Here is a 144179-nt window from a genome sequence, read left to right as displayed (position 1 = left end):
AATACATAAAAATAATTAACACAAAATATATGGTAAAAATAAAATAAATTAACCTGCACGTTACCTTAAAAAAAGTAAAAAAAAGTCCCGACAGGTAAGTGTTTCCATTTATGCGCACAGGCGCTCTGTGTGTGTGTGTGTGTTTTTCTCTCTCCTGCGCTGTTGAGTGTGTGTTATGTGTGTGCGTGAGCGTAATTTGACACTGTGCAGGTTGTGTGTGAGTGACACACACACACAACACAACACACACACTCAAACACTGACACACAGTAAAGGCGAGAGAGAAAGAGAGCGTGTGTGTGTGTGTGTGTGTGTGTGAACCAGTGCTGTGTCAAATTATGCATGCATACACATAACACACACACTCTGCAGCGCAAGAGAAAGAAACACACACACAAGGATGTTGATTATACCAGTAAGAGATGAGCACTAAGACCCAGCAGGGGAGATGAATACCCGCAGCACAAGAGAGAGAAAAACCGTTGGCTCAGTTGTGATGACGCGACGCTCGGTGTCGAAACAAGAAGCGCATGATACTTCGCGCTCTTAAACCACGTCAACGCTCGTTTTTTAAGTAAAAAAATTATTAAAAATCTTTGCTCGTCTTGCGGAACACTCTTAAACCGCGTTACTTAATCCAAGGTTCCACTGTACTTCTCTGCTCATACTTCCTCATACACAGCTCCTCTCTCAGCACCCTTGTCATTCACTTTCTCTAAATCTACAAAGACACAATGTAGCTCCCTATTGCCTTCTCTGTACATTTCCATCAGCATTCTCAAAGCAAATACTGCATCTGTTGTACTCTTTCTAGGCATGAAACTATATTGCTGCTCACAAATATTCACCTCTGCCCTTAACTTTCCTAATGATAAATGGTAATGAGGTCAGGTGCTGCTGATTAAGTCCTAAAGCCAAGCTAAACACAAGCTAAAGTTTTGTGACCCTGCTTCTAACTAAAGGTGGGTTAATATTTCTCCAAATAGGATGTAAATACTCTTAAGTAAGACATACAGTATGTGTATTGAGAATTTGTGGTGGTAATAAATGAACGCAGCTGAAAATAGATCCTAAAACTCAATTGCTACTTCTCCTAAACACTTCCATACCTCCACAGGTACACACATGGACAAAATTGTTGGTACCCTTCAGTCAATCAAAGAAAAACTCACAATGGTTACAAAAATAACTTTAATCTGACAAAATAATAATAAATAAAAATTCCATGAATGTTAACCAATGAAAGACAGACATTGCTTTTCAACCATGCTTAAACAAATAAACTCATGGAACCCCTAAGTTAATAGTTTGTTGCACAACCTTTTGATGCAATCACTGCAATTAAATGATTACTGTAACTGTCAATGAGACCTCTGCACTTCTCAGCAGGTATTTTGGCCCACTTCTTTTGAACAAACTGCTCCAGTTGTTTCTGGTTTGAAGGGCGCCTTTTTCAAACGGCATGTTTCAGCTCCTTCCAAAGATGCTGAATAGAATTAAGGTCAGGGCTCATTGAAGGCCACTTTAGAATAGTCCAATGTTTTCCTCTTAGCCATTCTTGGGTGTTTTTAGCTGTGTCCTGTTGTCCTGTTGCAAGGCCCATGACCTGCGACTGAGACCAAGCTTTCTGACACTGGCCGACACATTTCTCTTTAGAATCCCTTGATAGTCTTGAGATTTCATTGTACCCTGCACAGACTCAAGACATCATGTGCCAGATGCAGCAAAGCAGCCCCAGAACATAACAGAGCCTCCTTCATGTTTCACAGTAGGGACAGTGCTATTTTTTTGATAAGCTTAATTTTTTTTCATCTGTGAACATAGAGCTGATGTGCCTTGGCAAAAAGTTAAATTTTTGTCTCATCTGTCTATGGGACAGATGGCTGGTCAACATGTAGTTTGTTCAGATTCATTCGGATTATCTGTCTCTTTGTCACTATTTGTCCTTAATTTTCCTCCTGGAACCTCCCTGGATGTGCGGCCACATCCAGGGAGGTTGGCTACAGTCCCATGGATCTTAAATTTCTGAATAATATGTGCAGCTCTAGTCACAGGAACTTCCTATAATTTTTTTTCAAATCTCCTAATAAATCTTTCTTTTAAATTTCCTTCGCTTCCTCTGGTCCATGTTGAGTGTGGTACACACCATGTCTATATATAGGCCCACTGACTGATTACAAGATTGTAGACACCTGTGATGCTAATTAGTGGACACACCCTGAATTAACATGTCCCTTTGGTCACATTATTTTTAGTCTTTTCTAGGGGTACCTTTATTTTTGTCTAGGCCTGTTTCATAAGTTTTTTATTTTTTATATAGTTCTGTTGGAGCATTGTCAGATGAAAGTCTGATGATGTGATCATTGTAGGTTTTTCTTTCATTGACTAAAGGGTATCAACAATTTTGCATGTTTAAAATTCAGTATTCTTAAAATGCTGTGTTTTCATTTATTTTTATTTTTTTTACAGTGCAAGAACTTTACATATGCAACCAAAAACCTTACTGCTGAAGAACTGACAGAGCTCATTATAAGTGATTTCAATGACTTTGAAATTTTGTACATTATGTCTTTAAAGAGGATATCTGGAAGTTGAGTCCTGTCAACTACACTTCTTTCATGCTAGGTAGAAACGTTTTACTACTACCAACTAGCTTCTTTGTAAAGTAATGTAGGGTTTACAAATAAAGACAACGAATGACAGTTGCATTGTTCACCAATAAATGTAGACATTTTAATGTGGACACAATGCCAACACATTTTTCACCATTAATATGTAATGTTTAGCTCTGGGTCAGAGTTGTATCGAATCTTTAACGATTCGGGTTAATTTGATTTACTAAATAAAAATTTATAATGTACACTTTATCGACTACCCATCCACCGTTTAAGCACAATTTAGTATGACTTACCAGTTCTGCTTATCACGTGGCCAACGATAATAACACAAAATCTAATATTTAGCAATTATGAGCAAGGTAACAAGATCTGGGCAAATGTTTAGACTTTAAAATACATGACCAAGACAACATTTATTTATAAAGAAACGAGAATTTAGTTGACTACATGAAACTACACTACTTAAACACACACACAAACACACAAGTTATTCTAGTACTGTTTACTAGATCAACGAAAGTCACAAGAGCAGAGTCTTGGGTTTAATCTTACGGTTTAGTTATGAAACGAACACCAACTCGACTCACCACGACTCTTTTCTGTAGCCTTTCTTCCCCCCGGGTGATTGGTCCAATTGGATGTGGTTGCGGGGCTTAGCCACGCCTCACGTGGTTCCTCCTTTTGTGCATAAATTATCTCAGTGTTTCGGCTGTCACATGTGACCCATCTGGTTGGAGTTTTTAATACCTTTTATAAAGTAATTTTGCATGAGCTCAGTTTATGCTACCAATTTCCCGTGTTCCTTACTGCTATTAAGTTTTGGTTCCCAACTGAGCCAACGTTTTTTCTCTCTCTTGCGCTGCAGAATTGTGGGTCATCGTCTTCCCTTCTGGGTCTTAGTGCGTGTCTCTTACTGGTTTAATCAACATCTGTGCATGTGTGTACTGTGAGCACGTGTGTGTGCGTAAAACATATTTTATTTTGTGTCTGTATGCATGTGTGTACAGTGCACGTGTAAAGCAAGGTCTTGCAAAAGCAAGTCTCATTGGAGAGGTTTAAAATCCATTTTCTTTCTTTGTACTAGCCTGCTATTTGTGTTTGTGTGAGCACGCATCATTGGACAATGTGCCACACACACACAGACCCCTCCTACTTTTGTCTTTACAGACACATACAGACACACACACACTCTTTCTTGAGTCTATTGCTCTACACAAAAACACTGCCCTGTTGCGATTCTTTTCAAAGGTAAAGTGCAGGTTATTTTGTTTTATTTTTACTTTACAGCTGTGATTCCATTAGTGTGTCGCTCAATCGAGTTTCATTAGAGGGATTTCTTGTTTATTTTTCCGATAAAACAGTGTTTATGTTGTGTGCACGCGTGTGTGAAAAGAGTAAAGGAAGGGTAACTGTGTAAGACAACAAGGGGGAGAGGGGAGGGGCTCCACACACATGTTTCCATTATTTCTTATGAAAAAATTCTATTTGGTTTACAAGTGTTTTAAAATATGAGCCCGCTTCCGGAACGAATTATGCTCGTAATTTAAGATTCTACTGTGCATTTATTAACTTCAGCTTGTACGATGATTTGTTTTTCTCACTCTATCTTTTCTATATAAAGCTATAATCACTAGACTGCGACTAAACGAAAATTATTTGGGTGCTTAACCATTCTCAACATAGCAATGACACTAACATGGTGGTGGAATGTGTGTGCACAGGACTATTACATGTGTTACCTGTTGTATTCATGAAATTACAAATCAGTAATAGTCAGTGTGTGTAGCTACAAGATATGGGTACCTAATAAACCGACTACTACATAGATATTCTTACAAACACAAACCTTTGGAAGAACTTTGTCCCTAATGATAGGGTTGTTGAGATCTTTAATGCTCTTATACTTTAAACTCAGAAATGGCCTCCTTATAACAGGCACTACAAAAAAATCAACAATGTTCATATTTAACAACTTTTATCAAACTTAATTTGCCATTAAATGTATTTTTTTTTTATGTTTTTTAATAAATATAAATATGTAACCTGGAACCCCATGAACTTGCACCTCACAAAGAGTAAAATACTGGCTAATATTGGAAATGAAGATATTCACCTAACGATTACTCATATTGACGGTGTGGCTTGCAGAGGCACCAACAGGGATGCGGGAGATAACAACACATCTGGATTGGGAGAGAGAGACAGAGAGAGAGGTAATGTTTAAATCAATGCTTAAAAATTTAATTGAAACTTTATAATGCTATATAAAGAGGACAACTCTCTCAGTTCAGTACTTTCATACAAGTGTGCCGGAAAAAAAAATCCTTCACAAAAATAGAGTGTGCAAGTATACTAAACTTGTGAGTAGCTAATAAAGCTACTAATTTAAGCACTAATTGGTACCATTTTAAATACTTCATAATGTATTGCAAAAAGTCTTCATGTACTTACTAATGTACATTACAGTATGAGCAATTTTGGTGAAATGTTAAAATGCCTTTTCAAAGTTAAAAATGCATAGAAAGAATTATGACCAATTTAAAAAGTCTTATAGGCAAAAAGCTTTATGAAATGTTAATAAAGCTCTAAACTTACTATTACACTTACAATTTTATAGTAATATTTTCATATAAATTTCTATACACACACACACACACACACACACAGTTGTGCACAAAAGTTTGAATAACTTGGGAGAATTTGCAAGACTATTTAAAAAAAAACATGAGTGAGAAGGCAAAACAAATGTATTTTGCAATTACTGACAGTACTCAAGTTTATAATCCTTGTTTAAAAGTTCACACACCATTAATTCTTAATATTGTGTATTGCCTTTTTTAGCGTAAATGACGGCATGCAGTCTTTATTCATGCATGAGGTCCTTAATTCTTTCAGGTGGAATAGCTGCCCATTTCTTTTTTGGCAAAACACCTCCAGTTTCTGTACATTTTTGGTTGTCTTGGCAGAACTGCATGTTTGAGATCTCCCCAAGTAGCTCAATGATAATGAGGTCAAAAGACTGTGATGGCCATTCCAAAACCTTTACATTTTCTGCTGTGGCCATTAGAGGGTCAACTTGGCCCTGTGCTTTGGATCATTGTCCATCAATAGTGTCCCATGCACAGATTATGAGCTGTAAAATGCAATTTTCTGCCAGCATTTTCTGATAACATGCTGCATTCATCTTGCCATCATTTTTTAATAACTTCTCTGTGTCACTGCAGTTTACACAGAGCTCACCAAAACATAAGCGTTTCACCACAATGCTTTACAGTGGGCGTATATGGTGTACCTTTCACCATAGGCCTTGTTGACTTCTCTCAACACATAACATTACATTTTTGTCACATCACTCCAAAGGATTCGTTGATGAAGTTGTGAGGCTTGTCTATGTGCTGTCTGAAATAAATTTAACTAAATGAGCATAAAATAAAAACTTTGTCAGGACTTGCTAAGCTTGCCGAGTGAGAGTCTGACGGAGAACAATTTATGTGACCCGGAACGGAGGAGTCAGCATCAGGAACAGTCTAAGAGATGCCCACTCCATCCCCCTGCTAGCCAACGTACAGTCACTGAAAAAACAAATTTGATGACCTCTGGGTCAGGGTTAAGTGCCAGACATGGATTCTACTCTGCTTCACTGAAACATGGCTGAACCCAGAAGTACCATGCCATACACCAGACAAGTTGTTTTTGGTTCACCATAGGGACAGAACAATGGACTCAGGAAAGTCAATCGAGGTGGAATGTGTTTGAAGGTTTGCGGGTGTTCTGGGGCTCTGAAGAAGTACTGACATGTCCTGAAGTTTTTTGCATTTTTCAGTTGCTTAAAAAAAGTCTGATTACTTGGTCTTCAGCACAAACTGGCCTACAATAATATGTAAACCACATGTATATAAGTTTGTATTTTGTAGAAAACAGTTATGCATGGTTATTGAATAAGCAAAAAAACAAGTCACTGAATAAGGCCACAAACTACATTCAAAATATTTGTCTGACTTTTGTGAACTGGATCTTTCTTCAAAATTTTTTGTTACTGTGTTTTTGCTTTAAATGCTGTGACAATTATCCTGCTTACTTATTTTATTCATTAAAATTTTCTATGACACTTTTAGTAAAAAAAAAAAAAGCAGTATGCGAGGAGGCGTGAATGAACATGAATAATACTGTAATGGACACCAGAGAAGACAAATCCAATTCAATTTTATTTGTATAGCGCTTTTAACGATTTACATCACAAAGCAGCTTTACACAATTAAAAGAATTAAGTTTGTATGAAATGTGAATGTGTATGAATCAAAAAGAAGATCAAAGTCCAGTTTGTTCCTAGAGGCTCAAGTAGACCTTAAGAAATTCCAGTCCTGAAATATTGAGCGACTGAAGTCACAGGTCCTCAGAGGACAACTGTCTACATCAGTCGAGGACAGGACCACCTTCATGGAAAAGTGGAACCATCCACCTGGTCACCACACGCATTTCAGGCAGACCACATGGGGCATCCATGTGATGAGATCATCAACCAGAAGAAGGACTCCAGGATGAGTTAGACAGGTCCAGAGGGCAGAGGAGGTTTGGATTACTGGCAGCTCAGGAGCGACATGTATAGCTCGACAGAAAGATAGGTAGAGGAAAAAGGAGAGATGGAGAAAGCGGAAAAGGAGAGAGCAAAAGAGGTGGAGAAATAACAGTTAGGTATGGTCACAGTCCAACAATGTATAAGGTGAATGTATATTTAGAAAAAGCTCTGCCCCCTGCTGTAGTTTTAAGAAGACGCGGTACTGACAAGCAGCCTGCATCCTTTGATCGATGTAGGTGTGGTGGATTGTAAGACACTAGCAGTTTACCCAGATACTGCAGCGCGAGACTATTTAATGCTTTATACATCAAGAGTAGTATTTTAAAATCGATGCGAAATTTCACAGGAAGCCAATGCAATGTGGATAAGATTGGGGTGATGTGCTCGTATCTTCTGGTTTGAGTGAGGGCTCTCGATGCTGCATTCTGGACTAGTTGAAGCTTGATTAAGCACCTTGTTGAACAACCAAACAGTAAGGCGTTACAATAATCCAACCTAGACGTGATAAAAGCATGAACTAGTTTTTCTGCATCATTTGGTGACAATATATTTCTTATCTTGGCAATATTTCTGAGGTGAAAGAATGCTATCCTGGTAATATTATCTACATGTGCTTCAAATGAAAGGCTAGAATCTATAATCACACCGAGGTCTTTTACTGTTGCACAGGAACAGAAAGGCTAAATCACAGTGTGATCAAAAAGCTTACTTCTAGCTGCTTGTGGGCCTATGACTAGAACATCTGTCTTATCATGATTAAGCAGAAGTAAATTAATTAACATCAAATCTTTTATGTCCTGCACTCATTGCTTAACTTTAGTGAACTGTTTTTTCTCATCTGGTTTTGCTGAAACGTATACTTGTGTGTCATCAGCATAACAATGAAAACTAATACCATGTTTACGAATTATGTTGCCCAGAGGAAGCATGTAAAGGGAAAAAAGCAGTGGGCCTAAAACAAAACCCTGTGGAACACCAAACTCAACTTGAGAACATGAGGAATGGTCACCATGTTAATCTAGAAACTGATAACGATGAGTCAAATAGGATCTGAGCCATAAGAGGGCCGTTCCCCTAATTCCTACTACATTTTCTAATCTGTGAACGAGAATACTATGATCAATAGTGTCAAAAGCTGCACTGAGGTCGAGTAACACACGTATAGTAACACAACCCTGATCAGAGGCCACTAGGAGGTTATTTACTACTTTAACTAGTGCTGTCTATGTGCTGTGATGAGGCCTAAATCCTGACTGATACAGTTCATGTATGCTATTCCTATGTAGATATAAACATAGCTGCTGTAATAACCATAGCTGCTGTAGTAAAAATAGCTGCTGTAATGAACAAAGATCTTGCATGATAAGCTTCTTAGTCAGGTATGTGACCAAGTGCTACAACAAGGAATTTAGGGAAAAAAGAAACGGTTTTTTATATATTTTTATATACTGTACAACGGAACGCACTTTTAAAAAGTCTCTCTGAGCTGAGTGCCTTTCAGTTTCCAGCCGCATGACATGGACCAATCAGGTACTTACCTTGAGCCCCTCCTTCTCCTATTCCCAAACAGGCATGTCTATATTTTACAGTAAACACACCCATTAATTCCCCATTTATTAATTTTCAGGGTGCCAACATTTCATGGCGCTTTGTTCTCAAAAATACATTAACACATGAATCAACATGTGACAATTTTACAAAATTAAGAACTGCAGTAAAAGAAATGACTGCATAGCTGCTGTGAAAACATTTCATAAAAAAAGGAATGCTGAAAAAAATATGGAGACTGAGTATAAATTATACTTGGACGCAAACCTGGTACACCTGGTTACAAACCGGTGTACTCTTACTGGTTGTGGTGTGTGTGTGTGTGTGTGTGTGTGTGTGTGTTGGTTTAGGGACTTAGGGCTGTATTATTAAATTTAATCTGTCTGAAATGGTATAAAAGTTATGAAAGTTTTTTTTAGTTCTAAACATATTTGAGCTTGGAAGCAACATTGCAGAGCTCTGAGCTCTCAGGCTTTATTGATCAATCTCAAAAAGAGTTTTTACTTCCTTGTCGCCCTCGGCTTGTTCATCAGGGACACTCTAAACATTTTGCTGCGTACATATCCCCTTACACATTTCATACACATTTCCATAATTTTCTTTTTGTAACACACTTGATGGAGTGAACAAGCGTGGTCAGTTTATGGGTTCTTTTTGGGTTTATTCAGCGAGCAGTTTTTTACAAGTCTTTTCACACTCGTGCAACACAACAATACAGCAATGTCCTAACTACTAACACTCCTTCTAACTCTCTTCTTCTTCTGTTACAGGTACACTCCAGGGATTCCATTGGACTACCGCCACCCACTGGACACTCATCACTGTATGTAGGTAAGACATGCATTCTGATATTGAATATCTCTTTTTTTCACAACAAAATAATGAAACATTCTTAAACAAACTTTACAAAGAAAATAATTTTCTATGTTGGGGGGGGGGGGGGGGGGGCCTGTCTTTTATACAAAACCAAAAAAATTCTTTTATGTTTCTCCACATTTTGATCTTGTAAAGCTCTTTTGCGTCAGTGACCATTGTTAAAAGTGTCATATAAATAAAACTGAATCATGAAATAATTACGTTACATAATATAATTAATTATATAGTTGACCTGTGTCTGTAACGTAACATGCTGTGTAAGTGTATTACTATTGCCATAAGCACTATGTTTAAATTAAATACACCCAAGACGCACTGTGTTTAGTGCAGCTGCTTTAACCACTTCACAGTACTTAAAGAAATTATTTTGTAAATATTATTTTTGGTCAGATCAGCAACGTTGCTGGGCCCATGTTTAGCGCTGTAAGTTTCTTTGAAAAAAAACTCTAAATCTGTGAAGTGTTGCCGGCTTTTGTTGTAGCCGTAGGCTTAAGAAGGGCAGGCATAGGTGCAGAGGGTTGATTTTATCAAATAAAGTCTTTGAATAACAAAATAACACCAACATGAACAAAAAGCAAAACAGGTAAAGACCCAGATAGCACAGGTACATCGTGGAGACGTCTGCTAAAGAGCGTATCATCTGGTAAACATCGCATTCGATTTTTTATAGTCGTATTTTGATAGGCTGTAGATCGCCTATTTGAGCTGTTAAATGATACATCGTCTTTACATCTATACAACGTCTACACAAGTATCTTTATCATCGAAATTTGCTGGTATGTGGTCGGGAAGCTGCAGCATCAGCTATGACTTAAATGATTTAAGAGGAAATACGTGAATTTTATATTTTTATTTTTATTAAATCCAGATATTTTACTAGAATGTATAACACATTTAATGACGAACACTACATTACTTTGTAGATGTAAAGGCAGGTTCATGTTTCTTTTCCCATTTTCTTTCTTATACACTCAATAAAGGGAAGTTGGCTACCTGTTACATGTACTAAAATGTAATATGTGTTTTGTACATAATAATTTCATGTTCCAAGATAAACATGAATAAATCATGTTGTATTTGCATGAAATTCAACAACCTAACATGTATTAGATTTAATCATGTTGAGATAAACCAAAGAGATCTTGTCACTATGAAAACCGAAAATATCAGGGCAAACATCGCAAGAAGATATCGCGAGAAAAGAACACAGTTTGTTGAATGATGGCATTAGAATGGATTGGAAAGGAGGAGGATAAAAGTAAATTCTTAATTGGAAGCGATTCATTGTCTGCACTGTACTGTACAGTCTCAGATCAGGGGGGTCCAATAGCTGTAATGATCTGGTGTATGCAATATTGATAACATATATGAAAATAAAAGAAAAAGGTGAAGAGATTCAACTTATTTGGACTCCAGCTCACATAGGTATTTTGGAAAACGAGAGGGTGGATAAATTAGCCAAGCAAGCAACAAAAAAAAGATAAAATTGAATTAAATATAAAAATGTCAAAAGCTCTATTCGGATGGGACTAGTTTTCCAAACGACGTTTAAGTTTGAATTTTTTTCAGACAACGTCATTTTAAGTATGCATTCGGACGGGACTAACATCTCCGTGTTTATTACAGAGGTAGGAGTGTCTGTGTTTTACACGTGGGAGTTGCACAAGACCACATGTCCAGGAATGCGTGGATTGCGTATGGTCATGTGACCAATGAATGGTAAAATGGTAGCAAAAAAGAAAATGATGCGACACTGGAGTTGAGAGCAAACATTAACTTTAATTTTTGTTTGGAGCGAACCTACGTTTCAGTTTCAGTTTGAAAATTGGGTACACAACCACAAGGTTTGGGAGGCAGTTTGTAAAAAATTCTGTGATGTTTGTCCATCCATACAAAATACCTTCGATTGGGTAAAATGTAAAGACCACATAGAATATCTGAAACGACGTTACCGCGAATGTGTGAAGCATAACAAAATAACTGGGTCGGATCCACAACGCTGCCCATTCTTCGAGGAATTGGACTCTGTTCTTGGTAAGTTGCTAATTTTAAGAGTATTAATTTTGTATTGAAAAGTAATTAACAGTGTACAAAGCTTGTATGGCTATGTTCATAAGCATACATATGAAATAGACATAAAAATACAATTCAGTGATCAAGCTAGTGATAGAGACACAATCATCCTTTTTTTGATTAAGTACTGTAATTAAACCAATACTGTCGATATTAAGTAGATATTTATGTTTCTTTAGCTTGTCGTCCAATGACTAACCCAGGTGATGGACATATGGATGCTTCAAGTTCAGAGGAAGGTAAGTTTGTAAATCTTTACCTGTACAAAATGTCAGTTTTTGTTATTTATTTAATATATGGAAGCTCTGAAATGTTCTAAATTATATGTTTTGTTACAGGTACCAGTTCACAGTCATCTGGTATAGCAGAGCCATCAGGAGACCAACCAGCTACAATTACAGAGACTGAAGACGTCAGTGGTCAAAGGTCAGAGCAGACCACCAATACTGGCCAAACTTCCATCATCACAAGTAAGTTTGAAATTAATATTAAGCATGATTAAACATGACTTTTTGTAAAGTGTTACCGTACAATAAAGAAATGGAACAGTTTTAAATAGTAATGGTAATTCATAATTATTACCATTTTGAAGTCTCCACAATAACAATATTGAGCATGTTCATTATCATGATATATTGTATTATCATATAACAGCACATCTATTTGTCTTATGATACAATACAATTTTATGATTTTTATCATCAGGGCGTAAACGCAAAGGAAAAAAAATTATGGAAGCCATGAAGAGAGGGATAAACATGTTAATGCAACATGACACAACAGTTGCAGAGCTTGAACAGCATCTTGCCAAGGAGCACATGGCCTGGGAGAGACAGCTCCAGCAGGCCAGGTTGAAGCTAGACAAAGCACGTCTCGAATTTGAGATAAAAACGTCAGGAAGCTAAAGACAGGCGTGCTCGAGATACCCAGCAATTCATGGTTCAAATTCTGCAATTGCCAGAGTATAGCCCCTCAACTTCGATTGCACAATATCAACATCCTGCTCAGCACTATTATTCACCTGATTCATTTGCTTTTTTACCTGGCGAAGCCTTGCACCAAAATCCGTTAACATCAGTTTTCCAAGATCAACGCTTACAGTCTGACCAAAGAAATAAACCACGAGTTTTCTGGGCATTATTTTTTGCAAACATTATTGCGCAGTTGCACTTGTTTAAACTAATTAAAAGAACTGTTCTAGGAACAGTAATGCTGTGATATTGTGGGAAATTTAGAAAGTTATGTTTTTGCACTATGCAACGTTTACATTTTTGCTTTTTAATGCCTAATGGTAATTTGAATATGTTAAAATCCAGTTTACTTTAAAAGTAAAGAGACAAATGTTTGATACATGTCACAAACTTTATTAGGAACATAAAGTTAGTTGGTTTTTTTTGGGTTCGTACAAACAGTAATTTTGTTCTTACAAAAATAGCCATTTACAAAAGTGCTTGAGATATACTGAAAATAAATAAATAAATAAAAAGTTTAAGTTAAGATGTGTTTAATCACATTGCACACATTAACAGTCACTGCTTTTCAGAAATGTACCATACTAATGCTGTACGAATTTGCAAGCCGCCGTTAAACTCCAAAGAAGAAGAACAGTTTGTTGAGAAGAAAAACGTTTGGCAGGCGTGTGGAAAAGGTAAGCAGGAATTAATTTTCATCTTTCTAAATAGAAACGAAATACTGAACATAAATGTCACCTACTGTTTAGCAATGTTTAGTCACGTTATTTTGGTTTAACCTGATTGTAAAGTTTTTCTAAAGGTGCATAGTAGAAGAGGCGAGTTGCTCGGTCTGTCCGCTGTGCTTCGGTAAGCTTTTCTGGCACCAGGAGAGACTCAGTCAAACACACACCTTGTCTGTCAGAAAGGTCTCTGTTTAATAACAGCAAAAGATGGGGGTTTTATATGTTTGACCAAACACCTGTGCCATAGATATATGTTACCACAAAGAACATGAACCATTGTAAATGTCCTGGTGAGATCCTGAAGAATCAAAGGAGAGAAAGATATAGAGGTGTCCGTCCAGAGACAGTCGAGTTAGAGGGAGAAGGGGATGGAGACAGAGGGAGAGAAAGAGAGACATAAAGAGAGAATGGGAAGGTGAGCATGGAAGCGTTCACACCTTTAAGAGCAGATGCAAGAGGAGACAGGAAGATAGCAGCAGGAAAGATTTATCACGTTAATATCAGATCTATGAGGAAGAGAGCAAGAGAGTAGAAATAACTTCTTTATATATAAAATAATTCTAACAGTTGCCCCCTTAAATTCTAAAAGAATTTGTGAATGTCAATTAGTTAACATAGCAAGAGATATTAACGTAAAGAAGCAGAGATTCATAATTAGTAAAATCAGCAAAACTGATGATAAGAAGAGATAAGGAGAATAGATAGAATAGATAGAAAAGTTATAGAGAAGATGGTCAGGATTGAATCACCTCTAGAATCACAATTAGAAATGAAATTAACAGTACATAGGTCATCCGCTGTTAGCACAAAAATAAACTAAAATGTGGAAAAAAGCAAGCTAATACAAAGATGAACCTATATGTGTATGTGAAAAAGGTGAGAAGCGACGAGAGCCCCCCTTTGGAGGTGTCTCCAGGACGTGTGTTGCTCCACTAGCCCCTCGGTGCGGGATTGGAGATCTTGTGAGGTAGTGGTCGATTATCTCAAGCAGTCAGAGTCATCCGCGGTGCCTTCTTCACATGGCTGACGTGAATCCACTATAGAGTCGCATGTCTCAGCCTCACTCACTCTCAGCACTGGAGCCCCCCAGGGTTGTGTTCTGAGCCCCCTGCTGTGCTCTTTGTACACACAGGACTGCGTGGCCACTACCAACTCTACCACCATCAAGTTTGCTGACGACACTGTCGTGGTGGGCCTGATCACCAACAACGATGAGTCGGCCTACCTAGAGGAGATTGGAAATCTGGAGAACTGGTGCCAGAGGAACAATCTCCTCCTGAACGTCAGCAAGACAAAGGAGCTGATAGTGGACTTTAGTACAAAGCAGAAGAGGAACTACCAGACCCCCATCATCAACAGGAGCCCAGTGGAGAGAGTGGACAGCTTCCGATACCTCGGTGTTCACATCACGCAGGACCTGTCATGGCCTGTCACATCAACGCCATGGTGAAAAAGGCCCGGCAGTGTCTCAGCCTTTTTCCATCTTAGAAATATTGCCAAATTTAGGAGCATCTTATCCGTATCTGATGCAGAAAAACTAGTTCATGCATTCATGACCTCCAGACTGGACTATTGTAATGCCCTACTAGGTGGTTGTCCTGCATCCTCAATAAACAAGCTTCAGTTAGTCTAAAATGCAGCCGCCAGGGTTCTCACTAGATCCAGAAAATATGATCATATAACCCCAATATTATCATCCCTGCACTGGCTACCTGATAAGCAAACAAAGGAATGCCCACTAGACATCTTTAATGCCCGACCCAGTTTCCCAGAACTAACAGCTTTTTATAACATCTTTAATGAGCTACCTTGGTTCAGGTGAGCTACGTCATCAACAAAACTACACGAACAAAAAATAATCATGGCCACAGTGCCCTCTAGGGGCAGTCCCTTACAAATACAACATTTACAAGACAAAAGACAGCCACAAGTGCAAATTTGCCTCTCTTTGTCCACAGATGTGACTTTGCTTTGTGTTAATACATGTCTCTATACATTGTAACACACTATGGTAAAAAAAAAAAAAAAACATGGCCTCTCATAAGAAATTACCATAGCCCATACTTACCTGAGTAATACTTAGCTGATATATTTATGTAAAACATTCTGGTACAGCATTATTAACTAATACATGAAAAATAAATTTGACAGTTTACATTTTATTTCAAAGGTGTATGAGAGAGTGGCAGAGCAAGATGACATCCTTGATGTAATAATAAAAATATGTACATAATTTAGTAACTTCTAGTGGCACAATGTCTTATGCATGAAAGATCAGACCATCAAAGCATAGCTAGAGACTGGTCCTCAAAAACTGACACTGTAAATATCTCCAAGATGACTTGATTTAATCATGAAAATATGTTTACAAAGCAAAAACTGCAGTTAACTGTCTCTAAAGCAGTCACTGCTCTCTTTGGTGGGACTATTATAAAACAGTGCAAGAGGGCATTAATGGGGCAGGGCTTCCTTTACTGCATCATCGCGGGGGATCACGGAAGTGTTCTGCCATGGAGCAGGTGGATGTTTAAAAAGGCTACTACTGTATAGTTTATTTAGAATAAATAAATATATAACTCTAACAAAAAAATCTCACACCGGATGTATAACCCACTTGCTCACATACTACAGAGAAAATGTCCAGAATTGAGGGAAGAGAGACACAGTTGGTCTCATACACCATACTTGAATTTAGACATAAAACATTTGATGGTACAGAAGGCAGATTCATAGCAAAATCGTGCAAACTCATGTGCCATCGACATCTGTTACTACAAAGAACATAAACTATTGTAAAATGTCCTGGTGAAATCCTGAAGAACAGAAGAGTGGGACAGATTCGCCCAGAGACGAACCAGGAGGTGTTGGATCGTGATAGTGGAAAAGGGAGAAAGAGAGAGAGAGAAAGACATAGAGAGAGAATGAGAAAGTGAGAATGAAAGCATTAGCACCTTAAGAACAGATGCAAGAGGAGACAGGAAGGTGGCAGCATTAAAAATTTAAAACATTAATATCAAATCTATGAAGAAGATAAGTAAGTAGAATTAACTTCTTTGATATAAGAAAATTTCCTTACACCTGCATTTTCTAGGATGTTGGCTGGGGCGACGCGGACCTCATGAATAACCCCCAAGAACTCCAGATCGCACTTCAAAGAAGGTGTATAGGACAAAGCTCCATATACTGGAAGACATGGAGGAATGGATTCAAAGACTCCACAAGACGGTGCATTCCATACCAGCCGTTTGAGGAAATAGCCTCACCACATGCATCACTTGCCCTCTTGAAGCCAGTGAGCTGCTATGCTGAGGGGCAACCCTGACAATGCCTAACTGCATGGGCTCTCCCAGGCTCTAGCTCAGGAGTAATGCTCAAAGTGGCGTTCCCTGGGTGGAGAGAATGTTCCTCGTCTGAAGCTGCTTTAGATCCTCTGGAGGATTGTGTAGGGTTAGCTCATCCTTTACTCCCACTCTAGTGCTCTGCCTGTGAGCAGAGACACCATAAATACTGTACAACCCTTGCCCTTTCAGATTGGAATTTGCAGGAGGGTTGTGTGGTCACGTTTCAGCCACCAGAGGGAATAATTTCACAACTCAGAGGCTTTCTTCTGGCTACCCTTCCAAATAAACTATACTTGTTTTTCATTTTTTTTTTACATTGGGCTGTCATGGACTTTAAGATTTAACCTGCTCAGTGAGGACTGTAGGGAATGAGATGTACAGTAACTCTTGTTTAAAAAAAAAATTATATATATAGCCTATTATTATTATTATTATAATATATATATATATATTATTATATATAACCCCTTTGAGATTAATGTGCAGTAATAACTGCCTTGCTAAGACCACTGCTTACATCTTTCCCTCTTGGCATTATGTTAACACACACCTGAATGCTCCAGATGGAAAACTGCCAAAACATCTGCTTTTACAGAGGTCCTCACACCTGCTGATGATCAATTAATTGAAAACTAATGATTAAAGCACCTGGCTGTAACTTCCCCTCATGAATCCTGTGAAAGCATTAAGGGGATACTCAGTGTTCCCGACATTTTTTTTTTAATTATTTCTTTTTGGCTTGATTGTTGTTAAATAAATAATGGCATGGTGAAAAAAAAGTTATATGTTTGTCTGAGATTTTATTTACCTAATACGAAGACCCGCTGCGATCAAAAAATTTTTATTATGTTTTTACACAAAAACACAAAGAATAAATAAAGACCGTACTAACTTTTACAAATGACTGTATATTTATACCTTCCTGATGGGTCAGAACCGATATTGCAAAATTGCATTTCAATTGCATATTGCCAGTTCAGGACTGAAGTTTCCTACAGTCTACCTGAACCTCTAATAACGAACTCATATAAACTTAAACACATCTCCTGTTATACTAAATTTCCAGCCTCCTAACACACAGTATGACTGCAAATCAATCCCTGCTACTGTATCTGTTATAACCGAAATGAGGATGGGTTCCCTGTTGAGTCTTGTTCCTCCCAAGGTTTCTTCTTACTATCTCAGGGAGTTTTCCTTGTCACTATCGCCATCGACCTAACTCTTAAATCTTATTATTTTGATTCATGCACATTCACTTTTTATACAAACTTAAATAATCCTTTTGATTGTGAAAAGCTGCTTTGCAACAATGTCAATTGTAAAAATGCTCTACAAATCACAGTCATGAAGTGGTTAGCATGGTTGCCTTGCACCTCCAGGGTTTAATTCCCGGCCAGGTTCGATTTCCCTCTTTGTGTGCATAGAGTTTGCATGTTTTCACTGTGCTTGGTGGGTTTCCTCCCACAATCCTCCCCAAAAAAAGACATGCAGATTAGGCTAATTGGCATTTCCAAATTACTTATAGTGTGTGAATGAGAATGTGTTTGTGCCCTGCAATAAATTGGCATTCTGTCCAGGGTGTACCCCGCCTTGTACCATGCATCTCCTGGGATAGACTCCAGGCCTCCCACGACCCTGAATACAGGATAAAGCGGTATAGAAGATAATTGAGTGAGTGGGTGAGTGAGTAAGTAAATTAAATTGATACTTAAGAAATACAGTGGTGTGAAAAACTATTTGCCCCCTTCCTGATTTCTTATTCTTTTGCATGTTTGTCACACAAAATGTTTCTGATCATCAAACACATTTAACTATTAGTTAAAGATAACACAAGTAAACACAAAATGCAGTTTTTAAATGATGTTTTTTATTATTTAGGGATAAAAAAATCCAAACCTACATGGCCCTGTGTGAAAAAGTAATTGCCCCCTGAACCTAATAACTGGTTGGGCCACCCTTAGCAGCAATAACTGCAATCAATCGTTTGCGATAACTTGCAACGTGTCTTTTACAGCGCTCTGGAGGAATTTTGGCCCACTCATCTTTGCAGAATTGTTGTAATTCAGCTTTATTTGAGGGTTTTCTAGCATTAACCGCCTTTTTAAGGTCATGCCACAACATCTCAATTGGATTCAGGTCAGGACTTTGACTAGGCCACTCCAAAGTCTTCATTTTGTTTTTCTTCAGCCATTCAGATCGCTTCAGCTTAAGTTGACGAACAGATGGCCGGATTCTCCTTCAGGATTTTTTGGTAGACAGTAGAATTCATGGTTCCATCTATCACAGCAAGCCTTCCAGGTCCTGAAGCAGCAAAACAACCTCAGACCATCACATTACCACCACCATACAGTATTTTACTGTTGTTATGATGTTCTTTTTCTGAAATGCTGCGTTACTTTTATGCCAGATGTAACGGGACACGCACCTTCCAAAAAGTTCAACTTTTGTCTCGGCGGTCCACAAGGTATTTTCCCAAAAGTCTTGGCAATCATTGACATGTTTTTTTTAGCAAAATTGAGACGAGCCTTAATGTTCTTTTTGCTTAAAAGTGGTCTGTGCTTTGGAAATTTGCCATGCAGGCCATTTTTGCCCAGTCTCTTTCTTATGGTGGAGTCATGAACACTGACCTTAATTGAGGCAAGTGAGGCCTGCAGTTCTTTAGATGTTGCCCTGGGGTCTTTTGTGGCCTCTTGGATGAGTTGTGTCTGCGCTCTTGGGGTAATTTTGGTCGGCCGGCCACTCCTGGGAAGGTTCACCACTGTTCCATGTTTTTGCCATTTGTGGATAATGGCTCTCACTGTGGTTCGCTGGAGTCCCAAAGCTTTAGAAACGGCTTTATAACCTTTACCAGACTAATAGATCTCAATTACTTTTGTTCTCATTTGTTCCTGAATTTCTTTGGATCATGGCATGATGTCTAGCTTTTGAGGTGCTTTTGGTCTACTTCTCTGTGTCAGGTAGCTCCTATTTAAGTGATTTCTTGATTGGAACAGGTGTGGCAGTAATCAGGCCTGGGGGTGACTACAGAAATTGAACTCAGGTGAGATAAACCACAGTTAAGTTATTTTTTAACAAGGGGGGCAATCACTTTTTCACACAGGGCCATGTAGATTTGGAGTTTTTTTTCTCCCTTAATAACGTAAACCTTCATTTAAAAACTGCATTTTGTGTTCAATTATGTTATCTCTTCTTTCTGAGAAGACTGAGGAAGGCCCAGTTTCCACCACCGATCCTGACCACCTTCTATAGAGGGACTATCGAGAACATCCTGAGCGGCTGCATCACTGTCTGATTTGGGAATTGTGCCATTTTGGACCGCAAAACCCTACAGCGGATAGTGAGGACAGTGGAGAAGATCATTGGGGTCTCTCTCCCCTCTATTGAAGACATCTATACCACACGCTGCATCCGCAAAGCCACCAGCATTGTGGCTGATCGGACACATCCCTCTCACACATACTTCACACTCCTACCATCTGGAAAAAGGTACCGAAGCATTCGGGCACACACATCCAGACTGTGCAACAGTTTTTTTCCACAAGCCATCCGTCTCCTCAACAAAAAGGGACTGGACTGATAAACACAAACACACACACACACACACACAAACATTAGCACACAGCTTAACTCAACTACCTCAAAATATTGGGACTGGACTGACTAATCAACACAAGTGCAGACATACTGACCTACACCACCAAATTATCGTACACACCAACCTGTAAATGCTTCACTGTTTATCTTTTGCACAATGATCATTACTGGACAAATTTTTGCACTAATTCCTCAATTCTTGCTGCTGTTTTCGAAGAATGTTTATGTTTACCCACTACCTCAACACCATATTTTATGTTCTGTTATGTCGTGGTTGCGTACTGTCACTTTGTTGTTGCCCTTGTTTGCACATTTGCACGTGCATTTTATGTTGTCTGTAAAAATCTTATACTTAGCTAGTTAGTTTTTGTTAATTTATGTTGTAAATTTATGTTGCATGTACTGTAGCACCTTGGTCCTGGAGGAACGTTGTTTCGTTTCACTGTGTACTAACTGTATATAGTTGTAATGACAATAAAGCCTACTTGAACTTGGACTTTAACTTTGACTAATAGTTAACGGTTTTTGATGAGCAGAAAAATTTAAGTGTGACAAACATGCAAAAGAATAAGAAATCAGGAAGGGGGCAAATAGTTTTTCACACCACTGTATTACATAAAAGAGGGTGATATTATACTGAATACCAGCATGGCTGTTAGGCAGGTCACAGCCCTTATTCTTAATGCATTGAATTAATGCATTTTTATTTGTTTAAACTTTACCTAAGAAAATTATCTTAAAAGGATAGGCCGTTGTGAGATCTCCATATTCTGCTCAACTACAAAACATAAAAAGAAATCTACGTAGATAATCTAGCTAAAAAGAAAAATAACTAGATGATGTATAACAGTAATCAAGTTCTTTACTGTTCACATTAAATTATCTTAAGTGAATCAACATGTAATTAAGCCAAATAAGCACAGGTTAGAGAGATTTTTTACCTTGCTCAAAATAATATATAAAAATAATTGTATAATATAAGTCTTTGACCTTTTTAAACTTTATTTGATGTATCGCAAAATAATGTTTTTTATTATAAGGCAAATGCACTTTGTGTTTTTCCAAATCCAGATATGTTTGCCTCAGAAGACAATCTATGACATCCTATAAGGAAGGAAAAGGGTTCAGACATAAATATATAAGATAGTTATAGGTTTTATCCAGCATGACAATTGATTCATGAACCAGTCTATGTCTGATTATGAAAACTGTTATACAGTACAAATGTGTTGCACAAAAGCAAAACTAGCTAAAACTGAGGTGACGAATCACCCAGGAAGCCTTTCAGCTGCTCCCTTTAAGGGCTTGCCACATTGTATTTTGCATAAAGCTTAAATTAGGCCACTCAAAGCTTCTGGAGTGACGAATTTGAAGATCTTTTATATGCCAGTAGATCAAAACATAAAAAAGAAAAGAAGCTTCAGTCTGCTTTTACACAAAAAAAGAGCTTCTATTTGTATTTACATCAGACATAAGAATGTGAAAAATGTGAAGTCTGTGTATACTTGCCTCACAGTGAAATGTCTGCTTTTACATAAATTAATGGAAAACAAATTTTAGTTTTACCCAATTGGGTTACATTTCTGTGAGCCAAGAACAGGAATCTGTAACTACAAAGGGCACAGACTCAGTAAAACTGTACAGTTGAAGATTGGATTTTTTTTTTGTGTTTTTTACTCTGATTTAATGAATTTATATATGATAGGTCTTGTGTCAATAGTCCAGGCTGCTGCTGGTGGTGTAATTATGTGGTGGAAGTTTTCTTTCAATAATGGGATGCATTAATGTCAACATGGGCCAGGATCTTAAAATAATATTTCGCAAACTTTGTGATATCCGTGCCATGATGTAAGAGCATAAGCAGTCTTACCCCATATTAGTAAGGAGTTATTAATAAAGTGGTCAGTGAATGTTGTCACGGCGTGCACATGTAATGGGCATGCACATACTGTAATTCGTTTATCGTACTCATCCCATAGGCTCCCTACAGTAGGTCGGGCTGGCTGGCAATGATTATCATTAATAAACCTCAGGCTTTCTCCGCATTATTAAAGTGAAGCACAGCAAAAAGTCGTGTGGTGGGATTTACTAGAGAGTGTACCAAAATACATGTCAATGTTAACAATTTTGTGGAAAAAGAGAAGAGAATAAGCCAGGAGAAGGAGGCACTTAAGAAGGAGGCAGGGCCTCACAACAGTTTGTGTTAGACCAACTAGCTTGCATAGTGCATGGATAGTACTGCCATCAAGCTTGGCAGGACAGTAGTGTAGATACTTATTAAGCTACAGTATGTGGGATCATGTGCATAAATAATGTGCATATCTGTGACCAAGAAGGGCAAGCACATCTCTCCCGTTTGTAAGTGGTCTGTTCCTATGTGTTTAAGGTTGCTTTTTTTTCCATGTGCAATACTTGTCTCCTGTACGAGAGTGTGCTCTCTTTCCCATGTGCAATGCTCCTCTCCTGTGTAAGATTGTGCTCTCATCCCTGTGCAAAACTTTTCTCCTGTGTGCTCCTCTTCTATATGTGAGTGTGCTCCCTCCCATTTGCGATGCTCCTCTCCTCTGTGTCTCTGCAATGCTGCCTGTCTGAGCTCTCTCTCTACTGTGTATGCAGTTCTCTTTGCTTGTATAAATGTGCTCTCTCCTGTATGTGCTCTCTCATACAGTATGTGTGCATTGAACACTAAAAGGTTTCATTGAGAGCTGTTGAGAATTTTCTCTACTGCTCTGATTCAGGTATTCGTGTAGGGAAGACAGAAATTGAATGGCAATTTAACAGTTACATACAGATTAACTGTTATAATACAGATTAAAAGCACTGGATAAATTAAAACAAGAGCAAATAAAAGCTAACATAGGCACAATCTGTTAAAATTCAGTTCTGATTTAATGTCAATCTGCTTTTACAGTGCCGAATGACTAACATTAAGTTGCTAAATTGGCTTTATACCTTTGTAGCTTAGGTGTCTGGTTTGCAAGATTTTCAAAGTTTTTTTTTATTGTATTCAGTAACTGATCCTATGAACTTTGTAAACTAAGTGATATAAATTCTGATTCATAAATTCTGAAACAAAGATATTTTTTTCATTTGGCCTCTGACCAGCACAAGACCGACTACTTAAGGATGAGTTCAGAGCGTGCAGAGCCCAGTGGGAGGCCCGAGATTGCATAGCACCAGGAGGAGTCCCGAGAGCACAGACCCCCAGTGGGAGGCCCAAGATCGCATGGCGCCAAGAGGAAGCCCCAGAGCACAGAGCCCCGGTGGGAGGTCCTAGATCGCATGGCGCCAGGAGGAGGCCCGAGAGCACAGAGCCCCAGTGGAAGGCCCGAGATCGCATGGAGCCAGGAGGAGGCCAGAGAGCACAGAGCCCAAGTGGAAGGCCCGAGATCGCATGGCGCCAGGAGGAGGCCCGAGAGCACAGAGAGCCCAGTGGGAGGCCCTAGATCGCATGGCACCAGGAGGATGGCTGAGGTCCACTCCTTGTCCATATCATGTCCTGGTTTATGCAATGAAATGTCTAAATCATGTGCTGTTACATGCTATAAGATGCCTAAATAATGACCAGTCAATTATTGTTGACATTTGTTTCCAGACTACATTTTCAATCAGGCACTTCACCCCCTATGTTGTAATTGTATTTACCCGCAGCTTAAATGCTTAAATGTTTAAATATACTGTACTCTGTTTGAGTAGGATTTTTCTTGCATCTGTTCTGTAGTGTTCAATTTGCTGTTTAGTGCCTTAAGGCATCTTTAGGGCCCAATTACTATGACATCAACCCTATTACATCATAGTGTATAAAGGTCCCTATTGTTTTTTTAAGGACTTTTTTGTTTTAATCTTATTTTTGAAGGTCCTTTTATGGTCAAAAGTTATGGAAATCAGCACACAGTTTGAAATTGCCTAAACAGGACATTTTGCTGCATAACTTATACACACTTCTGCATAAGAAAACATGAGTGCATCATATTTATTGTCAGATTATGTGCAAAAGCTATATAATAAAACTCGAATACATAACCTTTATAACACTATACATTAATTTAAGTGCACTTAATATGATGACAAAACATTATGATTTTGTAAAATAATGAAAGCAAACTGGGTGCACTATTCTGTATTGTTTGTTTTTTTGTGAAATAAAAAAATTTACAGAAACTCTGTGTTTACTTGCCTCATAGACATAAAAAATATACTTATAGAAAATGAAATGTCTGCTTTTAAATAAACTAATGGAAAACAAATTTCAGATTATGTAATTCGTATGAAATGTGAGAAAAGGCTGAATCCTAATTTGCATTCTGACTCATTATCAAGGGCACAACTTTATGTGGGGAACTAGTGATTGTAAATACGAGTGCACAATCTTCTGATTTAATGCTATTTGCAATGACTTCCAGCATCCAGAGCAGATATTCCAAAGCCAAATGAGTGAGAATATAAAGTGAAACATACAAGGTTTACTGGACTGTCCACCAGTTTCATGGTTTATTCTTCTAACCTTTTGGCCACAAAAGGTGTAGGAAACATTAGATTACAACGTAGCATCCTTTACCAGTTCCTTTATTCCTTTACCAGGTTCAACTCAGTACTTTACAACAGAAAAACAACAGTAACAGAGAGTATATGCCATTTTAATTGGTTTCAACATTATCCAAACACATGTAGTTCAATTTTAGTAGTTACTATGTTTGTGAATCTGCTATTTCCACTTCACTGATTATGTGACAGAAAGAAGTTTGGGATTGGCTTTTCAGGGTGTGTCAACTTTTGGTCTGAAATGTTATATTAGGTTAAGATTCAGGCGGCACTAGGTGGTGTAGTGGTACGATTATCGGCCAGGCTCGATTCCCGTCTCTGTGTGCATGAAGTTTGCATGTTCTCCCAGTGCTTGGTGGGTTTCCTTCGGATACTCCGGTTTCCTCCCACATTCCAAAGACATGTGGATTAGGTTAATTGGTGTTCTCAAATTGCCCATAGTGTGTAAATGTGTGTATGTCTGTGTCCCCTGCGATGGATTGGCACCCTGCACAGGGTGTACCCTGCCTTGTGCCCTAAGTCTCCCCCCGTGACCCTGAATACAGGATTATGCGGTAATAATGATGAGTAAGTGAGTGAGATTAAGATTCAAAAGAAAGTAAGTGAGTGAGATTACGATTCAAATAAAAATTACGATTTTAAAGTAAACTTTTCCTTTGTCTTATAGAGCAAATACAACTTTTCCAAAGATTTAAATAAGGGTCATTAAATTATTAATGTAACATGACCAGAGAAGGACCCAAATGCAAAACAAGATATAAAGTCACATTATTTATAGTAAAGAGGCAATAATAGCACATGAACTGTGCAACAGAATGATAAGGACCCAGTCAAAAAACACAGGTGGACAGGAGAACCTTCGGTAGAGGCTATGGTAGGACTAGTGATATTTACTCTGCTCAGAAGTAAGGGCTGAAAACACACACGTGTGAGTGTGGTGTGTATATGAGTGTGAGTCAAAAATTATTCTCGCTGCCTAACAATTTTACAGATATGGCTGTAGAATTTTTAGTCATTAACTTTTATAAAAGACCTATATATGTTTTTAACATAGCCTCCTCCTATATTAAAAACGTTTTAGGCTGAGCTGCAAGCAACAATTATACCTCTGCCTTCACTGCTTTGAGCTGCTTTGAGGGGACCAAACAGGTGAAAGTTCAATAAGGCAAGATCGGGGCTATAGGTATAGCTTTGTCACCTCGAAACGAAGTGTCAACAGTGTGGGCAGAAGAGTGCAGGTGTGCATCACAACACAATTGAATAGGGGTACTTTGCGTTTAATCTGAAGTTTAGGATTCAATAAGCATCTAACTGTAATTAGCACTGTTGATTTTTTGAAACTTTTTACCTGATAATGTCCTAATACTGGGCCATGAGGATTCCAGAAAACTGTGGGCATCAATTTTCTGGTTGATGGTTGACTTTTGAACTTTTTCTCAGTTAGAGATTGAGGATTTTCTGTTTCCGTTCCATACTCTGACGTTTTGCTCGTAGTGATAAATCCATGATTTGTCCATGATTTTGTTTACAGATATCCAAACACTTCTGTTTATGCTCTTCAGTGACTTGTTTTGGCACAGGTACACCCTCAGACCACACAACAACAACAACAACAAAAAATTTAATCATTAAATGCTGCTCCTTTCTTGAGCAAATCATAAGAGGGGTATCCATTTTCTGCTTAGACCGCATTTACAAATGAACTGATATAAGCCATTCATACCTGCCACAGCGGTGACTAGGAAGACAGTAGCCCTGAATGGAAAGCTCTTATAGGACAGTGCAACCAACAGAAGTAACCCGGAGTGTGAATAATTTTTGACTCACTTTCGTATGTATCGTTTTTTTTTTTTTTAAGAATTGCGATAAGAAAAAATACATCATGATTGAAGAGCACTTAAACACTTGGTAAAGTATATGAAAAAATCTACAGTAAAAAACATATTTATATTTAATAATGAGGTAAAAGCATTTTTATACGAACACAACGTGATGCAAAGAATTAGGACTAAACAGCTGTGTGACTTAAGAAAACCAATTGTTAGTGGGGCTAATTATAAAAAAGGCTTTAATTTGCTAATTTGGGAAAAGGTCATGTGATCTGATGAGTTCAGATTGAGCCGATTCCAGAGAGATGAGTGCATCAGTAAAAGAAGAGAAATAAACGAATGAAAGTACATAGAAGTCAACACAAGCTAGAATTTTGTAGGTACTTATAACTAACCTGTAAATGTATTTCCATGATGATCTAGATGAATCAGATCAACATTAGTGTACATTTCACTGTTTCAGGTGCAGCAGTAGCAATAGTAGAAATGGGTTGGATGAGTGCAGGGTTAAAAAATTATATTTCCAGCTAATAATGAGCCCTTGTCTATTGATGACAAATAAAGTAATCTATTTTACCCTAAGCTTTTCTGTTCCAGTAATTTACACAATTATTCTAATTGTAAGGAAAAAATCTTAAAAGTACCTTTCAAAGAAGACCAAGACCACGACTGTAGTCCAAAGTACATGCGATTAATTTTACACATTCATTTTACTTACTACACAGGCAAAAACTGTGATGTGTTTAAAATCTCAAGCAGTCTCAGCCTTAAGTTAATAAGAAATGCCCAAATTTACCCCATTGACATATAATGATTTGACATTGACAAATTGTGCGGCTTATTCGAGAGGGGTGGACTTTGTGTGTATATATATATATATATATATATATATATATATATATATATATATATATATATATATATATATATATTAGCATGTTGCTAGCATGATTCCAATGTTTTGAACCTCAAGAACCTTCTCAGGAGCCTCAAGTCTGATCAAGCTGAAATTTGGTACATACACTGCTCCTGACACTTTAATATTTAGTTGAAGCGCCTCTTGTAACCAATACATTTAATTTGTACATGTGATACATTTTATTTTTGGTATCTGACTCTGTAATATTGCCATTTTACATTGGTAAGCCTAGACCTGATTTAATCCCAGGTCATACCTCTTGAGACTTGTACAGCTACACATGATAAGATGCATCATGTCTTGTAATTTTTTTTTTATAACCATGACAAGGCCAACATGCAGGCACATGGTAAATCTAGAATCACTTGCTGTTTAGTATCAATCATCTGAGTTTTTTTCACATTGTAGGAAAATCCCTTGCTTTCATTTGTAAACATAGCTGTGATGTCAACTGTTGTTGTAATTTTTTTTATGATAACTTCACTGACTCTTTAAGTTGTCCCCAGTTACATTCTATCATAAGGTTTTTCAACCACATTTCTTCTTCTGGTTTTAATAATTTGTAGGACAGTTTTTAACCCGATTCCAGTAATTTTAGCAATAATCTATTTTGCTCTCCTTGCTTGACGCTGGGCAATAATTTTGACCTGAAACACAGTAACAGTTTTCCATTACAATGGGATACATTTTCCAATATGATTATTTTAAAAAATGAGAAGCTAAATGTTGCCAGATATTCATATTCATCACTGTGGTAATGATTCAGTCAAAAGCTATGGAATATTTGCTCAGTTAAATCCAATGCCATCTTTTTTTTTTTTTTTTTTTGGCCTTGGTTGAGTAGCTGGCCAGAGCAAAATTCTAAATTGATTCATTTGATGATTTTATAACTTAACAAATATGGTTGCAATTGACAAATTCAATCAATAAAAATCATTTGAATCAATAAAATACTATTAAGCTGTTGTCATGAAACTTGAACGGTCAGTTCATAGAATGATGAGTGATACGATCCCACTATTAACTGATGCAATCTCATTCAAGTAATAGCATAAGTACAAATAGAAGTATGAGTAGGAGTAATAGCAGTAGTATTCTTCTAATCTTTCTTACCACTATTAAGTTTAGTTTCCAGTTCTGGTTCCACTGTCCAGTGAATCTGAAATATTGATGTCTGAAGATTGGTAGATTTTATCTATTAAGAGAAAGTACCATTATGTGTTACACAATACTTTACATACAATACGCTTTATATGCATATACATTTACTAACTTCAGCTTATATGCAGAACATATGTTATGTTTTTCTGACCCCATCTACTTTGTGAGCAGGGACCTCCACTTAACAAATATTATTTAGGTGGTAAATGATTCTCAAAACAGCACATGTTGATAGTAACATGGTGGTGAAAAATGTGTGCATTTGGGCTTTTATATGTGTATCAGATGAGGCAGTAGAAACGGGGTGAGTGCCATGTTGAGTAATAGTATGACCAACAGTGAGCCCCTTTCTACTAATAAAGAAGGAGCAACAAGCTATATGGTGCATTAAAGGAAATACAATCAGTATTGGTCAGTGAATGTAGGTATGTGGACCTAATAAACAGACTACCACAGACCTTTTGAAGTATGCTGTCTTTCATGGTAGGGTTGCTGAAATCCTCACTGCTATTAATCTTTAATCTCAGAAATGTCCACTTAATAGTAGGCCCTAAAAAGTTAACAAAATTGAAATTTAACAACTTAATTTTACATTAAATATGCATGAAAATGTAACTGAATATAAATATTGAACCTTCATAAACTTGCACCTCACAAAGTGTAAGAAACTGGTAAATATTGGGAAGAATAATGTTCACATAACGACCCATCATATTGCAGGTGTAGCTTGCAGTGGCACCAGCGGGGATGCTACTGATAACAACACATCTGGTTCAAGAGAGAGAGAAAGTGAAGGATATGACTTTATGACTGTGTACAAGACTTTAAAACCATTAATAAAGACTTTAAAACCATTAATGCTAAACGTATGTTTAGCTCTTTAAAGCAATAATTGGTGTAATTTAAAAGATTTTATAATATATTTTTAAAACATTTGTCTTTTATAATCATGTATGTAATTTTTATATGATGTAATATGTATTAAGGCTGGCAATATCAACATGTTAACACGCATCTAATCTTTTTTTTTAACATGATGCTATTTTATTAAATGCAAATTGATCTTATGAACACCATATTGACCCCAATGGCTTCCTATAATAGCTGCATGGCCCCCAAACTTGTCCACGTTATAATTGAATGTTTAATGTAGATAATAAAATAACTGAGGAAACATCACCAGGTGTGCTGAACAGCAAGTTTCATTATAAAAAGCTTCCAGATGGAAGTTTGGATAAAACCAGTGTTGTTTGCTTAAGCTCCTTTCACAAGCTACTATTATTGGCTGTATTGGAGACCACTTGACATTAGAAAGGAATCATAACTACTGCAGTGTAACAGTACACCTATTTGATGACAAATGGTACCTGCACCCAGTGTCACTGTGAGCATGTTGAAAATAGAAAAAAAAAAGTTTTGCGAAAGCATGCGCGAAATGAGCCAATTTCTTGATGTTAAAATTGGGACAACAGAAATGGTCACCACTAAAGGAACAGACAGGTCTCAATTTATGATTGCAAGGTATTTTAATTTAACATTTGTTAAATGTTAATGAATTAAATATTGTAAAACTGCATATTCTGTCGCCTCTAACGACTTTGTCATGCACTTCTTTATTCCACCACTAGACATTTGTAATACAAGTAATTTTGAGTATTTTAAAATTAAGATAAATATTTTAATCAATTGACAACACACACACGCACACAGTACTACTTAAAAGTTTAAACCCTTTAAAGCGTGTGTCTAAAGTTTAGACTTTGAATCTAATTCAATGATTAATACTAAAGGCATCCAAAATATGCAATAATGTTATTTGAACAGTTGATATTAAGATGTTTCTGCTGCTTATGATCTGTAAAGCATTCATAATGGCTCTAATCTGAGGTGCTGAGGCGCTCTCTGATAGTGTTCATGAGAGCCAGTTTCATCATGGTGTTTAATGGGTTTTTCAAATGCACTTGACCAAAGTTCTTGCAATAACTTTTAGAACAGCTGACTTTCATGTCTTAAATGTCAACTGATTGTTGTTGCTATTATCTAATTACTTAATGCAATATGTTATTTTACAGTTTTGTAATCTCCAGTATTGTTATAAAATGTATTAAACAAATCACTAATCAAAAACAAATAAACAAAAAAAAAAATGGAATTGGAAGGTATCTACAAACTTTTTTACTGTATAATTTCTTAATTATTTATTTATTTATGATTCACCTGGGGTTATTGTTGCCTTTGTTGACTAGGGAGTCACCAATGTGAATCTCTGCACCATTTATCCGTTGTGAACAGCAGTCGCCTCGGTTTGTGATGACTACAGTTCCAATAACATACTCTGCCAACAAATCCACCCTCCACCATGGGCCATAGTCTCGATTTGTGTGTGAACATGAGCCAGAACCAACAGAAGATGCTGTGTTACCATCAATAGCTTTAGAAGGATAATAGTTATATAATGTAGAAGATTGTGTTGCTGTTCCTCCTAAGGCCAAATCAACTAAAGAAGAGAAAAGAAGAGAATAATAAAGATACTACAAACTATCAGAGCGTGTTGCTCCAGTATGGAAGAAATAAAAAAGGAATTAGAAGAGAAATAAAAAGACAAAGAAAAGAGAGGAAAAAGAATAATCCTGGCTCAAGGAGACGAGAGATTATTGTGTTTGGTGTTTGAGTTAGGTGTTTTGTTTTTGTTATCGTGTGGGCTTTTGTGTTTAATTAATAATCCCACATCATCTCCAAATGAAAAAACCTTTTGATAGGATGCACAATCCAGAGGTACGTACTTGAGGAGCTACAAGAGGCAGGGCTTATGGCAAATCCCAGGAAGTGTCACCTGGGGCTGACCGGGGCACAGTACCATGGGTACAAGATCAGACATTTCGGGCTACTAAAACCTCAAGAAAAAAAAATAGAGGCTGTCTGATCTTACCTGCGACCACCACAGAAAAACAGGTATATGCCTTTTTGGGCTCAGCTAATTATTATCGCCATTTCGTCTCCTGTTTCTTCTTTACGGCAGCACCCCTCTTAGACATCCTGAAAAAGGGTCTTTCAGAAAAGGTGTGTTGGAGGAAAAGAGAAGAAAGATCTTTCCAGCAACTAAAGGCCCACCTCACCAGTTCTACTGTTCACTGGGAAACCTAATTTCAATCTGGTCCAAATAGATGCCTCCATGCCTGGGCTCGGAGCGGGGCTGTCATAGAAGTTTGACAGAAAAGAACACCCCGTCCTGTTTGAAAGTAAAAAATTGGACAAAAAAAAAGACTGGAAACATTGTTTGGTCTGATGAGTTTAAATATAGTTGAGCACTATTTTCATGCCAGAGCCTACCTAAGTATTGTTGCTGACCATGTCCATCCCATTATAACCACAGGATAATGTGCTATGTCAGGAAGCTAAAATCATTTTAAACTGGTTTCTTGAACAAGGCAATGGGTTTGCTGCACTTAAATGACCTCCACAGTCACAGATCTTGGTGCAATAGAGCACCTTTGGGAGATTTGCATCATGCATGTGCAGTCAAAAAAATCTGCAGTAACATGCATAACACATGAGTGAGTGAGTATATACCGTATGTATTCACTTGCATTTACTAGCAACAGCAGGTTTACTGGTGAAACAAAAGTTAGCTCTCCACACTAATAACAATTAGACAAAAGAACATTTGATTACCACTCAGGGCATCAGTTGAAAGTTAAAACAACCATTGCAATCAAGAGGGGAGAAAACCATAATTAAATGTGGTGCAAATATGACAAATAAGTCATATTTGCAGAGTTAGCCATTCAATGTAATGTAGTCAACATTAGTCCAGCATCCTTTCATCAGTAACTTAAACTAACTTTAACTTTCAAAAACAACCTAATACTAAAAGTGTCCTACCATCCGTAATTTTGGCAAGCTTATATTACCATATTTTAATATAATAAAATATTTTTTACAACAACTTTAGTTAAAGGTACAATCTTTGAAATAATAGCATAAATTTCAAGGTTTTTAGTATTTGGTACATTGTCTTTTTGTTTTAATGATAGCACTAAAGCTGCCATGGACTTTACAAGTTTGTGCAATCAATTTTATGATTAAATTAATTGGAGTGTTGTATAAACACCTGCTTCAACAGAAGAATTATACAAAAGGAAAAGCTATAAATATGGTTTCTTGTTTTAACTGAGAAAAAATGTCTAACTTTTAAAGTGTGTGTGGGTTTCTATATTCTACTACAGTATATTCATACCTTTTTGATGGGTAAGTATCCACTGTGATGAGAAAATGCATATCCCTGTGCCAAAATATGCATTTGGTTATTGCCTGCTTATGGAGAGATGTAATAGGAAGATGTTTTTTTGTAATCTATACAAAAATATTTCCATTTTAAATCTTTATGATACTTTACAAGATACTGAAAATCAGCCTTTACCTAAAAAAAGAAACATGAGCCCCTGAGAATTCTTCATTTTCTTTTCAAATAGAAAAAAACAACAACTTTAAGTAATTTACAACACTCAAAGAGGACAGAAAAATAGATAAATGAGGAAGCACTTCTTAAGACTCAGACTTTTAATGTGCACATCAAATTACATTTAGTGCCTAATACCAAAACCAATGTATTAGAGCACAATATAAAGAGATATTTCTTACTTACCTCACTTGACATAAATCAAAGGGCCAACTTTTTGACCATTTTAAATTCTCTGCTATCTACTTGGAGCTTTGTGCTGAATGATTATTTAGGTTATTTAAAAGGCAAATGCACTTTTTGTTTACAAATGTAGTTTGCTTCACATGACCATTTCCAAAAAAACAACAAAAAACCTCTCATAAAACAAGAAGCTTAGTTTAGGTTTTATTCATGCTTAAATTTAATCTAATTTATACGTTAAAAATTTTGTCAGGCATGACAGGATTCATAATTCAATCTATGTCTGAATCAAGAAAACTGTATGTGTTGCACAAAAGACAAAAGTCCAAACTGTTATAATGAATCACCTAGTACTTATTTTGGTCAGTGGACACAGGATCAGTAATGGGACAAAACATTACATCACCTTTACATTTTAACTTTAAGAAAAACAAACAATGTTGAAAAGAAATGTCAGAGGGGATAAGGCAGATTGGTTAGACATGACAGAAAGGCTACAGCAAATCTTAGCTATGGTGAACACAAAATGTCTCGCGTCACATTCAACGCGTCAAACTGAATGAGTCAGATGAGCTACAAATTACGGTTCTTTCCCGTCAGCTAAGAACAGGAATCTGACACTGAACAAACACTGCCTGATTTTATGACCCTTCCAAAAAAAAAAGTATACTTCAAATATTTTTTCTTAAGTAAATGTCTAAAAGATTTCCCATGTATACTTTATGTGGTAATTATAGTGTACTAATACCAGTGTACAGCGATATTTAATTCAATTTTGTTTGTATAGTGTCTGTCAGCTGTCCAACTACAGGCCAATATCAAACCTCCCCTTTATCTCTAAGATTCTGGAAAAGATAGTAGCGGAGCAGCTATGCTCATATCTACATAGAACTAACATACAGGAAGTGTATTAGTCAGGATTTACAGATCTGGCCATTAAGAACGCACGTTTTGAGAAATGGGATCCCGGGACTTGCCCTTTATTACCTGTGGGGGGCAGTCGTGTTTTAGTCTGAAGTATTGTGTGTCTACTGAAAATGTGTTATCTCTTTTAAGCGCCCATTGACAGCAAGCGACAGAGCTCATAAACGTATCGAGCTCAAACTGTAAATACTGATATCTATTTCTTCTTCTTTTTCTTCTCTCCATTCAGTATTATTATTATTAGTAGTAGTAGTGCTCCGAATTTATTTTTATTGTTATTATTCTAATTATTATTGTAACACACCAAGATTACAAAAAATTATAATATGTTAGCCTAACACATTATTGTTTTATTGTGTATATGCGCTGTCAATACACACTAAACAATAAACACTGCCTTTTGCAAAGTGAAAGTGAGTTGCGCGTGCAGCTTTTTGATCAAAAGGCAGATTTATTAACAAAATTACAAAGATTATGAAATAAAAAACAAAAAAATATATGATACTCGCTAAATACAACGCAACAGCATGCAGAATCCATGGGCTTTGACTGCGCTTTCTCCATTCATTATAGTTGTAGTAGTACACTAAAAAATGCTGGGTTTCTGTAAACACATCGTTGGGTTGTTTATGCTGGGTCAAAATTCTGTGTTATTTTGGGTACTTTAATCACACTGTTGGGTTGCTTTTGCTATCAATACTAAAAGTGCGTTAACTCGCACGATCTGAAAGGTTAATATTCCATTGTCATTCATACTGCCGTTGTTTTAGAGCCCTTTACTGAAGCATTCGTTAGTAAGTAAGCAAGCTAGCAAATAAAAGATAAATGAATAAATAGATTTAAATGGTACTTCAGTGTGGTAAAAGTACCCTAGCATGAGTATGCAGCATATGTATACAATATATATATATATATATATATATATATATATATATATATATACACACTGTATACATATTATGTTATGTATGAAGAAAATCAAATTTATATATTCGTGTTTAATTAAATTCTCAACATTTATTGGTTAGTGTTTGTTGCAGACATTCACACTATTTTTGGGGCAGGAATTGGCTTGTACAGGCTACCTTACACTGATCAGCAGTCGGCGCACTGCTGTAACCAGTAGATCAAAGGAGCAGTTATTGACTATGACACGTCACCTTCTGTGTTTGGAGGACAGGGTTGGTTGGTTGGAAGCACATTGAAGGAGAAGATAACGTCACGAACACACACACAAACTCTCCGTGCATACACACCTACAGTATGAGACGCGCGCGGACACACACAAACTCTCTGTGCACACACACACAATCTCTTCGTGCACACACACAAACTCTCCATGCACACACACACAATCTCTTTGTGCACACACACACTTTGACTTAACAAAAGGCTGCATTTTGATCAAAAGGATGATAAACACATTAACAAAAATGCAGACATAACCCCCACCCCCAGAAAAACAACAACTCAATTTATTCAAGTCATAATTAAAGAATATAGGGATAAATAATATAGAGTAAGCAATAAACGACTGTCCATACAGTTAATAAAAAGAAAAGTATCAAATCCAACTATTAGGCCTGATTTAATTCAATAATCATTTTTATTTTTTTTTATCTGTTTTAGGCAGACATGTCCGCTCTCTTCTTAATTCATCTAACCCCCCCTACATAATTTGCCAACAGCACACACAGTTTGATAAATTTACACCTATCGTGAATGTAAGGTGAGAAGAGATTCCGCAGAATCTTCTGACACAATAATAGCTCTGAAGGACTATACTCCACAAGAATATAGAAAATAAAAATCATATTTATAATAAGATAATTAATAAAATAATAAAATTATATCAAATAAGAACTTTATCTAAAAGCCAGACTGATTTCTCATTCAGTGCTGAAGTAGTTAAATATGCTTATACTGTAGATACGGAGGTTACATTTTAAAATTACAATCGCAAGTAAATTACAAACTGCATGTAATGTTGTAAAATATGAATAAAACAGTATTAGACACAAATATATGATATGGTAGTATATGCAATGAAAAAGATATTTACACATGAGTGCTCGAATGTATAGCAAACGCAATTATTGATTTATTGTGTATATTTAACTTTATTCAGCCATTTAAGTTATATGAAAAATATCGTGACTACCAGCCCAATATTATTTTCTGTTTAAATTTAAAGATGCCCGCGCGTGTGTGCAAACAGATAAATACAACAAATAATACATAAGTGAATAATCTTAAATAAAATTAGCCTAATACAATATTGTTTCCAATGCTGAAGCAAACATGATTTTGTTTTAGTCTATTCTCTGAATACAACTCGACAGCGCGCGCCGAGGTGACACCCACAGAACCCAGTTACTGTAATCCCTCTTCTCACCTTTTATTCACGATAGGTGTGAAGTTATCAAACCGGTTTAAAATGATTTAACAAGACCAGCCGTGGTTAAATAATGCATGAAATAATTATTCAATGCTGGACACAAACAGCAAAAAACATGATTATTATCAGAACCATTTTGTGGAGAGATCTCTCTTTGTAATATTTACTTAATATATATATATATATATATATATATATATATACACACTAAGATTTAGAACTAACTGCATGATGGTTCCTGATTTTTATTTCTTTCTACATTGTAAAGGAATGCTGAAGGCGTCCAAAAAATGCATTAATCTCCTTTGAACAGTTGATATTGAGATGTTTCTGCTACTTATGCTCTGTAAAGACTTCATAACGTCTCTAATCTGAGGTGCTGTTAATTGGTCAATTTTCAGGCTAATAACTCTAAATGAACTACTCGTCTGCGGCAAAGGTAGGTTTTGGTCTCGCTCTCCTGGGATGGCCTTCATGAGAGCCAGTTTCATTATGGTGCTTGACGGATTTTGCAAATGCACTTGACAATACTGTTCTTGCAAAAAACTACTACAGAAAGGCTGACCGCTATGTCTTAAAATAACAACTAACTGTTGCTTTTCTTGTTGTTACGTAATTACCTAATCCCATATATGTTATTTTATAGTTTTGAAATCCCAAATATTGTTGTAGAATGTAGAAAATAAATCACTAACAAACGGTAGTATATATATATATATATATATATATATATATATATATATATATAGTTCATTCATGTCTTCTGATGATGTCGACACATTTTTACGTTTTAAATAAGATATGTTGGCATATTTACGAATCAGGACATTCGCATAGTTAGCGATAGCCTACTATAGGGAAATTAAATCAATTTTAAGACATTTAAACTGAGGCATTGCTATGTCTTTCATTGTTTTGTCCCTGTTAAGACATTACAAAAAACTATATAAGAAACTTATTAGAAATTTCAAAGCATGATTTTGGACATCTCATTTCATTATTATGAAAATAATATGAAGCACATATACACACATTCATCATTAAAGATCTGTTATAAAACAAAATAAAATTCATGTTTGCTTCAGCATTGGAAACAATATTGTTTTAGACTAACTAATTATACATAATTCTCCGTTGTACTTAGTCTGGCTTTTAGATAAAATCCTTCCATGCGCTATCTGGCGGATATTTAGTGAAGCACAACACATTTATTTAAGTTCCCAAATGTTGCTTGCGGCAAGTCGTGGCATGCCGCTCACCAAATTGCGGCATCTCGGGGGAAAACACGCGCATTTTTGATAGCCACATCTGTAGGCCTCACGACATCACAGCACAGAGACAGCACTCGTTAAAATAGTAAATGACCTCCCATTAGCCTCCCACCAGGGTTGCGTCACTATGCTTGTGTTAATCGACCTCAGCTTTTGACACCTTTGATCATAGTATTCTCCTTCACATATTAAAAAAATGTGGTAGAAATTAAGGAAACAGCCCTCTCCTAGCGCAGATCCTATTCGACCAATCGTTATCAGTATGTAGATTTTAATGGTGATTATTTTGCATGTTCTTTAGTGGAGTTTGGTGTTCCACAAGGCTTGGTTTTAGGGCCACTGTTTTTTTTCCCTTTACATGCTTCCTTGGGCAACATAATCTGTAAGCATGGTTTTAGTTTTCATTGTTTTGCTGACAACACACAATTATATGTCTTAGCAAAAAGAGACAGAAATACAGATGAGAAAAAACAGCCCTTATTCATAGTTCATTGTGAATTAAAAAAAAAAAAAAAAAAACACTAGATTTGCCTAAAATTTTACATGAAAAAGCCTAGGCCTAGATGATCTTGATAAAAAGAAAGATAACTAGATGAGAGGAAATGAAAATAGCCAGTTGACACAACAATGTAGCAGACTTAGGCTTAGTCTTTAACTGTTTACATTCAATCTGTAATGTAAGTTTTTAAGGCACAGTTTATTGGGATTTCTTACCTTACTCATATAAATCAGAAAGTCTCCTCTGACTCGTTTAAATTTTGAGCTGTTCACTTGATGCATCGCAAAATGATGACGCTTTTATTTTAAAGGCAAATGCAATTTTTGTTTTACAAATGCAGATATGTTTGCATCAAAAAACAGTTAACAAACTTATAAAATCATGACGTGTTCGATCCTTGTTTTATATATAAATAAATATATATATAATATAAACATTGTATTCATAATATTTATATAATTTTAAAGTTTTATAAATTAATACTAAACAAATAATGTAATTGAAAATCAATGTGGTATGAGTAGTTTTTATTATTATTAATATTATTATTATTATATTTAACTAATAAAGCATATTCAATGTTAATTATAAAGATTGTTTCAATAGTTGTAATTATGCCAAAAGTGCCTTAATTCCAATTTTAGAGGTTTTGGCCTTGTTTAGTGATGGGAAAATTGTATTTGCATGTCTTTTTCATTAGGCCACTTAAAGCATGTAAAGAATGCCAGATCTTTACATCAGCAGGATGTAAAACATAAGGTAATTTATGTGGCAGCAGAACAATGCATTCAGTTTGTATTTATGTAAAACATGGGATAAAAAATTGCTGAAAATTTTGATCTTAGTGACAGTGGTGACTGGTGAAAAATTTTTTTTTTTTTTTTTTTTTTTTTTTTGGGGGGGGAGGTGCAAACTAAATTTAAATTAAACTTAATAATTGCCTGTAAATAGCCATAAGTAGTGCTGGAGAAGCATAGAGTGTATGCTGCGATACATTATATAGAACAGATTTTTACTTCAAAAACAGTCAAATGCTTACAAAGATTTCTAGGCTTTGCAATTTTTTACCATCGCCTCAAAAGATTTCTCAACTCTATTGCAAATCCATTGGCATCAATCCTGAAAAGCTGAAAAAGAGCCTTTTACTGAAATGCTGCAACATCAGGAGCATAAAACATAAAGAACTAAAGAATTCCAATCTGAAAACACCCTGACAAGCCATTTATTGTTGAGGTAGATGCATATGAAACAGGGGTTGGTGCAATTAATTCATAATGGTTTAGTGATAAATCTAAGCTTTGTTCTGTTGCATTTTCTTTTCGTCTTCTGCTGAGAGAAACTATAATGTAAAAAAAACAGTAATTGTTAGCAAGCTAGCCCTAGAATAATGAAGACATTGGCTGGCTAAATCCTCTTTAACCATACTGTATAAATACTGACTATAAAAACCTAGAACACCTCCAGTCTGTGAACCCTCGCCAGGCTCATGTCGCTTCCTCTTCTCTCTCTTCTCCTCTATTTCTTTTTCCCTCTACCTGTTTCTTTGTTGAGTTATACAGTACATGTCGCTTCTGAGCTGCCAGTGATCCAGACCCTCTCTGCCCTCTGGAGCTGTCTGACTCATCCTGGTGCTCCGCTTCTGGTTGGAGAGCTCGTCGCATGGATGCCCGCGTGGTCTGCCTGGGATGCGTGTGGTGACTGGGGATGGTTTTACTTTTCCATGAAGACCATCCTATCACTCGCAGCTCAGGAACGACATGTGTAGCTCGACAGAGAGAGAGGAAAAAGAAAGAGGAGGAGAAAAAGAAGAAGAGGAGAGATGGCAGTTAGGTATGGTCACAGTCACACAATGTATAATGTGAATGTATATTAACTGTAGAGTGCAAGCAGAGACTCTGGCAGGACTAACTATGACAGCATAACTAAAAGGGAGAGCCAGAAGGAAACACAAACATGAGGGATCCCTGAGATGTAAAGCAAACAATCACCTCACCGTCAGCAAACCTGAGTGATCAATAAGAGTGAGGAAGACAGCATCCAAACATACCAGTTCACCTAATACTCTACGTCCATGAGTCCCCCAGATCTGCTCCTTTACCTATGGCAAATCTATTTATAAAAATGCTTGGCTAAATAAATAGGTTTTTAGCCTGGACTTAAACACTGAGACTGTGTCTGAGTCCCGAACACTATTTGGAAGACTATTCCATAATTTTGGGGCTTTGTAAGAAAAAGCTCTGCCCCCAGCTGTATTTTTCATAACACGCGGTACTGACAAGCAGCCTACATCCTTTGATCGAAGTAGGCGTGGCGGATCGTAAGACACTAGCAGTTCGCTCAGGTACTGCGAGGTGAGACCATTTAATGCTTTATATGTCAAGAGTAGTATTTTAAAATCAATGCAAAATTTCACAGGGAGCCAATGCAGTAAAGATAAGATAGGGGTGATGTGCTCATATCTTCTGGTTCTAGTGAGGACTCTCGCTGCTGCATTCTGGACTAGCTAAAGCTTATTTATGCACCTAGCTGAACAACCAGACAGTAAGGCATTACAATATGCCAACCTAGAGGTGATAAAAGCATGAACTAGTTTTTCTGCATTGTTTAGCGACAATAAATTTCTTATCCTGGCAATATTTCTGAGGTGAAAGAATGCTATCCTGGTAATATTATCTACATGAGCTTCAAATGAATGGCTGGAATCAATAATCACACCAAGGTCTTGCACTGTTGCATTTGATGGAACAGAAAGGCCATCTAAAGTTACGGTGTGATCTAAAATTTTACTCCTAGCTGTATGCGGTCCTATGACTAGAACTTCTGTCCTATCCGGATGAAGCAGAAGGAAGCTAATTAGCATCCAATTTCTTACGTCCTGCACACATTGCTCAATTTTAGTAAGCTGTTTTTTCTCATCACGTTTTGCTGGGACATATAACTGTGTATCGTCAGCATAACAATGAAAACTAATACCATGCTTACGGATTATGTTGCCCAGAGGAAGCATGTAAAGGGAAAAAAGCAGTGGACCTAAAACTTTGGTTCTGGTGTTTACGCAGTAAACCCATGGGTGAAAATGATGATTTAAAAATTTAATTACACATGAATATAAGTGGCATTTCAATTCAAATCCAACATTTTAATGGTTAGTGACCAGTGCAAGGGCGTCAACTCGCATGTTCTGCGATATTCCATTGTCCAAGTGTTACTGTGTGTGCAATGTCAGACACATTTAAATGCAAATAATACACCCTCCCCAGGTGTGAATCAGCTTTTCTCACCTTTACACGCAAAGAAACTAAAATGCACCTCTCCCCACTGTGCATGGTTTCAGCAAAGTGGAGGATCTTGGATCTTGCTTTAGGCCTTTTCTTAAATTTGTGTAAATTTAAAATCATCTGGATTCTACATTCTAAAATTGACTTTGTTACCGTTTTTAATCCCTGGAATGCAATTTTTTTTACCAAATTAAATGATTCCATTTGTATTTACCCTTGTAAAATAGCATTAAAAATGATGGGTTGTGTATCGAGCGATTAAAAACAATACAAGACATGTTACAATAAGTAAACTTTCTATCTGTTCCATTCCAGTGATAAAAAACAGCTCACCAGCCGTGCCTAATTCCGTCATGTCATGTGTCCTTCTCTTTAATTTACTACGAAGTCTAAATCAGCTTTAAGTTTTCCAAAGCGCACCGGCAGAAGTTGACTAATAATTATTGGGAAAACAGCAAGCAGACTCTGACAATTTAAAAAAACGTTTGCGTTCATTTTTTTACGCGCTCAAGTTCACTAAAAGCAATACAGAACAGCGCAGCTTATTTGCTTTTAAACATTTACAAAATCATAAAGTTTTTTTTCGTTATTGTAAGTGCGCTTAAAAAAAAGTCTTATAAAGGCTATTTAGTCTTATATAGTTTTATTATAGTTTTTGCACATTAATCAGAGTCCTCATCTGTTACATTTTTGAGGACAATAGTTTTTTAGCCTGTCACGGCGTGCGCCCAAATCAATATCACTCCTCGCTCACTAGTTAGGCGGCCTCCCCTTCAGATATGGGAAGAAGCGGGGCCGCGGAATTAGGCACTGCTGGTGAGCTATCCTTGCTAATGATCCTGGGCTTGCACCCCGTGCTATAAAATACTCGGGGTTTGTTGAGTTACAGTGGATTTTACTACACGGTGCGAGTGCAACGTGCGCGCAACAACGCGGAAGTGCGGCATGCGGCAAGTGGGGCAAATGTAACGCGCCCCAGGGCCCCAGAGACTTCAAAAAAGCGAGAGATGGGAGGGCCCGGTCCTGCCATCCGCGGAGAGCAGAGACAGCGCGAGTGGACAGAGGCAGGAGCTGCTGGAACCCACCGCTCACCAGGCCGTGCCCGCATGCCATCCAAACCTGCACGTGCACATTCCTTTCTTTCCATCCTCACTCCCTCACTTGACACTTTAACCCTTTTCTTCCCATTTTTTTCCGTAAGACCTCGCCTCGAGTCCGTGCTTCATTACACGGCCCAAATGTAGTCAACAATATATATATATATATATATATATATATATATATATATATATATATATAAACGTTTTATTCTTGTTTTAATGTTATTTGGAAGTAAATAAAATAGTAATAGCTAAAATAGTAAAATAGTTAAAATATTAACAAGGGGAATGTTTGATGTTATGTGGGCATTATAAGATTTGTATTAAAAACTTCTAACTAAAAAGTGGCAGCTGACATGCCTAAAAATAGACGCAGGTTAATTTTTTAATAGTCTAAATAAAAATTCTCCTTTTTATTTCCTACATCATAATTTCCTACATTTTCTACAGTCTAATTAGCGCTCAACCGCACCAAAACGTTTCCCCGAGCACGGAGGAATGTTGTTGTACTAAATAATATTTATGCAGTAAGGGCCTCTTATTCCTATTAATTCTGGGTTGTTGTTCTTTTAGTGTTACTGTGTGTGCTTTACAATGCCAGACAACATTCAAATACAAATTATTTACCTCCCCAGGTGTGAATCAGCTGTTCTCACCTATACATTCAGAGAAACTGAAATGCACCTCTCCACACTTTAAAAACCTCTTAAATCTGAGGCTCTTCTGGAGACTTTCAGTGATTTAAATTTGTGTAATTTTAATCTTCTGGATTCTAGATTCTAAAGTTGACATTGTTACCGTTTTTAATCCTTGGAATGGAAGAAATCGAGATTTTCCGTATGGTAGCATAAATTGCATTGTTTTTAATCACTCTATACACAATAATATTCTTTGGTATTTTTATTTAAAAAATTTAAACGCGTATGGAGTAATGTCTTGGTTTATTAATTCTCGTACCTGGCTTAGGTTTAGTATTCAGTGTGCACCGTTTGTACATCTGTTATTGTAACTATATCATAACACTTAGGAAGACCTTTTATTTGGGGTTAAGTGACTGATGTGCCTAACATTTTTCAGCAGATTCTGTTTCACTAAATAATCCTTGAGTGAAGCACAAAACATTTATTTTAAATTCCTGAATGTTGCCTCTGGCAAGTCGCGGCACGCCGCACACTAAATTGCAGCATCTCGCGGGAAAACACGTGCAGTCTTAATGTCGACATCTGTAATGATTAACAGCACCTGGCTGTAACTTCCCCTCATAAATCCTGCGGAAACATCGATGGGATACTCATTGTTAGCTTTTTCTATTTGCCTTCATTTTTGTTAAATGAATAATGGCATGGTGGAAAAAAAGATTTGTATTTGCCCAATACGAAGACATGCTGTGGTCAAAGTATTCTTATTATGTTTTTACACACAAAGAATTAATAGAGATGGTACTAACTTTTACAAATGACTGTATATTCATACCTTGTTGATGGGTCAGTATCCATTGTAATGAGAATGAATACCCCTGTGCAAAAATATACATTTGATTAGTGTCTGCTTACAAAGAGATTTAATAGGACGAAACATTAAATAAATATTTTTATATAGAAAAAAATTACCTTTATTGCAATTGTTTATGACAATTTAGATAATTAATTTTATATAAAAAAGAAAAAACAAGAACAAAGATTAGCCAAATGCACTTTTTGGTTTACAAATGCAACAATATTTGCCTCACTTGACATTCATTTAATCATCTAAATACTTTAATCACTGTAAATTACTCTCTTACTCACTCATCTTCTATATCTCTTTATCTTGTATTCAGGGTCGCGGGGGCCTTAAACATATCCCAGCAGACTTAGAATCCATCACAGGACACACACACACACACACACACACACACTACGGGCAGTTTGGGAATGCCAGTTAACCTAACCTACATGTCCTTGGCCTGAGGAAGGAAACCGGGGTCCTGGAGGAAACCCTCCAAGCACGGAGAGAACATGAAAACTCCATGTACACAGAGACAGGAATTGAGCCTGGCTCGGAATCAAACCTGAACCCTGGAGTTTTATTTTGTATTACAACTGTACTGTGAAGTATATGATACTTAAAGAAATATCACATAAAAGGGAATGGTGTTATACTAAATACCAGCATGGTTGTCAGCAAGGTCATAGCCCTTATTCTTAGTGCATTCAAAATTTTATTTGTTTAAACTTTACCTAAAAATTTACCTTAAAAAAAAGGATAGGCCTCTGTGAAATCTCTATTTTCTGCTCAAATACAAAACATATCTACGTTAAAACGTAAATATGTGTCAACATTGAGTACTACCAGAGGACATAAATAATAATTTAAAAAATCTATATTTTTAAGTAAATATTCTCATATGAACATAATCTTTCCCTGAGAAAATGACTTGTCGCATGAATCATATAAAGCGCTTCAGGTTTTTTAAAATAGTAATAATCATGCTTTTATTTTGAATAATTAATTTATCCATAATTTTACCACAGCTAGAAATAATGGCTTGAATGTGGTTGTAAATTTATGACTGAAATAAAGCTGCTCATGGGTGTGCATGAACCCACAGCGCTCACTGTCACTTTACAAAAGGTGGCATTTTGATCAAAGGGCTGATAAACGTGTGCGCAGATATGACTAGATTTATCAATAAAAATACCGACATGCTTCCCCAAAAATGCAACAAACAAAATATATAGGTTACTCGCTAAATAAACGCTGAGACGAGAACCTTTTTTGTGAAGATATTTTTTCTGGGTTGTTACAATATCATTTCATTTACAAAAGCACTTGCAAAGAGAAATATAGGGATTGGCAAAGCTGGCTCCACTTTGTTCCTGAGATGTCAGCATTTACCGTAACATTAAAATATTTCCATTGAGTTTAATCATGTAGCACTTTTAATACTAATAGCAAAAACAAGGGTAATAATAATAATAATACACCCTAAAAAATACTGAGTTAAAAACAACCCAGTTTGGGTTTAGAACGGGCAGATCTGCAGGCTGCTACCACGCGGAGTTCTGAACAGGCAAAGGCGCAGACATTTATAGACACTGTTGCCAGGCAACGCCACCGTCAGGCAATCAGCCTAAAAGAGCCGTACCTGGCAGCGTGTTTATATACAGTAGAGGGTCGTGATACCGCGACACTTCATGTGATCGTTAGGTCGCACCACTAAAGATATCAGGGCCAAGACAAAGCGTGCAGAAGAAGACACATGCAAAGCCCAAGCCTCTGCCTGTCTAAGACACTGGCAAGAGAGAGAGAGAGCGGGGAAGTGAGGGAGAGCGACACGCATCAGTTTAGCGCGCGCTCTTGGGTTAAAGTGCACAAAGCACAAACTCTACTCTTTTTTCATATAAATCCCCATAATGGTAACAGCCTGAGACCCGAGAGGATCTTTAGTTTTTTATTTTAGTTTTCAAAATCCCACCAGTCCTCACATAGATGGCGGAGCTCTCTTTATTTTGTGCTTTAAGTTTTCTTTGGGTTTCGTTTTGAGTTTCTTAATTAATAATCCCCCGCTGTCTTCAAACGGAAAGGTCTTCCCGTGCCTGTCATAAGCACTCTCACAACTCATATTTCACTGACCCCCTCTAAAGCCCTGCGTCAGGGCTCTTATAATCAGTTAAACATCTCGTGGTGCGGCTCTCCATACCGCACCCCCTAACAATATAATTAGGAGAAAATGTAAATTAGGATGTCTTAAATCATAATGCTGTAACTATTTATTCATTTGAACACGATAAAGGTGTTAATGTTTCATACATTCCTTTATTCGTCCAATCTTTTTGTGTTTAGGTTTCACTGTTTTCCATATACATAAAACGTATGGACAACAATGTTCCGGAAGCGATATTAAAAAATTAAAATACACAATTTTATTTCAATACAGTTTTATTAAATATAGAATATAGCAGACAGTATATGGCAAATGGTCACTGGAATAGCTGGAATGTGAATTATGTATTTATGACTAAAATAAAGCTGTTCATCGGCATGCGTGAACCTGCGGCTCATACTTTCACTTTACAAAAGGCATCATTTTTTAATAAAAGGCTGATAAACGTGTGTGATTTATCGATAAAATACAGACATATTCCACCGGAAAGTCATCGCCTTTCGCAATAATGCAGATCAAACATAATTCCACTTAAACATTAAAGATTAAAACAAGGAAAGTACAGTAAATGTGCTGAGCTTCAGTTCATTGTAATGTGGACAAAAGGTCTAGGAAGAAAACAGGTTTCGTTATTTTACAAAATCTAAATATATTCAGCCCAATATATTCAGGAGTTTTAAACCCCTCTGACGCAGGGGTTTATTTTATTTAATTTTATTTAATTTTATCCAATTCTGCCAATTCCCCCAGCAGCAAAAGTGGTTTGATAACTTCACACCTATCATGAATGAAAAGTGAGAAGAGTAACTGGGGTTCTGTGGGTGTCACCCCAGAGCGCGCTGTCGTGTTGTATTCAGCAAATAGACTAAAACAAAATCATGTTTGCTTCAACATTGGAAACAATATTGTATTAGGCAAACTTTATTTAAGATTATTTACTTTTGTATTCTTTGTTGTACTTCTTTGAAGCATCTTAAAATTTTAACAGAAAATAATAGTGGGCTGGTGGACACGTTTTTATTTTCATATAACTTAAACAGCTTACTAAAGTTAAATATACACAATAAAGTAATAATTGCATTTGCTTTACATTTGAGCATTCGTGAGTAAATAGCTTTTTATTGTATATATATATATATATATATATATATACACTACCATATTATGTATTTGTGTCTAATACTGTTTTATTCATATTTTACATTTCATGCAGTTTGTAATTTAATTGCAATTGTACTTTTAAAATGTAACCTCTATATCTACAGTATAAGCATAGCTAACTACTTTAGCAGTAAATGAGAAATTTAATCGGTCTGGTTTTATGTCCTTACTTAATATAATTTTTTTTATTTAATTAATTATCTTATTATAAATATGATTATTATCCTCTATATTCTTGTCAAATAAAGTCCTTCAGAGCAAGCATTGTATTAAAAGATGCTGTGAAATCTCTTCTCACCTTTCATTGACCATAGATGTAAATTTATCAAACTGTGTGCGCTGTTGGCAAATACTGTGGGGGGCTAAAGATGAATGAACAAGACAGAGCAAACGTCTCTGCCTTAATTTAAAATTTTCCCTAGCAAAACATAAAATAGATTAAAAGAATGGTCTTACGAAGTGAATACCTGTCGTTTAATTGGTTCCTGCACAGTGTATCATATGAATAATAACAATAATAATAAATTCGGAGCACTACTACTTCTACTAATAATAATAATAATAATACTGAATGGAGAAAGCGCAGTCAAAGAAGTATTATTATTGAAGGAGTGAAGAAAATCAAAAATGGCGCCGGTGAGGTCGGCTGCTGTCACGACTGCTTTTGTCTTTTAAGTTATCTTTCAGTAACTTTAAACCGGCTAATTCATCACCATTGAGTACATTAGTTATGATAGAGACACTCTTGTTTCTATTGGTATACAATGTACTCACAATTCAACGTTTTTAACTCCGGATCCGAGCTGGCCGAGTGAGATCCTGAGGGACAACAAAAGACGCGACGCGAAGCGGTGGCCTCGAGGGAAATGGGCCGGCGTCAGGAACAGGCTAAGAACTCGTGCACACCGCACACCTCTGCCTAGCATCCTGCTCGCCAACGTCCAGTCACTGAAGAACAAGCTCGATGACCTCAGGGCCAGGGTAAAGATCCAGAGAGACATTCGGGACTGCAATCTCCTCTGCTTCACCGAGACCATTCAGCCGAGTTCTTCTCGGTTCACCGCATGGACAGGACACGGGACTCGGGGAAGTCAAGGGGAGGCGGCGTGTGTTTAATGGTGAACAACAGCTGGTGCAACAGCGTGAGCGTTGTTCCGCTCACACGCTGCTGCACACCAAATCTGGAACTACTGTCCATTATGTGTCATCCTTTTTATCTACCTCGGGACTTCACATCGGTCATAATCAGCGCCGCTTATATTCCACCACAAGCGGACACGGACACTGCCTTATGCGAGCTGCTCACACAGCACCAAACACAGCATCGGGATGCTGCACTTATTGTGGCGGGGGACTTTAACAGTGCCAACCTCAAACGTGCAGCACCGAACTTTTATCAGCACATTACCTGCCCCACCAGGGGCGAAAAGACACTAGATCATTGTTACACAACGATCAAGGACGGCTACAAGGCACAATCCCGCCCTCCGTTTGGCAAATCTGACCACACCGCCATCTTCCTCATGCCAAAATACAAACAAAGGCTGAAACAGGAAGTTCCGGTTCAAAGGAAGGTCGCGCGCTGGACAGACCAATCTGTGGCCGCGTTACAGGACACATTAGATGACGCAGACTGGGACATGTTAAGAAACAGTTCGATGATGACGTCAGACATTTACGGAAGCGGTTGTGGGATTCATCGGGAAACTAGCGGATGATACCGTGGAGAAAAAGACTATCAGAATGTTTCCCAACCAGAAGCCGTAGGTGGATAAAACCATCCGCGACGCTCTGAAATCTCGCACCGCTGCCTACAACACGGGACTCGCGTCGGGGGACATGGAACCATACAAGCGTACAGCGTCCGAAAGGCGGTGAAAGAGGCGAAGCAGCGCTACAGGAAAAAACTAGAGTTACAACTCTAACAGAGTGACTCTAGGAGCCTGTGGCAGGGACTAAAGACAATAACAGACTATAAAACACCAACAACCGGTACAACAAACGCGGACGCGACTCTGGCAGACGAGCTGAACACTTTCTATGCTCGTTTCGAGGCTGCAGCTAAAGACGCTAGCAATGCTAATGCTAGCGGCGCTAACGGCTGCAGACAGGAAGACACTGCCAGCACCGGAAGCGCGTTCATCATCACTGAGCATGACGTGGGGAGAGCCTTCAAGAGAGTGAACACCAGGAAAGCAGCAGGACCAGACGGCATCTAGGTCGTATCCTCAGAGCCTGCGCAGACCAGCTAGCACCTGTGTTCACTAAGATATTTAACGTCTCTTTTTCTCAGTCGGTGATCCCTACATGCTTCAAAGAGTCCATTATTGTTCCTGTCCCAAAGAAACCTCAACCTGCTTCTCTCAATGACTATCGCCCTGTAGCCCTCACCTCAGTAGTGATGAAGTGCTTTGAACGCCTGGTCAGAGACTTCATTTCTTCACTACCGGACACACTCGACCCACTACAGTTTGCATACCGCCCAAACCGTTCTACTGATGATGCCATCTCTCACCTACTCCACACATTACTTACTCACCTGGACACTACGAAAGGGAATTATGTTAAAATGCTTTTCATTGACTACAGCTTTGCATTTAATACCATAATTCCCCTTCACACTCACCAACAAGCTGAAGCACCTGGGACTCAGCTCATCTATGTGCCAGTGGATCTCCAACCTTCTAACTGGCAGACCACAGGCAGTAAGGATAGGCGGTCATGTCTCAGCCTCCCTCACTTTCAGCACTGGAGCCCCCAGGGCTGTGTTCTGAGCCCCCTGCTGTACTCTTTGTACACATTTGACTGCGTGGCCACTACCAACTCCACCGCTGTCATCAAGTTTGCTGACCAACAACGATGAGTCGGCCTACCTAGAGGAGATTGGAAATCTGGAGAAATGGTGCCAGAGAAACAATCACCTCCTGATCGTCAGCAAGACAAAGGAGCTGATTGTGGACTTTTGTACAAAGCAGGAGAGGAACTACCAGACCCCAGTCATTAACAGCAGCCCAGTGGAAAGAGTGGACAGCTTTCGATACCTCGATGTTCACATCACGCAGGACCTGTCATGGTCCTGTCACATCAACACCGTGGTGAAAAAGGCCCGGCAGCGTCTGTACCACCTCAGACGCTTGAGAGACTTTAGACTGCCCTCCAAGGTGCTTAGGAATTTCTACTCCTGCACCATAGAGAGCGTCCTGACGGGAAACATCACAACCTGGTTCGGGAACAGCACCATGCAGGACAGACGAGCTCCATAGAGAGTGGTACGTTCAGCTGAACAAATCATCCGCACTAAGCTCCCTGACCTGCACTCGATCTACAGCAAACGGTGCTGGACTAAGGCCAGGAAGATGGTGAAGGACCTCAGCTATCCAAACAATGGACTGTTCTTTCTGTTGCGGTCTGGGAAGCGATTCCGCTCCCTGAAGACCAATACAGAGAGATTAAGAAGGAGCTTCTTCCCGCAGGCCATAAGGTCTCTCAACCACAACACAATACAGGACTAATATTATCTCTTTTACATCCAACACTGACTGGGCATTCATAGACACTATGGACACATTTATGCACACTTTTTGCATATACTTTCATTATGAACCACTGCACAAATCACTTTAATGATAAGACACTTTAAGAAGTCACTTTATGCATATTTGCACACCTCAGCCATTTTTACATTACTTATACGGACAATTTTCTATTTTCTTCTTTTATATTTTTATATTATACATATTTTGTTCTTATTTGTACAGTATATTTTTATTTTATTTTACTTGCACAGTACATTTTACTAGTTAATTTCATTTTTCTGCAATATTTCTTTTACTGCAATATATCTTTATCTTTACTTGTACAGTATATTTTACCAGTTAACTATTTTCTACCGTATTACCTTAATTCATATTTATTTCTTATGTTTAGGCTTTTATTTTAAGGTCGATGGTAGTCTAAAAAGCATTTCACTGCATATCGTACTGTGTATGACTTTGAATTTGAAAATCAAGTATAAATACATATCAGTATTTACAGTTTGAGCAAGACAATTTTATAAGCTCTGTTGCTTGCTGTCAATGGGCGGCTAAGAGAGATAACACATTTTCAGCTTCAGTAGACACACAATACTTCAGACTGAAACATGACTGCCCCCTACAGATAATTAAGGGCATTTTCACTGGATCACTTTTCTCAAAACGTGCGTTTTTAATAGCCAGGTCTGTACCTTTCCACCTGGTCTCCTGGACACACAGTATATCCACCTTGCCTCCCTGCATCTTATCAATCAACTCTCTTCCCTGCCCTGTCATGCTCCCAACATTCAAAGTCCCTACTATTACTTCTAAACTCTTGCCTTTTCTCTTCTCTCTCTGCTTTCAAACATGCCTTCCTCCTCTTCTTCTTCGACCAACCCCAAAAAAATGAATGGAAACTCTAATTATTTGTTTCACAGCCCAAAAAAAAAAAAAAAACATAAAAATAATTAATACAAAATATAAAGTAAAAATAAAACAAATTAACCTTCTCTTTACCTATAAAAAAACTAAAAATAAATCTCAACAGATTTGTGTGTTCAAAGTGTTTCCATTTATTCACGCAGGCACTGAATGTGTGTAAAGCTAAAGTGAGAGGAGAGGAGGAATTATACCCCCCCCCCTCTTCTCATCTTACACAGTAACCCCCCCCCCCCCCCCCCCCACACACACACATTAACGGAAAGACTGTTTTATTGGAAAAATTAACAAGGAACATCAGAAATGACACTTGCGTGAGTGCATACTAATGAAATCACTGCCGTAAACTAAAAATAAAACGCATTAACCTGCACTTTACCTTTAGACAGAGCAGTGTTTCCATTAGAGAGAGAAAAAGAGAGAGAGAAAGAGTGTGTGTGTGTGTGTGAGAGAGAGAGAGAGAGAGAGAGTGAGAAAGCAAAGAAGGGAGGGAAGGAGGGGTGTGTGCGTTAAGGCAAGAGGAGGTGTGTGTGAAGGGGCACGTTGTCCAATGACAAAGTGCAGGCTGATACAGAGATTGAGAGAGAAAATTAATATTTAACCTCTCTAAAGAGACTTCTTTAGCTTTACATGCGCGCACACACGTGTTATAATAAACAGTACATGCGCACTGTACTCACATGCATACAAGCACAAAATAAAAGATCTTTTACACGCACACACGTGGTCACAGTGTTATAGTAAACATTACACGCATGCACGGATCTTGATTATACCAGAGTGCAGTCATAGACACGCACTAAGACCGAGTTCAGTCCATAACCTGAATATGTGCCCAGCTGTTTCAAGAAGTAGATAATGCATTGGGTCAATGACAACAAACCGTATGACATCATAATACTTAAGGTGAAAAAGTTCAGACCACCTGGCACCATATTGAGCCTTTTTTGGGCTGCCTTTGTAGTTGCCTTCTCCGACATTTTAGCATACAACTTGTGTTTCTCTGAAGTGCGTGGGACCCAGGATAATTGGTCAAAACCAGACAAGTCTGTTTTCCCCCCAAATGATGTTTTCTTGAATGTTTAAAGGCATTTGTTACACAACACAAATACAACAATAAATGGATGATGTCTCTTAAACTCAGATGTACTTTTAAAATTAAAAACAACAGATGTTGTGGCACAATAGCAGAAAACTAACCTCTTAAATCTCCATGGCCCACAATGCCACCACACTTGCATGAAGCCGGAATGTTTGATGAAAGGCACAGAAGAGCCGCTCTGTAGACGTGGCAACCAAAAAATGAAGAATCAAATATGGAAACTCCATCCCACAGCTCACAAAGCTCATCCACCAAATGTTCAAGATAATTGTTGATGTTGTTGTTTCGTTCTGTAGGTCCTGGTATAGCTAAATTATGTTCTCATCCCTAAAACGATCTTCTCGTGGCAAGTTCAAAATGGTCAGATATATAACCCCTACTGAATATGGGGAATTCTTGAAAGGTTGATACCAATCAACATTCATCATGAGAACAAAACAGTTTGGCTTTGATAGAAATGGCTGACATATTGAAAGTCTGTCCAAATCTGTCCATCATATACATCTGCCATTACAGAGTTGGGAATTTTTCTTTGTCTCCACTTGTCACACTTGTCCAAAAATCCAGGTCTTCTAATCAAAGTTTCCAAAGACTGAAATACTTTCTTATACCAATAGGTTTGTTTGGGGTAAAGACTTTCAGTGCCAGTGAAACGTTTAACTTTGGTCATTAAGAGAGAGCCACATCTCTTTTTCAGGGCAAATGTCTTGTGTACTTGTAGCTGAACCATTCCTGGCGATATGATAACACTCAGCAAGTGTATATGTGGTCTTACACTTGGGACAGACAGCATATTTGCAGAAATTGTCTTTGTTAATACTGTTCAATTTCCTCAGTGAATGTAAAGTCTTGGGAATCATATCAGCAAAACTGCTAAGTAAATTAGCAAAGATAGTATTTCCAATTATGTTCTCCAATTCCAATTATGAGCCACATGAAGTGTCTGAGGCACAGCAGCAATGCAGTGATGGCATTGTTGATATGGTAAATACAGCTTGCCAGGTTAAAAGCATGAATGCATGAATCCAGGCTGTTATTTTATTAGTAACAGCCTGGAGTCATCACTATTGGTTTCATCTGATATCATCTTTTGCAAAATCGAAGTCTTCATTGTCCTGCTCATCTGTAAAGATAGCCTCCTCATTGTCATCATCTAAAGACTCTGTTCCCTTTCAAAGGCTACACTCGATGCTGCGTGAAACGCTATGGGAACATCTTGTCATGTTGCCAGTTGTGAAGCATGTGTGTACCAAACACGCCAAATTTTTGGCTTTTATAACCTCAGTCAGGTGACGTCATCTGATAGGACGCACCTGCAGGTTATAAATAGGAGTGAACCGGAAACATTCCTCAGATTCTTGTCTTCACCTAGTTGTGAGCGTGTGTGTCTAACCAGCAAAAATAAGTGTTTAACTTACCGATAATGGCAAAGTTTAAACTTGCCAAAGTTTTTGCCAAAGTTTTTTGGCAAAGATATCCCTCCGTGTGTATAATCTATATCGGAGGGCGATCTCTACACTTTACTGCTTCGATTAAGTGCTACGCGCGCGCCTCGTATTCCGAGCCGGCGCGCATTCCTGGGCTTAAACTCGTGCATCTGGCAGAGCAGTGAGAGACGGATTTAAAACTCCTTTCTTTCGCGTTCTCATCGGATCGGGAAATCCCTCTGTCCGCTCGCAAGCGCGCGCTGCGCTTCTTGTGAATGGGCAAGGATGAACATCCTCTCTTGCTTATTATGGTAATAGCCTCTAAGCACTTAAAAATAATAAAAAAATAATAAAATAAAATAAATAAAAACATAGACGGCAGGTTCTGTTGGGTGGCCGGGGGCGGAGCCTCAACGACGCTCTCTCCCCTTTTCTTAGCAATCTCCATATGAGTTAACCCTTTCATGGAGTAAGCTGTATTCATCCCGTGTTTTCCTGCCATCAACTTATTTATTTATTTAAATATAATTGAGGTAGAAACACGGAGTTATATGATGACACCCAGATAGAAGAGACGGGGTCTGACTGTTGCGAGGCATGAAACACACAAGGAGAGTGTTTTTGAGCTGGGCACCCCCTCGCAAGATTGGGGTGCGTCACGCAATCCGCCTCAAAAGAGGTCAGACTGGCATACTGTCTTCACAAAGAAGCCCTGAGGTTCATGTGCCCAGGACCGTGGGGGTGGCCCCCCAATGGGGAGAGGCACGCAGAATTCCTTTTAAAGAATGTTCTTCTTTTAAAGTGTTCTTCCTGGCACCCCCAGGAGGTTGGTGTTCTTGCTCCGCCACCACTGGTGTTTCGGGCAACTCCAGTCTCCAATAAAATGTTAGTTCTTCAGGTTTTTCCTGCCGTGTTTCAGGATGCCGAACATCTAACATCCCCCCCGTTTAACCAAGCCGCTGAGCTTTGCTCCTTTCTGAGAAATTGGCAGCGTGGAAACTACTGCCAAGTATATCTCCTTGGGCACTAAGCACTGTACAGAGAAACTACAGGATTCAGTTCTCACATCACCCTCCGCATTTCAATGGCGTGGTCTCCACTTCCATGAAACCGGGAAGTGCAAGAGGAACGGGGGGCTGTGTCCAATTTTTTTAATTTTGCGGGCTTTACCGCTATCTAAAAATAAATTAATGGAAATATTGCCACAACACAGGAGGTTCCTGAGGTTCGCTTTCGGGGGCGAAGCTTACCAGTATCGGGTCCTTCCATTTGGTCTAGCTTTTTCACCCGCACATACACAAAATACATGAATGTAGTTCTGGCTCTTACGACTCCAGAGCATCTGTATTGAATTACATGACTGGCTGGCCCAGTCTCAGTAGCTAGCGCTTCAACATCAGCATGTCGTTCTAGCTAATCTTTGTTTCCTAGGATTGAGATCCAATGCCATGAAAGCATGCTCTTTCCTGTTTAGAGGACAACATTTTTGGGTGTCACATGGAATTTGAGCGTAAGCGGGCACAGCTGTCTCCCGCTCGTGTCAAATCCATTCTCAACACCGTCAAGGAAATTAAGCTAGACCAGAAAGTGACCATCACTTTCAGAGATCTTAGCTCTCATAACAGCTGTATCCACGGTGATACATTTGGACCTTCTGCACATGAGAGCATTTCAGTTGTGGCTAAGAATCAGGGGATTTTACTCTGGGTCCCACTCTAAGTTCGTCTTGTCGTCGCAGATGCTAATGACAGACGCCAGGGAGCTGGAGAGGCCACCTTTTTGCGCGGCACATCAATTGCCTCAAAATCATGGCTCTATTTTAGGCCCTAAAGCAGTTCCTCCAGCAGTTAAGACTACCATGTCCTAGTGTGGGTGGACAACACTATGGCAGTCTCATATATTAATCGCCAGGGCGGACTGTGCTCGCGCCGCTAAATAGCTAGCGCACCAGATTCCTGTCCCTCAGGGCGATTTACATTCTGGGAAAATTTCATGTAGCGTAGGTGGACCTCTTTGCCTCACAAGATCAGCAAATGTCCCCTTTACTACTCTCTGACTCTAAGTCAAGCTGGTCTTCCAGCCAGCGTAATTAAGACTACTCTTATTACTAGGACTGCCTCCCCTCAAATAAAATGTATTTGAAAATTGGTGCATGACGAAGCAGGTAGACCCAGTCCACTGCCGAATTGTTTCAGTGCTGGAGTTTCTGCAGAAAAAAATTGTCCTCTGGCTCGTGCCCCTTGTTGAACCACTAGAGTCAGCGCCTCAGGTTTCTGACCCTTAAGATGGTTTTTCTAAATGGTGTTACCTCTCTAAGAGGATCGGACAGCTATTGCCCTCTCCTATGAGGCGCGTGGGCTCACTTGGCCTCTAGGAATCAGGGCTCATTCAACCAGGGGAATCGCCTCATCAATTGCATTAGCAAGAGGTATTCCCTTGCAGCAAGTATGTGACGCGGAGGGTTGGTCCTCTCCGCACACATTTGCCAACATGCATCCTATTGTTTTGAAGCCTTCTGTCCTCCGCCTTTACAGCTTCGGAGCAGGAGAGACATCACTTACTGTGTCCAGTACGTGCTCTTCAGATTTACGTCCACCGCATTTCCCAGTGGCGTAAGTCAGAGCAGCTTTTACATGTTTTGAAGCCGCAAGCTGCGTGAGAGATGCTATTGCCCTCTCCTATGAGGCGCGTGAGTTCACTTCGCCTCTAGGAATCAGGGTTCATTTAACCAGGGGAATCGCCTCATCAATTGCACTAGCAAGAGGTATTCCTTTGCAGCAAGTCTGTGATGCGGAGGGTTGGTCCTCTCCGCACACATTTGCCAATATGCATCCTATTGTTTTGAAGCCTTCTGTCCTCCGCCTTTACAGCTTCGGAGCAGGAGAGACTTCACTTACTTTGTCCAGTACGTGCTCTTCAGATTTACGTCCACCGCATCAGCTAGTGGCGTAAGTCAAAGCAGCTTTTACATGGTCTGGGGCCGCAATGGGGGGTGGCCCCCACTACACTGGGCTATTGCCCTCTCCTATGAGGCGCGTGGGCTCACTTCGCCTCTAGGAATCAGGGCTCATTCAACCAGGGGGATCGCCTCATCTATTGCACTAGCAAGAGGTATTCCCCTGCAACAAGTGTGTGACACGGAGGGTTGTCCTCTCCGCACACATTTATTACGTTCTGAGACCTTCTCGGCCTTGTGCGCACACGCTACACAACCTTGGAGTCCAGACACTTGCAGTGCGGCGGCGTTGGCACTCTCGTTCCCATAGCGTTTTCACGCAGCATCGAGTGTAGCCTTTGAAAGGGAACGTCTCGGGTTACTTTGCTGTAACCCTGTTCCCTGAAAAGGCGGGAACGAGATGCTGCGTCCCAATGCCGCACTGCCTATGTGACCGGACGCTAGTTCAGACAAATCAATCTGAGGAATGTTTCCGGTTCACTCCTATTTATAACCTGCAGGTGCGTCCTATCAGATGACATCACCTGACCGAGGTTAAAAAAGGCAAAAATTTGGCGTGTTTGGTACACACATGCTTCACAACCGGCAACATGACAAGATGTTCCCATAGCGTTTTCACGCAGCATCTCGTTCCCGCCTTTTCAGGGAACAGGGTTACAGCAAAGTAACCCGAGACGTTTCACTGGGCTCCAGGAAAAGCCTGAGCTCATCACTGTCTTCTAATAAAATTACAAAGAGATAAACATTATTTGTAAGCACAGAAACACAATCAATGTTATATTATGTGGAATAACACATTATTATACACCATATACATACCATCATACATCATATCGGGGGGATTTTGATCAAAGGGGAAATTAGAAGGGGAAAAGTAAAAGTGTGTACAGACAACATAGCACAATGCATGTGTGTGAATTGCTGAAATGTGGTTGTGAATAAACCTTTTAGTGTAAAATGTTCGCGTAAACCCGCGGCGCGCGTGTATGTTCTTTCACTTTGCCGAGTTTTAATCCAAAATCAAATGAACGTGCGCGCCGATATGAGAGATTTATAAGAGATTTCTGTTTCCCAGAAATACAACAAACACACATTTATACGTGTTAAATAAGTGCTGTCCTTGCGTCGCTGTGCGAAACGCTCGCCGATGTGAGCCGCCTTTAGTTTATATTATTTCAGTCATATTATACAAATATGTTTTAGCTGTGTAGTGGACCGTGCGCGCACAACCTCTTTGTGGACGAGCCTTTCTCTGAATACGCTGTTTTAACGGGGGTGGGGATAAGAAACACCGCACCGGCAGAAGTAGACTAATGATTATGAATGCGTTGGAAAACAGCAAGGAAACTGACTGGCCATTTTAATAATTCATTGATAAGTTGACACACACACACACACACACACACAGCAGACCAAATCGTCATCAGCAATAATTTGTTTTTTATTATTTTATATAAAAGCAGATATTTCACTTTCTATAAGTATATATTTTTCACGTCTGTGAGGTGAGCATTTTCTGACGGCGCTTAAGTTCACTGAAAACAATACAGAACAGCGCACCCTGTTTACTTTCTTTATTTAACAAAATCATAAAGTTTTTTCTTCATTGTGAGCGCACCTAAAGAAAAGTATAGTCTTATAAAGGCTATGTAGCTTATAGAGTTTTACTTTATAGTAAATAGTTTTTGCACATTATAGACACTGTTTTACTTTTATGGTTGTTTAGTTTCATTTATTTCAGATAATAAATCTACTACAAATTTATAGAACACAAAATATAAGATGACGCAAGACCCTACACGTGTAGCTTTTCTAATTACACATAAAATCTAAAGGCTCAGTGTGTTAATGTTTACGTTGCTTTAATTCGATCCTAAAATATTTAAATTAATTTTAATTATAAATTTGTACTGTAATGTTACTACTGTAAATATGAATTCATTTAATTACAGTGTTTCACTTGATTTTATCTGCAACTACGTGCGGCTCCAGACGAGCTGTGATTCATTAATCCCAGAAAGAACGAACTAAGGCCTGAGGCGTCAATGTGTAATTATATAGCGCCACTCAGCGGTAAAAGCCAGCAAACGCACAAACCCAAATGCAGTTGCCGTGCGCCGCGATGGTAAAAGTCACATACTGCTTGTCCACCTACTGTACAAAACTAGCATTAACATTCATCTTGCTCATTATATTTAAAACACCCACGACAAACAAACAAAAGATCCCCATACGAGCGGGTCACCAACATGGAACACTCAGATAAAACTATACTTAACCGATGTTACACTAAAAGAGAGCTCTTTATCTTTGTGCATGAGTGCTTTAAAAACCAGTAAGCAAGAATGATACACACAAGACCAATTTAACCAAACCAAAAGTGTATTATACAAAAATGAAATAAAAAGGTGCACCAACTCAGAAAAACAATATTTAGAAAATATATACAAAGAAAAATGGCATGTGTGTGAATGTGAATAATGTCCAAAGTCCAGGTTATTGTATGAGTGTATGAAGAAGATGGACCGGTAATGATGGTAAACACCCGGGAGGCCGATGACAGAGGGTGAGAACAGTAACGAAGCAGTCAAGTCGGTGAATTTGAACAGAAAACCCGCAAGAAACAGTCCCCGTTCATCTCTTTACAACCTCCAATAATCTAAACATAAAAACAGCGCGTTGTAACTCTTAACTTCCTTCTCGAGAGCTTTCCCGGACCGGCTTTTATTTCCAGGTCATGTGACCACGAGCGTTGCCATCTTCCCACGCCGACCGGCAACGTAGTCTCGTGAGAGAACCAACACACATAATACATAGGCACAAGAAAAACCATTCGGGACATAATTATTAAATGTTGCAGCTTTCTCTACTTCACGCCGACTTATTTACATTTAAATAAAATTGTCCCTTATGTGACAGTGCTACATGGTGGTAACTAAGTTTCTCTCTTTGGATAAAATGCATCGGCGAATGAGTAGTATTAAGGGGGAACCTCCACAGACTGTTTTTTTAATTGACTTTCTATGTTTATATTTTTATCTTTTGGATTTTTTCCCAATTTTCTCCATGGCCAATTTCTCCCCGCCACTAGGGGGCTTCCACATTAAGGCTACTACTACCATTCAGCTGGGAGGGCCGAAGACTATCACGTGTTTCCTCCGAACCGCGTGACGCCTGTGTGAACACCTGGAGTACCTGCTCCACCAGTGAGCGTTCCAGATCTGCCTCACTCATCCTCGTTGTTGTTTTGGTCTGGGCTTCTGTAACAAAGGCGGACTCACACGAGTAGGAAAGTATAAGGATGAGTTATGTTTATTTACAGGATAAGAATCAACGGCAGTTTTCAAGCGGTGCAATGCTTATCAGGTAAGACTTTAATCAAAGGTTACTTCCACTGAATGAGATGCGTGAACTGACGTTTCCTTTTTCTGTTCCCTTGTGGAAATCGCGAGCGGCGAAGAGTTAATTCGGGAAATACCTTGGAGTAGCACGGACACACACCACGAAGTTTTGGAGACGAGGACGAGGAAAAACAAACAGGGACACTTTTAGAAAACACAAGGAGCACAGGTAAGTAGTCAGGTTAGTAAAATGCTTCTTACTTGGAATCTTAGAGCATTGGTCCACTTTCTCGAGTAAGAGCCCGGACGCTGAGTGCTGTGAAGTGTGTGTCTTTATAGGAGTTCTTAGATTGACATCAGGTGGTGGTGATTAGTATTCCGGAGATGGGGTCGTTGTTTCTGACTTGGTTTGGAGCCTGGCCCGACTGTGACAAAATGAAATATAGGCGTTTCTTATTTGCTTTAAATTTAAGCAAAGTAAATGTGTAACACAGTGAGGCTTTATATTTTATCATGTGCAATTCTCACATAGCCAGAAAACTCTAGGTGTGCATAAAAAAGTGGGTGTGCCACAGGTACAGTATTGTTGGATTAATGTGCAAAAACTATATAATATATATAACTATAACTATATAAAACCAGCAAATTCTTTACCACTGAGTACATTAGGTATGATAGAGACACCCTTATTTATATTTGAATACAATGTACTCACAATTTGACTGTTAGAATTATTTTATATCTAAAGGAGTTATTTCTACTCTCTTGCTCTCTTCCTCATAGATCTGATATTAACGTGTTAAATCTTTCCTGTTGCTATCTTCCTGTCTCCTCTTGCATCTGCTCTTTAAGGTGTGAACGCTCCCACGCTCACCTTCCCATTCCCTCTTCATGTCTCTCTCCCCCTCTCTCTCTCTACCCCTCTGTCTCCTTCCCACTCTCCCCCTAACTCGAGCCAACATGTTCTTGTTCTTTGTAGTTACATATGTTTATAGCACAGGCGTTTGGTCAAACATATTGTAGCGTTTTCACCGCTAAGAAGGGACTTGGAGAGACGAGTGAGCTTCCTTGCTGCCCAATGCAAATGGCTGGGAGTATTTTATTCTTAAGTACACAATCAACAGTCACTAAACACATATCAACAGGACACACTCTAACTCACACACACACCCTGGCCGAAGCCACTAACCCAACCACCTTTCCTCGACAGGGTGAACACCTAACAACCACTCCCGCAAAGCATGATGGTTACTATTCCAAACCCCACCCACGCCACACTGCCCCCACCCGAGCTGTGACCGTCCCCGGTCACGATGGCGAACTCAGTCCTGGAAGCGTGACGGTGGTCGGCGCTGGCGTTGTGAACGCCGGAGTCCTTTTGCGGGGGAAGGAGGGCCGCTACTCTCTCCCTGAGGCGGACCGGCCTCCACAGAGTTCGAGGTCTCGCTGGCGTTGGGCTGGTAGGGCGCGAGACGGTCCCGGTGGAGCACGACCACTCGCGACCGCCCCGTCAACCTCACCCGGTAGACTACATCGGAGAGCTGGCCGATTACCGTACAGGGGCCCACCCAGTGAGACATGAGCTTAGGCGAGAGCCCCCTTTTCCTTCCGGGAGAATACACCCAAACCTGCTCCCCAGTAGCAAAGTCTCGCCCTCGGCTGTGAGTGTCATATAAGCGGCGCTGTTTAACACCAGCGTCCGCCAAGTGTCTACGCGCCAACTCATGGACACGGAACAGTTTGTCTTTTAACGAACAAAAATAATCCAACCCCGGCTTCGTGGGTAGATCCACCTGTGGAGGGGGGCCGAACACAAGGTCCACAGGCGTGCGCAACTCGCGCCCGAACATTAACGCAGCTGGCGTCAGCTGAGAGGACTCCTGCACTGCTGTGCGGTATGCCCACAGCACGAGAGGCAAATGCTCGTCCCAATCTTTTTGCCGGTCGCTGGTAAGCACGGCGAGTTGGGTGGTGAGTGTTCGGTTGAACCGTTCCACGAGGCCGTCACTTTGTGGATGCAGGGGCGTGGTGCGGGTCTTTTTTACCCCGAGACGCTCGCACACCGCCGCAAACACCTCCGCCTCGAAGTTACGCCCCTGATCGCTGTGCAACTGCTCCGGGGCGCCGAATCGGCTGAACACCTCATCCACCAGCACTCGAGCTGTGGTGAAAGCGCTCTGATCCGGAACAGCGAACGCCTCCGGCCACTTGGTGAAATAATCCATGGCCACCAGCACATAACGATTCCCGCGATCAGAGATGGGAAACGGGCCCAGAATGTCCACGCCCATACGTTCCATGGGCGCCCCCACCCGAAAGTCTTGCAAGGGTGCTCGCGAGCGCTGGGTAGGGCCCTTCTTTGCCGTGCAGACATCGCATCTGTGAACAAAAAGTTCGCTATCAGTATGACAACCCGGCCAGTAGAACCGAGCACGCAACCGCCGCAGTGTCTTAGTTACCCCTAAGTGTCCCGAACCTGCGTGCCCATGAACCATCCCCAGCACACATGCCCGCAAAGTCCGCGGCACCAGCAGCTGAAAAGATTCGCCAGCGCCACACGGCCGTTCCCACTGGCGGTAGAGTAAACCCCCCCGCAACGCTAGTCGGTGAAACTGCGAGTGGAGAGCTTTTTCTTCTGGTCCCAGGTGGGCAATGGTGGCATAATTCGGTCTCTGGCCCGCGTTAACCCAACCTAATACCCGCTGCAGCGCCGGGTCCTTCTCCTGCTTGACCATTAGCTGATCGCAGTCCATCTGTGGCACAGGCGACACGACCACCGGCGATGGTTTAGGTGCCGCAGTGACTCGGCTGCACGCCGGCTCGGGCGGCCGATTACCGACGGGGGCTTCGGAAGACTGCGCAGGGAGAATGTTCTGATTCACGGGGGTCGGGGTGTGTTCGATGTCGTGACCACCCACACGCTCTTCAACCCGCTCGCAGTGTCGACAACGCTCTTTGCTGCACGGCCGGCGGGATAATGCATCGGCGTTAGCATGCAACTTTCCCGCTCGGTGCTGAACGGTAAAGTGATAGTCCTGCAACCGCTCGAGCCAACGCGCTAACTGCCCCTCGGGCCCTTTAAAACTGAGCAGCCACACCAGGGAAGCGTGATCGGTCCGCAGCAAGAAGGATTGCCCGTATAAATACGCCCTAAAATGCTTAAGGGCCGCGACGACCGCTAGCAGCTCGCGCCGCGTGATGCAGTAATTCTTCTCCGGCCCAGACAACGCGCGGCTGAAGTAAGCGACAACACGCTCTTTGCCCCCAGCAACCTGAGACAGGACGGCCCCCAGCCCTACATCGCTCGCGTCCATGTCGAGAATAAACGTACGAGCTATATCAGGATATTCGAGAACGGGCGACATAACCAGAGCTTCTCGTAACCGAGTGAACGCACGCGCGTGCTCCCTGTCCCAACGAAACGGCTGGTTCTTTCTCGTGAGCGCGTGCAGTGGGCTGGCGATCGTAGCAAAATCCCTCACGAACCGGCAATAGTACGACGCTAACCTGAGAAAGGTGTGTAGCTGCGACACATTTGACGGCTCAGGCCAATTCTGTACCGCGGCAATTTTGGCTGGATCAGTGGCAATCCCTTGAGCGCTAATCACGTGTCCCAGAAAGACAGTTTCTTGCCGCAACAACTGGCACTTTTTGGGATTGAGCCGCAAATTCGCCCGCCGGATAGCTAGAAACACCTCCCGTAGGTTAGCTAGCGCGACCGCAAAATCCTTGCCGTGCACCAATAAATCGTCTAAGTAGATGACACAACGGTTGCGAGGGATCTCTGCCAATACTCTCTCCATCAACCGTTCGAACGTAGCGGGAGCGTTGCAGAGGCCGAACGGCATGCGCCGAAATTGCCATTGCCCTTGTCCGATCGAAAACGCGGTTTTGGGTCGTGCTTCCGGGGCGAGCTCTACTTGCCAGTACCCGCTACGCAGATCCAACGAGCTAAACCACGCCGAGCCCGCAACGTGTTCCAGCGCATCATCTATTCGAGGCCACAGTCCACGTAGACCTCCGCGCGATCTCCGACACGTCCCGACCGGAAGTTAAATCCGGCAGTTGGGGAAACAAAGATGGCTGCAGGAGGAGGGTTCCCCTCGGCGCCCCCCGAAGCTAGTTTAACGGCTGCTGGGGTACGCTGTCCTCCGGCCAGAGAACGTTGCAGCGGTAGTCTGGCAGTCCCTGGCCTCGGCGTCGTCGCGGAAACTCGGAGGCTGGGTCGAGGCCTAGCCGCGACGGGTAGCCCTGTCCCCGGCTAGGTTCACCTACCCAGCGGCCGCGAGCCACCGAAGATCGCTCGGCTCTCTCGCCGCGGTGTTCACCCAAGATGGGCTCGGTGCGCTCGGCCTCGCGCAGCACCTCGGACAGGGACGCCGGTGCCGCTAACCGGAGGTGCTCGCGAAGCCGGTACGGCCGGATTCCTCGAAGGAACGCGCGACGAGCTAGCTCTTCCTGCTGGCCGTGTCCGAAATCCGGGTAGCCCTGGCGCGCGAGAGATCGCAGGTCCATGGCGAACGCCCCCAGTGGCTCAGAGACGCGGGTTGCCAACTCCTCGCCTGCGGCCTCGTTACGGTCCCCTGCGCCGAAGCGGAAACAGAGCGACTGCTGCAGCTTCAACCAGTCCTCCCGCTCATCAGCCCGGAGATCTTGCAACGCCCGCAGCGCGTCACCCTCCAACAAGAGGGCCACCCGGACAGCTGTTTCTGCCGGGGACCAGCCCGCGAATTTGGCGGCTAGCTCTACTTGGGCGATGAACGCGTGGGGATCGCCGGCACCGTTGTAGACCGGCAGGCGCAGCGGCAGCTCCGCTCCGGTCGCCGCTCTTTGCCCGCGCTGGCCCCATCAGGGAGGGTCTTCTTCCTCCTCAGCTGCTCTGCTACTCGGCGGCCTATTTGGATCCTCCGGATTTCCTCCGGGGTGCGCTCTAACTCGCGACTCTCCATCCCACTTTTGACACCAAATGTAGCGTTTTCACCGCTAAGAAGGGACTTGGAGAGACGAGTGAGCTTCCTTGCTGCCCAATGCAAATGGCTGGGAGTATTTTATTCTTAAGTACACAATCAACAGTCACTAAACACATATCACCAGGACACACTCTAACTCACACACACACACCCTGGCCAAAGCCACTAACCCAACCACCTTTCCTCGACAGGGTGAACACCTAACAACCACTCCCGCAAAGCATGATGGTTACTATTCCAAACCCCACCCACACAACAATATATAAACCCCATCTTTTGCTGTTAATAAACAGAGACCTTTCTGACAGACAACGTGTGTGTGTTTGACTGAGTCTCTCCTGGCGCCAGAGAAGCTTGCCGAAGCACAGCGGACAGACCGAGCAACTCGCCTCTTCTACTACGTAACTTTAGAAAAACTTTACATTGACGTTTTTAACTCTGGTTCCAAGTTAGCCAAGTGAGATTCTGAGGGAGAACAAATGAAATGAGCCGGCATCAGAAACAGGCTGAAAGCCCGTGCACACCATATAACTCGTTACTGGAGAACAAACTTAATGACATCAGGGCCAGGGTAAAGTTCCAGAGAGACATTTGGAACTGCAATCTACTCAGCTTCACCAAGACATGGCTAAATCCAGCAGTGCTGGACCATGCCAGGAAAGCAGCAGGACCAGATGGCCTCTCAGGTCGAGTCTTTAGAGCCTGAGCAGACCGGCTAGCACCTGTCTTTACGGAGATAGTCAACTTTTCTTTATTTTAGTCAGTGATCCCCACATGCTTTCATCATTGTTCCTGTCCCAAAGAAACCCATCCTGCTTTCCTCAATGACTATTGCCCTGTTGCCCTCACCTCAGTGGTGATTAAGTGCTTTGAATGGCTGGTCAGAGAGACATTTCTTTACTAACTGACACAGTTTGCTTACTGTCCAAACCGCTCTACAGATGATGCCATCTCTCATCTCCTCCATACATCATTCACTCACTTGGACACTAGAAGGGGGAATTATGTTAAATGCTCTTCGTTGACTACAGCTCAGCATGTAACCATAATTTCCTCCACACTCACCACCAAGCTAAAACACCTGGGACTCAGCTTATCTCTGTGTTGGGTTGTGTTCTGAGCTCCCTGCTGTGTACTGATTCTACATGTATGACTGTGTGGCCACTACCAACTCCACCACAGTCATTAAGTTTGCTGATGACATCATCGTCGTGGGTCTGATCACAAACAACGATAAGACAGCCTACCTGAAGGAGATTTAAAAATCTGGAGAAATGGTGCCAGAGGAACAATCTCTAGCAAGCGGTGCTAGACCAAGGCCAGAAAGATCGTAAAGGACCTCAACCACCCCAGCAATGGACTGTTCTCTATGTTGCACTCAGGAAAGCGATTTCGCTTTCTGAAGTACAACACAGAGAGACTGAGGAGAAGCTTCTTCCTGCAGGCGACACAATCAGTACACCACACAGGACAGAACCATTTCTAAACATGTACAATTATGACATTGTCTCTTTGCACTCATTCTGCACATTCATGCACATTTACATATTCATATTTTATTTCTTGGCTCATTGCACTTTCATGCATATTTGCATTCCCCCCAGTCATTTTTATTTCCAATAAAATTTCTATGTTTGTCTATATTGTACAGAATCTTTTCTTTTCCATATTTGTACAGCCAAGTTTTTTTTTTTATATATTTTTCTTATATTGTATATTTCTGTGTTCTATAGATGTTATTCTTATCCTAGCTAAATTTGTTTTCTATTATTTTTATTTATTCATATTTATTTTCTATTAATAATCTTTTATTTTTAAAATTATGGATGGTCGTATAAGCATTTCACTGCATATTAAACTGTGTATGACTGTGTATGTGAGGAATAAGATTTGAATAATTAAACTATATAATCTAAAGGAAAACAAATTTTAGGTTATGTAAGTCGTATGAAACGTGAATTATTGGCGCATCCACTGTAGCGGAGATGACAAGATGACATGATTACCTTCATCCTTACAGCTGAAAACAAATAAATTACAAATTCATCAATAAATTATTAAAATTGCAAGAGTCAGTCTCCTTGCTGTTTTTCCAAACACATTCATAAGCATTAGTCTACTTCTGCCGATGCGCTCTGGAAAACTTTATGCTGTAACATCCTTGCCAACTCAGTCTAGAAGGTTAAGATCTGGGTCACCGGATTACTGAGCCGCTCCTTTGTCTCCCCCTAGTGTGTCTGTGTGTACATGTCTCCTTGTATTGTTATTAGCACCAAATTAAGATGACCTGTCTATCCTTATGTGTGTCTTTATTTATAGCCCAGCCGAACCCTCATCCCGTTGTCGGTTCACTGCCGTGCACCTCTGTCTTGTCACCCAAATGCTGATCATGTGTGTGTGTGTGTGTGTGTGTGTGTGTGTGTTTTCTCAGGACTGAGTGGTGTCTGCAGGGTACAGCGCGAGGGTTTTACGGCACTGTCTTCACGGTCAAGGTCAAGATCCTCAGTACGAGGGGTCTTCGGCCCCTTCGCAGCTACCTCGTTTTGTGTTATGTTCTTTATGTTCTCAAACCCTACCCACCTGCAGACCCCCAGTGTTCCGTTCTGTTTCTTTTGTTTTCCTTTTATTTCTGATATGGTGTTCTGAGTTATTGACAATTCGCTAAAGAAAGAAGGAATAAAAACTTATCTCTAACTAATCCTGCATCTGCGTTCGCTTCCTTCACAAATAGACATGACATATGCATGCAGTTGAGTGCTGATTAGACTACGTAGGAAATTAAAAGAGGAGGATCATGGCTCAACATCCCGAGCCCAAACCCTATTTAAATTAAATTAACAAAAAGTGCAGGTAAACAACAATAGCCCATGTTTAGAAAAGTTTATAAAAGATTATAAATATTAATCCTGCCTTTATTTTTAGGTGTTTTAGGGTAAATCATTTAGTGACAAGCCTATAAATTTCCATGTACACTGGTACATCTGTATGAATAAATGGTTTAAATGAATGTACCATGTACGGCCTCAAGGAAAACGAGCCGGCGTCAGGAACAGGCTGAGAGCCCGTGCAAACCGCACACCTCTGCCTAGCATCCTGCTTGCCAACGTCTAGTCACTGGAGAACAAGCTCGATGACCTCAGGGCCAGGATAAAGTTCCAGAGAGACATTCGGGACTGCAACCTCCTCTGCTTCACCGAGGAATGGCTGAACTCAGCGGTGCCGGACCACGCCATCCAGCCGGCCGAGTTCTTCTCGGGTCACCGCATGGACAGGACGCAGGACTCGGGGAAGTCAAGGAGAGGCGGCGTGTGTTTAATGGTGAACAGCAGCTGGTGAACAGCAGCTGGTGCAACAGCGCGAGCGTTGTTCCTCTTACAGGCTCCTGCACACCAAATCTGAAACTACTGTCCATCACGTGTCACATCGGTCATAATCAGTGCCGTTTATATTCCACCACAAGCGGACACGGACACTGTCTTATACGAGCTGCATGAGGCACTCACACAGCACCAAACACAGCATCGGGACGCTGCGCTTATTGTGGCGGAAGACTTTAATAGTGCCAACCTCAAACGCCCAGCGCCGAACTTTTATCAGCACATCGCCTGTCCCACCAGGGGCGAAAGGATACTGGATCATTGTTATACAACGGTCAAGGACGGCTATAAGGCACAGTCTTGTCCACCGTTTGGTAAATCCGACTACGCCGCCATCTTCCTAATGCCAAAATACAAACAAAGGCTGAAACAGGAAGTGCCGGTTCAGAGGGAGGTCGCGCGCTGGACGGACCAATTGTTGGCCGCGTTACAGGACACACTTGATGACGCAGACTGGGACATGTTCAGGAACAGCTCCGATGATGACGTCAGCGTGTTTACGGAAGCAGTTGTGGGATTCATTGGGAAACTAGCGGATGATACCGTAGACAAAAAGACTATCAGAACGTTTCCCAAACAGAAGCTGTAGGTGGATAAAACCATCCGCAATGCTCTGAGATCTCGCACCGCTGCCTACAACACGGGACTTGCGTCGGGGGACATGAAACCGTACAAGGCTGCGTCGTATAACGTCCGGAAGGCGGTGAAAGAGGCGAAGCAGCGCTACGGGAGAAAACTAGAGTCACAACTCCAACAGAGTGACACTAGAAACCTGTGGCAAGGATTAAAGACAATTACGGACTATAAAGCACCAACAACCGGTATGACAAACGCGGACGTGACTCATACCGAGCTGAACACTTTCTATGCTCGCTTCGAGGCTGCAGCTAAAGACGTTAGCAATCCTAATGCTAGCGGCACTAACGGCTGCAGACAGGAAGACACTGCCAGCACCGGAAGCACGTTCATCATTACCAAGCATGACGTGAGGAGTGCCTTCAAGAGAGTGAACACCAGGAAAGCAGCAGGACCAGACGGCATCTCAGGTCGTATCTTCAGAGCCTTCGCAGACCAGCTAGCATCTGTGTTCACTGAGATATTCAACATCTCTTTATCTCAGTTGGTGATCCCTACATGCTTCAAAGAGTCCATCATTGTTCCTGTTCCGAAGAAACCTCATTCTGCTTCCCTCAACGATTATCGCCCTGTAGCCCTCACCTCAGTAGTGATGAAGTGCTTTGAACGCATGGTCAAAGACTTCATTATTTCTTTACTACCCGACAGACTGCTTTACGGATGATGCTATCTCTCGTCTCCTTATACATCTCTCACTCACCTGGACACTCGGAGGGGGAATTATGTGAAAATGCTCTTCATCGACTACAGCTCTGCATTTAATACCATAATTTCCTCCACACTCACCACCAAGCTGGAGCACCTGGGACTCAGCTCATCAATGTGTCAGTGGATCTCCAATTTTCTGACTGGCAGACCACAGGCAGTAAGGATGGGCGGACATGTCTCAGCCTCCCTCACTCTTAGCACTGGAGCCTCCCAGGGTTGTGTTCTGAGCCCCCTGCTGTACTCTCTGTACACCTATGACTGCATGGCCACTACTAACTCCACCACTGTCATCAAGTTTGCTGACAACACTGTTGTGGTGGGCCTGATCACGAACAACGATGAGACGGCCTACCTGGAGGAGGTTGGAAATCTGGAGAACTGGTGCCAGTGAAACAATCTCCTCCTGTACGTCAGCAAGACAAAGGAGCTGATAGTGGACTTCAGTACAAAGCAGGCGATGAACTACCAGACCCCCGTCATCAACAGGAGCCCAGTGGAGAGAGTAGACAGCTTCAGATACCTCGGTGTTCACATCACGCAGGACCTGGCATGGTCCCGTCACATCAACACCATGGTAAAAAAGGCCCGGCAGTGTCTGTACCACCTCAGACGCTTGAGAGACTTCAGACTGCCCTCCAAGGTGCTCAGGAATTTCTACTCCTGCACCATAGAGAGCATCCTGTCAGAAAACATCACGACCTGGTTCGGGAACAGCACCATGCGGGGCAGATGAGCTCTACAGAGGGTGGTGCGATCAGCTGAGCGCATCATCCGCACCGAGCTCCCTGACCTGCACTTAATCTACACCAAGCGGTGCTGGACCAAGGCCAAGGCCAAGAAGATCGTGAAGGACCTTAGCCACCCCAACAATGGACTGTTCACTCTGTTGCGGTCTGGGAAGCGATTCCGGTTCCTGAAGGCCAACACAGAGAGACTGAGGAGGAGCTTCTTCCCGCAGGCGATAAGGTCTCTCAACCACACCACTATGCAGAACTAACACAATCTTTTCACAATCAATCAATCAATCAATCTTTTTACATCAATGGACACTATGTACAATTCCACGAACATCTACCTTCACATCTACACTACATGTTTACATTTACATTCTGGACCATTGCACAAAGTCACTTTAATAACCATTGCACAAAGACACTTTGTTCTATGCATATTTGCAGTTTTCTTCCAAAATATAAAAATTTCTTAATTTCTTAAATGTTCTTGTACAGTACAGTATATTTCTATTTGTACAGTATATTTCTATTTTTATAGTACAGCATATTTCTATTTTTATTTCTATTTTTATTTTTCCTAGTTCAATTTAATTTTTCCATTTAATTTTTCTATCGTATTTCTTTTATTCACATTTATTTCTCATTATAAGCTTTAATTTTTTAAGGTCACTGAGAGTCGTATAAGCATTTCACTACATTTCGTACTTTGTATGACTGAGTATGTGACAAATTAAATTTGAATTTAAATTTGAGGGTGTGTGTCTCTATGTGTGTGTGTGTGTGTGTGGTGTCACCTGAGAGTCGTCATTTTGTCTTACCTATTTATGAAAAGTCGTGGATTATTCAGTGAAACAGAGGATCTCCTGAAAGGGTTAGGTAATTTTACCCAAAACAAAAGGTCTTTCTGAGTGTTATAATATAACAGATATACAAAAAATGTACCCACCCTGTTAAAATGGCGTATTCAGGGAAAGGTGCGCCCGCGAAAGGTTGTGCTCAGACCACTGAGCTTCTGCAGATTTAAAAATTTACATTGTTACAGTTTTTTAATCACTGGAATAGAAGAGATAGAAAGTTTCCTCATCATACCATGCCTGTATTGTTTTTAATCACTTTATACAAAACCCATGATTATTTTTTTATCAAATCTAAGAAAATTATTGTGTGTCAAACCTCATTTAAATTAAATTAACAAATATTAAATACAATAGCCCACAATGAATAAAGCATATTTATTTTGATCATGAAAATAATCCTGAATAAAAAAAAAATTATTCAGATGTTTTCAATACAAATCTTGAAATACCCACATGGCATCAAACATTCCCCATCTTAATTTTTTAACTATTTATTTTACCTATTTAAACCATTAACAAACTATTATCTCTTAAATCACAGGCTCCTTTCAAGGCTATACATTGTCAGGCTGTCTTGGCACACCCTAGCTATTGCTTTTTACATATGACCCCCTCTAAAAAATATATCCTTGGGGAGAGCTTTTACAGGAAACACCTTGTTTATTAGTTGCATGAACTTCACTAAAGCATCCAGGATGAAATGCTGCTGAGAGGTAAGGAGTGCCCAAATCCTGAGTCTGGAGAGCATCATTAAATAGTAGTCGGTCTTGTGTTCGGTCAGAGGCAGGATGCAAGTGCAGACAGATGTTTATTTAAGTGGAGCTTAAACATTATAACGAAAACAAACACAGTGCATAAATACGAACATGAAAACTATGACTATGGAGTGGAACTATAGCTAAGGTTAATGCTAATTACAAACAAAACATGATGCTAACAGGAATAAAATGGTAAAATAATGTAATGATGTACAGTATGATACAAAAGCTCTGAAACCTAAATAAAGCCTAAAGCTTAAGTTAAGGCATGTGGTGGTTGCATGAGACTTATGCGACTAATGACAAATATGGCCTTGTTTTTGCCGGACTCACATGAGTGATTTATTTGGTGCTGCCACTGTTGTAATTAAATCATGTTCATATGAATATCTTGCTTTACCAATCAGCATACTATGCACCACTAGTAGCATGACACTTGTTACATAATGATTAAATTTGAAAGGAGCTACCAAGAAAGAGAAGGACTTACCCATTTGAGAACATTATGGAATAATTTCTTTCCATAAGGTTATTGCGGTGATGTTTTTTTTTTTTTTTTTGGCAGGGGTAGTTTGTTTTGCACTTAGTTTTTAAAGATTCAGAGATGCTAGTTAATGGTACATGCATTTTCTTTGCACAGTGGATTTAAAAATTAAAGATCGATGAATGCAATATTACTTGTAGCTACATGTCCTTATTAATTGTGCTGATTATGATGTTAGAGTCTATTTGCTACGCAAAAAAAAACAGTCCACTGGATGTCAGTACAATGAGCTCTTAAATGCAGTTTCATGAAATAAACATTTTGGTAAAATTATTGGCTAGAAGAAACAGCACATTTACACATAAGAGCACTGCACGAACAGAAGTGTAAGAGCCATATTTCATTGTTATAATTTTGTTGTTGTATTTATTTTGTTTCATTGGTTAAGCTTTACCCATTAAGTTACACGTACACATTAAGGTTATTTGTTAAGCATTTAATTTATTAGTTAAGCATTTAGTTCATTAGTCAAGAATTTAGTATGATAATCGTATGTTGTAATGTGACATCACTTCATAAGTTGTTCTGTGACATCATTCCATAATTGTGTAGCGGCACGCACGTTAGCTGTTAGTTGTTGTTAAAATGCGGAAGTGTGGAGAACACAAGCTTTTGACCGTAATACCGTAAGCTAAAAGATATAACAAATAGGTTATTGTAACGATAGTTTAAGACTCTAAGCTACAGGACACAGCAAATGACTTGTTGTAACCACAGTGGATTTATGCAAGAAACTGCAAGAACTGTTGAACTTTGATGTTAAAAATAAAACAAGAGACAAAGAATTCAACAGACTTGAGTTGTGAGTAACTAAGTGTAACAAGAAAGATACGCGTCAAAACTTGTGAATAACATGCCATGCCAATAACAATAACAAGGAGAAAGCGCAATCAAATATTGTACAAATTTAGAACATTGCATACACAGTAGAGAGAGCTTAAAAGAGCTTAGTTGTCATCAGTGTTGGGTGTACTTTGTAACGCGTTAGAGTACTTGGATTACTCTTTTAATGTAATTAGTAATCTAAACCCTTACGTCTGCCATTTAAGTACTTAATTATTTACTGTATATAGTTAGGCTATAATAATTATATATGCTAACATTAAATAAAACAGCTAAATCAACTGCAACATGTTTTCTCAGTTTAGAAATAGAGCTTTTATATGCTGAAGTGTTTGTCTGTTTTGGCAGACAGAAAAGAAACCGCAGTATGAAGCTGTTCTTTTGCACTGTGTGTAAGCAAAACATGCTTTGGATATAAGGCCAGGGTTGTTCATCCTCTTCTGTTGTAGCAGTGGGTCAAAGAGTTTCTTTTTTAATTCATAATGAGCATGGTAAGAAATCTCTTTAATCTGTGCATTGATTAAAATATTTTTGTTGATGCATTTTTATATGCCATTTTCCTTTCCCTTTGAAAGTGCTGTTATAAATCTAGTTATATTCTAATTAGAATCATCTAGATCTCTTTCATGTTTAGATTTTTCTATCTTTTTAGTTAAGCAGAAAATTGAGAATTCATGAAGGCACATGTCTGTTGGATAAAATATAAAGGTACATTATTAAAAAAATAAAAATCAAGTGTTTGAATTATTTGCAAAGCACAAAGAATAAGGGTGTGCTCAAATAGTTATTCAACGCTGGCCATGACCAGTAAAAAAGTATGATGATTACTAATATAAAAAAAAAACCTGAAGCACTTTGTGTGGATTTATGCGATGAGTCATTTTGTTGGGGGAAGATTCTATTAGGTTTAAAAAAAGAGTGTCAGAGATTTTAAGCTCAGAGAATAAGAGTTATTTTTTGTTGTGTCCGCCGCACCTTGATACACTTACTAATCTGGGCCCAATCGACTGGGAGAGAAAAACACACACACACAGGCATGCTGTCTGAAGATCTATGTTTATTCTTAGCAAAGAAAGCACATTTAAAGCGATGCTGTGTCCCAAACATCAAAAGGACCAGTCATTAACATGTTGGTCATTGAAAGACCCGGACACATACAGGTGATAGGAAATACATTTGCATTTTCCTGGTTAAACAAAACTGTTCTAGCGGTCAAGAGTTGTCTGGAGGTACATTCGCCTGGATATAGCATATAGAAGGTGTTACCACATAAGGCATCAGAGAGGTGGCAGTTCTCAGAGCACAGGAATCTTCTTATTAGATTATAATTCCTCACAATATTATAAAACCTTACAGATGCTTAAGTGCATGGAAAGTTCTAGAAAAAGTTGTTTATAATTAGTTACAGACACACCTTGATTTCAATGGGATTTTAGCCCGGTTTTAAGGCACGACATAGCACTGAAACTGCTCTCATAAGAGTGTTTAACAATTTGCTTTTACCTGCTCACTCTGGTGATTCTGCCATTCTGGTTTCATTCGACCTGACTGCAAATTCTGACACAGTAAACCATACCATCCTTTTATCACGCCTCAAGACATGCGTTGGAATTAAAGGTTCTATTCTTAAATGGTTAAAATCATATCTGTCAGACAGGAGTTTCTCAGTCCATCTAGGGAAGGATTCATCCACAGTGTCTTCTCTTGGCTGTGGTGTACCCCAAGGCTTCATCTTAGGTCCAATTCTCTTCTCACTGTATATGCTTCCATTGGGGTCCATTTTCAGGAAGCATGAAATTGCCTTTCACTGTTTTGCTGATGATCTTCAAATCTATCTGTCTATCCCAACAAATAGTCATCCATCTGTTTAGACCTTGTTGAACTGTGTCAGAGATGTTCAAATGGAGATATGGAGATAAATTTTCTCACTCTGAACAAAAATAAAACAGAAATTATTGTTTTTGGAAAGTCTAATCTCCTCAGTGGTTATGACAGCGTTATTGGATCAGAAATCGGGGTAATTTTTTACTTTGCCTTTAAATTGAATGAACAGATCAGCTTAGTTGTAAGGTCCAGCTTTTTCCAACTTCGACTTCAAAGAAAGCAAAGTTAAGCATTAAATTCTCCCTGAACAGTTTGAGTTATGCTTTCATCACGTCACGCCTTGACTACTGTAACTCCTTATACACAGGTCTCAGTCAGTCACAACTTCAACGGCTACAAGCCGTTCAAAATGCAGCAGCTCGCCTTCTGACTAGGAAGAGACAACGTGATCATATGACATCCATACTGGCTTCCCTTTACTGGCTTCCTGTACATTTCAGGATCCAGTTTAAAATATTACTTCTTTTTTTTTAAAAAGCTTAAATAATTTGGCACCTGCTTATCTGTCGGAGCTTCTTGTTCTTTACTCCCTTACCAGAGACTTGCGATCCTCTGATCATCATCTACTGCACATCCCCAGAACAAAGCTCAAAACCAGAGGTGGCAGAGCCTTTTCTGTAGTAGCCCCCAGCCTGTGGAACAGCCTCCCTTGAGAGTTGAGAGCCGCCCAGGATTTTAATCATTTTAAAACCATGCTTAAAACACATCTATTCTCATGTGCATTTTATTCCATCTGATTTATTAAGCTAGTTTTTTTTTAATTTATTACTAATATTATTATTAACTTTATTTCATCCTATGGATTTCTGTCTTGTGGTTTGTAATAGTGAGGGATGAATTTTAAGTAGATACCTTGTATAGTATCTGCTGACTCATTGTTTTATACTTGTACAGCACTTTGGTGGGCGGAAGTTGTTTTAAATGTGCTTTATAAATAAATTTGATTGATTGATTGATTGGTTAGTAAACCTACTACATAAAGTATACTTGGGAAATATATATAAAATGAGCTTGAAGTATACTTCTTTTTTGATAAGGACCATGAAAATTTTGCCTGGAAATGTTGCATGGAAATGTTTGTCCAGTGCAAACAGCAGCATAAAAAAAAGGAAATTAAATGTTTCAAGAACCATTTATGCTCCCCACAGCTGATAAGATTTGCTCAGGTCTTACTAGTCTAGGTAATCTCTTCTGACCTTTCTCTTCAACAATGTGTTGTTTTTTTGTAAATTCTAATGAATTACCATGCCTATTACTGACATTACTGAGATCACTTTTTTCACCATAATGTTTGATATGAACACTGAGGTTCTTACAGTATTTGTATGTAGATGATTATACAGTATGCATTGTGCTGTTGCCACATGAATGAACTTATTTTTGCCAAAACATCCTGCAGGGGCAAATAAGACATCAGACTCCGTCACTTCAGGAGCTGTGACTGGCTTAAATGCAAAATTCATGCAAAATGCGGCAAAAGGCCAAAACCTCTAAAATTAGATTTTAGCCATATGTCACAACATTTTTTAAAACATAAACTAAATTGTCTATTAAACTTATTCATATGCTAATGGATATCATTATCACATAAATATTACATGCTATTATTAATTAATATTGTCCAGTTGCCATCTAGTAATTTCAAAAAACAATTTCCCTAAAAAAAAGGAAAGTACATTTAAACAGTTCCAATGTGGATGTGATTAATGTTTTGTCCCATTACTAATCCTGTGTCCTATTCACCAAAATAAATATGTGATTAATTACATTGTTTTTGCCACAACATTTAAACTTTTATCTTTTATCAAGACGTAGATTAAATTATGAATCAGTTACGATGCTGGATACATTTAAAATATTATATATATATATATATATATATATATATATATATATATATATATATATATATATATACAAAAACTAAATTTAAGCTTTTTGTTTTATGCTTTTTTTCTTGAAAAGGTCATGTGATGCAAGCGCCTTTGTCTTTGTAAAACACTGTGCATTTGACTTTTAAATAAACTACATAGTCATTTGGCAAGAGGCACCAAGTGGACAGCTCAGAGTTTAAAATGGTCAGAGAGTTGGCATTTTGGTTTATGTCAAACAAGGTAAGAAATCTCTTTGGTACTGTGCCTTAATACAGTGGTTTTGGTGTAAGGTAATTTGTATAATTTGATGTGCACAGTCAAAGTTTCTCATTCCTTTTTTTGAGTATTGTAAATGATAAAACGTTATTCTTTCTATTTAAAGAGAAAATGAAGAATTCTCAGAGGTTCAAGTTTCTTTGTTTCGGTAAAGTCTGATTATTTGTATCTTGTACATTGTTATAAAAATTTTAAATAGATTTTTTTTTGTATAGATAAAAAAACGAAAGTATTGAAGTGTGTCTCCCTAAGCAGGGAATAATCAAATGCATCTTTTGGCACAGGGATATACATTTTCTCATCACAGTGGATACTGACCTATCAGCAAGGTACAAATATACTGTTTTTTTCCCCCCAATTAACTGGAAACAAACAGGAGATTTTATAATTAAATATTTAAAACAAAGAAAAAGTTTTTATATATATTTAACATTCATGATTATTTATCATTTCTGGGTCCCTACCCTGTGTGACTATGCTACCTGCTTTGTAGAAAAGTTTGACTTTTCTTCATGCTTAATCCTTCTGTTGAAGTATGTATTAGTCCAAATGGTAATAATGATGAGAGACCTAACCACTCATGCTAGTAAATTCACATACACTCATAGACCACTTCATTAGGTAGACCATGGTAGTTCAGGGATGGACCCCATTTTGCCTTCTGACCTGCCTTAATTCCTTATGGTATAAAGTGAAAAAGGTGCTAGAAACATTGGTGAAAGATTTTAGTCCATATTGACATAATAGCAATACACATTTGTTGGCTGCATATCCATTATGTGAATCTCCTGTTCCATCACATTATAAATATGCTCCAGATCTGTGAGCTTTGTAGGATATTTGAGTACAGTGAACTCACTGTCAGGAAGTAAACAGTTTAAGGTAATTTTAGCATTTGACATTTTTTGAGCAAATTATCTTGTGGTCATAATGGGATAGACAGCAACTATTTTTATGTATGCTGTGGCATTTAATTGTTCAATTAGTGATAAAAGGCCAAAAGTGTGCCAAGATATTCCCCACACCATTACACCACCAGCATGGACTATTGATACAAGGCAGAATGGATCCATGATTCCATGTTGTTTTACGGCAAATGTAGACCCTTCCATGTGAATGCCATAGCAAACACAAAGACGTATCAGATCAGGCAATGTTTTTCCAATTTTCTGCTGTCTAATTTTGGTAAGCCCATGTGAATTGTAACCTCCGTTTCCAGTTCTTAGCTGACAGGGGTGGCACAAGGGGTGGTTTTCTACAGCAGTAGAGGGAGCTACTTCTATAAGACCACAGAGGGAAGTGGTCAAAATCAGAAATGAAAAGATAAAATGTCTGCAGTGTGAATGTAGGTTTAGGGTTAGTCTGCAGTGTGAATGTAGACTAAGAGACTGAGAGATGTAGACTGAGACTATGTAGACTGAAAGAATGTACTTTTACCCTAAAAATGTTGGTACCAGTCAAGCAGTGATAGAGCATTGAAGAAAAATGGTGCAGTTCAGGGATTGATAAGGGCTGTGTTCAGGGTTTGATAAGGGTAAAGTAAAGTACTTGCTGGATCCTTTTGGCCTTGTTTTCAAGAATCAGTGGTTTAAAGCTGATGTGGCACCTACAGTACAGTGGAGGTTGAATGGCACACTGAGGTAGACCTGCCTGCAATGAGTTGCAGTACTCCAGTGGTTCTCAACCTTATTCCTGAAGGACCACTGTCATAAATATAAGTGTGGTTTTACGTACCTGCTCTACCACACTCACTTCAATTAATAAAAGGCTATTAATTAGTTAGATCAGGTGTGTTGGAAGCTGTAGGGCAGTGGTCCTCCAGTACCACTGTAGTAATCAGATCTGGAAATGACAAGGGATTCTTCTGATGTTTTAGGAAGGTAATCAATACATTTCTTTATATAAAATTATGGTTCACCACTATCCTTTCAGGTTTTAGTAATGTGTTTTTAATTCTTTTAATACCATTTATCATCTCCTAAGTTGGAACAAGAAAAGTTTTTTCCTTTCTTTATCAGGGCAATAATTTTAGCCTTCTGAAGCTGAGTAACATCTTGATCACAGGATATGTTTTCTGGTTGTTTAAGAAATGCAACACTACTCACTGCATCAGTTAAATAACTTGTTTCCAGCTGAACTGCAGTAATTATCCCATGGAAGACGTTTAACTATTTGCTTATTTAAATCCAGGTGGTGACATTTTTTTGGCAATGTACAAATGTTCTTTTCTCTTCTTCAGTTGATGTGGCCTTACAAGGAATAGCAACACAATCTTCTACACTTACAAATGCTTATCCTGCAAAGTTAGCTATTGATGGCAACACAGCATCTAGCTTAAGCTATGGCTCATGCACACACACAAATGCAGACTACAGCCCATGGTGGAGGGTGGATTTGCTGGCAGTGTATGATATTCGCACTGTAATCATCACTAACAGAGGCGATGCCTGTGCAAATCGGATAAATGGTGCGGAAATTCACATTGGCAACTCGCTTGTCAACAATGGCAACAATAACCCCAGGTGAATTATTTGTGTGTGGAAGTTTATAAAAAGGTTTATTTTTTCCATGCATTTACAACTTAAAAAGTGTGGAATTGCCATGAATAATTTTTATACACGGTTATAAAGCACATGAAGAACATTTGTTTAAGTAACATATTATGATTTTTTTTAACATGGCACCAATTAATACTTTCAATAAAACTACTCATGAGTTTAGTATTATTTGTTTTAAAGTCTTGACACTTTTTGTGAAGGCAAATTTTTCTGCACACTTGTATGAAAATATTGAGATCAGGGATAGAACCTCCTAACTTAATACATTACCCCACTATTCTCTCTCTCTCTCTCCGTTCAGATGTGTGGTTATCTCTAGCATCCCTGCTGGTGCCTCTGTAAGCTATACCTGCAATATGATGGGTCGTTACGTGAATGTCATTATTCCCAATATTAACCAGTATCATACTCTTTGTGAGGTGCAAGTCTATGGGGTTAAAGGTAATGTTTTTATACTCAATTCACAGTTTCATTTACATTTAATGCCAAATTAAGTTTCATAACAGTTGCTAAATATCAAAACTGTTGACTTTTTGTAGTACCTGATTTTAAGAGGGCATTTCTAAGATTAAAGATTAACAGCAGTGTGGATCTTAACAACCCTACCATGAAAGACAACATTCTTCAAAAGGTCTGTGTTTGTAAAAATTTACAATTAGTAGTCAGTTTAGGAGTTATACATACCTTGTAGCTACACTCGCTGGCCATTACAGATTTTATTTCCTTATATCTCTGTTGCCCCACCTCTTTTAGTAGAAAGGGGGTCACTGATAGATTGAATTTTACCTAAGCTGGCAGGGAACCAACTCATTGCTACTGATGAACTTGATACAAATGTAAAAGCCCTATGTACACTTATTAAACATCACCATGTTTAGTGTCATTGCTGTGTTGAGAAAGTTTCACCACCCAAATAATATTTGTTTGATGGCAGTCCAGTGGCAGTCCTTTTCCGCAGAGTAGCTTCGGACAAAAAAAAAAAACATTATTAGTTATTAAATATATATGCATTATAAAGTGTATTATATATTGCATGTGAAGTATTGAGAAGCACTTAATAGTACTTTTTCTCCATAGATAAAATCTGGCAATCTTCAGTCATCTGTATTTCAGATTTGCTGGACAGTGGAACCAGAACTCGAAACTAGATTTTAAAAATTAGAAAAAACTAGAAATTAGATTGCATTAAATTCAAAACTTCATAAACTGGCCATATAAGTTTCATGACAATTGCTTATATAAGAACCATAATTTTTATTTCTGCTGATTTCTGTTTTCTTCAGTAATTAGGTCATAATGCCGATCCACTTACAGATTAGCACATGTATACTGCCCCAAAAAAAAAAGAAAAAGAAAACAAAAAAGAAATAAATATTGAAATTAAATAAGCTAATACTTAAGGTAATTCAATTCAGTACTTCAGTGATTAAAATGTTCGGCTGGCAAAAATTATTTTGACTGTAACTGATGTGGTGAAAAACATAATTTTTTTAAAATTAAAAATGTTATAGAGTGGAGAGAGATTGACCATATTGGCAAAATTATTGGCTTGCCTGCATTCACATGCATATAAAGTTGAGTAAAATCCAATTCCTCATCAATAGTCTTTAATATGATGTTAACCCTCACTTTACAACTATAACAGCTTAGGGACAATAACAATAGACAGATAAAAGAGCACTGTAAGCATACAAGTCCTCAACACAATTCAGCCTGGCTAAAGCCTGGTGAAAACACAGACAGTAATTTAGACAGTAGACAACATACAAAAAGCATGGAATAAACAGGGCAAAATAAAAAAAACAGAACATAGAACAGAGAGCCTTCATAACATCAGATGGCAGGAACTGAGCATATATTTTGTGAAGAGAGAGAAACAAGAGGGCAATATTGTACACATACACTGTACTTGCCTCTTTCTGTTTTTTGTGCATATTTTCACACTTAAATGATTGAGATTATCAAACAAATGTTAATATTACACTAAGATAGTGTAAGTAAATACAAAATGCAGTTGTTAAGTAATAATTTCACTTAATAAGAGAAAAAAGGTGTCACTAAATAGAAAAACTCTTAAATAAAAATCACTTAAATAGCATCGTTTTGATTAAGTCAAGCATGCTAAAAGATCTCAAAGAAATTCAAGGGCAGATAAAAACAAATGACATGTAGGGTTACAAAGCCATTTCTAAGGAGTGGTCAGCCTGCCATTACTCCATGAGCAGGGACAACGATGAATCAACCAGGAGCTCATAAAAGATCCTTAAGAACGCGTGTGGCTTCCATGGGAGGGTTCCAAGGTGAAAGCCAGGAAAAAAAAGTACGCAAAGGCATTGAAAAGTATGTCAGGAAACGGAGATCACTCCCAGCATTGCATGTAATGCATTTGATTAAACATACGTCAATGTATGTAGCATATTTTTTGGTTTAGATTGCTTAATTAAAACTGAAATTGAAAGAAGTATTATGGTATATAATTCCATAATTATATTCGAGTGAATCATCCTGGGATTCACATGGGTTAGCTTTGTGTAATATTTAATTTGTTTAATGAGCTAAATCATGCACCTAAGTGAGCATCAAAAATAGATTTTATTTTACCCCATTTCTAAATGATTCGTAAACGACTCGTGTGAAGCAGTTCAAAGATCAGTCTGTCCAAACCCCTCCTTTCCGTGAGCCCTCACTGCTGTGATGACGCGGTGATTTGTGACTGGTCTACCGCTACAGCGTGTGTCGGAAAATACATAGAAAAGATGCCGTTTATTGTATGTGTGTACATACCAAAAAAAAGCAAAAAGGACAAACACAAACAAGTAGATAAAGCAAACGTGTATTATACAAAACTAAATAAAGTAAATGAAAAAGGTGCACCACAACCAAACAAAGATATAAACAATATTTACAAACTGTATATAATAAATAGATGTGTATGTGTGCGAGTGAGTGGATAATGTCAGAAGTCCGTGTTTATTGTATGTGTGTTAGAGGAGTATAGTTCGGTCTTACCAGGGTTAATGAAGTCCGAGAGGCCGGCCGGGCACAGTTAATCAGGTAAAAAAATCTTCGAAGAAAATGATCCACAACAATCTCTCCTTCTCTCGTCCAAATAAATAACGGCAGCACTGTTCCACCATTACTCCTCCTCCCAAACCCCCCCTAGTCGCACACGCGAAGAGCGCATGCACCTTGCCACTTCGCGAGTTTTAAATTCAGTTTTGGTGAATGGTGGAGAATAAACAGTTAAAAAGGATTTCGTGTGCTCTCGTTTTTATTGTTTTTTTATATTACAAAGTGTTTAAGCGAACATGGCATGAATGCTCGGTCACATTAACAAGAGTGTGGTAACATTAATTGTAAGATGGCAGGCAAGTTGTTCGTGACGTAGAACGTGGACGGGCAAATTGTTAATGACGTAGAACAGTGACGAACACGTTGTTTACGGCAAAGAACGTGGACGGACATTATGCAAATATGTTACGGAGTGACGTGGATCCGTAACAGAGTAAAAATTTATTTGCTAACGACTCGTTTAGGAGAATGTGAGCCTATTCTTTTTTTTTAATAGACAAAAACTCAGATGCAGATAATTTATGTTTACATACAGCTACATGACACACTGCATGAAAGAAAATATTTGAAAAAGCATAATAGTGGCACTTTAATCAGCCATAACACCACAAATCATCACCACATTGTTTATCAATTAGATAAGAGTAAGCTGGTAACAACCTACTAACATCACTACCAAAGTCTGTCTGGTCCTATTTCACTGAAAGAAAAGTCGATGCAGCAAATATCAGCAAAAAATAAATGGTGGCCATAAAGGAAAAGCATAAGAACACCCAGTATACTACAGCTCACCACATGCAGGGGTCAGCAGACAAAGAGCACAAGCCCTTAAACCCAGCCTCCAAATTGGCCAGATCCATACCCAATTATATACTGTACTCATGAGATGCACCAGCCAAACAAGTCGGATTAATAGAGGCCCCACCCAACAAAACCCACAGCACCGCTGCCAATCTCACCGCAGCCCAACTGTGTGTTCTCCCTGTGCTTGGTGGGATTTACTTCGGTTTCCTCTCACAGTCCAAAAACATGTAGAGTAGACTAATTGGCATTGTGAGCTTGTTTGTGAACTTTGTAGATTGGCGCAAACCCTCACCCTAACCCTGTCCAGGGTGTACCCTGTCTTGTGCCCACAGACTCCTGGGCTGGGCTCTGGCTTCTTTCAACCCTGTACATGATAAGCAGTATATATTTGTTTACTGGATATTTAACCTTGGATGTTTTTTATTGTATTTTGGGTTCTGTCTGTTTACCTGAGCCTTTTAATAAAACCTTGGAAGTGAAGTTTACCCTGTCTCTGTCTTGTCTGCCATAATACATCCGCCTGCTAATCATCTATCCAACTGTTCAGTTAATTCATGCACTGCCATTCGCTGCCTACAACTCCATCTGCCTCCTGCACTTACTGACACATCCTCCTCCTGTATTCACTTCTCTGGAGACCCAAAGTAAACATGCACAATGTCATGAGGAATAGTCTTAAGCATGTGAATAAATCTATCTTTATATTTGTATATATATGAGATCTTTACTCACATTTAATATTTTCATTTATATTTATCATTTATATTTATACTAAACATTTACACAGAAATGTTAAATTGTTATTTTATGAGTTGCTTTCTTAATGTAACAGAATGACTTCAGGTTAAAAAAATACAAAAAGAAATGTTTTTTGTGCTCTTGAGGGGGTACATGTCCTTAAATGGTTTGAGATATTTTGAGGTATGCAGATTATTAGGTTAAATGTGCAAGAATCTGAAGTGTAGGATTCCTTAATGAAATTGCAAATATGTATCAGTTAATACATAAATAGTGCACTAATATCACACTCAATTTTACCATTGTAAAATTTACCATTGTAAAAATTGTAAAATTACCTATTTTTGTTAAACTCTAAACATACTTTAAAACAATTGTATTATAGCACACCTTCCAGACATATGTTATAGGAAAATATATACTGTAAGAGAAAACACAGTGTAATTTATAAAGCACACTTATTTGTTTTTGGACAGTGGGAGGAAACCGGAGCACCCAGAGAAAACTCACCAGACACGGGCAGAACATGCAACTTAGATGCACACAGACCCATGGCAGGAGTCAAACGCTCGACCCTGGAGGTGCAAGGCCACAGTGTTAACCACTACATCACTGTGCCACCTATTCTTAGTATATTTTAATTTAAATTTTGTGTATCATTCATATTTATATCGCATGTGTGCTCAAACTCATTTTGTGCACTGTTTGTGTGTGTTGAAACTTTCCTCGAGTGCGCTGGACATCACAATGCTACGCTTGTCTTTTGCAATTCATATAACTTATAGCTATATCATTTCTGTGAAGCACTTCAACACTCTAACAGACTTAAGAACATGCTCCTGGAAGAGAACTTGTTCATTGTTCATTGTTCAATTTGGGACAAATAATTGCTTTCACCTCCCCTTCCCACACTTTGTAAATGTTCTTGACATGTGCTGAAACAGTAGAAAACACAAAATAAAAATGGGATCTTTCAATATACAATCAACCATAAATTCCAAAATCTCAAAAACCTATTGAGAAATCTTAATGAGGTTAGCCTCACTAATCTATAGAAGTACATCACTTCCAAAAATCCTCAAAGCAAAAATGTTGAATTACCTGAACTGAACAAAAACTTGTTGCAATAAAAATGTTTGAAGTTTTCTGCATTGCAGTTTGATCTGAATGGAAAATATTGGTACAGCCTTTACAATGCTTGAAATTTTTGGCACTATTATTTATTGTGCTTGTATATTAAGCGCACCATCCGCACCAAGCTCCCTGACCTGCATTTAATTTACAGCAAGCGGTGCTGGACCAAGGTCTGTTGCGGTCAGGCAAGCGATTTCGCTCCCTGAAGGCCAACACAGAGAGACTGAGGAGGAGCTTCTTCACCCAGGCGATAAGGTCTCTCAACCAAAACACCACACGGGACTAAAAAAGTCCTTTTTGCACACTGCACTTTATGGACACTTCTCACACTCAACAATTATAGTCCATTAACGTACATTTGACATTAAAGACATTTGTATGTATTTCCTCCATATTTTATATATTTTTATTCTATATTTAATTATTTTCTCTGCAGGTTTTTCTCTATTCTAGAAAGAAGGTTTTTATATTTTATTCTTTATTCTATTCCCTAATTTATATATATATATATATATATATATATATATATATATATATATTGATAATTTAGATTTTAAGGTCAGGAGTGGTCGGATAAGCATTTCATTCAATATCTTACTGTGTATGACAGTGTATGTGACAAATATATTTGAATTTGAATACTCTAATCAGCTAAATAACTCAAAACACCTGCAAAGGACCATTTAAAGGTTCCTGAGCCTTTAAGTGGTCTCTCAGTCTGATTTAGTGGGCCACAAAAGGTCATTGCTAAAAAAGCTTGCTGTTTTCATAGTGCTGTATCCAAGCACATTAATGGAAAAGGTGAATGGAGGGAAAAAATGTGGTACTGTAGAAAAAGGTGCACAAGCAACAGGGATAACTGCAGCTTTAAATAAATGGTAAACTAAGCCCATTCAAGAAATTGCGGGAGATTCAACAGGTGTGGACTACAGCTGGAGTTTCAAGAGCCACCACACACAAACGTATCCAGGACATGGGCTACAACTGTTGCATTCCTTATGTCAAGGCGCTCTTGAACCAGAACCAGATACAACCAAATACATGTGTTTTACCTGGGCTAAGGATTAAAAGGCCCAATAATGTTTTACCTGAGCTAAGGATAAAAAGGCCCAATGACTGTTGCTCATTGGGCCGAAGTCCTTTTTCTGGATGAAAGTAAATTGTGCATTTCATTTGGAAATAACAGTCCCAGGGTCTGGAGAAAGAGAGGAGGGGCACAGAATCCAAGTTGCTTAAAGTCCAGTGTAAAGTTTGCAACCAGTGGTGATTTGGGGAGCCATGTCATCTGCTGGTGTTGGTCCACTGTGTTTCAGGTCCAAAGTCAGCGAGGCCATCTACCAGGATGTTTTAGAGCACTCCATGCTTCCCTCTGCTAACCAGCTTTATGGAGAGTCTGATTTAATTTTCCAGCAGGACTTGGCACTTGCCCACACTGGCTAAAGTACTAATGGTATCCCTGTGCTTGATGTACCAGCAAAACCCACCTGACCTAAACACCAAAGAGAATCTATTGGGTACCATTATATGGAAGATGCGAGACACAAGGCAGACAACGCAGAAGAGCTGAAGGTCATGTCAGCAGTGCCATAGACTGATCGCCTCCATGCCACACTCCATTGCTGCAGTAATTCATGCAAAGTGAGCCTGACCAAGTATTGAGAGCTGTACATGTTCATACTTTTCAGTAGTCCAACATTTCTGTGTTAAAAATCTTAAAAAAAAAAAAAAAAAGAAGTAATATTCTCATTTTCTGAGATATTGAATTTTGGGTTTGTGTTAGCTGTAAGCCATAATCATCCAAATTAAAGAAAACAAACATTTGAAATATATCAATCTGTGTGTAATAAATGTGTATAATATATGAGTTTCAGTTTTTGAATTGAATTGCGCAAATAAATTAACCTTTTGATGATATTCAAATTTTTTGAGATGCTCCTGTATGTAGCACCTTGGTCCTGGAGGAACGCTGTTTCGTTTCACTGCGTACTGAACAGTATATTTTTGAAATGACAATAAAAGCCTATTTGACTTGACTACAACTGGAGTATCTTCCTGCTTAAAACAAGTAATACTTAAATATGAAAAATGTTCCAGATGAACACACAAATAAATAAAACAAGTGACACTTGTTTCGTAAAAGGAAAATGAATACTAGAAAAAAATGATGTTTCCTACCAGGAGTCAAGTTTCTCCAGGGTCTAATGACCTCTTGACCTTCTCCCTCTTTCCCTTTCCCAGAGCCTGCTCTGAGGCAATAAGAAGTACACTGGAGAGGAACAAAGCCCCCTCACAATCGTCTGCTGCGTCTCTATTAAGGGCAACTACAAAAACAAACACTGGAGGTTTACAGCTAAAAAAATTCCATCACCTTTAACACCTCTCACGTCATGTAGAGTTGGTTGCCTCAGGTCAACCAAGCTAGCATTCTAAAGGTATATCAGCTAAAGTTAATTTTAGAAAACATGCACACATTTAGAACAATAACATAAAATATTACAATTACTAGTCAGATAACATTAAATCATATCCACTATTTTTATGTTTTAAAATAATAAAACCTACTAAGTTCCCACTCACCACTGAACTAAAAAATCTGACAAGGCCACCACTCAGGTTTGGCTATGGGAGTCCTCCTGCACAGCACAAATGCTTCTTCTAGTCTTCCTCTGAGTTTAGTCATGTTTTATTTCTAAAATAAAAAAAGTATGGTTTTGTCAGTAAAATGTCTACAAGAGCACAATGGTACACCATCTTGTCTCAGTAGTCAATCTTCACAAACAGTCTAGAGCTGTTATTCTGTTGCAGCTCTAAGCACAAAAGAACAAGTACTGCGTATGCACAGTGTACTGTATCACGCATTTGTTAGAGTTCTCTCAGTTCGGTGAAGACTAGTCATATAAGTGCATATTTAAGCAACAGGTGGCATTCAAGCACCAGCTATATTTTAAAGTTTATGCATCAGGTTGACGTAATTATGGCTTTCCTAAAGAGATACAAAAGCTTTCTTTAGGATGAATCAACACAATTGTCTGAACCAAAAAGTAGCAGATAAAAGTTATTTTTTGAAGAGGTCCTTATGGAAATGCCACAGAACACAATTGTTAGGTGAACTGTTTAGGTAAGTATGGAGGACTAAACGTGACATATTTATAAATAAATAAATGTGTGCTAACAGTCTCTCGTTGGCAGCCATTTGCATAGTTAGTTTCAGATAACTAAAAAGCCTCACGCTGATTAGATTGATTGCTTCTGTCTGAGGTGCCCTGTGGCCCAATCCCGGATCCAACTAAGGCTGGGACTGCCTACCTTATCAGCATACAGCGACAAAGAAATGTAGAAATGTGGAAATGCAGAAATAAATAAATGTAGAAATGTGGAAATGCAGAAATAAATAAATGAAATATGGAAATGCAGAAATAAATAAATGAAATATGTTAATAAACAAAAGTAGGAATATATTTAGCAATTTTCCAGGGCTTATTGTATTTATGTATTTATTTCTATATTTACTTATTTATTCCCACATTTATTTATTTATGTATTTATTTATTTCTATATTTACTTATTTGTTCCCACATTTATTTATTTATAATTATGCCATGTTTAGTCCCCCATAGGTAAATGGCTTTAGATAAGCTAATTGTTTTGTTATGTTTTTACATAAGTTTCAATGTTTTGTTCTCAGCAAGAAAGTTGGCAATGCTACTTTTTAACGCAAGGAATGGTTCCCCTGTACACTGTTTCATTAGCCATACAGGATTAAAAAGCAAATAAATGAATGGATGAATAGTAGCCTCAATGCTATGATGCTGCAGCCTTTATAGACTTTGAAGCAGTTCCAGCGTTTTCACATAGCATAGTTTATTATCTGCTGTGGTACTTGATTTATTCAAACACAATAATAAAGCTTTACTGTATATCCTCAGGTGGGGTTATTACATTGTTTTAGAGATAATTTCACGGAAGCTTTAAACAGAATGAACAAACTAATGAATTTTCTCAAAACGTTATAAAATTAAGTAAAGCAGAATCCCCTAAATCTCCTTATAAAATATCGCTGATTATCAAACCTAGAATAAATGGCGAATTGTCGATATTTCACGGAAGTATATATATTGTGGCGTGGGTGGGGTTTGGACTAGTAACCATCATGCTTTGCGGGAGGGGTTGTTAGGTGTTCACCCTGTCGAGGAAAGGTGGTTGGGTTAGTGGCTTCGGCCAGGGAGTGTGTGTGAGTTAGAAGTGTCCTGTTGATATGTGTTTTAGTGACTGTTGATTGTGTACTTGATGAATAAAATACTCCCAGCCATTTGCATTGGGCAGCAAGGAAGCTCACTCGTCTCTCCAAGTCCCTTCGTAGCAATGAAAAACGCTACAATATATATATATATATATATATATATATATATATATATATATATATATAATAAACTGCATATTTGAAATAAAACCTAAGATAGTTACATATACACACTGAATGACGCATAGATAGTATGCGCGATCCCTTGCGCCATCTGCTGAAAGAAATGAGAATCGCAGGTTGGAAAATACAGGAAAAGGCATGAGTTGTCAGCGATTTCATGTAAATAAGAGCAAAATGGCAAAGACAAACTTAGGAGGAGTGAAAGGTGAGAAACCTCAATGGAGAATACTGATTATCACATTGACATGGTGCTAATTGTTCTGTGTGTGTGTGTGTGTTTTTTTTTGCCGTGGGGGAGAGGTTCTTTAGACTTGTCTGTGCGCAAATGTGTTTCTGTTAAAGCCAACGGAGAAATGCAGGAACGCACACAGGCACCTTTCCATTCACAAATGCTTTAACTGTTGTCTTAACTGTTGTCTTAGGCGATATTACAAACTTCCGGGTGGGTTCCGTACTTAAATCAAACCAAAAACTACTAAGAAAACAGGCTCAGGCTCTATATTCCAGCTTATCTCACATTTTCGTGTTTTCGCACTTTAGACTGCATTACCCACAAAGCAGTGCGGGCAATGCTTTGTGGGTAATGCAGTCCAAAGCATTGCCCGCACTGGACTACACTCCTGTGGCTATACCCCACGTGTGTTGTGAAGACACGCCCCACAGAACTGGGGGGCGGGCTCAGCAGAGATCATAAGCATTTAAAGGAGCATGTACTGAAACAGGTTGCTGAGAACAGAGCTAGTTTTTACCAGGTAAAAGTAGTGTTTTTTTTATACAACCATTAAGAATTTTTTTTAAGTATATTACAAACTTTTTATTAGGACCCTAAAGAATCATATTAACATTTAATGAAAAATAAGACTGGAGGACCCCTTTTAACTATGTTTTCCATGCATGTTCAATTAACCATAATCAATTAATTAACATGCACCTGTGGAATGGTCGTTAAGACCTTAACAGCTTACAGAAAGTACGCATTTAAGGTCACAGTTCTAAAAACGCAGGACACTAAAGAGACTTGTCTACCAACTGTGAAAAACACCTAAAGAAAGATGCCCAGGGTCCCTGCTCATCTGCGTGAACGTGCATTAGGCATGCTGCAGGGAGGCATGAGGACTGTTGATGTGGCTAGGGTAATAAATTGCCATGTCCGCACTGTGAGACGCCTAAGACAGCGCTACAGGGAGACAGGAAGGACAGCTAATCATCCTCGCAGTGGAAGAACACAAGTAACAACACCTGCACAGGATCGATACATCCGAATATCACACCTGCGTGACAGGTACAGGATGGCCACAACAACTGCCCGAGTCACACCAGGAACACACAATTCCTCCATCAGTGCTCAGACTGTCCGCAATAGGCAGTCCATGAGGAGGACATGCACTGCAGTACTTCAAGCAGCTGGTGGCCACACCAGATACTGACTGGTACTTTTGATTTTGAGCCTCCCTTTATTCAGGGACACATTGTGAAACATTTTTAGTTTATGTCTTATGTCTTGACTTTTAGTGTTCATACAAATATTTACACATTAAGTTCACTGAAAGTAAAAACAGTTTAAAGTCAGAGGACATTTCTTTTTTTGCTGAGTATATAATTTGATCATATTAAGTAAATATTCACAAAGTTCTTCAGGCTTTTTAGAATAATAATGTAATAGATAATAATAATGTAATAAATAATAATAAAGTATGTTTTTTAGCAGTTTGTGTCTAGCATTAAATAATTATTTTATCCATTATTTGACCAGGGCTGGAAATTATAGCTGGAATGTGATTGTGGATTTATGACTGAAATTATTCAGTTTTTATCAAAAGGCTGTTGTACAGTATATGCAACGTGACAGCACGCTCAGTTACTGTCATCCCTTTTCTCACCTTTGATGTAGGTGTGAAGTTATCAAATTGGTTTCGCGGATGGGGAAATTGGCAGAATTGAGGCGTTTAGAACGATTTAACAAGACCGAGCAGACGAGGATGGGTTCCTTGTTGGGTCTGGTTCCTCTCAAGGTTTTTTCCTATTACCATCTCAGGGATTTTTTCCTTGTCACTGTCGCCCTCGGCTTGCTCACCAGGGACAAACTGACCATTTGGATTCATACAAATTCACATTTCATACAAACTTAAATAATTCTTTTGATTGTGTAAACCTGCTTTGCGGCAATGACAATTGCTAAAAGCGCTATACAAATAAAATTGAATTGAATTGAAATTGAAGTCATCATCAAAACATTGTTTTGAATGCTGGACAGACATCGATAAAATTATGTTGGCATAGTGTTGAATGAATTACCCACACATAAAATAAAATAAAAATAAATTAAAAACAACAGTACAGTATGACCTTCACTTCCAGCATTTATGCTACCTGCCCTTTGAATCCAAAACTCTGGACCATTTCACAAGTCATCCTCTCTTTAATTACAACTATGATCAATGGTTTCTTAACATCTGGTCTTGTATTGTACAATGCTGCATTACTGTGTTACTAACATTACTCAACTTATCCCCTCCTTGCCTCCCTCAGACACTCGTGTTTCTGCTCAGATTTTTGCATATCTGGTAGCCACCTTAGCTTTTACCATAGAAGCAGGATTTCCATGTTCTAACAACTGAAGATCTCTTTTTAGGTTAACCATGGACAATTAACTTTTAAGATATCCTTGACTTGCAGAATTGTAAGTATTAAATATTTAAAATCTTGAACCTTTTCTTTGTTTTAAAATATTTAAAAATATAAAACTTTGTGTTTGTTTAATTGAGAAACAAAATATTTTCCCATATTTTAATACAGTATATTCATACCTTGCTGATGGGTCAGTATCCACTGTAATGAGAAAATGCATACCCCTGTGCAAAAAAAAAAGGCATTTGATTATTCCCTGCTTAGGGAGAGATGTAATAGGAAGACAATTTAGTATGTTTTTACCTACACAATAATATTTATATTTAAATATGTTGTAACAAAATACAAGGGAAAAATGTAAGGTTACCTAAACAAAGAAAAACAAGCCTCTGAGAATTCTTCATTTTCTGTTCAAGTAGAAAAAAGGACTTAAGATCATTTACAACACTCAAGAAAGGAAAGGAAAAAGATAAATAAGGAAGCAATGTAGCATTCACTAGACTAAACTAGCAGTCTCAGAATTGTACTGTGCACATCAAATTATATGAAGTACTTCATACCAAAGCCACTGTACAGTACAAAAGGATATCTTACCTTGTTTGACATAAATCAAAATGACAACTCTCTGACCATTTCTCAACCCTCAGCTGTCCACTTGGTGCTTCCTACCAAATGATCATGTAGTTTATTTAAAAGTCAAATGCACTTTTAAATAACTGTTTTAAATAAAGGCAAACGCGTTTACATCGCATGACCATTTTTTCAATTTAGGTTTTATTTATACATAAACGTATAATTTATCCAGCTTCAGGGGTTTCAGTGGTTGTAACATTGTGAAATATGGCTTAAATTCAATCTCAGGGTGTTTGGCCTTCAGCATTTTACATGAAATTTGCATTTAAGCTACTCACAGCTCCTGGAGTGACGAAGTCTGAAGTCTTATTTTCTTATGCAGGATTTTTTGGCAAAAATTATAAAAGTATATTTTATGTGTAAAAGTAGTAAACCTTGAGTTAAGTTTTTTTGCTTTGCAACTAAACTATATTATGTACTATAATTAAGCAATATCTGTTTTAATGCTCTTATACTAAAAATGTGATGTAGGCACAAGGGCACACCCTTATTCTTTGTGAGAAATAAGATCTAGATAAAAAATGATAACCAGAAGATTTAGAAAAAAGATCAGGATGATTGTAACTGGTTCTATCTTTTTTCACGGGTGCCACCATAGACATAGAAATAGACATGCATTACAGACACAAGTTGAGGTCTTAGGGGAAAAGGATACATGGTACTACAAAAAACAAGGGAGAAAAGGGTTAAGAGGAGGGAGAAAGGAAAAAGGCGAGGTAAAGAGTGAAGGTGTGCATGTGCAGGTCCAGTTGTAAAAGGTGGCAGCGGGCAAAGTGGCAGACTGGAGTAGGTGTCATGCACACTCAATACACGACCGGCACTAGGACCCGGAAGTAAGGCGGTCGCAAACCAGGAAGTATAAGAGGAGTAAACAAACCACAGCTTAGCGCTCAGTTATTGAGTTTGGCCCATGTCGGTTCAGGCTGTTCGTCTACCAATTCGTGAGTACTCACCTCTTTGGGTTTTGCTTTCTGATTTGAGTGTGTGTTATAGGACGCGGGTTAAATTTGTGTTTTTCCCTTGCTCCCCTTTTGTGAGAGTCCTTAGACCAAATCGGGTGGTTATCCTGCCTACTTGCATGCTTCCGCGTTTGGGTTTACCAATCACGCAACAAAGGGCTAACCGCTAAAGCTAAGTCTTCTGGTCACCTCAGGTTAGTTCGCTGACAGAATGACTGAGCCACCCGCGGTAAACCCAGCGGACTATGCGCGTCTCTGCGAGGTGGTGGATCAGCAAGCCGAGCTTATCAATAAGCTAAGCGGAAAGATCGCTACTCTGCGCCAGAGCGTCCAAGGTCGCGGAGCTCAGGCGGGAGAGCGCGGATCTCCGCACGGCTGTTGATGGCGCGGCTAGCCGGCCTCCCCTCGCAGCGGCCGCGGCGCCGCACCAACTCCCCTCCCCCCCTTCGGATGTTTTTCTCTCCTTACCAGAGAAGTGGAATGGCACGGATGGGAAGTGTAGTGTGTTTCTAACAGCGCTCGAGCTAGTGTTTGAGTTTAATTTCACCAAGTACTCCACCGATCGGCTACGCATTGCTCTTCTCGTCTCGTTGCTATCAGGGCAGGCAGATACGGACACCGCCCACTCATATAATGAGTTTACCAGTCAACTCAAGCTCACTTTTGAACACCCAGCGGGCGAGGTGGAGACAGACACCAAGCTCTATCACCTGCGGCAGGGAGGATCGTCTGTGAGCTGTTACACAGCTGAATTTCGAACCCTCGCGGTGCAGACATCCTGGGGAGACGCCGCACTCCGGACATCCTATTTCGAAGGGCTGGCGTCCCGTATTAAAGACGAACTTGCAGGACGAGAGCTTCCTGCCACCCTGGAGGGTCTGATTCCTCCGCATTGATCAGCGCCTTCTCTCTTGTCCGAAGCCAGCCCCCAGGACCCTGCCGCCCGCTCCCATCCACTACTACACAGCACCTTAACCACCGACCACACTCACCACTGCTAACACCGGTTTTGTCAGATCTCCACCTCCTGCCGTGGTTGACACCGGAGCCGGGGAACCCATGCAATTAGGACGCGCCTCCTTGACCGCTGCAGAACGGGAGCGGCGATTTAAAGAAGGACTCTGCGCCTACTGCGGGTCGGCTACGCACTATCGGGCGATTTGTCCTCTCAAATCAAATCAAAATCAAATTCAAATTCAAATTCAAATTTTATTTGTCACATACACAAACATACACAGTACGAAATGTAGTGAAATGCATTATACGACTGCCATTGACCCTAAAAGAGAGTTAAATTTTACAAATAAGAAATAAATATGAATAAAAGAAATACGATAGAAATTAAATTAAAAAATTAAATTAAACTAGGAAAAATAGAACTAAAAATAAAAATAGAAATGTGCTGGGAAAAAAATAGAACTAGAAATAAAAATAGAAATATGATGTACAAAATAGAAATATACTGTGCAAATTGAAATATACTGTACGGTGTGTGCAAATATGCATAGAGCAAAGTGTCTTAGTGCAGAGGTTATTAAAGTGTCTTTGTGCACTGGTCCAGGATGTAAACGTAAAACTGTAAAATGTAGTGTAGTTGTGAAGGTAGGTGTGCAAGGTTATTAAGTGTCTTTGTGCAATGGTCCAGGATGTAACGTACGACATGTAGTGTATATATGAAGGAAGGTGAGCGTGTAATTGTCCATAGTGTTCATGGATGTAAGAAGATTGATAGATTTGACCAATTATGAAAATATTGTTCTCCGGCCGGGAAACGCGCAGGCATGGTGAGAGATGGGAGTCACTCACCGGGTCACCTCCTCCTCTCCTCCGTCACAACCAACTCCTCCCGTCTCACGGTCCAAGTGCACCTCCAATTTGGCCACAAACGTGTCAGAAGTACTGCATTCATCGACTCCGGGGCAGCAGGTAACTTCATTGACTCTTCTTATGCCAAAAGATTGGGGGTAAATTTGAGGCGTTATCCCAGCCTGTTCGCATTACATCTGTCGACGGTCGGCCCCTATCCACCAGTCCCATTATCACCCAAACTCAACCCATCACTCTTATCATCGACCAACATCACGAACAGATCAGTTTTCATGTCACCACCATCTCTTTTCCTTCCATCATCCTTGGACATCCGTGGCTCCTTCAACATGACCCCCTCATCTCCTGGACACAAAATCGGATTTTACAGTGGGGCGCGACCTGCACCGAACTATGCCTAAGGGCGTCAGCTGGGACGTGCTCTAGGGAGTCCGAGGCCCCCGACGTTGACACCAACGCCATCCCAGAGGCATATCGAGACCTAGCAGAAGTTTTCTGCAAACGACGAGCCACCCACCTTCCTCCACATCGCCCATATGACCTCGCCATAGATCTCCAGCCCGGCACGGTACCACCCCGCGGCCACCTCTACTCCCTGACATCTACGGAGACGCAGGCGATGAAGGAGTACGTAACCAACGCCCTCCGCCAAGGTACTATCAGGCCCTCCTCCTCACCTGCCGCCGCGGGGTTCTTCTTCGTAAAGAAGAGAGGCGGCGAACTTCGCCCATGTGTCGACTATCGGGGGCTAAATAACATCACCATCAAAAACCGACACCCGTTGCCTCTTACCAACTCAGCCCTGGACGCCCTCTCTGGTGCCACCATCTTTACAAAGTTGGACCTTCGGAGTGCCTACAACTTGGTGCGCATCAGAGAGGGCGATGAGTGGAAGACGGCCTTCAGCACCCCGACAGGACATTATGAAAGCCTTGTGATCCCATTTGGGCTATGCAATGCCCCCGCCGCTTTTCAACACCTCGTCAATGATGTTCTCCGGGACATGCTAGGACAGTGGGCATTTGCATATCTAGATGATATCCCCATCTACTCCCGTACCGCTGAGGAACACACCCAGCACGTCAGGGCGGTCCTAAAGAGACTATTTGCCCATCAGCTGTACTGTAAGTTGGAGAAGTGCACTTTTCACAAGCGCTCCACCACGTTCCTGGGCTTTGTCATCTCGTCCCAGAGTGTGGCCATGGACCCGCAGAAGCTAGAGGTTGTGCGTCATTGGCCCCTACCCAAGACCCAAGATTAAACAACTTCAACGGTTTCTCGGGTTTGCGAACTTCTATCGTCGCTTTATCCGGGATGTTGTGGCAAATTTGCTGTGTACTATGCCAATTTTCCAAAACAAAATCAATAACTACTCAAGCACTGAAATAGCAAAAGAGTTTATTGCAGCCAAAAGTAAATGGACAGCACTGGGCCAGCCAGACAAAAGACAAACAGACAAACTGCGAAGCTGTCTATCTCTCACCTCCTCTAACTTCCCTAATTTTACATGGTTTATATACCTTCATTTAACACTTACATCATTGTTCGCTCCTCCTTAAGTCAAGAAATCACTTAATATTTATTAAATGTAAGCCAATTTTGCCTAGCTTAGTTTGATGTAGCGCCTCCCAATTGCGTAATCTCTCTTTTTCTTTTTTCCCATCTCATATTTATTTAAGTCTGGGCCTAAGAAGTCTTATGCTTTCCCTTTTTTGGAGAAAATTTGGTTTGTTCCTTTTTCTTGACCAGACCATTGACCACCGCGGGGGACTTGAGGTTTTGTTGAAGCCGCAATCAATTTTTCTGAAATTTCCTCATCAAGATGTGTAAGTGTTCTATTATATTTAATTATTTTTATTATTCCCATCACAGTATATTTTGTCTTATTTGTTTTTAACTGTCCATTATATATTTTAGAGACTTTAGCTATTTTAGGGACATTTATAGAAATTATTTGTCTTTTAGTACTTTAACATATGTTCTGGTTATTCATTTAGATTATGCTTATAACTAATTAATTTAACAGATTATTTCAATGATTTTGCCCTTATATTTTAACTGAGATAAGCATTGAGGTATATTTAATCAGCTTAAATCTGATTAAAGTATTGAAATGACTTTAATCAGATTAATTCAATCAATTGATCATGTTTGTTAATATTTAATTTTTGTTTACTTACTATTCCCATATTATGTGGGAATATAAGGTTAGTTTAAACAATCACATTAATCTGATCATTGCATGATTATTTGCCAGTTTTGAACTTACACTACTAAAATCAAGATTACGTGATTACATGTATACATGTATGTATATTACAATATTCGTTCAATTTGGTTACTGGTTGGTAAAGTAATAATTATTTTTTTTAGTTGTGCATGTTGCAGTATGCTTTGTTTTGTTATATTGTTTTTTAATATGTGCAGAGTGCATTTATTTCAGTTTTTTATTTATTGTTCTAGTTCGCAGGCAGCGCTCTTCTCGTACATCTTCTCGTCTAAGATTCCTTCTGGGAGCAGGTGGCTACACCTTCCCTTACCCAAATCGTCACCATTTGCGTCTGATTCGAGCTCAGATGGGCGAGGATGATGATACAGCTGAAGATCAGTGATTTACTTTAACAATTTACCTAATATACTTCTTATATTTTCCTTAACAATTTGATAAATCTGATTTATGTTGTTTATCTGTTTTTCAGAGCAGAAGTCTGGCTTTTTGCACTTTGTCCCAATTAAAGCAGAACCGAAAGTTTATTTTTATATTTTGGATCACTGCCTGCACTTTCTGAATTTTCCATTCCAATAAAGTTGCACAACTTCTTGCACTCTGTGTGTACGGGTTGTTCTTGGGTCACCCTTTGCACATTTTCTTTAATTTACATTACCCAACCATCGTTAATCATCTTAAGCGTAAACGTAGTAAATATTATTAGTATTATTATTGCAGATTACAGGTTATTATTTTTCCTGATGTTAGTTTTCTTATCTTATTGCTCTATTACCTAACTCTTGCTTTCTGCCTGCATGTTTTTCTCACTTCCTCAATTTGTCGTGCAGGCGTCTTTTTAAACAAATGCTGCGAGGATTAAGGCCTCTTGAACTAAGGCCTTCTGGGTATTTGGTACCTTCCACTTAACTTCAATTATAGATCGATAATTTTTTTTCACAGGGACTACAGTACAGTTGCCGCGCCCCTAACCGCCCTGACCCATCCCTCATCTCTCCCTTTTCACCCCAACCCTGCTTCAGATGTGGGCGCTGGAGCTGTTATTTCTCAACGAGGTCCAGATCAGAAACTACATCCATCTAGTTTTTTCTCCAAAAAATTTGACCCCACTCAGCAACGGGGTAGGGGACCGCGAGCTGCTGGCCATAAAGTGGGCTTTGGAGGAATGGCTTCACTGGCTCCAGGGCGCCAGAGAGCCATTCATCATCTGGACGGACCATCAAAACCTCATCTCCATCAGGAACCTGAAGCAGTTGAATCCCCGACAGCGCGGTGGGCGTTGTTTTTTGAAAATGATAATTTTCATCTCTCATACCGCCCGGGGTCCAAGAACACTAAGGCTGATGCGCTCTCTCGGCAACTCAAGCTGGACCTCCCCCGGGTGGACCCCGTGCCTGTTCTACCTTCATCCAAGATCATCGCACCACTTCAACTGGACTTGGAAACAAGGGTCCGCCAGGCGCAGGCCACAGAGACCGAACCGGCAGGTGTACCGCCTGGACAACTCTACGTACCCGAAACCATGAGATCCGAGGTTCTCCAGTGGAGGCACTCCTCCCTCCTCTCAGGACACCCAGGCACAAGACGCTCCCTTCAGTTTCTCCAGCGAGACTTCTGGTGGCCATCTATGGCTCGGGACGTCAGAGTTCGTTTAGGCGTGTCCAGTGTGCACCAGGGCCAAGAACACTAACCAACCTACGCCGGTACACCTTCAACGTTAATCGGTTCTCTATGGCTGTGCATCTGGTGGCCCTCGCCGGACTCCTGTCAGCCAAACATACAGCCGAGCTGATATTAGAGCACATAGTCCGTCTGCATGGGTTCCCTAAGGACATCGTCTCGGACAGAGGGCCCCAGTTTACTGCCAAATTCTGGAAGGCTTTCTGCCGTCTGATCGACACCACCTGCAGTCTATCGTCGGGATACCATCCACAGACTAACGGTCAGACGGAGCGGACCAACCAACAACTGGAGCGCTATCTGAGATGTTTTATCGCTGACCGTCAGCGCTCCTGGGCTCGCTACCTCATCTGGGCCGAACTTTCACACAATCTCCATGTATCTTCAGCCACAAAGCTAAGCCCATTTGAGGTGTGCTACGGCTACCAACCTTCGATGTTCAACCATCAAGAAGCAGAGGTTGATGTGCCGTCAGCCCAACAGTTGGTCCGCCGGTGTTGACGGCTATGGAACCAGGTGAATCGATCCATCCACCAGGCCAACAGCCGTTATACCATCCAACATCGCCGTCGACACCCCCTGGGACGATTGTACCACGTAGGTGACAAGGTATGGCTTTCCACGAAACATCTTCATCTTCACACTGAGTCGAAGAAACTATCACCCCGATTCATCGGACCATACCGCATCACTCTCCGGATAAATCCAGTCACCTACCGGCTCCAGCTGCCTGCGGTGCTCCGGATCCACCCTGTATTTCACATCTCTCAACTAAAACCCTTCACTACCTCTCCCAATGGTTCCACCCACCCCCCCCCCTGCTCCTCCTCCCCACATCATTGACGGTGGTCCCGCCTACACTGTGCGTCGGATCCTTGACTCCCGACGAACCCGAGGAACGGTCTTGGATTCCGGCCCGTTTCATTCTCGACCCCGAACTTATCCAAGACTACCGTCGCAGGGTATCCTCCACCCCAGGATCGTCAGGAGCCGGTCCTGGACAGGGGGGTACTGTCATGCACACTCAATACACGACCGGCACTAGGACCTGGAAGTAAGGCGGTCGCAAACCAGGAAGTATAAGAGGAGTAAACAAACCACGGCTTAGCGCTTAGTCATTGAGTTTGGCCCATGTCGGTTCAGGCTGTTCGTCTACCAATTCGTGAGTACTCACCTCTTTGGGTTTTGCTTTCTGTTTTGAATGTGTGTTATAGGATGCGGGTTAAATTTGTGTTTTTCCCTTGTTCCCCTTTTGTGAGAGTCCTTAGACCAAATCGGGTGGTTATCCTGCCTACTCGCTTGCTTCCGCGTTTGGGTTTACCAATCACGCAACAAAGGGCTAACCGCTAAAGCTAAGTCTTCTGGTCACAGGTTAGTTCGCTGACAGTAGGCAGAGAGAGAGTAGGCACACTGCCTGAAGATGGCCCCGCACCAGCTCTCCATGGTTCCCTACTGGGATATGAGTTTTATTTTTAATCTCCTGTATAATTATATGGGAAGTTCCAGTGTTATCGATGTGATATTTGGTGATACATTTTTTTAATCCAAAATAAAAACTATCTTTTAATACAAAAAAAATCAAAATGCATAGACTTTACATCCTGACGATCTAAAGCTGTCACAGGGCAGAGCAGAATGCTCATGAGACGAGATGGTGTAACTGGAGTACGTGGAACTTGGGGTTAATCTGCTGCATATTTAAGTTTAATGCCGCAGGGGTTGACAATCTTGGTAAAGGGGAAAGACCCAATGTAGCGGGGAAAGAGTTTACAGGATATGGTCTTCGGGGGAATGTCTCGGGTAGCAAGCATGACTCTCAACAACAAGCATGAGAGTTCACGAGATATGGTCTTCAGGGGAATATCTCGGGTAGCAAGCATGACTCTCTGACAACCCTGTACTTCGGGGCCTGAGAATGCTCATGATCAGCGTGCTTCTTGTAACTTCTGCAGACCCGTAGTAGCATCTTTTCCGCTTACAGCCAGGATTTTCTGCAATGACGGATAAAAGCTTGGGCAGACGGGACGCTAACCTCCTCCTCCTAAAATGGGAACAAGAGCAGTTTATACCCCAGGAAGCACTGGAAGGGAGATGATGAAAATTGGGAGTTGTGGGCGTACTCCACCCAGGGCAGGAAATTGCTCCAAGAACAGCCATCAGGGCTACCTCGAAACACTGATTCTTTCTCTCTGTCTGTGTTGGTCCAGAAAAGGAATGGGACCTCTAACTACTGTAGCTGTTTAGTTCCAGCAGGCTCAATTTCTCAATCAAGTGCTGAGGGATGATTCTACTGGATGCTGAACAGTACAATTCTATTATTTTCAGCCTCTTAAAACACTTCATCACAATAGGTGTGAGGGCAATGATACGTTAGTAATTGAGACAGGAAACTGTAGACTTTTTCACCATGGGGACAACGGTCATTGTCTTGAGGCACGTAGAAACAACAGCACTGCTCAAATGTTTAGGATGCTAGCTGTTCGGCACATTCCCTGAACGCTCTGCCAGGGATTTTGTCTGGTCCAGCAGACTTCCATGGGTTGACTCTGCATAGAGTTTTCTTAATGTCAGCCACGGACAGACAGAGCACCTGATCATTGTGGGGAGGGTTGGTCTTCATCATGTTGTTCTGTACCATGAACCGAACGACTACCAATCCTTATATTGGTGCTCTGAATCGAACACTCTCACCTTAGAACTACGGGGGGGGGGATCTGACCTTTTAGTGGGCAGAGAGCCCATTAAGGAAGCAGTCGAAAAAAGCCTTTTGTCTGAGCCACAAGAGCGAGCCAGGGTCTGGAGATCTATGGCAACAAACTCCCTGGTGTGGTAAATGTCTTGTAGGTGAAAAAGTATGGAACTTGAGCATCTTATAATGCTGTTTCCCCCTCTCTCGCCATTCTTGTAGAAGGGTGATAATATAGGTAACTTTGAAATGGTCTGTGAGAAATTATGCGGCCAGAGAGTGCGGAGTTAAGAGGTGTATGTGGCATGAGTCTGATGGAAATTTTAATCACAGAGTCGTGTGAGAGAGGTGAACCCATAGATGAACGTGGTTTAAATAGGCGGTAGAGATGATCCGTAATAGCGCACAGTTGTGCAGAGAGATAGAGTTGACCTTTGCATGGAATTGTCCATCGGTATTATTTACATGATACTGCATTATTTAATAGTAGTAGTAGTAGTAGTAGAGATAGTGAGGCACATTTTATACAAGAGTTTAAACAAGGTTTTTAAACAATAAATATAAAACTTTGTGCCAAAGCTAACCTAACAAACACTGCAATCTAAATATATTTATTTCCCCGTTTTTTTTACTACTACAAATTATAATTTATATTATTAAAAAAGCTAAATTTTCTTTAAATTATGATACAATTTGTAAAGTATTTTATGTAAAATACAGCCACAGTTTGCTCCTAAATTGTGTGCAACACCACTTAACCTCTTATTTAATATTATGTTTTAATATTTAAACCTTAATATTCCTCACTGAAGAGAGAGCAGCTACAGATGTAGCTATTAAGAATGCGCCTGAAGAAAAGGGATCGCATGAAACGCTGCCGCAGTGCGCAGACAGATGTAAAGTTCACAGGCACATGGCGTACGTTACTTGTATGGGGCAGTCTGTGTTTCAGTCTCAGGTATTGCATGTCTACTGAAGCCGCTAATTTATTAATCTCTCTCTTTTCAAGCGACAGAGCTCATAAACGTGTCAAGCTGAAACTCTAAATACTGATATTTTTCTTCATTTTTATTTCTTTTTCTTTTGAATCAATAATAATTCTTCTTTGACTGTGCTTTTTTCATTAATTATTATTATTATTAATATTACTATTACTATTATTACCTTTTATTTTTGTTTTAGCATCACTTTATGTGCATAGTATCACTATGTTTGACTGCACAGTTAAATGCGGGTATATATTTTTGATCTGTTTATTTGTTTTTATTGTGTGACTTGATTCTGAGCTTCAGCAGTATGAATGGGAGCAAATAAATATATATGTAATAGATATAAATATAAAATTGCAATAAATATAAATAGTTAAGCACTATTTTGTGCATGATTAAACTCAATGCAGTTATTGTAATTTTCTCTGTCCTTTTACTTATTACTTTTAATTATGTTTAATCATGACTGTTTTCATAAAAATATCACTTTGTTTATTTTGTCATTAGCTTCATCTACATTAAATATAAAGATTTTTGGCTGCCATTACCATCGTCTACCAAGCTCTCCAGCGTTCATAACAAATTTGCATCGATCTAGATTCTGGAGCCAATTCAGCTCAGTGGAATGGGGGCCTACCTTTACTAGATATTAAAATAAAGGTAATTCAATTTGTAGGTGCATGTTATTCACAAGTTCTGACGCGTGTCTTTTGTTACACAGTGTCACTGACGACATCAGACGTTTCGTTGATTTCTTTGTCTCTTGTTTATTTTCAACATCAAAAACAACGGTTGTTACAGTTTCTTGCATAAATCCACTGTAGTCACGACAAGTCGCTTGCTGTGTTCTGTAGCTTCAATAGATTACAGTTACAACAACTTAGTTTACTGTATTCCTTTTAGCTTACTGTCTCACGTTATCACGGTCAAAAGCTTGTGTGCTCCAAACCTTTCTGTATCCTTCCGTGTCTTAACAGCAACTAACAACTAACGTGCGTGATAGACATGAAACTGCATAACTGTGGGATGATGTCACAGAACAACTCATGAAATGATGTCACAATACAAATTATAAGTATGATACTTAATGCTTAATGCTTAACTAATAAACTGAAATAAGATAAACATAACAACAAATCACAAGAATGCAATATGGCCCTTACACAATTATTAAAGTAACATGACTCACAACACAAACACAAGACACTAGATAAAATCTCTTCTATATTTATTGTAAAGAGGCAATAAAAGTGGATAAACATGTGAGAGTACAGTATGAGGATAAGGACTTATCAATGAAAAGAGGTGGTGAGAAGAGAGGCATTTTGTAGAGGCAATGGAAGGACTGGTGCTCACTGTCCTCAGGAGTATGGGCTGGAGGCAGATGGAGCTATAGGCAGAAAGCAAAAGGATGTGAATTGACAAAGATGACACACCGGAACAAAATGAAAGGATTGTCAGATTAGGAACCTGTTCAGAAAAATAACTAATTATTAGCAAGGAGATGTAACATGGCACCCAGCTCAGAGACAGAGGATTATATATAGGCAGGCACAGGAAGACAGAAATCTAAATCCAATAGATGTTCCAAGGTATGATATGCAGTTGACATTTATATATATATATATATATATATATATATATATATATATATATATATATATGCATCTCCTTTTTAATTGAATATCTGAAATAAATCAACTTTTCGATGATATTCTTATTTATTGAGATGCACCTAAATATGTGAGTGTTTTTATAATACATTTCCGCAACACTTTGTGATGTCAAAAAGCTTTGACATTAATCATTTTTATCTAACTTTAAATATGTGGGCAAATGCTTCTTGCTACAGTGTTTATAATGCTTTTGGTTCTGTTGTTGTTCTTGTTGTTGTTGTCATTGTTTTTCTGCCTCACCACTAATCATGCAAACACTGACTTCAAACTTAACCCCACTGCTTAAGGAAGTGAGATACTCATTATAGGCCTATTGTTGGCACTATAGTGCAATGTTTTACAAGAGTAATTTGTAACAACAAGTCCATTTCCCATGAATAATGTGTGCTAAAAGCAATTTGTTAGGTCTTTTAGGTCACTCTCTTAGATTCATATTTATTGGCTTAACAGGTCAATCTATTCTAATCAGCCATAGCTTATTTTAATATTATAATTTTTTTAAGTTTGTAACTGCCTACATGGTGACTCAGGAAATGTAAAAGGCATGCACAAGACAAGATTCTGACATCATGGTCAGAATTTGGTTATATAAAGGAGGGGTTGTGAATTAGCTGTTTTTCAGGAACCTCAAGTTAAAAATTTAACTAACAGCTAAAAATTTGGTAGCTGTCTGACACACAGACCTGAACGTCCTTCCTGGCAAAACTGCTTTAGTTCTGTCACATTCTTTGGAGATCTCATGTGTATGACTCTTCAAAGTCATTCCATAGAATCCTTGTTGAACTCCAAAAGGCAGATTTAGTGTTTCTGAAGCCCTTCTGTTGTGAATTTGGACAGGGCAATAAACCAAAACACTGGAGCATCACACAATTTCTATAAGGTTTCAGCTAATGTACAGATATTCTCACATTATTCTGAATAATTTTTTGATACATTTGGGAATTCATACACACTAAAAAATGCTGGGTTGTTTTTTTTACCCGAGCGCTGGGTTGCCTCTGTTTCGTCATTTTTTTCGGGGTTATTTACATGGAATTGGGTAGTTTTTGTGTAACCCAGCTGCTGGGTTGAAGTTTGCTTGGCCCCTCCCCCAAAGTTCACTAGTGTATTCAGCGGCTGTCAGCTTCGTGTCTTCTCTTTTGAGCGCTGATGACGGTTCATCCTCCTCGTGCAGTTAACTTTATACTGTTAACTGTAGTGCTAGCATGACGCAGGCATTTAGATGTGTTGCCAGCGTTAGCAAGGGTTAGGGTTAGTAATTTTTTTATTTAGTATCAATCCTATTACACACTAAACTGATAGTTTTATTCAGTTTAATCTTTGCTATTCAACAATTTTTTTTACTTTCTTTCATTTCTTTCTTTCTAAGGTTGGAACCAACATGGGGGAATACCTTCACCAGCCTGAAGTGTCAAGGCCATATCCCTACATCCTGACGTTGGGAGATGATGACCAGCGCTGCTCTCAGGCATTCGTCATTCTGGTGGGACAGGCTCTGAAGCAATGCACACTACTTGGGGCGGTTGATGTGTGCTTCAAGGCATTTTAGATTTTTGACAAAGTAGTGTGTTCCTGTATAGGACTTTTTGTAATGTTGCTATGAAATAGCGAGGCCTACTTGAAAAGTCATAGGCAGTGTTTGTATGTTAAATGAGACCACAGCCTGAAGACCTGAAGTCACAGAGAGATCCATTCTGCCCTTGTGAGTAATAGTATAGTAACGATGTCGCTGTTGATTATCTGCTCTTGTGCTTTTGAAAAATAAATGTTTTTTCTATGAACATTTAATAGGATGTTGGTTATTGCATATATGCATGGTTTGCAAAACTTGGAAGTTTTTTCGTAATAGACAATAGACCAAGTAACTGGGTTGTTTTTAACCCAGTATTTTTTAGGGTGTATTCACTAGTTTATAAAACATTTTGTGAATATCGCTGTGGAGTGTCAATGTTCTCTTTCGCAAACTTCAGACATGCAAGACAAAGGATCTGAATTAACAGAGATGGCACACTGGAACAGAATGAGAGGATAGTCCGAATAGGAACCAGTTCAGAAAAATAACTGATAACTGTTTAGCAAGGAGATATAACATGGCACCCAGAACAGAGACGGAGGATCATTCATAGGAGGGCACAGGAACACAAAATCCAAAATATGGTCCAAGAACAGATTTGCAGTTAACCCCCAGTTATTTATAAATACTCAGCAAAAAAAGAAACGTCCCTTTTTCAGGACTGTGTATTTCAACAATAATGTTGTAAAAATCCAAATAACTTTACAGATCTTCATTGTAAAGGGTTTAAACAATGTTTTCCATGCATGTTCAATTAACCATAATCAAGGTCTTAACGACCATTCCACATGCACCTGTGGAATGGTCGTTAAGACTTTAACAGCTTACAGAAAGTAGGCATTTAAGGTCACAGTTCTAAAAACGCAGGACACTAAAGAGACTTGTCTACCGACTGTGAAAAACACCTAAAGAAAGATGCCCAGGGTCCCTGCTCATCTGCGTGACTGTGCATTAGGCATGCTGCAGGGAGGCATGAGGACTGCTGATGTGGCTAGGGCAATAAATTGCCATGTCCGCACTGTGAGACGCCTAAGACAGCGCTACAGGGAGACAGGAAGGACAGCTGATCATCCTTGCAGTGGAAGACCACGTGTAACAACACCTGCACAGGATCGGTACATCCGAATATCACACCTGCGTGACAGGTACAGGATGGCCACAACAACTGCCCGAGTGACACTAGGAACACACAATCCCTCCATCAGTGCTCAGACTGTCCGCAATAGGCAGTCCATGAGAAGGCCACACCAGATACTGACTGGTACTTTTGATTTAGAGCCTCCCTTCATTCAGGGACACATTGTGAAACATTTTTAGTTTATGTCTTATGGTGTTGACTCTTTTAGTGTTCATACAAATATTTACACATTAAGTTTACTGAAAGTAAAAACAGTTGAAAGTCAGAGGACGTTTCTTTTTTTGCTGATTTCCATGGAGTTTTAGCTGACGTGCAGACATTTTCACGTTATCCTGATTAATTTTTTTCACTTGAGTATTCATCTTAACCATTTCATAAAATTTTGGCCAATATCACCACAGTGCCAATATGTCATCATTTGTAGATTGTTTGCCTAACTGTAGACTACTGAATTTCTGAAGTCTTTAAATCACTTTTTAATCCTTTCCAGTTTCATGTAAATCAAAAATTTTTGATCATAGATCCTCTGAAAGCTTTTTTTGGTGTAGCATGGCTTACATAAGCGTATTCTTCTTGTGCGGAGAAAACTCAAAAAGTTTAAGTGTTTTATATCAGTCAAAGTAGCAGTCATCTACGTTGCAAAACTAATTGTCTTAAGACTCCTGGTATACCAACACCTGACTACAATAAGCTTTTTAAGGTCATTTACCCAGGGATTCACATACATTTTACACTAGCACTATGAAATTTTCATGGTTGTTTTTAATGAAGACATGAAAGATAAGAATTGTTTTTGTGCTATTATTTTATGTCACGATAATGTTGTAGTTGTAAGCAAGGCATAAGTGCAGAGGTTAAGATTTAAAGATGTTCTTAACAAAGAAAACAAACAAACAACCACAAGCACCTAAAACATGACATTTAAGCACATTATATTTGTCAACATCCTTGCATTTGATTAAGGTCAGATTACTTTTGATGACAAATTAAGGCCGAAAATCATGAAATTCCAAAAGGTTCATATACTTTTTCTTGACACTGTATTTAATTTTTAAGGATCCTATTTGATTGTAAAGATCCTATTAAGCTGTTGTCATGAAATGTGAATCATGAGTATAACTATACTTGATGCAATATTTTTGTAGTAGCAGCAATAGCAGTAGTAATTTTTGTAATCTTTCTTACCACTATAAATTTTTAGTTTCCAGTTCTGGTTCCATTGTCCAGCGAATCTGAAACACCAGGCGCTGCGGACAGACTGATTGAATCTATGGAGAAATGTTGTTATTATGTGCTATATTTCACATATATAATACATTTTTATGCATATGCAGTAAATTTACTAAATACAAAAAAAGATTTCCTAAACATATAATAGTTTAATAATGAAAACATTTACTAAATTCTATAGAATTTATCTATTACACTTCAAGATCATCGCTGGCTTACCAATTAACAAATTCATATTTTGGTGCTAAACTATTCTCCACACAGCAATGACACGAAGATGGCGGTGGAATACAAGTGTGCATTGGGCTGTTACAGGTGTATCAGGTATAGCGGTAGAAACAGGTTGGGTTCTTGCCAGGTTGATTGATAGTCCAGCTAAAAGTGAGCTCCATTCTACTACTACAGTAGGAACAACAAGCTATTGTATGTGGTGCAATAAAGGAAATGCAGTGACAAGAAAAAGTAAATTTCTTTTAAAATGGTTTTCATGGTTTTCCACATTAATTTGTTAATAAATGTGATCTGATCTTCATATAAGTCAAAAGTGACAAATATGATAAGCCTAAAATAACAATATAATATGATAATAATATCTTTTAAGTCTTTATTGTGAACAACCATAAAAACCTCATAATGCTAGTGGAAAAAAAGTATGTAAATTATTGTAATAATAAGCTATACTGAAAAGACTAGAGCTACTTGGACTGATTAAAAACCACTAGTTTACATACTTTTTGTTACTGCCATTTTAAATGAGTGTGCAATAAAGAAATCAGATTTTTTTCTGTTATTATCTTTGGCACATAATATTTTTCTGTATTTTGCCTGTATTTAGTTTCAGTGTGGGAAATCGCTCCTAAAGCAAAATGATGCCATTTTAGTACTATTTCCAGGAGTAGGAGTAAGAACTATTTATCAAAATTTTTAGAATTGGAAAACACTCCCATCAGAGACATTTTAGAAATTATAATTTAAACTTTGCTCTTACAGCACTGAAGATCACACGCATATTTAATAAATTTGTAAAATCAATAAAAAACAAGATGCATTCATGGAGTTTTGGGCATCATCCATGGCACACACATTTAAAAAATCAAATTTATATATAAATTTCACATACTCATACTGTATTAAATTTGAGTTTACACAACAGTGTATTTGAGTTTCTTTGTTATAAGCAGCACATTATCAATTCATTAACATGGCATATCCCAGTGTTTCACACACCTTAGAGGTATGTGCGGCAAACTGAAATGTGGCATTAATGCTTTCACAAAATGCCTTCACTCACTCTTTATCTTTAAAGGTAAAAGTAGGACAGAATTTTACTTCAACTATTTCTTTACATTTACATCCTCCTCTGCAAGCAAAGTACTCTTACCCTCTCTCCAGTTTCATTTTCATTTTTTTGTGACATCACACACTTTCCTTGGTGCAGTCCTACTCCTATAAATACTTTTTATGTCCTACCCTGAGGTAGCACAGGTTTTAATCCTAAATGAAATTTGAGCGGGATTCCTACAAGTGATTCTGAGATGCTTAGTAAATATGGGCCCATGAAACCATGAAATTCCAAAAGGTTCACATACTTTTTCTTGACACTGTACAATCAGTAATAGTCAGTCAGTGTAGCTCACTGGTATGTGTACCTAATAAACGGACTACTAAGTGGATATTTTTACAAACACAGACCTTTTGAAGAACCTTGTCCCTAATGGTGGGGTTGTTGACATCCTCATTGCTCTTAATCTTTAAGCTCAGAAATACCCTCTTAATAATGGGCACTACAAAAAAGGTCAACAATGTTGATATTAAGCAACTGTTATCAAACTTAATTTTACATGAAGTGTATTTTAAATGTAAATTAAATATAAATATGTAACCTGGAACTCCAAAGACTTGCACCTCACAAAGAGTAAGGTACTGATTAATATTGGGAATGATGATGTTCACATAACGACCCATCATATTGCAGGTGTAATTTGCAGACACACCAGCAGGGATGCTAGAAATAACAACACATCTGGATCAAGAGAGAGAGAAAGAGAGAGTGCGAGCAAGCGAGAGAGGGAGAGGTAAGCTATTAAGTTAATGTGAAATATTTAAATGTAAACTTTATAATGCTTTAAAAAGAAGTTGCCTCCCTGAGTTTACTATTTTAATAAAAAAAATAAAGTGTACAATATATATGCATTTTTTTTTTTATTCACCTGGGGTTATTGTTGCCATTGTTGACTAGAGATTTGCCAATGTGAATCTCCGCACCGTTTATTCGCTCTGAAAAGGCGTCGCCTCTGTTAGTAATGATTACAGTGCTAATATCAAACAATGCCAGCAAATCCAACCGCCACCACGTGCCATAGTCTCCATTTGTGTGTGTACATGAGCCAGAACCCAAGTTAGATGCTGTGTTGCCATCGATAGCCAAGTTGGCAGAATAAACGTTTACAAATGTAGAAGATTGTGCTGCTATTCCTCGTAAGGCCACATTTACTGGAGAAGAGAAAAGAACAAGAGTTGCCTCTTTTAGTGATGATTGCAGTGCTAATATCAAACACTAGGCACACATAGCAAATAGTAGGTGGCTGTATTTATGATAAAGTTACCCATCCTCAAAAATATAGTGTACAAATGTGATAATACTTACAATTTTTGCACACGCAAAGTCACCAAAGAAAGATTAACTGCATAAACAACATTTTAAAAAACTGGTTTCCTTCTACCTGTTGCTCCACAGAAAAAAAAAAAAAAACTGAAAAGGATCAGAGGAGACATTACCCAAATACTTGGAATTGAAAGACTCAAGATGGTGATGAGTATGGTTTGGGCATTGAGAGTAGCATTTAAGTCTGACTTTATGGAACAAATTTCCCTTTCCCAGGTACCCCAGAAGTGTGGTGCATTATTAGGGTTAAAGATTAACTTAATCTGGCAGAGAACCAGAAACACAGAGGAGCCGCTTCTCTGTACTCCTTAAGTTAGCAAGGACTGCAGTTGGTAAGGCTCACAATGTGGGCTTGAACTACACTTTTAGTAATGGTGTGGCATACCTGTGTATCTCATTTATGTTCACTCAAACTGTCTTTGCCTGCAGAAGTTCCATTGTACGCTGAGCCTGTCAGGACCTCATCACCAGCTTCTCACTCTGGTATGTCAAAATGTCGAACTGCCAAAGCCTTTCCACATGGTGATGCAGTTTAGCTGACAGAGAGGGTGGCGCACTTACAGTGATTGTTGCTTTTCAAAAACAGTATGGTATAACCTCCTGTTATTCTGCTGCAGCTGCTAGAGAAATATGCAGGGTGTGCTGGGATGACGCTAGTGTGCTTTCATAAAGGGAACAGAAGCAAAGGCTGAGGGCATTCCTTCTATGCTCCAGTTTTACAGAATAAAAAACCGGGGGAAAGGCATCATCTTGGTGGGTTTCTCTTTTTGTCTCCTGCTATATTCTATTCCTGAAACATGCTGACTGGAGTTGTCAAATACTACTGAGCATGGAAGATCAACCTCATACTCCTTTAGGTAGATTAAAATCTTCGCCAAATGTAGCATGAGCCATCTTTATCCACAGTAATCACAAATTCTGGCTCAAAGGACCAGTTTGAAATAAAGGATTACATTTGAGTTGATAGATTAGAGTTATTATCACTATGGGGCATCTGTTACAATGCACAAGTCTTTGTTCTGCATTTACATCTCTTTATCCCAGCTTACTCGTGTTAATTTACAGGTGGACGGATGGATGTAGTTCTACAAAAATAAATATTGAAATAAAGAAATGACATCTGATGGCAAACAGTAGGCGGATTTGAGATAAACGTGCCCATTCTCACAAACATATGAATATAGTAAGTAAATGTAATAATACTTATAATTTGTGCACACACAAAGCCACCAAATTAAGATTAACTGCATCAACACCTAAAGATGTAAAGAGCTGGTTCCGGTTTCCCGATAAGGCACACTCTTAGCGCGCGCAATTATGTATGTTGTTTACTTTTTTAAGTGTGTTCCCAAAACTGTTTCTTAGAAGTCTTCTTAAGTCGCTGCCTCTTACGTCCGACGTTACAAAGCGCTGTCTACAGTGAAGGCACTGAATTAGCTGAAATGACAGCGTTAAGAAAGACAGCACTTTCTATGCAAATTAAACATTTCACAAAATTTTTCCAATACTGTTTATTTCGACTTGGTTAACTCATCTTATCAATAACATGCCATAATAGACTAATATATCAATTAAATCACCAAACTGTCGCTAATATTTTCATGTAATCTATAGTGGCGGTGAAAAAAACTGGGTATACAATAATAGTTGATTGACAAACAGCTGACAACACTCTTCGCCAGCTTCAGAAACAATGTGACGCATGTCAGTGTTTGGAGTTGTACTGTATAGCGCACTTATAGTAGAATGAATATGATGAGATAACAGAGTAGCGGTTTTAAGCATTACGATCAGTCAGAAAAATTAATGGATGCGGAGTTTGAAACTCCCAAGTTTATTTTCTCATTTAACTAAATAAAATTTTATCATAAAAGAAAACGTGCAAAAGAAAAGTCCATTCAGTTATGGATGATGGCTAATGATCAATGAAACATATTTAAAACAAAAAGCAGCAAGCAGCTGGACATCAGGACGTAGAAAGTAAGTACGACGTGTTGGCCTGGCAAGCGCAGGTCTGAGCAGGTCAAGAAGCTCCATAATCTGTTGCCTTGGAAGGTGAAACTCTTTTAAAATAGCCACCTCAGGCAAAATATGAAAATGGCTAAAGTTTTGCCTAAATTTTTTTTTACATGAACCACACGGCTCTGGAAGGTGCTGTCTTCGTTTTAGCACAATAACTCGCTATATCACTGCCATACAGTATCTGTTGCTTTCTGGATGCCACCATGATTACCCATTTAAAAAATCTTAGCCACTTAGAGACAAATTGTTTGCCACCTGTTTAATATTAAAAGTGATTGTCAATTTTACTGCATTAGTCACATTATGAAAAGTGGACAAGGAGACTTGGTGGTAGAACGAGAAAGTCCAGGAGTGTATACAGGGAAAGGGGCTAGCTAAGAAGAAGTGGGACTCTGAGAGGACTAAAGAAAGTAGACAGGATTACAGGGAGATGCAGCGTAAGGTGAAGGTAGAGGTGGCAAAGGCCAAACAAAGAGCATATGAGGACTTGTATGCTAGATTGGATAGTAAGGAGGGTGAGGTGGATTTGTACAGGTTGGCGAGGCAGAGAGATAGAGATGGGAAGGATGTGCAGCGGGTTAGAGTAATTAAAGATAGAGATGGAAATGTACTGACAGATACCAAGAGGGTAATAGAAAGATGGAAAGTTGATGAATGAGAAAAATGAAAGAACAAAAAGTAGAAGACGTGACTGTTGTGGAGCAGGAAGTAGCAAATATTAGTAAAAGTAAGGTGAGAAAGGCGTTGAAGAGGATGAAGAGTGGAAAGGCTGTTGGTCCTGATGACATACCTGTGGAGGTATGGAAGTGCTTAGAAGAGGTGGCAGTAGAGTTTCTGACTAGTTTGTTTAACAAGATCTTTGAGAGCGAGAGGATTCCAGAGGAATGGAGAAGTGGTGTATTGGTGCCGATTTTTAAGAACAAGGGAGATGTGCAGAGCTGTGGCAATTACAAAGGCATAAAGCTAATGAGCCATACAATTAAGCTGTGGGAAAGAGTAGTTGAAGCTACTCTGGGAGAAAAGTGTGGATATGGGTGGAGAAAAGTGTCAGGTGTGTTGTGCGATAAAAGAGTATCAGCGAGAATGAAAGGAAAGGTGTACAGGACAGTGGTGAGACCAGCGATGCTCTACGGCTTAGAGACAGTAGCACTGAAGAAAAGACAGGAGGCAGAGTTGGAGGTAGCAGAGCTGAAGATGTTGAGGTTCTCCTTGGAAGTGACAAGGATGGATAGGATCAAGAATGAGTTCATCAGAGGAACAACCCATGTTACATGTTTTGGAGATAAAGTCAGAGAGGATAGATTGGGGTGGTTTGGACATGTTCAGAGGAGAGATGGTGAATATATCGGTAGAAGGATGCTGAAGTTGGAACTGCCAGGCAGAAGGTCTAAAAAAAAGACCAAAGAGGAGATTTATGGATGCACTGAGAGAGGACATGAAGTTAGTTGGTGTGAGAGAAGAGGATGCAGAGGATAGGGTTAGATGGAGGCAGATGATTCGCTGTGGCGACCCCTGAAAGGAGTGAGTTAAGGTTGGTCCAGACCAACCTTATGAACGTGTGACTTACCTAATATATTCTTAGAGTATGAACATTTCGGGTATCGTGCCATAATGTTATGAGAGAGGTTAAGGTACAATTTAAGAGCTACTTAGCGATAAGAAGCTTTCGGGAAACCAGGCCCTGGTTTTCTGTGGCCAGACCTGTGGCAGCATGTTGCAGCAGCTCCCGTTAAGTTTGAACCTTTTTTACTTATTGTGTTGTTTTTCCGGTACCTCGTGTTTTTCTTTTCGAGTGTATATGTGTGGGAATGTAGACTACACTATGGATATCAAAGGCACTGAGTTTGTTCTGCTTTTTCTACTTGTTTGGACTTTGTTTAAAGCCGTATATGGAACCTCTGTTTACAGCCATGGTCCTATTGTTTACACCAGAAATCACCTCTTAGCATTTAGCAACATGGCGGTGCTACTCCAGGAAAAAAAAAGACATTCCCCCCAGGTAAGAAGAAAAAGATGGGAGAAACATGGCAAAAAGAGAAATTACAGACAAACTCTTCTGTCCATTATATTCCCATATTGGGAAATGTGAGATCTCTCATGCTGTTTACAAAGTCGTGGCTAACCAAGCTAATGCAGGATACGACTGTGGCTCTGGATGGTTTTCAACTGCTGCACGCGGACAGAATGACAGAAAGTGATAAGAGAAAAGGAGGAGGACTGGCCGTATTTGTGAATAATAGACGGTATAAACCAAGTCACATCACTGTTAAAGAGCAAATCTGCTGTAAGGACATTTAGCTGTTAGCTATTAGCATGAGACGGTACAATCTGCCAAGGGAATTCTCACGTTACCGCGATAGCTGCGCATGTTCCCATCTCTGCTGGCGGTAAAGAGGCATGCAATGTCCTGCGTTCTGTTGTTAACAAGCTATTAAGAAATAGTCCAAATGCCCTTCTCATTATCTCTGGAAATTTTAATCATGCACCTCTATCCTCCAGTCTGCCTACATTTATCCAGTATGTTTTATGACATACCAGAGACAATAAAACACTGAATTTATTTTATGTCAATTTCAAGGAGGGTTATACCAAGCATAGTATGTGAGCACTCGTGACTGACTCTGAAATTATGCAACCTGTCCCCTGCATGAGTTACCTGACGACTCTGCCATCATTGGCCTGATCACAGAGGATGATGACGGGGAATACAGAGGACTGATTCAGAACTTTGTGGATTTGTGCCAGCGGAACTTCCTCCAGCTAAATGTGGGGAAGACAAAAGATCTGGTGGTGAACTTCCACAAGCGCAAACACACTTCTTTATCACAAGTGAACATTCAGGAAAAAGACATTGAGGGAGTGGACTCGTACAAATATCTCATCTGAACAGCAATTTGGACTGGACAGACAACACAGACGCAAGCTACAGTATATAAAAAAAAGACAGAGTAGACTCTATTTGCTGAGGAGACTAAGGTCTTTTGGAGTGGAGGAAGTACTACTGAAGACCTTTTTTGGCTCTGTGGTGAGCAGGTGATCTTTACGAAAGGAGATTTGGCAGGTTGCTGGTCTGGAGCATTTAGGTGTGTGGTAAGAGGGAAAGACATAAGCAACGGTCTTAGAGAAGTATCATATAGTAGTTGTAATTGGGTTTGTACAATCCACCCAAAACACATCTGCAAAACATTATTTTTGAATGCTAGAAAGTTATTAATAAATTATGTTGCCATAATAATGGAAGAATTACACCAACACAATGTTGAAAAAAAAAACTACTTTAAAACAACAGCATGTCCACCTTCATCTCCAGCATTTATGCAACCTGCCCCTTAGATCCAAAACTCTGGACCATCTTACAAGGCATCCTTCCTTAATTACAACTATGATCAATGGGTAATTAACATCTGGTCATGTACATGCTGCATTATGGTGTTACTAACATTACTCTCATACCACTGTTATCTAGTTGGCGCTTAACTTATCCTCCCCTTTCCTGCCTCAGACACTCATTGGTCTCAACTCCCAGATCTCATTGGTGTATGTAGGGACTAGCAGGCCACCTCAAACGGAGCCATGAATCTGTAAGCTGTTGAACGAGGAAGAGATGGTTCACGGCATTAGCAACTAAGAAAAGAAATGGTTACAAGTCTCCAACTTAGATGGTGCAAATCTGCAAAGCAACTTCCTGGCACAAGAGAGAAGCAGTTTCACATCTTCACTCAAACGGTGTAGATCAACACAAGTCCCTTGAATAGGGAAGTTTCACAAACCCCTAGCAGTTACTGACCCCTGGAATGCATTTCCTCTGTGCTCAAGAACAAAGAACATACCTTTACATCCCTACACATAGTATGTTAATCAGTTAAAGTATGCCAGTAGGGCAAATATAAAATTATATATGTGTGGCCATATAGAAAGTATGATGTCTTCTTGTTGTGTTCAACTTCTTTATAATAAACTTAAGGAGTGTAATCAACTGGTATAACCCTTAGATAGATAAAGGTATGAATGGTTAGGCAAGACATGGGATGTTTGGTATTAAATGAAAGCTCTGTATATTCAATGAACATTGATGTGCATGAAATCTTAGTCATATGAACCAGACTCATGTTAATACACTTTACCTAAATCACTAAAACTTTACTGAGATGGCCTCCAACATGACAGACCAAACTACAGGTTAAATGTATGCACGAAAAGGAGGAACCATGTAGGCGTAGCTACGCCCAGAACCACCTCTGATTGGGACAAATGGCTATAGGACAGACCCGTGCTGTGAGATTAAAAAGTCAGAGAAATCTTTTACATCAGATTCATCAAAAACCGAGATTTGTCCAAAGTGTGTCTAAAGGTAACCAGCAAGCTTGGCCATTCTCTCTTCAAGTACTCTCAACAAGACTTTGTGCCAGAAACCTTCAAAAAAAAGTTCCAGAGTGCCGCCATCGGTAACCAGGCCATACCAAAGGGCCTTCCCGAAAGATGTCATCTCAACAACCGAGCACCAACCAATCAGCAACAGCATAATTCCCAACAGAACCAACAGATGAAAACAAAACGTAACGCAAGCTTTATACCCTGCTGAAAATTAGTGCTTGATTCATAACTAAACAGTAGTATTAAACACAATGCTCTGTTCTTGTGACTTTCTCAGGTCTAGTAACAATACTAGAAAAACTCCCTTAAGTTGTATTTTAAAGATTTGCCCAGATCTTACGTTACACCTTGCTCAAAAATTGGTTTAAATACCTGATTTTGTATTATCATCTTCGGACACGGGATAAACAGAATTGCTAAGATACACTAAATTGTGCTAAATGCTGGACGGATGGATGATTAAGTGTATACATTTTGTTTAGTTTAATCAAATTAACACGAATCGTTAAAAGATTCGATTCACCCCTGACCCAGTTTGAAACTCTACAGGTAACCATGGACAATTAACTTTTTAACTTAAATGATCCTTTTCCACTCACACCTTTTCCACTCACAGTATAATTTGCTATCTCACAAATCTCAAACTGGTTCTAAACATGACGATGATCACTGTACTCAAACCGTCACCAGATCTCTCTGGCATGCTTCCAGCACCGTGTTAAATTTATATCATTAAAAATGAAAGAAAAGTCACTCTTTTCTACAAAGCAGTAAAACAGGGTTATTAATATCATATTTAAAAAAAATTTAACATTTGCTTTGTTTTAAATATTTAAGAATTTAAAAACCTGCCGTTTGTTTAATTGAGAAAGAATATCAGAATTTTCTTCTTCTTTTTTTTTTTTTTTACTACAGTATATACATACCTTGCTGATGGGTCAGTATCCACTGTGATGAGAAAATGCATAACCCTGTGCAAAAAAAAAAAGCATACAGTATAATTATTCCCTGCTTGGGGAGAAATGTATTAGTGTAAGACACTGTTTTTTTTTTTACCTATATTTAAAAATGTTGTAACAATTTACTATATGCAGAACATCTTTGGTTACCTAAACAAAGAAACACAAGCCTCTGAGAATTCTTCATTTTCTATTTAAATAGAAAGAAGAACTTTAGACAATTTACAGCAACACAACAACAAATAGATAAATGAGAAAGCAATGTAGCATTCACTTCTAAAGTCTCCTATTTTTACTGTGCCCACCAAATTATATAAAGCACCTCATACCAAAACCACTGTATTAAGGCACAGTACAAAGAGATTTCTTACCTTGTTTGACATAAGTTAAACAGTCAACTCTCTGATCTTCTATCTGTCAACTATCATCTGTCTTCTTGGTGCTTCTTACCATACATTTATTTTTAAGTCAAATGCACTTTGTGTTTTGCAAAGGCATTTGCATTAGATGACCATTTTAAGTAATAAAAACAAAAAGCTTAAATTTAAGTTCTTTTTAAAAATGATTCATAATTCAGTTTATGTCTGTATCAAGAAAACTGTTGTACAAGTGTGTTGCACAAAAAAAATAAAAGTTCAAATGTTGTGGCTAAAACTGATGTAATTAACCACCTAGTATTTATTTTGGTGAGTAAGCCACAGGATCAGTAGTGGGACAAAACACTAATCACTTCTACATTCAATCTTTTTAAATGTTCGTAACATTTTAAGGAAAATTGTTTCTTAAAATTACTAGAGGACAACAGGAAAATATTTATTAATAATATTCAATAGGACAATATTCATTAATAATAGCATGTTATATTTATGTGTTTTTTTTTTTTTGTAATTGTACAAATGTTAAATGACATTGGGTAGATGTTGCTATTTAAATAAAACAGTAGTAGTAGTAGTTTATATATTTTATACTATTTTTTTTACTGTTAAAGCATCTATAATGTAATTTTTTTTTTTTTCAGTTTTTGTAACTGTAGGAAATATTTAATTCTTAGTGTGTTTCATGATATTCTGTGTTCGTGAGAACAGATTGTCTTTCTTTTACCACGACACAAGCTGCACTTTCAATAAACAGATTCTATAGTAGTTTATGTTAAAGGTCGTAAAACTGTTGAACGCTCGTAAATGCAGAGCTACTCCTAAATTTATGTTCTTCCTTACCTTATCTTTTAAAAGCATTCCAGACTGGATGTAAACATTCCCACATCCACCTTTTCTTTGGTTCTTTGTGTGTGTGCGTATATATACTCCTGTCTCCCACAATAAACTTTGAACGTCTCACTGAACACTGACTTGTGTGCTTCATTGAGGGGTTCCCTGAGCTCAGGCGGGACAGCAGAATACAGGCGGAGCACTGAGTAGACCAAAGGGGGTCTACCAAAATTCAAGAAATCCTTACAATTTGGGGGCTCTGTCCGGGATACCTCTAATCAGGTGAGTGCTGCTTTAAATTTTTTTCTCTATAAGCATAGAGCAAGCACACTTCCTGGGTTTTTGGTATCTGGACCATATACAGTACGGGGGAGGATTGTCTTGGGGCTTTTACGCCTGTTTAGCGCGCGCTCGCTTCTGAAAGGTTCCTTGAACTGAAGCATAAGTGTGGAAGCTGTATTCTGTTGCCTGCTACTTGTCTTTGTGTGTTGTTTGTTGAAGATATTGGTTATTTCTGTCGCGGGTTAATTCACATTTATAAAATGGGTAATAAGACCACAACTATTTATCTGAAATACTTTTGTGAGTTGCTCATCTGTGCCTGTCTCCCCTGTACCCACAAAACCGTGCTCACCTTCGTCGGAAGTGTGTGCCTCAGGAAAGGGAAAGACTCCCAAGAAGGTGTCAGGACGAACTTCTGACAGCCCTCTATCGGATGATCCCGAGGATACTGATGGTGAGGATGATGATAATTCGGACGATGAAGGTCCGGATGAGAGGTCTCGCCCCAAACCTCGACAAGAAGGCACTGCGTTTGTTTTCTCTATGGGACCAAAGGGTCCAAAAATCCTTCCACCATCCGTAAGCACGCTGAAGGACATTATTAAGATGCTCCCTTCTCCCAACAAACCTTTGAATTTTGTTGATATGCTGATAAAGGCTTCTAGGCACTGTCAGCCCGTGGGTGCGGATTATCGCTTTATTTTGCAATCGGTTTTGGGAGATGGGTACGATGAGGCTGATTTGATAAAAACGGTAAAATGCTTAGACTCTAAAATAGACAAATTGGCTGTAGTGGAAAAAGGAGAAATATGACTTTCTTTGAGGTAATTCTAATGAGGCTATGAAACTCTTAAAAGATGAGCTAACTACTTATCTTCTTGCATGTCAGCAAGCTAGTCAAGATCTGTCACAGGTAACTAATTGTAGACAAGAAAAGAAAAAGTTTCTTGAGAGGTATTGAGAGACCTGGACGCTTTTGGATGGTATGCCCCTGCCTGAAGCAAACTCTAACTCACTTTTTCCTTACCACCTTCTTGAATAATTGTCGACCAGAAATCATGAAAATTTTAAAGTTTCAATTGTCAGATGGTTCTACAATGTATATTAAAAAATTAGGTGAGCGTGTGAAAACAAAGAAAGGAGATGGTATTTTAGAAAATAAACATGTTTGTCTGTGGAGAGTGGAGGATACAGAGGTAGAGGAGGTCTGCAGGGTCAGAGTACACCCCGTAGGTCTGGTCATTTTTATTACTGTCATAAATAAGGTCATTGGGCTTGTGAATGTCGCACGAAGGCCTGAGATAAGGAACGTAGTGGACAAAATATGTATAATCGATTGAATGATGGTCAGTGGCATGATGCTAATGAGGTGTTTTCTCCTAATCCTTCCCAGCAGCCGCCGTAGAGAGTGCAAAAACAACAGCAATATAGACCCATTTCCCTTCTCAGGGATGCAGGTAGGAGCATATGATGCATAGGGATGCCCTCAGAGTTCCAGCCCCGCGATGTTACTTCGTACTTTCGAGTCACCTCAGGAATAGATACAATTTTAAGCTCACTGCTCAAGCAGGGTGTTGTTAAACCATGTGTAAGTTCTTATAACACACCTGTTAATCCAGTACTGAAACCTGATGGTATGTGGAGATTTACAAAAGATCTGAGAAAAATAAATGGCATAATTATCCTTGTTGCACCTGTTGTGCCTGATGTGCTGTCCATTGTTTTCTCTAGACCTTGTCATCATTTGCATTTTTCTGTTATTAACCTTTGTTCTGCCTTCTTCAGTGTTCCTGTGGAAGGGCAGACACAGCCATTGTTCGCCTTCACCCACAGGGGGCGTCAGTTCACCTGGTCTCGTCTTCTGCAGGGTTAATTGACTACCCAAATGTTTTTTCGGCTGTAGTAAGAGATGCACTTGGTGATCTAACTCTCCCCACTGATTCTGTTGTCCTATTGCATGCAGATGTTTTACTGTCCGCCGCTGCGAAGAAGCCACCACTTGTCTCCTGAAACACCTGGCAAAGAAGGGTTTCAAGGTATCTAAGACTAAATTACAGTTTTGCAGAGACATTGTAAAATACCTGGGCTTTGAACTCTCCCAAGGTCAAAGAAGGCTCTTAAAGGAACGAATTCAGCTTATCATCGACACTAAACGTCCGAGCACTAAACATGCTTTCATGGCTTTCCGGGACTGGTCAACTACTGTCGTCAGTGGATTCCTGACTGCTCATTCTACGATAAATGCATCAGGAGAGTCATCTCACACAACGATCCGCTCCAACAGCCTCTGACATTGACTGCTGAACTGGAAAAGGCCCTATGTTCTACTCCAGCGCTGGGCCTGCCTAACTATCAAAAACCGTTCCATCTAAAGGTCTGTGAGCACGGGGCACCGCTATTGCTGTATTGGCACAGGAACATGGGGGGGAGTGAGACCATGTGCTTTCTTATCCAAAACTTTAGATGCTGTGGCACAAGATTTGCCTGCCTGTCTCAGGGCTGTGGCCACCTGTGGGGTGATGGTACAAGATGCTGAGAAGATTGATCTCTCTCATCCTTTAATTTTGTATTCTCTATATCAGGTTAAACAAGTGCTACAGAACCTTCAAACACAACATATGAAGGCTTGGATCTGGGTATGAGATTATCCTTTGTCCTACAAGTAACTTGGAGATAAAATCCACCTCTTCTTTTGACACCCTCAGATATGCTCTGGCACGCTTGATCAATGCACAGGATGACAGGCTAGTAGAAAGAGATCATAACTGCTGCTTAGAGATTGTTCACTCCACTAGTATACGTCCTGATATGTCTTCTACATCAACAACTTTTCCGTGTGCTCGAGAGAATGCAAATGTGGAGTCCTAGTGAAAGAAATAATATCTCGTTATGGCGTGCCTTATGCTATTGACTCAGATAAAGGAACACCTTTTACATCACAGGTAACACAGAATTTGTGTAAATATCTTTCACTGTCCTGGCATTTTCACATTCCTTATCATCCACAGTGATCAGGTATAGTAGAAAGAACAAATAGGACACTGAAAGAAAAATTTACTAAAGCAATGCAAACTGTGGGGAGTAAAAACTGGGTTGATCTGTTACCTGCTGTTCTAGCTGAAATAAGAATGACACCATCAAAAGACGTGCACATGTCACCATATGAAATTATATTTGGCAGACCCTTTCCCGGGCCATGGAGGAAAGGTAAACCCGCGATAGGAACAACTGATCTTGATGTACATATTGCTGAATATTCTGCTGCTCTAATAGATACTCTAACTAAACATTATGAACAAATTGCTGATGTGACTTTAATACCCTCAACAAAACCCACACATCCTTTTAATGTGGGAGATACTGTTCTGGTAAAATCTTTGACCCCCAGAAAACTGGGAGACTGTAAATATGACGGACCAGCAGAAATAATCGCAATTGCTCGTATTGCTATCCTAACTGATCTTTTTCCTCAGTGGATCCATGCTACTAGGCTGAAGAGATGTCCTGTCGGCGTGAGACCAAAAGATAAATAAATGCATGTGTATTATTATCTTTCTGTTTCTGTGATTTTTGTTTCCTAGACTGAAGACGTGCTGCAGTGATGTCCAACCCATGACGTGACCTTGATGGAGTGACGTGACACAGAGGGATCGCCTTGGATTGCCACGGGTCGACTCTTTACTTTTGCTATTAGTGTACCATTCCTGGTGGTGTCTTAGTGCCTCGTGAGGTGGGACGAGTGCAGATTGGGCGTGCCCGCACTCTGAGCACTGTAGCGTCAAGAAAGGCAATAGTTCACCACTAGTAGTTATTTATGAGTTTGACATTGTGAACAAGGTTTTTGACACACACGAGTTTGCACTCAACCTGTCATGTTTCTGTGTATTTTTCGCTGTGTGCAAAATTCTTTGTATGAGTATGTTTCAGGGAATGTTCCTGCGCCGCGTCCGATGGCCTATTGTCGCCGGCGACTTCTTAAAAGCTCTGAGTTTTATTCAACGATGTTTCTTATGAATAAAAGGGGGGAATTGTAGGAAATATTTAATTCTTAGTGTGTTTCATGATATTCTGTGTTCGTGAGAACAGATTGTCTTTCTTTTACCACGACACAAGCTGCACTTATAAACAGATTCTATAGTAGTTTATGTTAAAGGTCGTAAAACTGTTGAACGCTCGTAAATGCAGAGCTACTCCTAAATTTATGTTCTTCCTTACCTTATCTTTTAAAAGCATTCCAGACTGGATGTAAACATTCCCACATCCACCTTTTCTTTGGTTCTTTGTGTGTGTGCGTATATATACTCCTGTCTCCCACAATAAACTTTGAACGTCTCACTGAACACTGACTTGTGTGCTTCATTGAGGGGTTCCCTGAGCTCAGGCGGGACAGCAGAATACAGGCGGAGCACTGAGTAGACCAAAGGGGGTCTACCAAAATTCAAGAAATCCTTACAGTAACATTGTGAAACATGGCTTAAATTCAGTTTCAGGTGCTTTTATCAGCATTTTGCATGAATTTTGGATATAAGCTACTTACAGAGTGACGGAGTCTGAAGTCTTATTTGCTTCTGCAGGATGTTTGGTACTGACAACAGCACAATGCATATAATTATCTGCATACAGATACTGTAAGAGTTAGTAACTTCAGTTAGTATTCATATCGAGCATCAATATGGTGTAAAATGTAATCTCAGTAATGTCAGTAATTATGACGTCGCTAGATTTTTTTAAAGAAAGGCTACAAAAAATCTTTTCAACTGTGGTAAGCACAAAGGTGTCTAGAAACAGCCAACATCTTCCTGTCTGCTAAGTTTTATTTTGTACTGCTAATGTACTGTAGAGTACAGTCATGGCCAAAAGTTTTGAGAATGACGCAAATATTAGTTTTTACAAATTTTGCTGCTAAACTGCTTTTAAATCTTTGTTTCAGTTGTTCAAGCACTTCATATGTTTCAAAGGCTTTTATCGACAATTACATGACATTTATGCAAAGAGTCAGTATTTGCAGTGTTGGCCCTTCTTTTTCAGGACCTCTGCAATTCGAATGGGCATGCTCTCAATCAACTTCTGGGCCAAATCCTGACTGATAGCAACCTATTCTTTCATAATCACTTTTTGGAGTTTTTCAGAATTAGTGGGTTTTTGTTTGTCCCGCCTCTTGAGGATTGACTACAAGTTCTCAATGGGATTAAGATCTGGGGAGTTTCCAGGCCATGGACCCAAAATTTAAACTTTTTGGTCCCCGAGCCACTTAGTTATCACTTTGGCCTTATGGCACGGTGCTCCATCGAGCTGAAAAATGCATTGTTCGTCACCAAACTGTTGTTGGATTGTTGGAAAAAGTTGCTGTTGGAGGGTGTTTTGGTACCATTCTTTATTCATGGCTGTGTTTTCGGGCAAAATTGTGAATTAGCCCACTCCCTTGGATGAGAAGCAACCCCACACATGAATGGTCTAAGGACGCTTTACTGTTGGCATGACACTGGACTGATGGTAGTGCTCACCTTTTCTTCTTCGGACAAGCCTTTTTCAAGATGCCCCAAACAATCGGAAAGAAGCTTCATCGGAGAATATGACTTTGCCCCAGTCCTCAGCAGTTGATTCATCATACTTTCTGCAAAAGATCAATCTGTCCCTGATGTTTTTGGGGGGGAGAAGTGGCTTTTTTGTTGCCCTTCTTGACACCAGGCCATCTTCCAAAGGTCTTCGCCTCACTGTGGGTGCAGATGCGCTCACACCTGCCTGCTGCCATTCCTGAGCAAGCTCTGCACTGGTGGCACTCTGATCCCGCAGCTGAATCCTCTTTAGGAGACAATCCTGGTGAAACAAGAATTGAACCTCTATCATTAAAGTTCTTTATGATTCTATACATTGTTGATTTAGATGCAATATTAATAGACACAATATCCTTGCCTGTGAAGCCATTTTTACTGTATGCAATGCAATGATGGCTGCAAGCGTTTCTTTGCAGGTCATTATGGTTAACAATGGAAGAACAAGCATCACCCTCCTTTTAACACATCAAGTCTGCCATTCTAACCCAATGAGCCTGACATAATGATCTCCAGCCTTGTGCTCATCAACATTCTCACCTGAGTTAACAAGACGATTACTGAAATGCAGGTCCTTTAATGACCGCAATAAAATGCAGTGGAAAGGTTTTTTGGGGGGATTAAGTTAATTTTCATGGCAAAGAAGGACTATGCAATTCATCTGATCACTCTTCATAACATTCTGGAGTAAATGCAAATTCCTATTATAAAAACTTAAGCAGCAACTTTTCCAATTTCCAATATATATGTTATTCTCAAAACCTTTGGCCACGACTGTATATTGTAGTTAAGCAATGTTATACTGCTCTTATATTAAATATTCTCATGACCGTGATATGATTGTACGCACAAGGGCACACTCTTGCTACAAGGGCACACCTTTATTCTTTGTGAGAAAAAAGATATAGATAAAAAACATAACTAGAAGATTTATAACAGAATTTTAAAATGGAAAGGAAATATAAAGTTGTCTTAAGCTCAGATTGTTTTTTTTTTTGGCACTGCTCTCTAAGAGCCTCCAAACTAATTTTGTTATTCTATTACAATGACCGTAAAGTATTTTTACAATTTACATTAAATAAAGGCACAGTGTGGAGAGAATTCTAATCCTGCTCAGCATAAATCAGAAAATCAACTCTTTGACTCCCTTTTGAATGTTAAGATATTCAGCTTGTGTATCACAAAATGATAATGCTTTTTATTGAAAAGCAAATGCAGATATGTTTGCATTAGAAAACAAAAGGTATAAATGATGAAAAAAAGGCTTCAATTTATGTTTTCTACTCATATGATATAGAGTTCGTATGTATATATATATATATATATATATATATATACAGTGGTGTGAAAAACTATTTGCCCCTTCCTGATTTCTTATTCTTATGCATGTTTGTCACACAAAATGTTTCTGATCATCAAACACATTTAACTATTAGTCAAAGATAACACAAACACAAAATGCAGTTTTTAAATGATCGTTTTTATTATTTAGAGAGAAAAAAAATCCAATCCTACATGGCCCTGTGTGAAAAAGTGATTGCCCCCCTTGTTAAAAAATAACTTAACTGTGGTTTATCACACCTGAGTTCAATTTCTGTAGTCACTCCAGGCCTGATTACTGCCACACCTGTTTCAATCAAGAAATCACCTAAATAGGAGCTACCTGACACAGAGAAGTAGACCAAAAGCACCTCAAAAGCTAGACATCATGCCAAGTTTCAAAGAAATTCAGGAACAAATGAGAACAAAAGTAATTGAGATCTTTCAGTCTGGTAAAGGTTATAAAGCAATTTCTAAAGCTTTGGGACTCCAGTGAACCACAGTGAGAGCCATTATCCACAAATGGCAAAAACATGGAACAGTGGTGAACCTTCCCAGGAGTGGCCGGCCGACCAAAATTACCCCAAGAGCGCAGAGACAACTCATCCGAGAGGCCACAAAAGACCCCAGGACAACATCTAAAGAACTGCAGGCCTCACTTGCCTCAATTAAGGTCAGTGTTCACGACTCCACCATAAGAAAGAGACTGGGCAAAAACGGCCTGCATGGCAGATTTCCAAGGCGCAAACCACTTTTAAGCAAAAAGAACATTAAGGCTCGTCTCAATTTTGCTAAAAAAACATCTCAATGATTACCAAGACTTTTGGGAAAATACCTTGTGGACCGACGAGACAAAAGTTGAACTTTTTGGAAGGTGCGTGTCCCGTTACATTTGGCGTAAAAGTAACACAGCATTTCAGAAAAAGAACATCATACCAACATTAAAATATGGTGGTGGTAGTGTGATGGTCTGGGGTTGTTTTGCTGCTTCAGGACCTGAAAGGCTTGCTGTGATAGATGGAACCATGAATTCTACTGTCTACCAAAAAATCCTGAAGAAGAATGTCCGGCCATCTGTTCGTCAACTCAAGCTGAAGCGATCTTGGGTGCTGCAGCAGGACAATGACCCAAAACACACCAGCAAATCCACCTCTGAATGGCTGAAGAAAAACAAAATGAAGACTTTGGAGTGGCCTAGTCAAAGTCCTGACCTGAATCCTATTGAGATGTTGTGGCATGACCTTAAAAAAGCGGTTCATGCTAGAAAATCCTCAAATAAAGCTGAATTACAACAATTCTGCAAAGATGAGTGGGCCAAAATTCCTTCAGAGCGCTGTAAAAGGCTCGTTGCAAGTTATCACAAATGCTTGATTGCAGTTATTGCTGCTAAGGGTGGCCCAACCAGTTATTAGGTTCTGGGGGCAATTACTTTTTCACACAGGGCCATGTAGGTTTGGATTTTTTTTCTCCCTAAATAATAAAGGAAGGGGGCAAATAGTTTTTCACACCACTGTATATATATATATATATATATATATATATATATATATATATATATATATATATAACCTAGCATGACAGTTGATTCATGAATCAGTCTATGTTGGACTTAAGAAAACTGTGTGATTACGCACCAACAAACCTATTGGTCAGTGAGACACAACATCAGTAACTGGACAACACATTAACAATGTGCTCTCAAAATGTGCAGAGATTTTGTTCTAAAAATAATACTTGACAATGGGATAATATTCATTGATAAAAGCACATAATATCTATGTATAATCTAGGAATAGACTACTATGATTTATTTTATATTAAACAATTAATGTCATTGAAAATCAAAGCATACCTGTATGTAATGCTGATTCTAAAGTTTGTTATTGTGTGGAAAGTGCCTTAATTTCAAGGATTTTGGCCTTCTCAGTAACAAGAAACAGTATTTTGCATGTATTTTACATTTTACAACATCAAAGGTCCTCCTGTCGGCTAAGACCAGAAATTTGATGCTGCATTTGGCATTGAACTAACCTTGCCTGATTTGGTTATTCTTATCAAAAAGAAGTATACTTAAAGCTCATTTCAAGTACAATTCCCAAGTATACTTTATGTAGTAAGTTTACAAATAGTGTTCCAATACTATTTAGGGCTTGGGACTAAATTGGCTTTTTTGTTTACTAAAGTATACTTTTTGTGTAAAAGTAGTGAACCTTGAGTACACAACTAGCTCACGTGTAAGTTTTATTTTGTACTGCAACTGTTCTATGAAGTATACTACAATTGTACAATATCTGCTGTTATACTGGATAATAGCATGGTGGTGATGTGGTTGTAGGCACAAGGGCACACCCTTATTCTTTGTGCATTCCAAATAATTCTAACATTAGATCTTCTAGATGATCTAGACTAAACAAGATTATTTACAGACTAGATTATTTACTTTAAATACTACTTAAATACTACTTTATTTATTATTCACCTTATGTATCACGAAATGATCATACTGTTTCATCAAAAGGCAACTGCAGATTTAGTTGCCTCAGAAGACAATAATATAATAAAGTTATAAAAACCATGACAGAAAAGACTTCAATTTTATACATAAATAAATATAGGACATGCAATAGGTAGCATATGTATATGACATATATTCAGTAGTATCTAATAGGATTAGAATAGCATGATTTTGAAATATTTAACAAATAATGTAACTGAAAATCAGAGCATATGTAATGCCAACTCAAAATTGTTATTGTGTTTAAAGTGCCCTATATCTAATGTCAAGGGTTTTGGCCTTCTTCAATAACATGGTACATGGTATTTTACATGTATTTTTTCATTAGTCCACTCACAGCTCTTGGAGCACTAGATCTTTGCATCTGAGCCCTTTGATTGTTTATGTGGCAGCATGACGTTGCATAAAATCAGGCGGATACAAGAGCTTTAGTAAGTATTTACATCAAACATGAGAATGGTGGAAAATGTAATCTTAGTAATGTCAGTGATGATACCAGTGAAGCTGGTTTGAGAACACTGATCTGTTTTTTAGATTCTAATCTGGGATTTACACACACAGGAATATTTTATATTTACACAGAATGGTGAGAAAAAGCTGACAAAAAGGCTGCAGTAACATTTTTACAACTGTGTGAGCAGAAAAGCATCAACATATCAAAGCTTTAACCAAAATTGGTTCCATTTCTGTCAGTCAAGAAGACGAATCTGTAACTACAAAGGTCAATGACTCAGTAAGACTATACAATTAATTGGAAAAGCATGATATCCTATAATATAAGTAATGTTAATTTAGAGTTGTGTTTAAAGTACTTCATAGTTTTTGTATAAATTTGCCCACAATATTTGTTTAATAAGTAAAAAAAAAAATTCTCAGGGTAATATTTCCATGTTGGCCAAATTTATTTACATTTACATTTAGTCATTTGGCAGACGCTCTTATCCAGAGCGACTTACATTTTTTCTCATTACACATCTGAGCAGTTGAGGGTTAAGGGCCTTGCTCAAGGGCCCAACAGTGGCAACTCGGTGGTTGTGGGGTTTGAACCTGGGATCTTCTGAACCGTAGTCCAATGCCTTAACCACTGAGCTACTCCTGACCCCCTGATTTCTTTGGCAGGGGGAAATTTGGCCAACATAAAAATATTACCCTGTGACCCCAACATCGCCATTTTTAACAAAATAAACTTGTTTTACACAAACTTTGGATTATTAGACAAAAATTAGTTATGACACGTGACAAAACATAGTTTCTTCAATGTTGCATACAGAATGCCCCAAATCAAGCAACAAATATAATAATGGGCATACAAAAATACTGCTAATAATACTGTTAGAAATGGTAAAATGTTAAGTAAATTCTGCTGTACCATTAATTCAAGCATAGTACAGCAAAATTGACATGTCTGTGGGGTAAAATCATCCAAAATGGCCTAAAATTACAATAATATGAGCCATAAACAGAAATTTGAGAAACTTCATTAATTGGGTACAAACTCAATAAAAAAAAAAAAACAGTTTATACAGGGTCAAGTAATAGCTGAAAATCATGTTTTTTATAGTTTTATAGCCCAGTCTTAGTAGCTAGCGCTTCGACATCAGCATGTCTCCTGGCTCACCTTTATTTCTTAGGATTGAGACCCAACGCTACGAAAAGCGTGCTCTTTTCTATTCAAAGGACAACATATTGGGTGCCACATGGGATTCAAGCGTAAGCGGGCACAGCGGTCTCCCGCCCGTGTCGAATCAATTCTCAACACCCTTAACACTAGAAGCGCCAAGCAGCGGTCATTTGACCGCAAGGGGGTAAAAAAATTATAATACTTCACACTCGATCAAATTCCAGGACCCTCCTTCCATGACTTTTGCTAGTTCTGTGAGCTTAATCACCCTGTATGCTTACATTTTCAAAATTGCACCAGTAAAAGCCAGTATAAAGCTATTTTGCTCTTATTTACGTGAAATCGCTGACAGCTGCGCGGCGGCATGACGTTTCCTGCCTTTTCCAACCTGCGATTCTCATTTCTCTCAGCAGATGGCGCAAGGAATCGCGCATACTATCTATGCGTCATTCAGTGTGTACATGTAACTATCGCAGGTTTCATTCCATATATGCAGTTTATTATATATATATATATATATATATATATATATATATATATATATATATGCTTCCGTGAAATATCAACAATTCGCCATTCATTCTGGCGTTGATAATCAGCGATATTTTATAAGGATATTTAGGGGATTTTGCTTTACTTAATTTTATAACATTTTGAGAAAATTCATTAGTCTGTTCATTCTGTTAGAAGCTTCCGTGAAATTATCTCTAAAACAATATTGTTTTACATATTACATGTAATGACCCCTCCTGAGGATATAAAGCCTCATTATTAAATGTGTATAAATCAGATCTACCACAGCAGATGATAAACTATTAAACTATTATTATTATTATATAAACCACGATTATGCCTCCGTTCGTTCAGTGTTGCTAGGCAACGGACCACGCGCCTAATCGGCGGGAACATGGTTCACTTGGCCGCGGTGTATTATAAACCTGCGGAATGTTTCACTGCTTATGTTCATGTAATAAAAGCGAGGGGAATGCGGAAGTGATGTGTGACCACTGAATGAGAACTAAACCAAAGATTTTGGTAACTACACTGAGTGTAACATCTGCATAGTGACACTAAACAGCTGAAAACCTTCACTTTTCCGTTTACCTCTGAGAAAAAAAAAAGCTGTATTTTGTTTGTTTATATTTAGAATGTTTATAAAAGTACACGAAGTAGGCGCGCACACACACACACACACACACACACACACCTCCCCTGAGCTCTCGGTCAACATCCAATCACCATCGGTATGCAAATGAGTCAAGACGTAGCCTAACGTGGTGTTGTATCAGATTTCAGCGGTCATGGAGTGAAAAGACTTTGAAGCAGTTTCAGCGTTTTTTCAGTTACAACAAGCACAGCGATGAGTCCACGTTGTTTCACTGGTTATGACATAGTGACGCTAAACAGCTGAACAACTTCACTTTTCTGTTTACCTCTGAGAAAAAAAACTGTATTTTGTTTGTTTATATTCAGAGTAACACCTTCCAACCACCTCTCATAGTCTATTGTTGGTTTTAGTGATTTGGTAGAAACTAATTATCACTACATAAGTACCCCAACACCACAACTAATTCTATACATGCAACTAATAATGTACAGTGGTTAATCAATCGGAATGTAGGTCCTACCGTCGCCGCGCTCGGCGGTACCGTTTGGCTTCGTGCGTTTGCTGGCTTTTACCGTTGAGTGGCGCTATATAACTACAGACTGACGCCTCATGCCTTAGTTCATTCTCTGCTGGATTAATGAGACAGAGTTTTAGAACTGCAGGTAGTAGCGGATAAAATCAAGTAAAACATTGTAGTTAAACAAATTTATAATCACAGAACTAAAATGACAATACAAATGTAGAATTTAAATTAAATTAAATCCTATTAGGATCAAATTTAAACCAAATAAATGTTAACACAGTGAGCCTTTAAATTTTATCACGTGTAATTAGAAAAGACGTAGAGTTTTGTGTCGTCTTATATCTTGTGTTCTTTAAATTTATAGTAGATTTATTAACTAAAATAAATGACCATAAAAATTATAACATTGTCAGGACGTTCTACTGCGTCAGCTGATGTTGGTCATTCAGCCCCGCTTGTGTTTTTGCGTTATTATAAGAATGAAATGCAGTAGACTGTTATGATCTGTAACGGATTCGACCCATGTTGCACGGGCGGCACCATAAAGCACGGACACGAGGCGAGGTCTTACGGGAAAAGGGTCATTTATTTAAATAAAGTGTTGAAGGAGGGAGAATGGAAAGAATGGGATAACAGTTGTGCATGTGCAGTTCCGGGGGCTGTGCCACACTGGCTTGCGGGCACACAGCTAGCGATAAGTGTTGGTGCACGGAGTGGCAGAACTGAGCACGCGGAGGCAGCGCTCCTGCACGCTCCCTCGTGACGGCGCTTCTCCCGCTGTCGATGGCCGGCGCGAGTTCTCGCTGACGCAAAAACCTAACCACACTTTTCCTCTTCGGCAGCGGGGCTGCGAGGGCGGGCACGGTGCGGGAATGTAGATGCCGCGGGAGCTCGCGCAGCTCTTTCTCGCGCTGTCCTCAGCGCGGAGATCAAAGGGCGGAATTCTAGTGTGCTTGTTTAAAGCGCCTGGGCCACGTCACATCTCCCCACTGACATGCTTTTTTTTTTATATTCTCCATCACATCACGTACTTCCCAGACCTCAGACAAACCTCCGCGCCTTGCTTTTATAATGCGGAGCAAGCCCGAGATCATATTAACGTTAATTATCGCCAGCCGGCACAAATAGGCGGCTCCGTCCATTTGCTGCCTATTCAGGGAGCCTACGGAGTGAGGGAGTAGTTATAGTAGATTTGGGCGTACACCCATCACACGCGCACGCCGTGGCAGATCATAATAATTGTCCTAAACTTGTATTTCATAAGGTTTTCCGAGCGGTGGTACAGCGCAACGGGGGTCATTATTTACTATTAAACATTAAACGAATTTACAAAACTTAATGCGTGCGATTAAGCGCTGATTCTACGTAGGAAAGTAAAGAAGAGGATCCTGATGCTCAACATTCCGGAGACCAAACCCCATTTAAATTAAATTAACAAATATTGCATGTAAATAACAATAGCCCACGTTTAAAAAAGCATTTTTATTTAGATTATAAAAAAATTATCCTGCATCTGTTTTAGGTGTTCCAGCTGCCACTGTTCTAAAATTCAAATTAAATCAAATCTTATTAGGATCAAATTTAAGCACAATAAATGTTAACACAGTGAGCCTTTTGATTTTATCACTTGTAATTAGAAAAAAAAGCGTGTATGGATTTTTGTCATCTTATTTCTTGTGTTCTTTAAATTTATAGTAGATTTATTAACTGAAATAAATGACCATAAAATTAAAACAGTGTTAGGACGTTCTACTGCGTCAGCAGATGTCGGTCTTTCAGCCCCGCTTGTGTTTTTGCATTATTATAAGAATGAAATGCAGTAGACTGTTATGATTTGTAACGGGTTCGACCCATGTTACTCAAACAACTCAGTTCAGGTGTAAGTTAATGGATAGAAAGTAAATGTCTGTGCTGGGGGAGGGAGGTGCTAATGATTTGGTCGGCTCTGTGTGTGTGTGTGTGAGAGAGAGGGGGTGTCGCGGTCGTTGATTATTCAGTGAAACAAAGGCTCAGCTGAAAAATGTTAGGCACATCAGTCACTTAACCCCCAATAAAAGGTATTTGAGTGTTATGATAGTTGTAATATAACAGATGCGCACTGAATACTAAACCTAAACCAGGCACGGAGATTATTGAACCACGATAGCCCCCATACCCGTAAAAAAAAAAAAAAAAAGAATATTATTGTGTATAGACTGATTAAAAACAATGCAATTTATGCTATCATAAGGAAAATAACAAGTTCTTCCATTCCAATGATTAAAAAAGGTAACAATGTCAACTTTAGAATCTAGAATCCAGGAGATTAAAATTACACAAATTGAAATCACTGAAAGTCAGCCTCAGATTCAAGAGGTTTTTAAAGTGGGGAGAAGTGCATTTCAGTTCCTCTGAATAGGTGAGAACAGCCGATTCACACCTGGGGAGGGTGAATAATTTGTATTTGAATGTTGTCTGGCATTGTAAAGCACTATAGTGACACTAAAAGAACAACCCAGGATTAATAGGAATTCTTATACTGCATAAACATTATTTAGCACAAAAAAATTCCTCGCGCTCGGGAAAACTATGCGTGCGGCTGAGCACTGGTTAGACTATAGGAAATTAAATCGGAGGGTTTTTATTTAGACTATTTAAAAAATAACCTGCGTCTATTTTTAGGCGTGCCAGCTGCCACTTTTTAGTTAGAAGTTTTCAATACAAATCTTATAATGCCCACATGACATGACGGAATAAGGCACGGCTGGTGATGATTGGGGTTTGTTGGGTTACAGTGGATTTTACTACGCGGTGTGAGTGCAATGGCCATCCGTCTGCTCGCGCTGACTCTGCTCTCCGCGGATGGCCGTACCGCCCCCCTCCCACCTCTCGCTCCTTTGAAGTCCCCGGGGCGCGTTCTATTTGCCCTGCTTGCATGCCGCACTTCCGCGTTGTTGCACGCGCGCTGCATACACAGCGCGTAGTAAAATCCACTGTAGCCCAACAAACCCCGAGTATTTTATAGCGCGGGGTGCAAGCCCGGGCAACGATAGCTCACCAGTCATGTGTAATTCTGCGGTCCCGCTGCTTCGCATGTCTGAAGGGGAGGCCGCCTAACTAGTGAGCGAGGAGCGATATTGATTTGGGTGCACGCCGTGACAGGCTGAAAAAACTGTGTCAGATTAATGTGCAAAAACTATATAATAAAACTATATAAGACTACATGCCTTTATAAGACTCAACTTTTATTTAAGCGCACTCACAATAACGAAAAAACGTTGTGATTTTGTAAGTGTTGTAAGCTGCGCTGCTCTGTATTGTTTTTGGTGAACTTGAGCGCGTCAGAAAATGAACGCAAACATTTTTTTAAATGGTCGGAGTCAGTCTGCTTGCTGTTTTCCCGACGCGTTCATAATCATTAGTCTACTTCTGCCGGTGCGCTCTGGAAAACTCCATGCATGCGGCTGAGCGCTGATTAAAACTATGGAGTAAATTAAAGAGGAGAATCACGATGCCGAGTCGAAGTCCTGAGCCCAAACCTGATTTAAATTAAATTAACAAATATTATAAGTAAAAAAACAATAGCCCATGTTTAGAAACCGTTTATAAATTCTTTCTGACATGAGTTGGCCCGGTGTTATGCGCAGAGCGCCGGGAGATTTCCTGAAGCTCTGAAATCACTGGGCATGTTTTCTAAATAGCCGCTATCTTTAATAACTGATGGAGGTTTTGAGCTGTATACACACGCATTCCTGCCTAAACAACTCTAAAAACTACACCTGTAACACAATAAACAGTAATATTTCAAACATTCTGCAGGCTGATATTTGAAGAAAGGAAAGAATAATGAATAAACCAGTTGTTGGGTCAAAATAACCCAACCAGGTGTTCATTTGTAAACTACATCTCATATGAGCCAACATGAGCAACCCAACAATGTGTTTAAAGTACCTGAAATAATCCAGAACTTAAATAACAATAAACCGATACAGAGATACGCTGTATAACGGTCACTGTTGTATTTACGGCAACGAGCGAAAATGTCACTTTGCGCCACCTGGCGGCCATTTTACGAATTACTTTGAAATGCAACAGATTTATTTTGGCCGCTGACGTTTTTACGCGGCGGTGAGCGCGACGGTAATAACCATTCCAATTGATCAACTACTGTAGATGCAGATTCCAAATGTATAAAGATGCATGCTATATATATATATATATATATGTGTGTGTGTGTGTGTGTGTAATCGAGGCTGGCTCGATTCAGGGGTAAGAGGGGCAGCGCCCCCTCAACTAAATGTCTGCACATGTTAATATATTCCTAAAATTAATATATTAAAAGTTGGTAAACTGATCTGCGGTAGCAGAAAAATCCGCTGAAAAAGGGACACTACACAATACGGTATTAGATGTCCCTCATGTCTCTGTCCCTCGGCTGTGCGTATTCATTCACAGGCTGCAGCGCACGCACGCGCGCACACACATACACACACACACCTCCCCTGAAGCAGTTGCAGCGTTTTTTCAGTTACAACAAGCAAGGCGATGAGTATAGGAATACAATAAGGTAACAGTTTGGTCTGTGTAGTTAGTGCCCTTGTATAGAATAAATAAATGAATAACACATTCCAACCACCTCTCAAGAGAGTGCCATAGTTTTGCAAAATACTTGCAAAACATCAGCATACATTGGAGGGAACTTCTGAGGTGGTCTGGATTGATGGCACGGTCGTTCGGAGGGGGTTGTGATCACACCTACAGTTTTGTTCCAAGCTGTCGGTCAAATATTTTTCCACTTGAAATGGAAGCACAAAATTGAGGGGCAACATGCAAGGGATTTCAGCATCTTGACGCACATAAGCTGTTTATAAAGAAGACATTGTTTTTTTTTCATTTTGTAATCTTTCTCGAGTTTTTTTCTGTTTTTTTTTTTCATTTTGTAATCTTTCTTGTGTTTACCTTGTACTGTACAACATATATTCATTTTTAATGAATTGCTGTAAATAAACTACATATGCAGTTGATTTACCAGAAAGGACTTTTAAGTTTTGTGTGCTAAACTAAACTTCAGGGTCAAGTAATAGCGATTTTGTTTGAAAAAAAAAAAAAGAATATGGAAAGATTAAGAAACACACTAGAGCGGAATCTGAACGAAACAATGTTGATAAGTTCAAGCTTAGATTAATATATAAACTGCTTCAAAGTCTTTTCACACCGTGACCGCTGATATATATATATATATATATATATATATATATATATATATATATATATATATATAGAGAGAGAGAGAGAGAGAGAGAGAGTGCACCTTTATACATTTGGAATCTGCATCTACATTTTCAGTTGCATGTATAGAATTAGTTTCAGCTGAAACTCATGATCAATGGTGTTGGGGTACTTATGTAGTGATAATTAGTTTCTACCAGATCATTAAAACTAACAATAGACTATGAGAGGTGGTTGGAAGGTGTTACTCTGAATATAAACAAACAAAACACACCTTTTTTTCTCAGAGGTAAACGGAAAAGTGAAGTTGTTCAGCTGTTTAGTGTCACTATGTCATAAACAGTGAAACAGCGTGGACTCATTGCTGTGCTTGTTGTAACTGAAAAAACGCTGAAACTGCTTCAAAGTCTTTCCTCTCCGTGACCGCTGAAATCCGACATGACACCACGTTAGGCTACGTCTTGACTCATTTGCATATCGACGGTGATTGGATGTTGACCGAGAGCTCAGGGGAGGTGTGTGCGCGCGCGTCCACTTCGTGTACTTTTATAAACATTCTAAATATAAACACACAAAATACAGCTTTTTTTCGTCAGAGGTAAACGGGAAAGTGAAGTTGTTCAGCTGTTTAGTGTCACTATGCAGATGTTACACTCAGTGTAATTACCGAAATCTTTGGTTTAGTTCTCATTCAGTGGCCACACATCACTTCCGCATTTCCCTCGCTTTTATTACATGAACATAAGCAGTGAAACACTCCGCAGGTTTATAATACATAACCTGAACCGCTTGGTTCGTTGCCTAGCAACACTGAACAAAACGAGGCATAATAGTGGTGTTTGCTTCGGTTATGCCATAGCATAGTTTATTCTCTGGTGTGGTAGATCTGATTTATACAAATTTAATATTGTTTTAGCGATAATTTTACGGAAGCGAGTTCAGAACTAAATTGCTGCTCCTGCTCCATCCGAGACGTTCAGAAGCTTCGAATAGAATGAAAAAACGAATAAATGTTCTCCATACGATATAAAATTAAGTAGAGCTTTCCTTTTTGTTATAGTACGAAGATGGACAAAGGAGGAGAAAAAACAGCAGAAAAAAGTCATGCCAAAAACTTTGCAAAACACGACTTGTTTTTTTCTGCCATTTTTCCCTCTTCCTTTGTCCCCTTAGAGACTCTGTAGTACGTTTTCTCAGTTAAATATGAAAAAAAGATACCGCTGATCATTAGCACGGGAATGAATGGCGCATTGTCCAAGTGCAAGTTGATCTTGGAGCTAAACTATTTGCTTTGGGTGAAAGCGCCATCTAGCGATCATTGTGTGTCAGCAGCAGCTTCCCATTCAAAACAATAGGCAGTCAAATGACCGCTGAACCGCGTTATTAGTAGGTGACACTGGCGCGGCGCTTCTAGTGTTAAGGAATTTAAGCTAGACCAGAAAGTGACTGTCACTTTCAGAGATCTTAGCTCTTATGGCAGCTGTATCCACGGTGACACCTTTGGGCCTTCTGCACATGAGAGCATCTCAGTTGTGGCTAAGAACCAGGGGATTTCACTCTAGGGCCGATCCCCAATAAAGGTTACGCGCCAGGTGCTTCGTACCCTTCCTATGTGGTCAGATCCCGGTTTTTACTCTGGGTCCCACTCTAACTTCATCTTGTCATCGCAGATGCTAACGACAGATGCTTCTCTCACAGGCTGGGGTGCGGTCTTAAATGACCATCCAGCCCAAGGAAGCTGGAGAGGCAATCTTCTCGCACGGAAGATTGACTCGAAATGATGGCTCTATTTCTGGCCCTAAAGCACTTCCTCCAGCAGTTAAGAGGCTGCCATGTCCTAGTGTGGGTGGACAACACTATGGAAGTCTCATATATTAATCGCCAGGGCGGACTGTGCTCGCGCCGCTAATAGCTAGCGCACCAGGTTCCTGTCCCTCAGGGCAATTTACATTCCAGGGCATATGAATGTGGGAGCAGTTGTACTTTCCAGTCAATCTCTGACACACGGGGAATGGAAACCCCACCCCGAAGTAGTCAGTCAATCTGGGAGGAATTTCATGTAGCAGAGGTGGACCTCTTTGCCTCGCAAGATCAGCAAATGTCCCCTTTACTACTCTCTGACTCTTCCAGCTCTGCTGGGTCTGGACGCCTTGGCCCGTACGTGGCCCAGGTTACGCCTTTATGCGTTTTGCCTGATAGCTCTGCTCCCGGGAGTCTTGGCAAAGGTCTATCAATCGGCGCTCGCGCCTAGTCAGTCCCTGAACGGGACAAACTAAGTCAAGCTGGTCCCCCAGCCAGCTTAATTAAGACTATTTTAAGTGCTAGGGCTCCCTTCCCTAGAAGAGCCTAGGCCCTCAAATGGAATGTATTTAAAAGTTGGTGCATGACAAAGCAGGTAGACCCAGTCCACTGCCGAATTGTTTCAGTGCTGGAGTTTCTGCAGGAAAAGTTGTCCTCGGGCTTGTGCCCTAGTACTCTCAGGACGTATGTAACCGCTATTTTAGCCTGTCACGTCCTGATTGATGGGGTTATTGTGGGAAACACCCCCCTTATTTTTGTTGAACCACTAGAGTCAGCGCCTCAGGCTTCTGACCCTTGAGATGGTTTTTCCAATGGCCTTTACCTCTCTAAGAGGATTGGAGATCTGTCAGTCTCCCCATCCTGCCTAGACTTGCCCCTGGGCTAGTCAGGGCCATTTTGCATCCTCACTCAACTAGTTTTCAAGTTCAAGTTCAAGTTCAAAGCCATTTTGCATCCTCACTCAACTAGTTTTCAAGTTCAAGTTCAAGTTCAAAGCCATTTTGCATCCTCACTCAACTAGTTTTCAAGTTCAAGTTTAAGTTCACTATCTTCCGAAAGTTCCATTAACAACATGCACCCTATTATTTTTAGATGCCTTCTGTCCTCTGCCTTTACAGCTTCGAAGCAGGAGAGACTTCACTTACTGTCCAGTACATGCTCTTCAGATTTACATCCACCGCATCAGCCAGTGGCGTAATTCAGAGCAGCTTTTACATGTTTTGGGGCCACAACCGGGGGCAGCCGCCACTACACTGGGTGAGAGATGCTATTGCCCTCTCCTATGAGGCGCGTGGGCTCACTTCGCCTCTTGGAATCAGGGCTCATACAACCAAGGGGATTGCCTCATCTATTGCAAGAAGGGAAGAGGTATTCCCCTGCAGCAAGTGTGTAACACAGAGGGTTTTCCTCTCCGCACACATTTGTTAGATTTTATAATCTGGATGTTTATGCCACTCCGGGCTCACGAGTCCTCGAGTCGGCTTCCCAGACGTAGTTCTGAGACCTCTCGGCCTTGTGCGCACACGCTACACAATTCAGGGGTCCAGACACTTGCAGTGCGGCAACGTTGGTACTCTCGTTCCCATAGCGTTTTCACGCAGCATCGAGTGTAGCCTTTGAAAGGGAACGTCTCGGGTTCCTTGCTGTAACCCTGTTCCCTGAAAAGGCGGAAACGAGATGCTGCGTCTCAATGCCGCACTGCCCACGTGACCGGACCTCCGTTCAGACAAATCAATCTGAGGAATGTTGCCGGCTCACTCCTATTTATAACCTGCAGGTGCGTCTAATCAGATGACGTCACCTGACCGAGGTTATATAAGCCAAAATTTGGCGTGTTTGGTACACACATGCTTCACAACCGGCAACATGAAAAGATATTCCCATAGCGTTTTCACGCAGCATCTCATTCCCGCCTTTTTAGGGAACAGGGTTACAGCAAAGTAACCCGAGACGTCTTCCACCGAACCTTTGGCTGATTGTCCATTTGGAAAAAACAAGCCTTTGCCAATCTCCAGTAGATCACCCATAGTCACTGTTTTCTGAACAGATAGGTGCCGTGTGCCACCTCCATTTTTTGTTCTGACCTGATGATAAGTGTCGTTATGAAAGTATAGCCATCCGATTTCAACTCGGCGGGTGTCTTTGGCTGCGTATTTATTTCCAGCACCGTGGCCTCTGTCACCGCGAAAAGTTTTCCGCTGTTCCCCTAATCTGTCTCTTACTTTCTGCATAAGACCAAACTTCACTGTTGCCTCAGCTGACATTTTGTTTGCCACAGTTCTTTGTCGACAAAATGCTCTAAGTGCAAGTCGGTCTCCATATCTTACGATGTACTGTCCTAACTCCTCATCAGTCATAAACCTCTATGATGCTGATGTCGATCTGTAAGAAGCAGGGCAAATGTCAGATATGTTTTTTAAAGGAAAAGTAACTTATCAAGTTGAGAAAGCTAGCAAAATTAGGCTACTGCTATGTGATTAAAACCACATTTAACGTTATAAAACATGCAATGAGTTAACGGTGGGATCATTTAAATGGCGTATTCAGAGAAAGGCTTGTCCGCAAAGAGGTTGTGCGTGCGCGGTCCACTACACACCTAAAACATATTTGTATA

At 39.4% G+C, this 144179-nt stretch overlaps 3 protein-coding genes and 1 long non-coding RNA gene across 4 annotated transcripts; 2 read left to right on the top strand and 2 right to left on the bottom strand.

Moving 5' to 3' along the window:
* Positions 1 to 28206: 28206 nt before the first annotated feature.
* On the bottom strand, positions 28207 to 33239 carry LOC128508423 (fucolectin-like). Its single transcript, XM_053479765.1, has 7 exons — positions 33194 to 33239; positions 33011 to 33055; positions 30991 to 31270; positions 29408 to 29541; positions 29232 to 29323; positions 28726 to 28807; positions 28207 to 28259 (listed from the first exon to the last, which is right to left on the bottom strand). Exons 1-7 carry the CDS (start codon positions 33228 to 33230, stop codon positions 28207 to 28209), a joined length of 723 nt encoding a protein of 240 aa, XP_053335740.1. The 5' UTR covers positions 33231 to 33239.
* A 9553-nt stretch (positions 33240 to 42792) lies between these two features.
* Positions 42793 to 82146, top strand: LOC128508422 (fucolectin-like). The gene is made up of 6 exons (XM_053479764.1): positions 42793 to 42910; positions 78718 to 78762; positions 80673 to 80955; positions 81293 to 81432; positions 81531 to 81622; positions 82069 to 82146. The coding sequence occupies exons 1-6, from the start codon at positions 42793 to 42795 to the stop codon at positions 82144 to 82146; spliced, it is 756 nt and encodes a 251-aa protein (XP_053335739.1).
* A 16753-nt stretch (positions 82147 to 98899) lies between these two features.
* LOC128508395 (uncharacterized) lies at positions 98900 to 100034 on the top strand. The gene is made up of 2 exons (XR_008355915.1): positions 98900 to 99035; positions 99673 to 100034. It is a non-coding gene; the product is annotated as an uncharacterized LOC128508395 (long non-coding RNA).
* A 10331-nt stretch (positions 100035 to 110365) lies between these two features.
* On the bottom strand, positions 110366 to 120615 carry LOC128508421 (fucolectin-like). The gene is made up of 6 exons (XM_053479763.1): positions 120579 to 120615; positions 120396 to 120440; positions 112619 to 112901; positions 112292 to 112431; positions 112101 to 112192; positions 110366 to 110446 (listed from the first exon to the last, which is right to left on the bottom strand). Exons 1-6 carry the CDS (start codon positions 120613 to 120615, stop codon positions 110366 to 110368), a joined length of 678 nt encoding a protein of 225 aa, XP_053335738.1.
* Between the last annotated feature and the right edge of the window lie 23564 nt (positions 120616 to 144179).

The sequence above is a fragment of the Clarias gariepinus genome, chromosome 20 (assembly GCF_024256425.1).
Source record: "Clarias gariepinus isolate MV-2021 ecotype Netherlands chromosome 20, CGAR_prim_01v2, whole genome shotgun sequence".
Taxonomy (NCBI): domain Eukaryota; kingdom Metazoa; phylum Chordata; class Actinopteri; order Siluriformes; family Clariidae; genus Clarias; species Clarias gariepinus.
The sequence above is the reverse complement of the archived record's forward strand: the minus strand, read 5'-3'. Positions and strand labels throughout refer to the sequence as shown.

Excerpts from the sequence above, each read along its gene's own strand:
- LOC128508422 (XM_053479764.1), top strand. The coding sequence starts at position 42,793 with ATGGGAGGGCCCGGTCCTGCCATCCGCGGAGAGCAGAGACAGCGCGAG. Across the intron at positions 42,911-78,717 it reads CATGCCATCCAAACCTGCAC|GGATATACATTTTCTCATCA; the intron begins GTGCACATTCCT and ends CTTTTGGCACAG. Across the intron at positions 80,956-81,292 it reads AATGGCAACAATAACCCCAG|ATGTGTGGTTATCTCTAGCA; the intron begins GTGAATTATTTG and ends CTCTCCGTTCAG.
- LOC128508423 (XM_053479765.1), bottom strand. The coding sequence starts at position 33,230 with ATGAAGAATTCTCAGGGGCTCATGTTTCTTTTTTTAG. Across the intron at positions 29,542-30,990 it reads AAAGGCAACAATAACCCCAG|ATGTGTTGTTATCAGTAGCA; the intron begins GTGAATCATAAA and ends CTCTTGAACCAG. Across the intron at positions 28,808-29,231 it reads AAGACAGCATACTTCAAAAG|ATAAAATCTACCAATCTTCA; the intron begins GTCTGTGGTAGT and ends TTCTCTTAATAG.
- LOC128508421 (XM_053479763.1), bottom strand. The coding sequence starts at position 120,615 with ATGAAGAATTCTCAGAGGCTTGTGTTTCTTTGTTTAG. Across the intron at positions 120,441-120,578 it reads GCTTGTGTTTCTTTGTTTAG|GGTTATGCATTTTCTCATCA; the intron begins GTAACCAAAGAT and ends TTTTTTGCACAG. Across the intron at positions 112,432-112,618 it reads AATGGCAACAATAACCCCAG|ATGTGTTGTTATTTCTAGCA; the intron begins GTGAATAAAAAA and ends CTCTTGATCCAG.